General features: G+C 42.3%; 2 protein-coding genes across 3 annotated transcripts; one reads left to right on the forward strand and one right to left on the reverse strand.

Annotated features, from left to right (window-relative positions):
* The first annotated feature begins 2165 nt into the window (after positions 1–2165).
* slc25a26 (solute carrier family 25 member 26) lies at positions 2166–73439 on the forward strand. Of its 2 annotated transcripts, XM_059328601.1 has the most exons (10): positions 2166–2304; positions 5515–5671; positions 8303–8421; positions 15581–15685; positions 16147–16194; positions 41434–41478; positions 45592–45661; positions 50631–50695; positions 65612–65685; positions 72523–73438. In XM_059328601.1, the coding sequence occupies exons 1-10, from the start codon at positions 2272–2274 to the stop codon at positions 72617–72619; spliced, it is 813 nt and encodes a 270-aa protein (XP_059184584.1). In that variant the 5' UTR covers positions 2166–2271; the 3' UTR covers positions 72620–73438. The 2 variants fall into 2 exon arrangements, with proteins under 2 accessions (XP_059184584.1, XP_059184585.1); XM_059328602.1 differs by lacking the exons at positions 15581–15685; positions 16147–16194 and having other exon boundaries at positions 72523–73439.
* Positions 73440–78799: 5360 nt separating this feature from the next.
* Positions 78800–117046, reverse strand: lrig1 (leucine-rich repeats and immunoglobulin-like domains 1). Its single transcript, XM_059328564.1, is given in 19 exon segments — positions 78800–79914; positions 81262–81552; positions 81798–81932; positions 82884–83312; positions 84751–85032; positions 85728–86081; positions 86477–86640; positions 86811–86882; positions 87653–87724; positions 89686–89705; positions 89707–89767; positions 91946–92089; positions 93785–93928; positions 94419–94562; positions 95676–95819; positions 96126–96263; positions 103186–103260; positions 104863–104934; positions 116051–117046. Coding segments are annotated over 19 exon segments (3141 nt in total). The 5' UTR covers positions 116254–117046; the 3' UTR covers positions 78800–79717.
* Positions 117047–144179: the final 27133 nt, after the last annotated feature.

Genomic DNA, 144179 nt, shown 5'->3' on the forward strand with positions numbered 1-144179 from the left:
ATCATGATAACTGGAAGCACAAGGAGAGCACAAGACTGCGTGAGAATTATAAAGTCATGTGAGATCACACGGGAATAGTTAATGTGGTAGGAATGGTACTGCCTAATCTCTACCAGTGGACAAATTTCTTCTGTTGCATGGTAAAGTCATATTGCTCAACCCATTAAAGTGCTGTTACAGTCATACTGCTGTTGCAGTGATGGTGCAGAGATGCTGAGAGCGCAGATAAGGAAGAACCGGAAACACTGACCAATCAGAGCAGACTGGGCTTTTTTATAGGAGGGGGGCTTAAATGGATAGGTGCTAAAATTGCACCTGCCTTCTACGAGCATATACGTAGAAGGCAGGTGATGTTTTTTTAATATTAGAGCATGTAAACATGATCTCGTAGAAACCGGAAAAAATAGCATAATATGCCCCCTTTAAATGGTAAAAAGATTTTCACTGCTGAAGAAAAATACAATAAAGTGTTCCGAAGCAAAGAATCAGCTAACCTATTTTCTTATAGGCTTCACAAAATCTTTCAGAGGTAACACGCTTATTGAAAAACTGATCCTAGGTGGTCCAGTCTTGTTAACAAACTTCTATGATTTGTACATTTTTAATGCCACCTTTACAGTCCATTGAGGCTTACAGGGAAAGAGCATTTGGAGCTCAAATGACAAAAATCCCAATAACCAAGGACAGGCTGTGACAGGGTGATAAATGGCATTACATGATGGAACAGACAGGACTCTGGACGCTGCAAACTTCTCGACAACAACAGAAAGAAGGGGAAAAAAATCAATTTCAGGTATGGCATAGAATTAATGCGCTGTATTGACTGAACTGAGGAACAAATTCTCCCTTAGGGATGGGCTGTAAAGTAAAAGCACCAGCACAATGATGCTGTCACAGTAAATAACCACTGCATATGTTCAGTGCAGTAAAACATGATGAAATAACATGCCTAGAATGGACCAAAGAAATCCAAGTGATATACTCTGAAGTCTACCTTATGAAGTGCTGCATCAAGACAATAAAAGCACGAGTATAAGAGATGTTACTGCCGTCCTCAGACCTAATACAGATGAAGACAGCAGAGACAGCAGCCCGGTCCAGATCCAGCTGGGGCTCACATCCAATGGGATCCCTGTGAGACCAACTTCAACAAGATGGATGACGGGCACCGAGCGTCAAACTGGGCGCACTCAGCCCAGACATCATTGGGTCCGGGCTGAATAAAGAGGTGGTGGCCCCTCGCCTGCTCTTCCCTAATAGGAGGCACTGCCTGGCTGACAGCAGCCCATAAATAACCCAGTCGGCGTGTCACTGGAAAAGAACACACTCACCTGAGCACACTCACTCAACAGGATCACGAGGGAGAGGTGAGACGCAAGAATATAAGAGCTTACAGATTTGGGTGTGTGAAGGTAGGTCACAGAAGCACAGTTTTTGACTTTTATACATTCTGTATTTTCATATCAATGAAAATGCATTGGGTCTCATGCAGGAAGCAATATGCAAACTGATCATTTCTTTTTTTTCTCTTCCATAAAATTTAAAGTTTCACACACACACACGCACACAAACACACACACACACACACACACACAAATATATCTTAAACTATTATATGTTTTATAATTGTGTTGTTTGTGTATGTTTTTTTAATATAGGTTTTTGATTTTCCTGTATCTTCAGTACTGATACTTGTAAATCATGTTTACTTTATTCAAGTTTATTTATAAGGCACATTGATTTTCTACTGCTGAAGTTCTGCCTTTTCTTATACACTGGTGGCATCGCTTCAGTTTTAGGACATTATTACTTAACAATTTACTCCACCATATAAAAATATATTTTACAAGTCTAGTTGTAGGCTAAATTAAAAGGTGTATAGTGTGGGTGAATTTGTCTTTAATTCACAAACACTACTGGTGACTTCATTTGAGTACTTTTCTTTTTTTTTTTTTTGTAATTTCTTTGTTTAATGTTTTTCTTTGAAATTTCCACACACAACCTCTGGATGCCTGCACAATTACCTGCAGTCTCGGTACAGTTAAAGCCTGTAAAGCTGAGGATTTAACCGGATTTAGTCTTGACAGATCTCACTTTATAGCGTTGGAATCACGTGATGAATGTGCGTAATGACGTCACACGGAAGTAATTCCGCCAAGATGGCAGCGTCCTTGACAGGCATGTTTTGGTAACAGTCGAGTGTCAAACATGCACAGCAGTTGCAAATTTACTGACTGCAAACCTGACAAGAGAAGATTTTAATAGCGGAGCATGGAGAGACAAGAGTTCGTCGCGTCTCTGGTGGTAAGTTGGCAAATTTGGACAAATTGTCAAGCGACGTTTTAATATTTCTAGCATCAAAACTCTAGTTTCACTACAATTAATAATAAATATTGTCGGTTACTGGCAGTAGAAACCGGCTTATTACAAGAGCTTTAGTGGTGTATATATTTCGTTCATGCTCTGCGTTTAAGACACTAAAGGATTAACCTGTTTGCTAAATATATAAGCTAGTATTAGACAAGCTAGGAGCTAAACTGACCAAAAGGACCTGTGTAAACTACTGCAGTCCCGGGTAATGTCAGTGGAAATCCTACCTGTGGACAGGTCTCCTTAGTTCAGCGACGAAAACTGACTTTTCTGAAAAAAGAGACTTTATTTTGGACAAATACTTTATCGATTGGTGAATCATACATCATGTTTTTGTTTGCTTGTTTGTTTGTTTGTTTTGTCTCAGTTTCTTACCCTGTGTTTATTTTGGATCTCTGTTTTGGAATTGATGTTTGTGTTGATTTTGTGTGTGTTTTTCTTTCTGTACCCCCTGGCAAATACTATATATGTTGTAAATTATTATTGAGAATTAAAAAAATACACAAAAAAACATAGTTCAGCGACGAATGTTACAAAGGCTCGTAAAATATAAAATAACACAGTCGTCTCATATTATGGAAGGTAGCTTGGGTTATTAAAATGGAGTTAAGAAACAAAAAAGTACAAAAAATGTAGCTGCAAACCTTTACTTTAGGTAGAACCAGCTCGTGCACGAAACGTCTCTCTGTGTGCACGAGCCGGGGGGCGGAGCAACCGTTACCTTTAACAAACGTACCAAAATCACAATGTTTCTCCAACAGTGTTTTATTGTTTGGCTAAAGTATGAATACCCGAAATGACGTCAGGTAAGCAAAAACAGCAGGTTACAGAATACGTGTGTCTATGAATGATACTTTCCCTGTTCAAGCGTTTGGGATATCTGAATCTTTTGTGTCCCTTCACTGAAAATTAACTGAATTAAGACATGATGAGGAGGTTAAAATAGTTTTGGATTTTTCATTAGTTTTAGTTTTAATTTCATTGTGATATTTTGTTTTCAAATTCAGTTAGTTTTAATTCGTTTTAGAGTGAGTTTGCTTTTTCGTTTTTATTTTTGGAAAATGCTAAGTTTTAGTCAAGTTTTTATTAGTTTTAGTGTTAGTTTTAGTTGTTTTGTAATGGGGTATTTGTTGGGTGTGAATTCAAAAAAGTCACAATAAATGCTGCCCTTATTTCCTATGTCTTATCCATCTCAGCCCTAATAAGTTTATTAAGTCATAAAACCAGATAGATGAAATTGAATTGATAGATTTCATATCAACCAAAAAGGTTCACGTATGAAAAAAGTTGACAAAGAAGAAAACTAAGGACATTTTCACTATAGTTCTAGTTAGTTTTGTTACCACATAATACAGTTTCAGTTAGTTTTTAAAAAAAAATCTTGTTTTTATTTTCATTTCAGATAACGAAAATGTTTTTTCAGTTCTAGTTTCCGTTAACTATAATAACCTTGGGAGGAGCAAAAGACAATCTTTAGTCCCCAGAGGTGACAGTTCTGTAAAATCAAGACAGACATGAGTGGTGGAGAAATTTGTTTGTGTGAAGTGCAAAAATTTGCTTATTGTGTAACAGCACAACAGTGTGTGTTGTTATCGTGGTGTGCACTGATATCAGTGATGAAAAAAACATGCATACATTTTCAAATAATGTGCTCAAATACATTTGAAGGTACTTGTATTTGAGTACTATTATTGTAATTTACTTCATAGACCTTCGTGTAGAGTTTTTGCTTGGTTATTTATTTTATATTGGCTGTTGATGACAGAGGTGGGTTTGACTCAACATTTTGACTTCTGTTAAAACACATAACTCTCCTCAGCAGCCTTCCTCTGTCATCATTACTTACTACTTCTACGCCACTACATTTCAGCAGAAAATTTTTTAGTTCTTACACCACTATATATTGGTTTATTTTATTGACATTTATTTCATTTGCTACTACAAAGGTTTTAAAAGGCCTACATAACATACGATCAGTTTATAAACTATGATGCATTATAGATGAAAGTACCCATCAGTATATTATGCAGAGGTTGTTTTTTTGAGTCACATGACTTGGACTGGAGTTACAAATTTGATGACTTATGCTTGACAAAATCAAAAAAGAATTGCAAAGAATTGGCTTGAGCCCAAAACATAAACATAATATCAACACTACTTTTTAATGACTAAATTCAGTCACACATCAAAATTTCCAAAAACATCTGAGTTTTGAAATTGTAATATGTCATTACTCTGTTGTTAAAAGGATATCAATGTTTGGTGAGAGCGTGATGTGACTTGTTTAGGACTCATAAACTTAAAGTTTAGGATCTGGGCATTATTTGGGATTTGAGTGCAAAGACCTTAGACTTGCTTGGGACTTACAAAACAATGATGTGGTCCAACCTCTGAAATCAAGCAGATACAATTAGCTTCACTAGCTTTCTGTACATAAAGTGTGTAATTTTTTGGTTTTGGTTATATGGCATGTGTCTTTACTGTTTTGGTTCATCCTGACTGCAATCATGAGCATTGCTTACAGCAGCAACAAATGGCTGATTTCAGCAAAAGTAGCTCAGATTAACCTACTGTACTTAGGTTAACAAGTAGTTGGTGAACATAGCTTAAGATATATATATATATATATATATATATATATATATATATATATATATATATATATATATACACACACACACACATATTTATATATGTACACATATATAAAAAGATCGGCCTATTTTATTTCAAAGGCTATTTTTATTAAAGATTTTTTTATGTAAATGTGCACTTTATGGAACTTTGATTTTAAGAAAAAAAAAGGTACTCCTGTTGTTATACAGTATTTATGTTCACTTAAACTTAAATACATTTTCAATAAAACTCCTTGTGACATGTCATATTTGGCTTTGACTGAACATTTGCTCTCACTTTATGAAATATATCGATAAAATATCGGTATATCTATCGTGATCGATATTCAGCCTAAATAAATTGGAATATGACTTCTAGTCCATATTGCCCAGCCCTATGCTCACCCAATTGGCTGCAATTATCAATTAAGTCAAGTTTAAGATCTATGTCATCCACTCTGGATTTCACCCTCTATGTTATAGAGGGTGAAATGCAAGATTATGTCTCACAAAGTGATTGTCTCTCCAGGCAGGGGGCTGTGCGGGGATGTGTGTGGATCTGACCCTTTTCCCCCTGGACACCATTAAGACAAGACTGCAGAGTCAGCAGGGCTTCTACAAGGCAGGGGGCTTCAGGGGCATCTACGCTGGAGTCCCATCTGCTGCTGTCGGCTCCTTCCCCAACGGTATGAAGCTCACTGTGAGAGCTGGTATTGAACATGTATTGTTCATTGTTGTATGTTATTGATGTTCATACCAAACAATGAAGATTCTTCTTAGTGTGGGTTTCTGAGAACTGCAATATATAGATCATGATATTGACAAACTAACCATATGTGTTTTAACTGTTTCACTTGCCTGAAGACACAGCACAGAGAAAATTAGATAAAACCCCTTTCTTTTTTACTTTTGTTAGATTGTGGCTGTGGGTTGCATTGATCAGGTCAGAAGTTCACAGTCAAAGTACTGTGTCTTTGCTATGCATTGTAGTAGTATCAGGCCAGTCCTCAGCTTGTCTCCTCATGAAGTAATTTTGAATGATGGCAAAGTTCCAAACAGACTCTTGTTTCTAGCTTTTGAGTAAGTTTACTTATTATAATGTGATGACAAGAATAATGAGAACCTGGATTTTAAAATGGAATTTTCTGAGGACATAATTTTACGAGAGTCTGCTTAATATGGTGGAACCTTAAAATGATTGATGCTCTGAGGCTCTTCCTTTAATGGTTTGAATATAGCTGCCTAACAAAGATTGCATCGTGACTAGACTGCTCAAAACAAATATCTTCATCAGCCCTCTGTAGGGGAACAGATCAACACTCAAGTGTCGCATTCTACACAGCATTGCATCCATGAACAAACTTTTTTTTTCATCTTTATGTTTACAAATGCACTTAGTCAATCAAAATCAAAATTACTTTATTTATCCCCGAGGGGAAATTCAGTTTGTCTGGTAAAATCTCTGGAAAAATGAGACAGCCTGATGGCTGTAGGAGCGAAGGATCTTTTGAATCTCTCCGTCCTGCAACGGAGAGAGAGGAGCTGTCCACTGCTGTTTTTTTTGGTCCATAAAGGTTTTGTGTAGCGGATGATCCGTGTATTTCAAGATGGACTCGAACGTCTTGACAGTGCATCTCTCCACCACCTCCTCCAGTGTGTCCAACCTGGCTCCAACCACAGAACCAGCTCTTTAGACCAGTCTGTCCAAACGCCTTGCATCTCTGTGTCTGATGCTGCCTCCCCAGCAGACTGCAGCATAAAACAACACACTACCACCACAGACTGATAAAACATCTGCAGCATCTTACTACAGATGTCCAGAGATCTGAGCTTCCTTAAGAAAAAGAGGTGGCTCTGCCCCTTTTTGTAGAGAACGTCTGTGTTTAGGGACCAGTCCAACTTATTATCCAGGTATACACCTAGATACTAATCATCTCAACTACACATCCAAATAGAGCTTTGAATGGAAGAAGTTATAGTAGAGCCCCAATCCAAAGAGATTTAAAAAAAAAAAACTTTTTTGTGTGGGTACTAAAAGATGCAAATAAAAGCAATGGTATTTGATATTTAACTGACTATCCAATCAAAAAGTTGCACAAGTCTATTGACTTTTTAAGGGAATACTACTCCTGCAAAATTACCATTTTTTTTATCAATTGTTCACCCGGTGCTACCTTGAATTTGTGTAGAAAGCAATTCTCTCGTGTGCCTCCAAGGTAAACAGAATTGAAAAACTGAAAATTGTTGATGAACTGAAGTAAATGTGTAACGGCAAAACTACATCAAAAACATCCATCAACCAACTCTTATTCAGGCTGGCAGTTTAATCAAAGTCTAAAAAGATTCTCTAAAACTATACTCACAACTATATTTTAAACACTTTCTCATAAACTGTCTCATGCTTGTGCAGGAGCTCTACTCATGTTCATGTTCATATGCATATCATGGAGAGACCGATGAAGATGTTGGAGACATGTTTTGTTGATTTTGATCTATTTGCTGCAGTTTGCTAATTAATTCAGCATTTTGCAGGATACATTTTTGTTTAATCTGAATAAGGCCATGTTCAGACCAGATTTGATGGTGCGTCAAAAACATCAGTAATCCCATTAATTTACTGTAAGTGTGGGTTGTGTCTTTAGGCAGCAGTGGTCGGCACAGAAGGAGATGCGAAAAAAAACAAACAGCGACCTGCGTCAAAAAAAGTTAGAAGAGACTCAACTTTTGTGGTGGATGATCACATAACCAGTGGGTCGTTGAGAGAGTAATTAAATATCCCTGTATCTTTCTGCCACAGGATGGGGGGAAAACAACCTTTCTACCATTCAGTACAAGAAAGTTTAAAAAACTTTGTGGATAGTTGTCTGATGTGAAATAAATTAAGCTGCCTTCAAGTGCGGTTAAAAGTGCCGAGATCATAAAAAAACTCAGAAAACAATATTTGTGAAATTTAAAGTCTACGTGTGGTAGAAAGGGTGGTTGAAGGTAACAACACAACATCACAGAAAATAGGTCATTGAAGTACCACTCCCACACCGCCGCACAGCCCTGCAGCTTATCGCCGCACCGCCTAATCTCATGTGAACATGTCCTGAGAAATAACCAAAATCTATCCGCATGACACACACTTGACTTTTTTTTAGCTTTTACCCCAGTTGTACACGCATTGCAGACTGACACACATACATACATACACACACACACACACACACACTCATACCGCAGCGTCTCCCCTGTCAGTGGTAGTGAGGGATATTAATTGCTGTATGCTGGTTGACTAATGGGCCTTAAATGGCTGTGGTTCTGCTTGGTTTCAGCCGCTGCTTTCTTTGTCACCTACGAATGCACAAAGTCCCTGCTCGGCGCTGGCGGAGCGCTAGCAGCACCACACGTGGCACCTGTCACTCACATGCTGGCCGCCTCCCTGGGAGAAATAGTAAGTCTTCAAGTCCTTCATTCTACAAACTTTTGCCTCCTTTTTACTCCTTTCTCACTCAGCAATTACACTTTGAAGTGATGCTTATTTGTCACTCTTAGCTGTTCTGTTCTTAGAGGCTGCCTTACGCACTTGTTGTTCCTCATCCACTTCCCTTTTTGTTTCTTTCCCACCACTGTAATTCCCAGATGAACACCACCGTCTGGTAACGTTATTGCCTTTAAAATTTTCACAGACAACTATGCAAGAGGGCAGCAGGGGAGGGGGGAGAGTGAGTATGTGGTTTTGGCTGTAGGCCCTGGGGTCCAGCTGGGTGAGTTAAGGGGGCTTCCTCAGGACTATCCCAGCATTTCCCTCACTAGCTGGGTAAATAAGATCTTATTACCGCCTATTTACTCATCTACTTTCCCAGCTCAGGCCCCCAAACTCTGCCAATTTAGTCTGGGGAAATCAGGCTTGAAACCAATGAGGAGCAGCGCAATTTCCTCAGTCCATCCTGTCCCAATCACTCGCAGTGAACCACAGATTCTGAGCCATATGGGGGCCAAGCGTATTCACATTGGCATGACGGGGGGAAGGAGGGACGGTGGGTGTGTGGAAAGTGGAATGCCCCCCTGCTATACTACTGTGGCTTTCTTCAAATACTAGCTTTTTAGTATTCATGGCTTTTGGATGGATGTAATTTAGCCAAGTTCTGCATGTTTATGAAATGGGATTATTCCACATGGGAGGGTATTCACTGTGCTCGAGTTAATCTGTATTTTGGTGTCTCACAGTGTTGAGAAGAGGACACATGTAACTCTTTATATTAGCACAAATTCAATAAGAGTTGTTTTTATCCTCTGGTTGTCACAATCAGTGTGGCAGATACTGCAGGAGTGTAGCGATTAGCGGCGAGTGCACTTTTTGACTTTTTCTCTATGGCACAGTCCAGATGAGTGTGAAAGGTGAGGCTGAGGTTGCGGCTGCCTTTAACCCCTACCCCGCTGTTCTGGATTTGAGCACATCAAAAGCACAAATCCTCCAAGTGGAGCTGAGCAGAGCAGGGGCGGTATCCCACTGCATTCTGGCAACTGGATACGTCTTGTTCAAAGAGAGTAATCTTCAGGCTTAGCCATGAAAGGCCTACCCTGGTGCTGCCCTGAGTAGTATGCAAGGCCTAAACGCCCTCGCTATGATGCAATCCCTGCCATATGATTCCATGTCACTCATTGCTAATCAGTTTTATTAAGTTTCTGCACTGGGGTTCTAACACAAGCTTCACTGAGTTTTGGCAAGGTGGGTACTTGTTATATTAAGTGCTGTAATAATTAGCTGATTAATCGCTTGATGGAAAATAAATAGAATCAGAAGGATTTTCTGCTTTTTCTGTTTTATGTCATTGTACCTTTTGACTTTGGATAGTATAGACAGTTTGAAGAGTTAATCATTGCAAAAAAAATGAAATAATTGACAGTCCCAGTTTTGTATTCTCCTTATACATTTTTAATCCTCCGTTGTATGTTTTTATGCATACCAGGGCATTTTGCATCATTTTGTTTTAGGATTGCATTTTTCTAGGTAGCTTCTATCCCTTGCAAAATCCCTCGTTCGAGCCATGCTTTATGAATAGAACATGAATCGCACATCAGTGTCTGCTTTAGAGGGGGAGGCACTAGCAGCCCCTGAAATATGCTTGGCGGAAAAAATGCAATGTTTCCAGAAATCTCCAAAATGTCAAAAGTTTTTGATAGCAAATACCAAAAATCCACACTATGGATTTTTCTGTGGTTCTCCCCAAAATCTTGTCATGTTTTGGGACCATACACAAATCTGTATAACAAATCTTATCAACCCAAAAATTGCTGCAACAACTTATGAGAGAAAATTGATCATGGGAATGGACTTGATATACTTTGATCATAATGTTCTAAGCCTTTGTACACTCTAAACATCAGCATTTGAATAGGAGCCCAAACAAAACACAGTTTTTGTTTCAGATTGATGACCAGAAGAAACGGACACACAGTGCTGAGCTGCATCTCAAATTAATCTTTAGGTTCCCAGCGTTCAGTCTTTATGTGGGACTCAGAGGGTTAGGGCACTTTTCGGAGAGTCCCCTCTGTCCAAATCTGAATTGTTAAACTTAAACCACATCGTCAGAATGTATGCAAACTCAAAACAGATTTTTATTCTTATGTTTTATCTTCCACTCTGCATCAAATGTTTTTTTTTCTGCTCGTAAAAGACAGGCTCACTTGTTGTCATTGTGTTTCTCTTCCACCTGCTTCTTTCTCTTGCTTTGACAGATTTTGCTTGAGCAGACTTTGACACACAGAAACTTAAAAGAAGAAGAAGCAACTTATTATTTGGTCCCTTTCCGACTTCCCCGTTCCACCCCTTCATCAGCCCATGATCCTGTCCCCAGGAGTCCATTTAGTTGTGTTTTACCAACTGTTTCCACTCAGCAACATTCACAACAGAAGCTTTATGGGTCGTATTGCTTTGCTAATCCTATCCCCAAGCCTGCCTCTATCTGTGATTTGCTCGATTTGGCACAAACTTACTAGATGTGGACTTGAGTCAAAGTGTATTATGATCATACCAGAGGGAGTTGAATCCCAGAATTTATACTGCATATAGCGTGAGATGGGAACTGAAAGAAAGGAAAGAGGACACATATACGCAATTAAATCTAAGCAATTTTTACCTTTATAGACGAGCCTTCGGTTTAACAGATGTTCATCCGGGGATAGGAGGCATGGGTAAACACATACAGTAAGAACAAGCCTCATCACAGTAATCACCATATGTGAAATATAACCTACAGGGATCATCATTTTTTAAAATAAGTTTAAAGTTCAAGAACTTAGAAACACAGGTGGTGCGAATATATATTTTTTGAGAATACAGATACAAAGCAGGAAATGTACTGCTGCTGTTTATAGGTGGCCTTCAAATGTCATAACTAAAACCCTTTTCCATACGAATTCACTTGACACCTGGCTTAAGTTGTAAACAGAAGCTGGACAGACATAGACAGAGAGGACAGAGAGGAGGACAGTCATAAGTTGTACAAAGAAAGAACTAGAAACGGTCAAGACAATGAGAGAAATCTCCCCTGCCAGAAGCGTCCCGGTGTTTGTGTGAGTGCGGCGGTGGGACGCTCCCATAAAGAATGTGTAAGCTGATGGCGTCTGTCAGGCTCTAGCAGGCTGTTATCCAGCCATTAGATCAGATTTATCTTCATTCCCATTCGCGCGACGTCTGCCCTGAAAGCTCATTTGTCAAGGCCAGGCGGCGGGTTTCTCTCGCTTCTATAAACCCCCTCTCTCCCCGCCACCACCTCCACCACACGTCTGTGGTAGGATGTACTGGAAAATACAGTGTGACATGACAAGATGGGGGGACAGCGAGAAGGAGGGAGCAGGAGGGAGGAGTTTTGGGGGTAGAAACTGGCAGCCACTTAACTTGGCACTGAGAAATAATCCATGCATCGCCTTCGAGCAGCGCCACGCTCTGTGATTTATTGGCTGTTGTTTCAAAGTTGGAGACACTCAGTGTCCTCATCTCTTCCCTTTTTCTTTGTGACCTTTTTTTCTTCCATCTCTTCCTTCCTTCCTTTGTCGACCCATAATTCAGTCTTTCTTGGTACTATGTGTCTCTAGCACTGGGCGTGTGTCCTCTGCACAGGGTTTACTCTATTATATTTGATATGACATTGAGTGGGAAGAAGGCGTGTCATGATTCTCAAGGTCCATAATTCAAGGTCACAATTCAATTCACTTTTTGATTTAAACTTTTTTTTAGCACTGAAGTTACAGTTCCAAATCTTGATATGTAAAAATCCATTGGTTTTACGACCTGACAGCTTTCATTTACATGTTCTGATTCCTCTTTAACTGCTGGGCTATATGGTAAATTTTCAGATTTTGCCTATTCTGCCTTTGAGTTTCGATACTTGAAATTTCAATTTCAATTTTAAATCGAAAATCAATGAAAATGGAAGGTCTGACATTGCTAGGTACTGTTAAGATCAATCATCAGTCAAGATGAATGTGATGTGGCAGCAATGGATGGAATGAAAGACACAATGGAAGTCAATTCTAGTAGCAAGATGGCGGATCGAATTGATTACCTTTTGAGCATTTGTGCTTTTGTACAGAGATTTGTTTTTATCCAAAACAAGCATGGAACCAACCAATAATTACGATATGATGGCCTTCAGCTTACCTTTTCTTTTGCTAGTTTCTTACACTTTTGACTACTGCATGCTTTTTTCTGACAATTTCTCACTTGACTTCTCCATTGTTTGAATTCAGCATAGAATATAACAGCCCAACTTTTCTGATTTCAGTCCAAACCAATTTATTTTTGGTCAAAATGCTTAAAAAAATTCAAGAGCTGGAAAATTAGAGCTGGAACCAAACCCATTCCATGTTGGTGGAGAAGGACTATTGTCATGATCGATAAAGATCTGTGAGAGATAAAGTTGTTTCGCATATTTACCAACTGTTACCAGTTATTTTGTCTCTTTGGCAAATTGTCTGCTTTGGTGGCATATTTTAACAACAAATAAATCCAAATATTTGAGGCCCATAACAGTTGTTGCACCCTGTATGTTTTTTCTTACCTGATGTCTCTTTATGGTGCCAAATGGTAATTGTGTTCCTGATTGACTGACCACTGTGTCATGATGAGCAGTGAAACAGGGATGTAGCAAAGGAGGGGAGGACGGAGGGATGTAATGACTCAATCTGCGGATTGATTCGCTTTCTATGCCCATAATGTGCTGTGAGTCTCTGCTAATTTCCCATTCCTTACTGTGGTTCGCCCATGATTGAGCGCCAGGCTTCTCACCTTGTTTGGCGGCCAGTGCTTGAAATTGAAAACACGCTCTGTCATTTGGATTAACAATAACAGGCCAAGAAAAAACTGAAAGGCTCCAATCACAGGCAGGCAGCCTCCTAATTAATGCTGCTTGACGAATCCAACAGCCTGTAAATAAAGATGAATGGTAGCAGGAATTCAGAAGACTGCCAATGGGTTTATGATAAGTTTACAAGCCAGAGGGAAGCGTTGAGAATGAAGGGCAAAGAAAGTAGGTGAAGAAGCAGGAGTCTGTCATCCTGACAGCCTTCCACCTACAGCCCTCCCCTAAACGTGAGGTAACAAGCCTGACTTGCAATGAGGGACACATACCTAAATCTTTCATTCTTTCTTTTGTTCTCTCGATGACAAACTACCTCTACATCTCCACACAGGATACGACTCTATTATCCTTTTTAAGCCCCAGCCGTATTTTATCATGCCCTGATTCATCACCATTGTTCCCCCATTTTCTGCTCTTTTCAGGGATCTGAAATGGCCTCGGAGGCTGCCCACTTTATCTTCTATCCACTCATTCTCCCCACCCCTAGGCGCGCAAATTACTCCCAAATAAACAATGTCCCTAATTTATTTGGTATAATCTCTGGCTCATTCTGCCTTCCCCTCTGCAGTGACAGGAGTGGAAAGGCCGCCTCAACTCCAGGCCCCCCATCCAATTACGTCAGTAATTACTTGTCATAGCCACTTTCTTTCTATTTAGCTGCCTTATTCTGTTCCTTTGGAGAATTGGTTTGGGGAAAACATGATGTACAATGTATTAGAAATGGTAACTCGACCAAAGGGAGGGCAAATGAGATCTCTGAGATGGATGCAACCAGCTTAGTTATCGCAGGGAGGTGATGCAGGTGAACGTTTGGCCACTTGGTGGGAGTGTTGCACCATGGTTCGGTTGCAGCAAGCCTATGATCATACTCACCTGAAATACCAATAAGAAGTGCCCTGAATTCTTCATAGGAACTCATTCAAGTCTTTTGTTTTTGGTCGTACGTACAGAGAATGAGGTTTATGTGCTCATTGTGTATTTAGGAGAGGCAGAACTGCAGCTGAAGTGATGCAGTGAAGGTCAAAACAAAGCTGAGAAATGTAGCAGATAGTGATCGATAGTCAAAAGAGGTTTTACAGAGCCAGAGCTGTGCCTGTACAGATTGGCATGTTATGTCCGTAAGTCTTCTTCAGCTCCGTCTGTGATTTCACTTGACTTCCAGTACAGCTGATTTACTGTACCCCTTCTCCTCGGTGCTCCACATATATTCACGTTCTTGCTCATAAGGTGTCCTTGGTGTCTGGTAGAGGAGACAAGTGGCTGACAGACGTGAGCCCTCTAACAGCTGTCGGGGTAGCCTTCTCCCCCTCACAAAGTACAGCAATAGAACCTTATCCTCCCGGGCCCATCACCTCTAAAACTTCTGGGGGGGGGGGGGGGGGGGGGGGCTAAATCAGTATGGATAGCTGAATGGAGAATGAGCAAAACAGGAAAGGGGTTGCATTTTATTGCAATGCCTACATCACTCTTTCTCTTCCCTCCTCTCCGCCACATCACGCTGCTGTGGCGAGGGTGGCACCGGCAGACTGGCATCTGTATGACCAAGGGGAGTCGCAGCAAGGGGCCGGCTCACCAATCGCTCTGTAAGATTGCTTGCCGTTAGCCGGTATTTCCGCTCCGATGCAGGATAAATGGGAAATCAAGTCGCCAGGTGGGCAGCTGTGCCTGCATGCCTGCCTGCCTGCGTGCCTTTAGGGCAATGGCAGTTATGAAGCATAAATATTCATGTCTATCTTCACTAGCTGTTGGCAGTCCATATTTTTGTTGACATATGGTGGATGGGTTGGAACTTGTAGCGGGGAGTGTGGTTACTGAGGTGTGCATGTGTGTCTGGATCTATCAGTGTGTTTGATGGAAGCACGGGTTCTTTGGACGCAGATAAGCATTCAGCCTGATGACCTTTTTACCTGTTGCTCAGGTGTCATGTCCGCTGTGTATAATGGCTTGTTAATTGGCCCGACTGGATGCTAACTAAAGCACTTGTTAGCTTGCCAGCTCGATGTAATTGCTCTCCTCAGGCCGTGCCATATAATGGCCACCTGCCACATAGAGAGAGACACAGGCTAGTTTCATGTACAGCAAAAGGGCACCTGGGCAGCGTGTGTGTGTTTGTGTGTAGGGGGGTCTATTCTGACACACCCACATGCTGTTAAACTGAATATCAAAAGCCCAGTAGAAGGAAATACAGTCCTTCAGTTTGAGATTGATTGAGGTTCAGCCAACACCCATGCTCTTTCCATCCTGTAGGTGGCGTGTCTGATCCGGGTGCCCACAGAGGTGGTCAAACAGAGGGCCCAGGCTTCCCCCTCATCCACCACCCGCCACATACTGCTGGCTACACTCAGACAAGAGGTACACAGCAGTTTCTTAAAGTATAACTCTGGTTAATTACAACTTTTTTCCTGTCATTTTGGCGAGCATTCCTTTAGGTAATAATAGAGACTCTGAGACCTTTTGACAAGTGCTTTGGTTGAAGCATAACGACACCTTAATCCTCACCCAGCTCTCAGCACTTAGTTTAAGGAGTGAAATGTCATCACAAGTGGTAGAAGTAAAGGCCAAATCTAAAAAAAATAAGAACAAAGTTATAATAAAGTGGAAAAATTATATATTTTTTCCCCAAGATATGATTTAATTTAACAACCTTTTCTTTGATTTTTGTGAAATACTGAAATTAGCTACTTGTATAATAATTCAGTTGTAATACTTTCCTATGCCGTTGAGTAAAAATGTATGATTTCTTATTGATCAAGTCCAAGTCAAGGGTCTGCGATTGTAATAAACACGTGTTCTGTGCTGTTATCTCTGGGCAGGGTGTCCGAGGCTTGTACAGAGGATACGGGAGCACGGTTCTCAGAGAGGTAGGATTACTTCTGTTTTCTTCTCTCTCACCTATTCATTCTTCTTACCTCAGCTGGTCTGTCTGCCATCCACCAGTGATAGTAATCACAATCAAAATGACCAAAAAAAACCTGCCCAAATAAATGTGGCACAGATGCTGCGTCTCCACCAGGTAAAAAGTATCTAGAATGGAGTAACAAAATGAGTACTATCTGTTTTAAAATTATTAAAATAAATTATTTATTTTACCATAGACTATGTGACTATCTTTGTGGGTGTTTTTACATTTCACATTGAAATTAACGAATCAATGGGCCTCATGCAAGAACTACTCGTATGAACAGATTTGTTCTTAAGTGACTTGTACAGGTGATTTAGAACTTTTCTCACAGTTTACCAGGAGTCCAGACATGTTGGACGACTCATGCACTACTAGATTGTATATTTCATTACTTCTAAAACGATTTTGAGTTTGAAAATCCTGTATAAATTATAAAGTAAGAAAAAGTAAAGACAAGAATATGAAAATGCTCTTGCCCATTTTGTATCCCTTTTTCCTGTGGCTAAAACAATCCACTGGCAGCAACCACACAATACAAAAATGAGTCTGTGTAGCAAGTGAAAAACCTGCTGCCGCCAGTGTGACACATTGTGTCTGTCACCTGTATTTGTTGTGTCTTTGGTAAAGTTTCAGGTAATTGCGAAGCACATCTTACACATGCTATTCAAATCAATTTCAAAAGTTTGTACTAAAGACAATTACCAGACTCATTGAAGGCTGTTTGGTGAATTGGTTTTGATTGGCTGGAAGAATATCAAGGCTTACCACTCTTCTGACTGAAGACATTTTAATTTCTCTCTCTCAGGCTTTATTGAGGTTGGAAATATTGATTTACAGTTTTTTTTCATCTCATTCAATTACTTGTGCAAGATGCTCTTCCTCCTATTAGAAGTACATCTGATTAATTAATGCAATTAGTAGCGTTATAAATGCAAAACAAAACAGATAAATGAGCGCCGGGCTGCGCTCCCTTGATGGCCGCTCACCTTTTTGTAATGAAAAAGACGCTCTAGTTCTTTGATTCATGATCTTCTGCTTAATTGCACCTGCAGTGCATGATAACACAAAATAATTGAAGCAAAAGCTGTATAGATCTCTCTCTGTTAGCATCCCCGCCTGCCTGATAAGTTTCACCAGACCTGGAAAAGAAAATAAGAAAGGGAGGCAGAGACGGAGAAAGAAGTATATGAAGGTGACACTTGTCTTTCCATCCTTTTTTTGGGGAGGTGGGTGAGGGTGTAATCTAGTCCCCTCTGCTGTGCTAGCCTGTACTTATTTTCTGCCTCACTAAACTGATGTTATTCACGCAAATTCCATCTGGACAGCCGGGGAAAAAAAGGACAACAAGACACTGTGATTTCTCCGAGGGGCTCTGAATAAATGAATACATTTGGAGGCTGGCGCACGGCCTGTGTGCATACTAACACAAGCAGATGAAACGCAACGGTGGCGGCAGGGATTTGGGGCGCAGGAACGGCAAGGGATGCGCCGCGGTGATTGGCTTTGACGTGTGTCAGGAAGGTAATTCATTTTCTCTCGGCCTCCTTCGCTATCCGCCTATCTCCCTCCTTTGGACAAGCGACCCTGTCAAGATAAGTTTGTTTATGTGGTATGGCGTGGCGCCTCCCTCCCCTCGCTGGCCCACTAATTGGGGTCCTCTCTGTGCTATATATTCATTAGGGTTCAGAAGGCTTTTCTGATGGGCATGATGTCACATTAGTGCAGGATGTGTGAGGATCGACCGGACTGGCTAGGACTTGGAAAGTGGAGTGGAGGTGTGACTGATTCAGTGATCCGCTTCACATTGTAGCACCAACCCACATCCAAATCATCATGCCTACAAGTTTTAAACTGTTGCGGTGGATTTTACGCAGCACACTAGTTTTATTTAAACACCATATCTGGACTTTTGACTAATAGGCATTAAATTATTTTTTTCTTCTGCACCACATTAATCTCTACTGTGGCCTACCCCCTCTTTAAAAGAAACTGACACATTTTCTGCTGTGTCGGCACCTTTCAGGTTCCAGCTGGATAGAGCATGAAATCAATGGGATTCAGATTGTGGTGAATGAAATTGTGCTGTGAAAAATGACTTTATTCAACTCTGAGTAAGCACAGGCTTATAAATGAACTTTAGCAAGACTCTTTTTAAGTACGAGTACACTTGCTTTAAGTCCCAGATATAAGATCTTCATGCTGTCTAGGTGTTAATCTGTATTCATTTTATGACAAAGCAATTAACCTGGGCCCCTAGTTATATTTAATCGTCTGATTTGAACAGGATGCGGTATTTCAAACTCTAACAGAAGACCCCAAGCTTCTCCAATACCACTGTTTACCACTAGATGGCATGCTTACATTATCACTACCATAGATGTTTGTGCCTGACTTTCTCTCATTTCACTCTTCTCCCCTCTCCTTCCAGCCCCCCCCCCTCCATCACACCAATCCAGCTTTATGACATTTATGAGCAGCAGTCACTGCACCGAAAGTGATGGCTTTTTTTTTAATGGCGAGCCTTGTATTTTTCTGATCTGAAACGCTGTGAGGTGATCTCGGATTTGATCTAAACTGCTCCAATTTGAGTTTGAGTAATGAGCCTGAGATGGGTTATTAGATAGTCATTTAGTAATGTGGTGGTATGGGGGCTATGGGGGGATAGGTGTAAGTGAAGCTGACAGTGTCTGACACAGTCGAGTGAAGAGCCTGGAACATCTTGTGATTGACTACAGCATGTGGCCACACTACATATATCTCTCATACATGTTCTCTTTTACCTACGCAGTCTGAAAACCACTTAATCCAATTTCACATATTTAAGTGGGTAAGCATGCAGACAAGGAACGTAATTGAGCTAAATCAGAGTTAACAGTCTACAGATGAAAAATGTGTTCCTGGTCTTCCCTTTACCGGTGTTATGTATATTTTTCCTGAGCCAGCCTCTGAATCAGCCTTAAATTTTCTCCACCCCAACAGCTGGGACCTGGCAACCCAAGGTACAAGATCTGGCAGTAAGGCTTATGAAACACCTCTCCATCCAGGCTCCTCCCAACCACATCTCTGCTTCCTCTTTATCCTTCTCCTCTTCAATCCCTGGTTGATCCTTTCTCTGCTTCCTCCATCAGGGGGTTTGGCTGTAAGGAAAGACTTGTTCAATTGGATTTTAACTACTACCAACAGGCCAAATTATATCACCCCAGCTAAGGGATTTCTGCAGTTATGTCCTGTTTTAGAACAGATTTTCAGGTTTTTAGTGATCAGTTTCAAGGTATGTCTAGGGCTGACTTTGAGTTACAGATGAGTCAGTAACAAATTAAAGGAAAAACCAATGTAAAGTTTGGTGTTGGGCCGCCAAAAGCTTGAAATTGGTTTCTTGATTGATTAATTAATGGAATGTGAAAAAACAACAACATTAAAAGATACCAAAGCCTGAGTTGACGTAAATAAACTAGAATTGCCAGACCAAGAACCCAAAACCCAGAGATATTGTGTTTTAATATCATCGAAAACCAAGAAAACCATCAAATATTCCCTACCGAGGAGCTGGAACCAGTGCATTTTTGGCATATTTGCTTAAATATAAATCAGATAAATCTGTTATCAATCTTGGAACCCATCCACTTAGTCTCTGTGGGTAATGGCCAATACTTCTGGGGTTCCAGCATTGTGGATATCAGGATAATGGATATGTGGGCCAAGACTACCTCTTCTCTTCACTGGTTATTGGTTACAGTCTTATCAATGAAGTTGCTAATATTTGTTTTGTAGGTGTTTAAGATCCAGATGACATGACATAATCTCGAAGATGTCTGCATATGACGTAGATACATTGAAAACAAAAGCTAATAAAAAGCTAAATTAACATCAGATGATTGCACTAACGCCAATGCATTCCACCTCATTTGTTCTACACTTACCTGCAACTAACAGCGTGATTGGTCAGTACTACTCTGACTACAAATGGACTAAAACGGAAACCAGAACACGTCCGATACCAAAATCTTGTTCCGTTGCTAAAGGATTCTGCATTTAATGCAGATATCTTTGTAGGTATTAACACAGATGCTGGTTTATATTTCCAATTATCTAGAGCTGCAACTAACTATTATTTTCATTATCTGTTGGTAATCTGTGGATTCTTTCCATCGTTTGGACAATATAACGACTTAGAAAATGGTTAAAAATGGCAATCGCAATCCACTGAAGCCTAAGGCGATGTTTTTAAATGGCTTGGTTTGTCTGATTAACAATTCAACACCCAATGATATTCAGTTTGCTATAATGTAAAGCAAGGAAAGCAATTTGTAAAGCTGGAAGCAATGAAATATTGGCATTTTGGCTAATAAATTACTTTAAACATTACTATAGAAAATTATTGTTTATTTCTAAACCCAAAGCCAAACCTCCATTTATGAATGTTTGATTTACCTTGTTGTTAACCCTTCTGCTCAGCTTCAGTCGCACTGGATTCAGCTTTCAAAGGTGGAACCCTGTGGGAGCTTTGGTGTATCACAATCGCAACCCTTGCAACGAGAGCTCAGTTGTTGACATGTGCACATCGAGTTATGATTGAGTTATGGGGAGTCCATATAGAGCAGTGAGGGGGTTTGCTTCCTCTGCTGGGATGCTGAGGTTGAAACTGTTTCAACAGGCACGCAGCAGAGCAGAGCAGAGCTGACCCCTGTGCAGCCCTTTTTTGGAAAGGAGCCACTTTTCACTGTCTGTGACGCAGGTTCAAAAGGGAGAGGTGAGGGGAATCACTCTCATATCCTGTCTGTACGCGCACTGATCCACAGAGGCTCATGTTTATACACCCTCATATGACTAAGACAGAACACAGGAGAGACAGAGCAGAAAGAGGGGAGAGAGACATGGCAGGGGAAGCAAAAAGTGTTTATTTTCCTCTATATATGTAAAGGCAGGATTTGTGGGACACGTGTGGAGGAGCGGAGGCTTCCTCCTGCTTTTTGTTTAGAGCTGGACCTGGCCAGAGCAGCTGCCATTAGTCCCGCAGAGCCAGACAGCGAACCCAACTCTTCTCAATGGCTTCAACGCCTCAAAAAACTTAACAACATTGGATTAAATAAAACGGAAAATGTCACAAGATCATACTGGAAAAAAGAGAAACCAAACCAAGGAAAATATAAAACTGTCGGTCGAAAATGAAATTGAAAACCTACCAGTGAGATGACGATGTTTTCCTGTTTCATTTTGGGCTCATTGGAAGAGCCATTTTTAATTTGTAGCTGTTTGCAATTACACCTTTAAAGAGTAAGATCTTTATCAGACTCTGAAAGCTGACAGAAAAACTGCCAATTAAATGAAGTTTGGCTCTACTGGTTTCAAAGATGGAGGTGAATGTTTTAAAGAATATGAGCTACTTGTGCTACCTTATCTGTTTACACTGTGATCAATGAGCAGCTTAAGAGTCCCAAGGAAACCTGTTGACCTCTGAAAGATCTGACCCTTGACATTACTTGACCTATGGAAGGGTGTTTGACTGCTTCTGTGATAAGGAGAAACAATAGAGTGTCAGCCATCTAGGTGCAGGACATTGAACTAGCAGAATGCACATACATATACATACATTAGGGAGGGGGGTCATGATTTCGGTTCTGAAGCAAAAATCCTTTGAAATAAACTTTCGATTTCGACATTCAAATTTATAAGCAGGATCGGCAATTCTCCTTGTATTTTTCTTTTCCCCACTTACTTGTGCTTGCCAACACTTCAAAGACAACACATTGTAGCTAACTGGTAGCCTGCAGCTAAACCTTTCAAGACACCGTGGCCATTACTGGAGACACAGATGGTGGAGAAACAACAGAACTGGGAAATCCTTCTGTTTCCCAGAAGTCACTGGTGAGGCAATATTGAGTGACTTATGTAAACAACAAATGCGGATTTGACTGAAAAACTATAGTTTGTAAACTACACTACATGCAGGTACCATGCACCATCTTGGGCAACACGACAAATATGGCAGGACATATTCAGAGGCTTCATACACAAATGGATTTGACTTGGAAAATACTTTTTTAAATTAAATTATTTACATTTAACCAAGGCTTTAGTGTGGTGCAATCTGAAGAAAGACAATATGGCAGTATATCAAGGGCTGAGCAATATATGAATATTATAACATTTCGTCATATGACTCTTTTCGAAAATCGTAATATTGTGATGTGGCATAAGTGCTGTCTCTTTCTGATTTTAAAGGCTAAACTAAAGTGATGATTTTCTGAATGTACCAGACTGTGATGTGTCTATTCACATTGTTTATCAGTTTTAACAGTATTCATTTATTTGATGAATCACTGTCTGTCCACATGCCTGAGGTATGGAATATCAGTTTTGAACGCCGCCCCCGTCTGAGTTGTTTGCAGGTCGAGCCGACCCTTGTTAGAAGAGTGATGGCCCTCTTAAGCTACAGAGAAAGATCCCTCTTTGTCACTGGATGATCTCTATCACTTTACCACACACGTCACACCGTGGATTAATGGTTCACTCCCACTGCCACTCTGGATGACGGATGGATGGGCTTCTGTTCACAGTGTCAGGCTGCACCTCTCATTCACATTAGTGCAGTTGCATGAATACATTTGTATCTTCACTGTCTTCTGTGCCTCATCGTACATCCACACCGGCCCATGCACTGTCGTACAGCCAGTCCCCCTGAGGTAGACATTTGCGTGGTTGCTTTTGCTGCAGATCAAACTAAACCTCAGGAACCTTTCTAAGATCAACACGCGGTCTTATTAATGACTTCTACAGTCGGATGTATTGAAGGAGTTAGCTGCCATGCTGTCAGACCCCCACGTGTGCTTTCTGCTCTCGCGGACTTGGCCAGGACACAGTGCGGGGCTTTCTGCGGTTCCCTGTTGAGGATGATGCATTGGAAGTCTGTGCCACAGAGAGCCATGGATCACACACTTATGTTAAGTACGTTTGTCCCCATTGAGCTCTTCAATCCACTCAAAAATCCATCATTGTGGCTATAATTCGTAATGCAGGGATTCTCTGAGCATTTTTGCGCAGAGACTTATTACCAATACCTACTGCCAGACATTTTTCCAGGAAAAAAAAGGACACTGTTGTTTTTGACAGCTACAGTTATAGTTGTTTTTGTGTCTCTTCCCCTGTGTTGCGTGTGTGAGTGCTGTGGACACGACCACAGTGGCTGTGTCAGTCAGTGTGTCTCTCTCCGGGTCTCGGGGCTATGTTTGCTTCCCACAACTTTTACGCATGTTTGTCTCAATCCAAGCAGAAAACCTTTGGTGCTCCACATGTGTTTCTAATAACACACAGCCACGACGGCCTGGCAAGAGACTGTGGGTGGGGGGGCGGGGTGGTGGTAGGGTATGTGACAGAGGGGGGTAGTAGTGCTGTAACAGAGGGAAAAGGGACAGCAGTGGTTTGAATGTCATGTGGAAGGAAATAAGTGTCAAGACCATGCTTGTGTATGCTGGAAATCTGGGGCCAGTATACAAGATTGAGTGTGATACATTATTCCCCTGACGGCAATTCTTGCAATTCAGATTTTGTTTGAATTGGACACCTGTTCCACTTGAGTTTAGCAGGCATTAATGTGACATAATACCAGCACTGCTTAAATGCTGTAATCCCATTTCAGTCAGTCAGCCTATTATAAAGTCACTTTAAGAAATCTTTACACGAGTTAAACCTTCAATCAGATCCACTCTAAATAACAGTAATGTCTTATTTTCTCTTCATCGTGGAGTGACAGGAGATAGTGAGAGTTAAGGGAGTGGAAGGAGGATAAATCCGTGCTGTGCAATAGCCAGACATGTGAGTAGTACTCTGTAATTACAGCACCACTTCTCTTTCATGAGAAGCAACGGTGCACATCCTCTCGTTTTCTCCCCTCCTTCCTAAAAGTGACTTGCATTTTTAAATCACTTTACGATTTGCAGGGCTGTTTTGTAGTTTGTGAGGTTTCCTGTTGCATAAGTGCCCTTTTTTCCCAGACAGTCATATGAGGCTCTCCAGAGGCAGCACCTGCTCCAACCCCCCCACCCCCCACCCGCTTCCAAACGGCCAGCCAGGCATATTCCTGCCCCCTGTTCCTCAGTCACAACCATCACCGTGCTCGCAACAGTGCTTACGACCCAAAAGCATCTGGAACAGAGCACCTGAATGTCAAGGGTCACGCTGTGATGTCACTGCTTAATGTCTAATGGAAAAAAAGAAATATAAAGTGTCACTCGCACCACGAGCATTCACCTCACTCAACCCCAGCAGAGGTTAGGAGTTCAAAACAATTCATAATTCAACACTCATCTACATTCACGGCAGTCCAAGCTGGGGCTGTTGTTTATGTGAGCCGAGGGGTTTAATGTTTGTGCTCCATATACCACAATAGCAATTCAAACCATGTCAGATTAATGAAAGAATTCACTTCTCTTTTTTGTTCATGTTGGGAGCCAACAATGAGAGAGTCTTTACTAAACAAAGGAGTATTTTTGTTGTAAAAGAACATTGTTAAGTGAGCCATTTCTCTCCAGCACATCTGTACAAACTTATAAGCCACAGTGGCTTGGTTCAAGGCATGATTATAATCAGTCGGTCTACTACTAATATCTCAACAACTATCTGATGGACTGGCATGGAATTTGGTACAGAAATTCATGGTCCCCAGAGGATTATTTCCTCTTTAGTGACTTTTCTTCTCGTGTCCTTTTGGTTTTGCGGTAAATACTATAGCAAATATTGAATGGGTTGCAAACAAATATAGGGATATCGAAGGTCCCTAGAGGAGGGTTTTCCCTTTTCACATACTCTGTATGAGGGTCTTTTTACAGCTGAAGGTTTAAACCAAGGATACATTTGATTAGTTTTAGTTTCACATTGTTATGATGCGAGCACACCAAAGAAGTATTTATACATTCGTCCTGTCATCATCACCTATTTGAGCTGCATCTCCCGATACTTGTAATAAAATATTAGACAGGCCTCCCCATCCTCTTGTATCTGCTCTCTAGTGTCGTCGTTTTTGTCAGTATTTTACAACTGACTCCTGCTCTCCTCAATCTACTGTGGCATTTTGTTTTGTTGTGTTTTTCTTCTGACTGTTAGCCTATCCTGCTTCAGTGTTTCAGAAGCAAGACACAAGAACTTTATTGGGTCTTGAGGATCTAAAGCATTTATTCAGAAACAAACCAAAATCACTATAGCACTCAGCTCTTACTTTAAGAAGCTATGCTGCTCCTATAACATTGTAAGAGCCTGCCAGAACTTCCTGTAATTTGTCCACCAGCCATCTGTAAATTTGATTCGGATCAAATTGAAGAGTCACCTAAAAATTAAGTCAATGAGACGAGTCGCCAGACAATGCCAAACAAATAGGCAGTGTTAATGAAATGAAATTAATGAAATGATGAATCTCAATATCATGCTACCTTAGCACATCAGATATTTTTTATTTGAGGAGCCTACAGATTGAATATTGGTGCAAGGGCTGTGTTTCCTTCTTGAAAAAAAAAAATCACTGACTCAGTATAATGTTGTGCAGCCTTTTGCCGAGGTGTGTGTGTGTGTGTGTGTGTGTGTGTGTGTGTGTGTGTGTGTGTGTGTGTGTGTGTGTGTGTCTGTGTCTGTGTGTGTCTGTGTGTGTGTGTGTGTGTCTGTGTGTGTCTGTGTGTGTGTGTGTGTGTGCTTCAAAGTGGCTGCGTCACTGCCAGTATACACTTCTCTCAATATGGAGATTCTGTTATTTCCAGCTGTGCGGCTGCTGTTCTTATCTGATTCCCAGCTGATAAGATATGTTTCTGTTAGTGAGAAACATTTCAGTTGGCCGTCAGGCAGTGATTGGTTTGCTGGAATGACTCGGGTCTATGTTTTATTGCTGTGGGCACTGCTCCCAGAAAGCATAGTGTGCGTGTCTGTGTGTGTATATTCCTCTGCCATATGTGTTTTCATATGGGCATGTGTGTGTGTGTGCCATGCTGGAGATATCAAAGCAAGAAGCCTTATTCTAAGTGATGATGTTTAGTGTCCCCGGCAGCCATTGTAGTCTCATTTAGCCACTTGTTAGCAACTTTTTAAGGACATGTAAAAATTCCAAAAGTCACAAATCGGGGTATTTACCATATAAATAATGGAAGTAGTGACCGTGACGTCACCCAGTGGTTTGTGGACTGCCCGTTGGAAGCCTCGAGTTCAGCGTTATACTCATCGCCATCTTGTGTCGCCATCTTGTTTCCGATACGCAGAGCAGACTATAATTGAACTGTGGCAGAGCGCGAGGGATCTGACGACACTGACTACACGCCTCTCTACACCGGCAACCCGACTGAGAGAAGCCGCTGCTAATTCATTCTAGCATTAATTGGAGCATTAACTGGGATGTTAGTTTTGGCTAGCAAAAAAACAAAAACATATGTATCTTTCTTACCTCAGAAAACTGAGCAGCGACTCCTTGTAGTGTCTGTTAGTCCAACCAAACACTGAACAAGACATTTTTACTGAACAAAACGTTCAAATAAACTGTCATTAACTGAAAATACAGTGTGAAAGGGTCAAAGTTATGAGACCAAATCAGTAAACGTCCTCTTTTCTATCTATATAACGTTATATATAACTTTATTGACACAGTGCCGTGGATACGCATTGTTCTGCTTCTCTCCTGATTACTGCTTGCCTTGTTAGCCATCTGTCAATCAAAGGTAGCCACGCCGCAAATCATATGATTCTTTATCTTCTATTTTCTTCTAAATGGGGCCATTATTTGAACTATTAACATCAAATTGTCTTGAAGAAGATTTTTTATTAGCGATTGAGACCATCGTGTTGTCCTAAAAACTGTATTAATTAGTTAATAAATCAAGTGAGAAGTTTTCTCATTTTGCATTGAAATTAATGGACAGAAATGTTTTTCAGCCACACTTAGCACCCCCTGCTGGAATTTTTGGTAGAATGCAGGCTTAAGGCACTTCATGGTTTGCCTCCCTGCTCAGACCCAGAGGTTTGCCGCCTGGTATTTACTAATGGTTTTTATGTCATATAAAAAAAAACCACACCCCAAACACCACAGACCTTATTTCAGACATTTAACCAAAAACCCATTCAAAAGCCTCATTGAGATTAAGAGGATAGATACCATGGTGCTAAAATGCTAACTTACTTCCAGGTTTAAGAACTCATTCCTGTGGCGCCCTATTGTCAGCACAATTTAAAAAAAAATGATGCCACACCACTGAGGATTGCAGCTAACATCCAGCAAGCTGGAGCCTTTCTGCATCTATTGACTACCCCCCAACTGATAGTACTTTTCAGAACCACACAACATAGCACAGTATTATGACGCCAACAATGAGATAGATAGAATGTTGAACAATGGTGTCCATTAAGCTTCAGCTTTCTCCAACTCAGAAATATGTGCTCGGTGGCCTCTGCGCTTCTCCGCCAGCTGTGTAGCTAGGCTAACGCTGCACCTTCAACCTCTCCCATGCTTCGCACCAACACATTTTCTTTTAGTCCACTCTCCCACGTCTTACTACTCGCCTCAGCCAGACCCTCAGGCAACCATACATCTCTCTTCCTGTCAGCAGCTAATTGGTTGACCCTCAGGGCATCCTGTGTCGCACCACACCACCATTCATTGGCTCATGTGCACTCTGGCATTGATGTCATCTGTCAGTGGCTCTGACAGATCCTAACTGTCATGTTTTTAATCCAATTATAGTGTTTACTTGGGTCGATATCCAACCAGTAAGTTATATTTCAAGCACAACATGTAAACAAACTGTGTGGTAGCTTTATACAGAATAATAAATCTGAAATCTGAAATTTGAAATCCCATGAGAATGTTCCATTGCATCAGTTCCTGGCTGTACTTCACATCACTTTACTAAAGCCTGTGGAGAAAATGAAGCATCAGGTGTCTGTTGATAAGGACGTTTGTGTTTTTCCCTTTCGTGCCTTCGTCTGTTCTGCTGTATTAGGCGTCCATTTTGAAGCAACAAGCTGCACACAGGTGGGAGGAAGAAAAAATCACCAGCACAACATAAATATTATTCCGAGTTTCTGGGAAGCATTTCTCTCATGTCGATGGAATTGCTCTCTTGAATCTTTGCCAGCACACTGTTTCCCCTCCTACAGCACCACCACCACCACCACCACCACCTCCTCTCCTCCTTCTTTTCCTCTGCTGCTCCCTCTCTCTCCTCCTCCGCCTCAGAACAAGTCTTAATTTGTCAGGAATATTACTGCGCTGTGCCGACATTCGCCGGGCTGCGGCAGCTTATTGGAACAGAGGCCAGGTGTGATTTGATTTGCTCACGGGAGATGTGCCGCCACTCAAACCTCTCCCAAGTTTGGCTTGTTTAAACATACACACACACACTCCGCGCTGCCCTTGGCATTCAAAACTGTCAGATGGAATTCTTCAGCAAGTGCACTCGCTTGTGTTCTAGTTTTTACAGCACCGGCGAGCTGGAAAGGTTAGGATGAGTGATTGCCATAGTCGCTTAAGGCAGAACACTCCTCATAGTTACACAGTATAGGCCTTAAAGGGACACATGCTCAAGCTGCAGGATGCTCACAACTGCATGGCCTCCAATGCTCTCTAATCTGTGACAAATTTAGGTTTTGAGGAACTGCACTGAGCACAGGGGGAGTTATGCTTTGTATGTGTTATAGGTTTAGGTTTGGATAGGCGTATGATTTGTGTGAAGTATGCCTCAGGGGAGTGTAAAGACAGGTGTGTGTGCATGTGTGTGTGCTTGAACTGATACAGCATATGGGGGTCTGTTTTTTGTTATAGGGAGAGCAGGCCTTGGCTTCCACTAACCAGCACTATACAACCACCAAGAGAGAAGTAATCCAACCTTCTCTCTCTCTCTCTCTCTCTCTTGCTCGCTCTCTCTCGCTCTCTCTCTCTCTGGCACTCTCAGTTTCCCCCTCTGTCCCCTCCCTTCTCCCTCTCTCTCCCCGAGGCCTCTCTTATGAAGTGAGAGGCCAAACACAGGCCCGGAGTGCCGGATCAGGCTCCCTCTATCGATTGACTTTATTTATGTGTTTGTTTATTTATTTAAAGGCCCTGAACCCCTCTGTCCCTGAGGTGTACTTAGGTGCCACACACACACACACACACACACACACACACACACACACACACACTCTCTCTCATTCTCCCTCATACTGGACTGTACACATACAGATTCCTCCTGTGCTCCTGTGTTTAGCCAGGGTTTTTGCAGCGTCACTGTCGGGTGTAACATGTGTCGTCACTGCAATAACTAGGTGTGATATTAGCTCATGTGTGCACGCACTACTTGTGTTCACTGTTTAGAAAAATAACATATTGAGCTGCTATGATAGGGAAATAATTAACAGGCCTGTTAAAACTGGGATGATGTTGGAAAATTAAATTCATAAGCACTCCCTAATTTCCAGTGACTATAAAATAACTTTTTGCATTAAAAATATAGAAAGACATCTTTAAAAAACACCTTTTGAAATTGTTTTTTGGAATGCTGAAACAAATCTGACCAAACTTTTGCAGTGAAATTACAGTTGTAAATGCATGAGTGAGTGATTCTGACTAAATTTTGTGGACGTAGTCAACATGACGTAAGCCACTGGTTTATGGACTGGGTTTTGAAGCATAGACTTTGGGAGCCGAAATGATGCTACGTCATCAGTGAACACTAGTGCTAGCTACTTAGCTTTATTAGCAAGCGGGAATTGTTGCTCAAAATGAACAACTGAAGAGTTCAACCAAACAATGAAAAAAAATACACTGTTAAAAAAAGTGCAATTATCAATATGTAAATATAAGTTTTCTTCGCCCTAAATCATCCCGTTTCACTTTCTATTTTACGCTAAAAAGGGAAAGTAACAAAATGCTGTTTTGAAGAAGACTGAGAATATTAACTCGTTATGAGAATGTTTACCGAGGTAATAAATCGAAAGAAAAGAAGGGTAATTTTCCTGTTGACTAACATACAAATGGACTTCTTTTTGTCGCCCCCTGCTGGCTATTAGAAAGAATGCAGCCTCAGGACCCGGTTGTTGCGCTAGAAATTACTGTAAAAAATGTTTTTATTGTTACTTTTTAATTTTCCGAGATGAGACGAGATCGGGCGTGTTCAGGGTGGTATGGCCGTAAGCCAAAGCTTACAGCTCCTGGTATTCCCAGGCGGTCTCCCATCCAAGTACTGACTAGGCCCGACCCTGCTTAGCTTCAGCTTAGCTTTTTTTCTGGCTAAACTGTGGAGTGTGCATGTTCTCCCCGTGTCAGCATGGGTTCCCACCAGGTACTCCGGCTTCCTCCCGAATAGGTTTAAATAGTGACTCTAAATTGCCTGTAGGTGTGAATGAGAGCGTGATTGTTTGTATCTATATGTCCAGGGTGTACCCCGCCTCTCGCCCAATGTTGGCTGGGATCGGCTCCAGCCGCCCGCGACCCGAGTGCGGATAATAGGTTAAGGTGAATGAATGAATTTTTCATTTTCCACATCATTATAAATGCCTTTATAAAATATATATATATATATATATATATATATTGTATTGTATTTATTTAATCCCCTGGCCTGGTATTCAAAAACAGTCCAGCTGGAGTTATTTTAGGGAAATAATTGGTGCCCCCCACGCATCGTTTACTCAGAGCTCAGGGTATTGCAACATGCACCCTTATCGCATATCTGTCATACTTTATTAGAATAGCACTAACCAGCAACATAGCCTGCGTGTGTGCATTTGTAGCCTATATGCGCAGCATGTGCTTGTGCTTTTTGTAGCATGTAATGCTTGTTCTTGTACTTTTGCCGGTGTGTGCTTCTGTGTGCGTGTCTTGTCTCCATATATACATCCAGATTGTCCTTCAGCTGACAGACAAACAGGTCTGGCTTCTTCCCACTCAGTGACTTTCTAAGACTGACGTTGAACACTTGGCACAGTCACATATAGAGGTGTCCAACGCCACCTGCCTCACCGCCATGATTAATGACTTTATCAGCTTTCAACATATTAAAATCTGATCTCTGACTGTTTGTTATCGGCGTGTCACCACAGTCAGTTCTTCTTCATACTTTTGTGACACACAGCAGATGGAATGTGGGTGTGTCTGGATGTTTTTGTGTATTACTTTGGCAAGTGAATCCAGCTTACAGCCCTGTTGCATTAGCAGGTAATAAATGTGGACTTAGACTGGGGGCTTTGCTCCGCCTGGCCAGGCCGCATGATTTTTTTTTCATGTGTCTTTTGGTCTTCACATGGCCCACAGTGATTCCTCACTTTGAATAAGGCTGCTGTTGATCGCTTCACCATCTGACTCCCATCTGCTTTCTCTTGGAAGCTCTCCTCTCCTCTCCTCTCCTCTCCTCTCCTCTCCTCTCCTCTCCTCTCCTCTCCTCTCCTCTCCTCTCCTCTCCTCTATAAAATTTTTTATCTAATCACTTTTGCAAACAACTTCCAGGTCAATAGGGTGTACTGTACCACTACGGAAAGAGTATGAGTGCAGTGGAAATGCTGAGCCTGATAGATTGTGATGCAGTTGAAAAACTACTGCTATAAAAGTCACTGAATTAAATAGAAGACTGGACAGTAAAACTGTTGCACTAATGTGAACTCTTTAGTGACTCATCGTTTCCTAAAATGACTACTTAAAATTTCGAAGGAGCCATTGTTGATTTTATTTTGCGTATAAATTGAATTTGAGAGAGTACACATGGTCTCATTTGAAATGGTACATTTGGTAAAGTCCAAATCCACGGGTGTAGGAGGGTTTGCCAAATGGATTTGGAATGGTGAGTCAGTATCAAATACTAACAGAGGATCCAGCAGACTTCTCTGGCTCATGAATCATTTGCTTTTTTGCTCATTTGCTCCACATCTGGTGGCAAGAGCCGAGCAGAATGAGTTGCAACTGCGTAAGTTGTTGGGTTCAGGATTGCACCATGCTGTCTTGACTGAGTTGAAGTGTGAGTAGTGGTTTTCTGAATACTGTTATTTGTGTCTGGGTTTCATAATGTAGCAGTAAAATCTGGGAGGGCATCATATTTGTCATTTTAAAGACAGTAAACAATGTGATTAAGCCTTGCTGTTGTTGTGAAAAGTGAGATGACTTCCAGTATCACAAAGACAGTTTGATCAACTTACTGTTTGTTTTTTGGTTTAGTTTTTTAATTTGGTTGCCAAAGTAAATGGTAGGCTGTGTCCACATCTCCGTCCAGGTTTAGCCACGCTGGCAGCTCTGTGGAGCTGCTGCCAGTCCACCACTTTGGTCCAGGCTGAAATATTTTAACAACTACTAGAAGGATTGCCATGAAATTAGTAACAGATATCCATGGTGCCCAGATGATGGATGCTCATGACAATAATGATCGACTGACTTTCCCCCCCAGCCCTGTGGTTTGTGGTTTTGAGTGAAATGTCTCAATAACTTTTAGACGGACTGCCATGAAATTTGGTACAGAAATTCCTGCTTGCCAGAGAATGGGTTGAAAAAACTTTGGTGATCCCTTAATTTTTCTTAAATTATTAAGTAAATTGTAATCTTTGTCACTATTATCAACCTTTTATCTGCATTTATTTACCAGCATCAAAATGGGAAGGAAATGCTAAAGTTGTAAAGCTTGCTTGATTTGATTGGCTGCCTGGCCAACATTGATATTGACAAATAGTGCAACTCTGATTCTCAATATGAACATTTGAGAATATTTGACCAACGTGGTGCAAAACAAGTGCATGCCAAACAGCCAGGTGGAACTTTTGGTAAGGGCAAGGCATTGTGTTGGCCATATTTCTGGTCACACTGTTTAATGTGAACACTGCATTTCTACGTCAAGATTGTCACGATGAATGATAAAATTTCCACCATCACACAGGTACCTTAAACAACACACCCTCCATCAATGCAGACCCCTGCACTCTTTTACTGCAGGGCTGTTTTTGGTCTGAAACGCCACCTAATCTTTTTCTTTGCTGTCAGTTAAAATTGTGGGTTGGTTTGTGATACCAGTGAGAGATTTCTGGTAACACAATGTCAAGTGGAGGTAGTGTTTATCAGCAGTTCAGAGTTTGACAATTGACCAACTATGTGTGGAAGATGTCCTGTTGCTGCTTGTTTTAAGAAACACTTGCCAGCCAATCAGTATTTTTTAGACATGGTATCAAGTCTCTAGTGCACTGTTAATGTTAGGAGGACGGCACAAACTAGCCCTATATCATCTCAATGGTACTATATTATGCTAAATATCAGACATGCCAAGATAAATTGTTACATTTTGTTGGAAAGAATCTGAATTCTGTTTCTGTTTCCAGTAAAGTTGTTTTAAGAGGGCCGTTCCACAGTAGCAGCAGCAGGTAGATGTTTTAAAGATTAAGAACTGCAAACATTAAGAGATGAGGAACTTCTTGGAAAGGGATCTGTTGGAAAAGATGAATAATGTCTCATTTGTTGGTTTGGCCATCCATACATTTGTCTGCTTGTCTCTTCATTTCAATATCCATCTTCCTTACTCCTTTCTCTCTCCTTCTAAATACTCATCAGTATGCAGAGGCTGCAGTATGACCTATTAAATGTCATTTGTCAAATTGCAGCCAACTGGCTTGCCTGCAATCAGGCTCAATGTGAATATATTTTGACATGTGTTTTTCCTGCCCTCCGCTGAGTGCCTAAGGACCTGTGACAGCCCAAAGCTTCTCTGAATACTAATAAAGTTAGCACTAATACAGTTGGCAAGGACGCACATACACACACAAACATACCCACACACACACACACAAACTGGAGCACTGTCAGCAGAATGACACAGCAGACCCAATCTCCATATTCCTATAATATAGTACCTGACAGTCACAGCAAGTGGCACTGTCACCTTTGATCAGTGACAAAATGTGTCAGACAGCTAACATAAAACCCTGCTCCTCTCTCTCTCTCACACACACACACACACACACACACACACACACACACACACACACACGCAGACACACACTCATCTGGGGAAATATGATTAAGCATGCCGACATATTCATAGAAAAATGCAGTCACACACATGCAGGATAACAGGTCTGTGTGAGAGCTGGTCATGTGGTTCCCAGCAGTGGAATCTGGTCCCTGGAGGCCAGCTGGATGACACAGATGTTTGTGGACTTGGGGAGCAGATGCTGCTGAGCTCCTGGAACAAAGTTTTTACTTTGTGGCCAAGTTGCAGAGTCATACTTTGGCATGATTTGATCAAAAACAGGTGAGTGTAGCTCTAACCTCAGAGATGACCAAATGTGATCCTTACCATTTACTCTGGGATGCAGAAACACATCAGAAGAAGTGAGTGGTCAGTAGGGTGGGTGAAGTAGATTGGTAGAAGGAGAGAGAGGAATTTGATATTGGTTTATTGCAGACAGTTAAGAGGAAGATATACAGCAGTTTCGACAGCCAAAAATTTGAGGGTAGAAACCAGAAACAGAGGACCAGACAATTGCGTAAACAGAAGATCTATCATGAATATTTCAGCTTAACTAGTCTAGAGTGAAACTGGTTAAATGGTAAAATTACTCAGTGCAAGACCTGACAGACTTCTGACTCAAACAATGTCTTATCCAGAGCTCAACACTAACTTTAAAAGTGGTTGCCAGGCTGGCGAAAAAGCTAACAATTATTTTCATTATTGATTAATTTGATGATTATTTTCATTTAATCATATGGTATACATAATGTCAGCAAATAGTTTTTAAAAAAATGTCACAGAGCTGAGCCACGATGACATCATCAAATTGCTTTCAAACAGTCCACAAAGAACTGCACTATCACTATCAAGACAAAAAAAGAAAATAAGAGCAGAAAATTCCCCCAATTTAGAAGATGGAACCAGTAAATGTTTGGCATTTTTGCATAAAAAAATGACTTTAGTGTGTAATCCAAGCATGTCCTCCCAACAGTTGACAACACATTGACAACCAGAAATGTCTAAGTGCCACTTAAAAAAAAGTCAGTAGGATTAATCCTTGGGGGACTCTGGATATGTGTACGAAATGTCATTGCAGTTAATTAATCTAATGTTCCAACAATCATGACTCCTGGTTTGGTTAAAATGAAACCTTTATTCACAGAGTGAGATGTGACGACATGCTGGCTCTACAGATTGTCTCTCTGCCATTACTGGCCTCTTTGTGCTACTGTGTTAGCTCATTCTTAGAAGGCGGACCATTACATTAGTAAAAGTAAAAGAAAAAAAGCCAATGTCATGCGAGGTATTTGCCTAATCGCCCAACCCTACATTCTGTCCAATAGCTGTAAAGCCGCTGGCATACTTAAACAAATGTACAAGATTTAAATGTTTTCAATCGTCAACCTCCCTCTTTTTTTGCTCTAGAGATGATTACTTATACGTCTGCTACCAGAGCATGTGTGTTTTTTGTGTCAGCATTTTTCCGTCAAGTGATAGGTCATGTTCGCAGACCTCAACAACGTGTTAAACGCACTGGGTGTGTTCGTCTCCCTGGTTATCGTTATGACTCGGTTACTGCTCACATGGCCATGGAAGTGTGCTGATTGGCTCAAGCTGGAGTTGAGTGTGCTAGTAAAGTTTTGGCAGGCAGAGGAAAACCTCAATCGTTTTCAATGGACATAAACATCACTGCAGCTCTGCCTTCAGAATAGTGATTTCCTCTGCTAACTGATGATCATTTAAATAACAGCTACACATTAAGTCTGTGAAATGATACTCTGAAACAAGATAAAAACATGCTCTCTCTTATTTGCCTCGAAAGTAAACATTTTGATGGTGTAATTGTGGGATTCTGATTGTTTACAACCTGATGATGCTAACAGACAGCTCTTTTCTATGGGATTTGTGTAGTCCCATCTGTTTTTTCGGGTTTACATAACGAGTCTGGATTGGGTGGCCTTCATCCACACACACTCACGTAGCACATTTGGCTTGGCTTCATGGCACTGAATAGTCCATGGTAGCTGAGGCATTATACTAGGCGGGGAGACAGAGTCAGCAGTTAGCAGCATGCAGCAGTGTGGATTTTATGCTGCCTGGCTGCCTTAATGCTAGCCTAGCGTGGCACGACCCTGGCTGTCTGCGAGGCTGTGTGCTAGTCTACCATGACATAGCTCAGGTCTCAGTGTGCCCTCAACACTTGTGGCAAAACCTCTTTGTAACTGTAATATGAAAACCATGCACCACCCACTGGCCCAACGGTTAAAAAAACTGTCAAACAGGTGAGGAACAGGTGGTTCCTCACAGTGCAATACACTGAGTCCCTAACTTACAAAGTAACTAGCTGCACAAGATAAGTGTGGATCATTTTCTTTATGAAAGCTCAATGACGGTTGGCTTACCATCTACTGAATTTCATAGTGATTTAGTTAAAATGTCACATTCTGCAATATTTTTTCGAAAGTTGGGTAATGCTTAATTTGTAACATACTGTGCTTCACTGTTACAGATTTGGCCACAAAGCACTTTGTTACAGTGTCAGACAAAGATATTCAGTTAAATATAGGACATCTCAGTATTTAAAACGCTGAAAACAGCATTTTCTATCATTTTTGCATGAGAAATTACTTTAATGATGATTCGATTATCATGTGAGAAATCATGCGCAATAACTCAATTTGTCACACTGTTATGTACAATTATGTATCCGTGTAATATCTATATATTTTTTTCTATATTTCCACATTTCTATTTTATTCTATTGTACATATCTCTATTTACTTCAAATGTATTCTATATTTCATATTTATATTTGTACATATCTTTATTTACTTAAGACTTGCATTTGTATTTATATTGTTGTATATTTAGTGTAGCATGCTTTTTCTAATCTTTATTTTATTTACAGAATTACTTTCTATTCTATTCTTTTACAGCAGCAACTGTAACAACGCAATTTCCCCCCTAAATAAAGTATTTTTGATTCTGATTATTAAAATTGTTGGCAATTAGTCAACTAAATGTTGCAGCTCTACTGTCTCCTAAAAAAATGAATTTCCCATACAACAAAATTGCATGCTCAGTTTTTACATTAAATTCAACACATTTATTCCTGTTGCAGTTTTAAACATGTTAACAGTGTGAGAAGGTCACAGTTTGGTTAGATTTAATGAAAGATCATGGTCTTGGCTAAAACAACTTAAGCAACTGTACTAACCTATGTACGTATGTTAAAATAAGTCAGTGTTGACATTTAGACAGGAGCAGTGGTCTCCTGGGTGAAAGTCCTGTGTTTGTTTGAGGCGTCCATCCACACCAACCTTCTCCCTACATGGATTGCTGTGGACTTTGATTAGAAAATGATTTGTGATCGGTCAATTTTAAAATTTTATTTCGGGAGAAAAACATTTCCCTTTCAAAAATAACTGACTGTAAAGTTTTAGAGTATTGAAATGTAAGGCTGAAATAACATACAGTCTCATAAAATTCAAAGCTGTTCAGAGTTGTTTCTGGTGAAGTGATGTACAGTCTCTGCTTTTCCCCGTGTGCCTACACTGCTTGTGAAAATTTCATTAAAACTTCATTAAAAATGACTTGGAGTCAACTTGAGGTACTAGAAGATATTTATTTGTATTGATTATTATCTGTGTCTTGGTTGAACAAGACAGTGATTTATTTTTTAAAGTATTTGTTCGAGCAGCACAGTTTTGGGGGTGTTTTGAAGGTGGTTCGTTCACCTTCAGGCACTTGAACTGATCTAATTGAATAACAACTGTCACACATAAATCCTTAAAATCTGTATTTTCAGAAAGTGTGAAGACATTAGCTGTTTTGCCTGAGGAGGAGGAGGAGTACAAAGATTTATTTATTTATTTCAGTTCCCACAGTGCCTCATCCTGTATCTGTGTATTAGATCATTAAAGTGTGCTTATATAGTTGCTTTGGATTAGTGATATGTTGTGTGACTCTTCTTATGATTTTAATTAATAATGTTTACACACATTTTATGGGAAATGTAAATCCTCCCTTGAATGGCAGATGGGATTTCCAAATAAAAGCAGCTCCGAGGGCTATAGCTTGCCTAAAACCCAATATCAGGCCATAGAGATGAACTTTAAATTGACAAATTGCTAAAAAGTTTTTCACAGAGTATTCCAGTCCCTCGTGGCAACACATCTCTGGGTTCAAATGATCTGTCTTCACTCAAAGCTACAGGGACAGGAAGGTTATGATGAGCAATGTTCAGTCTATCAGGTGCAACAGTGATGCACACGTCTATCTCCAAGGTTACCTCACCTGAAAAACAATAGCAAAGCCAAAATAAAAAAAATCTCCCTTGGGCTGTTTTGAGAAATGCTGCTTGTTTTTTTAGTGCAAGTCAGAGCAGTGACACAAGGAGTGAAGACATTGCACGCATTTCTCAGCTCGACAGAAAATGAAAAGACTTCAGGTTGGTTTTTGATTGGGATGTTCACAGTAGGCTGATTCAGTGATTTAGGAAACAAAAAGATAAGGGAGGGAGAGATGGATTAATTGACCAATCTCCTTTCTTCACGACTTCTCTTTCTGTCTCTACCTGTCTGTATTTCTCATTTTGCTGAGAGAATTATTACGTCTGTCAACTCCTTCCATCCCTACACCAACATCAGGCTAACCATTGCATCTGTACGTCCGAGCTTGTTGATGTGAGATGAGAAGAAAGCAATTAGTTCACATGTCCTCCACCCTGTGTTTGATTTCATAACATATAAACAAACACACACAGTTGGATTCTGCCATACACCAGAATCATACATGTTTCAAATGTATGTGTGCCCCCAGCCCTCCCTTAACTAATGGCTTGTCAATTTTAATCAGGTCACATGTGGTTTTCAGACGTTCCATCTCTGCCAGGCAACACACACACACACACACACACACACACACTCAGTGTGCCAGGGGTGTCAAACCAAGTCATAAATCATTGTTGGATCAGTCTTACCAGATTCTCTGCAGAACCACTCTCATCATAAAAAATATTGTGAACATATTGCTCAATCATGTTATGGAGCAGGTATAAAACGATTAAAATGACTCAATTGTGAAAATAAACTTAAGTCTAAATTAGGGATGTCAAATCTCAAAAATAGGCATCAGGGTTGATGAAGGCCTTTTTTAAATGGTTGGTATTAACTATATATTGAACATGAACCATAGCCCAATCTTTGATTAATGTCAGCTATCAAACATCAGATCAGGGGCAAAGAAAACTTGATCAAGACATCCCTTGTTTTATTATGAAATGAGTCAGGGCGTAGTTTTGTGTAATCTCACTTATCAGCACATCAAATGCTTACATTTAGTAATAGTGGCTAGTGCCCCGATACCTCCCTCCCTTCTCTCTGTCTCTCTTCCTGACCTGGAAAAATTGAATCGTGTAGGCAATAAAAGACAGGTGCACTTTTATTCTTTTCTGAACGCTCTCTCATCTCGCCACAGTTGGAAAACAGAGGTGTACTCCCTCCTCATGGTAAAACACTCCACTTTCAGACTTTCAGGTTGCTGGATACCAGACCGACATCAAATACAGTTTTTAGATCAAGGACTGAGAGAATTTGTTTCTGTTAACCCAGATAGACCAGAGGAGCGCTAAGAGTTTCCACTGGATCATTTCTGACAGCTCCATGTACTAGGCCCGCTTTATCACTCAGCAATCCAATGTTTTATTGGGTTGTGCCTAAAAGATGAACAAAACAAAATAAACAATAAATCAGTGATATTTTTGTTTGCAGCATTTGTAGACTATGGGTAGCAAAATACCTATTCAGGAATGGACTATCCACTGCATCAAAGCCAAGTTGCAGCTCAGGGTTTTCAAATTCACTGTTCCTACTTAAACCTACAAAAAAATACTGCTCTATAATTCATAATGTATGTAACCCACATAATCATGAGCGGTGGGCCAGGGCATGTTTTGTCAGATGACGTAGTATAAAGAGTGATAAAGTCTGCAATGACACTTGGCATGAAGTCCGGGGGGATAGATGAGTAAAGCAAACACAGGACATTCAGCCAGGACGCTGTTGTTTCTGTCCTGTTTTGAAGTAGCCAATTCACAGAGTTTAAGCATTCGCAGGAGCTTATTGCTGATAAAATATGCTGGCGATGGCCATCATTTCAGCTGACAAAATCTACATTCATCAACTAGAAATCAGAAGCTTGCTTTTGGTGAATTCTTTGGACTAGAAGGGAAAGCGAAGGGTTTTAACCACGTTACATGTGGCGGGGCTAAACGAACAGTCAGTTTGAGAGTACTAGTCACGTGTTTCTGTCTGGTTGTACGTTATTTTTGCAGTATATTTTACAGTATTGGCCTGTAAAAACTTTTATATTGAGCGCTCAGAGAGCATATGCGGCACATACCCTTTAAGTTAATCTACTGCAGAGTGTTTACATGAGGTCAGATGATTTGGACAAAGTGCTTAGTAAGCTCATTAACAGGCATAAACACAGTACATGCATTCTGTTTGTGCTTGAGCTGACTCAGTCAGATTGGTCCAGCTTTTAGCGACGTGCTAACGTAGTGTCATGGAACATGTTGGAGGAGGCGGCGCAGATGGATGAATGATCCTCTTGTTGCTGAGATCAAAGACTGATGAAACGACTCAGTGTCACTTTATTTATTTCTCTCTTTGGTTTTTGTTTTTGTTCCCTCTCTTCCTTCCTGTCCTGCCATTCCTGCAGTGCAAGATGACAGGAGACGTGTGTGTGTGTGTGTGTGTGTGTTTGTGTGTGTGTGTGTGTGTGTGTGTGTGTGTGTGTGTGTGTGTGTGTGTGTGTGAGAGAGAGAGTGTGAGTGTGTGTGTGTGTGTGTGTGTGTGTGGTCTGACTGTGTGTCATTTGCCCCTTGCCTTGGCACTGCTGTCGATTTCCTCCCGCTGTAACTTCCTGCCTGAGCCGATTTAGTGTTTCCAGTGGCAACACTCGCACTCCAACCATCACTTTAGAGAGCCCTCCCTCCATCCCTCTGTTCCTCTTTCCAAGTTTGCTCCATCTATCCATCCATCCACCTATCCAGTCAGGACTGCCAGACCACAGCCCGTCTCATTCATTAATCATCAGCAGTGAGAAGGAACAAGGGAGCAGTCAGAGGAGGGAGAGGAAACAGAGAAAGGTGGCAGGAATGACAAGTGCAGGGGATTGGAGGTTAAAGATGAAACTTGAACCTCCAGAGAATAATTAAAAAAGTAATGCTGACATAATCCTGACGATTAAAACTCTGTCTGCTTGTTTTTCAGATCCCGTTCTCGCTGGTGCAGTTTCCACTTTGGGAGTATTTAAAGGTATGTATCCGTTTTTTGCATAAATGTTTGTCTAACCTCTCTTTCTTTATTACCCATCTGTTTTATCCCCCCACTCTCTGCCATCATTTACAGTAATTATTCTCAGCGATAAATCTGTGGTAAAGTTATAATAGTGCTTAAACTCTGACACATTAACAGCAGGCTCACATTCCCCTGTATCATCGTGGCAGGCGAAAACGTGACTCTACGCCCCGCTTTAATGGCTTGTCACGACTAACATCAAACCAGACTCCAATTTATCATGAGAATATCCACTCCTGCATATCTGTCTCCTTCTAGCTTCTCTGCATCCCTCTTCCTCTCTCTCTTAATGTCTTTTTCTCTCCCTCCTCGCCCTCTCTCTTTTCATCGCATGGCCCTGAACACATGAAAAGCTGTTTCGCTTTGAAAAGACGGCGTTTTGTTGGAGTGACATCATGTCTCAAGGGCTCGAGAGGCGGACAGTCAAACATTCCATCAATGTTTGGAGCTAACGGCCCGAGCCGAGCCGAACAATACACTTCACAGCTGTGTGTGTGTATATGTATGTGTGTGTCTATGGGGGGTTAGATTTTGTCGTCCACAAGTGTCTCTTTGTCCCTCAGTCAAAGGCCCTCTCTCTCCAGGCCATCTGGACACGTCCGTTGGCGGAGAGCTGAACTGCTGGAATCTGGACTTCTCCTCTCCTCTTTCTCCTTGTCCTCTTCTCCATCCACTGGCTCCCCACTCCCAGCCCTCTGTATTAACACGGTGCTCTGAATAGCTAATGAGGCGTTTCCTCAGTTACAACAGCAGAGACTGGCTGACGAGTCAGTCGAGGAAGAAAAAACTTGCAACCAAACATTTTACTGCCATTCCATTTAGAGTGACCACCAAGACGTTCAGAGGCTTTTATAATCGAGAATAACGTGATTTAGTTTGAAAAACGCCAGAGTGAAGGAATTTGAGAGCGAGTGCATGTGTGTGGCAAGATCTCCCATCTGCTTTGTGGGATAGTAATGTGCTGCGTTATGGCCTTTTTCTTTTTATTTCACACCGAGCCAGCACAGCTGTCAGTGAGAGAATCAGAAAAAGGAAAAAAGGCTGGAAGAGGAGCAAGCAGACAAGTCCTCTCGTAGAGTGCATTAAGTTCAACTCGTCCTTGTGTTTCTGGGTTATCATGGAGAGGAATATTTAAGGCAGGAAAAGTCACACAATATGAAATTGTTTTACACATTGGTCACTGCACATAGGTTGTTTTTTTTTACACCAGACTTCCTTATCCATGTGAGTAATTCTCGCTCTTAATTTCACAACTTTGTTGTTTTTCGCAACAGCAACTGTAGAATACGCTTTACCATCTGTTCTGACCTCAAAAACAACACTAGCCAAACAGCAGGGTGTAACACTATTCGGTTATGATTGAACACCAAGAAAGAGCCACAGAACATTTAAAGAATTTAGTGTTAAAGGCGTGATAGGAACTCAAATGTAACCAGTAACATGCACTTATGAATGCCGTCCCTACACATACGTGATGTGCTGACACACTCACATGCACACAGACCTACCACCTCCTTCCTGTGGGAAGTCGTCCAGGTGCAAACTCTGACCCTGACACAAGGGTTCAAAGGTCAAACAGTTTGTTTTCCCAGGTTTACCCCTTATTATTTATTCATGAAACAAAGAGGAAAGGATGGAGGGACACGGAGAGGGAGAGAGGTAGAGAGGAATCCCCCAGCGTGAGGCCTTTGATGTGGAAAACAAAAATCTCCTTTTTAATCTGCCCTCTAATGGAACACACATGACACATCCTGAGTCCGCACACACTGTCTGCCAGTTCCTCTCCTTTCTGCATTATTGTGTGTGTTTGCTTGTTTGTCATACATGTGTTGCACACACGTGTCTACATGTGTGTGAGATAGAGGAGAATGAGATAACATGCAGCCGATTAAACTCGCAGGGGGGGAATGGACAAAGAAAAATATTAGTAATCGCTCCATGCTGTTGCTCAATTGCTCTCCCTGAGAAGTAATCATACCTTGCAGTGCCCGAGGCAGCCCAGCTGTCCACATGCATTTAATACAAAGACTAACCTTGCGTAGTCAGTCTCCTCATCGCTTTACTCAAACTAGTCAGGGGGGGAGAAAAAGAGACAAAGAGTTCATTCTCAAAACAAAGCATCAGGTGGTTTCACTCAGTAGCCAGTTGCATTTTAGGCAGGCAGTCGTGTGATGTGAGTGATTTCAGATACACAAATACTCATAAAATGCTTTTGACTTTAATGTAACTTTTATTGACAAAATCCTAATAAACTGGCAACCCTCTGAATATGGCCGGGCTGCCTCACGAACAGACAAAATCTGACTGCGGGGCAATTCACTTACAACCACCCAGTTTCTAATTTTATTCTTTTTAATGAGGCATAAACCAGCAGTATGTAATTTCTGCTGCTTGGGGCCTCTTAATCAAAACAAAAACAAAGGTGATGACATTGTGAAGTAGCGTGAGATCATTGGAGTTTTTGTCTGCATTGTTAATAACCACTATTGCAGATGAAAATGTCTCTGACGTGACTCAGGCAGAAATTATGTTTACAGATGAGTTACTGTATAAAAGTTTTATTGATGTTACGTTTATTCACACTGGGTCATCTCAGTCTCACGAAATAGCAGCAGTGTTTCCCACAGAATTTGATTCTGCTGGTGGCAGTAGATGACCGGTGGCTGACACGGACCTTCAGTCCAGGATCTGATCTCAGACTCTCCGCCGGATCAGCAAACTTTCTATTCCTGGTTAGACCCAGTGCAGCCCGCTGTGCTACAGTCGCTAACTGAAGGTCTGTGTCCAGAGCTGCTTTCTACTATTACCCCAGCAAAGGCAATAGGTGGAGGAACCATGGGGTGGGCTAGCAACTAACCTGTTAGCTCACCATTGGATAAGTAGACTACCCATATAGTTGCTGTAACCAAAATTCAATTGTGGGGTTGCCAGCACACTGAAAAAAAAAAATCCTTTGGATTTACTTGATTTTAATGTTTACATCGCTCCCACATGATAAGAATGTGGATGACTGACAAAATTTCCTTCTTTTTCTCAATTAATTATTAGTAAACCAAAATATTTCATCATGTTCAGATATTTAAAAATATCAAGTTGAGTTAACTTATTTTTTTTAAGGGATTTTATCATGTGCACTGTTATCCATAGTAAAAACAATTATACTACCTTTAAAAAAATTTAAATTTTAAAAACACATTTCTCTGTGTCTGAACATTTTTGGAAACATTTGGAATAGTGTAAGTCATTTTTTGACACTTTACTATGTAACATATTATACCCTTACGATTGGTGCACAAAAATTAGGGTGGACAGTTAATTATATCATATCGAATTTACTGCCATTTCTAGCTGCTGTTCTCCAGGAATATAATCTCAAGCCTCATAAAATGACTAAACGTGTGTGCTATATGAGGGGAGAAGAAGGAAACACCAGTTGCTCAGCATCTAAGTGTTTATAGTTACCGTATAGTTATAGTTTTTAAAGTTTTTATTTTCACTCTGTGGGGTGTTCAAGTGGCCTCACTTGGACAGGACAACTCAGCCCGGTGGCCTCAATGTAATTTGAGTGTAAGACCCGTGGTGTATAGTGTTTATTTACTATAAACTCTACTAACTAGATTTAAATCTTTTAGTGCTTCAGTACATAAATGTTGATAAATGAAAGTTGATATGTGCATGTGATATGTGAATATGTGCTGACCTACTGTGCTGTAACATGATGGCATGTGGACAAAATGTGTAAAGATGATGGAGTGGGAGCGCTGCAGCATATTCTCATGCCTCCCTGTTGTCCCGTCCCAGTTCTTGGGAAACAAGTAGCATGACATCACTGGGGAGAAAAAGCAACACAAAAATAGCCGGACAGCCCAGTTCCCAGCCGCGGGCCTGGACCCCAGACCGGACCAAGGTTCACAATGTGTTTTCAATGTGTCTGATATCTCCACTAACTGCAGTGTTCTCTCTCTCTCTTTGTTTCCCTCCCTCTTTCTCCCCTTTTTCTCACTCTTTCATCATCTTCCTCTATCGACAACCCTCTCTTTCTCTCTCGACATTTCCCTCTCTTTCTCCCAGACTCTGTGGTCATGGAGGCAAGGTCACACGCTCTACTCTTGGCAGTCTGCAGTGTGCGGAGCTTTTGCAGGTGCAGGGGATTATTTGCTGCTTTGGGAAAGAAGTGGGGAGGGATGAGGAGGGGAGGGGGGGAGAGGGGTTGGAAGAAGGAAGGGAGGGATGGATGGCTAAATCGATGGATAGATTAGTGGATAGGTGAATAGATGGCCAGGAGGGCAGGACAAGTTTAACCAAAGCCACACTCTTGTAAGATTCCATAAAGGTAAGCTCAGCTGGCAAATCATATCCTCACCTGCACAGCAGATCAGAGCAGGAATGAGAACAGAGTAGAAAAATGGAAGGAGGGAAATGAGAACAGGCAATTTAAGCCATTTTCTTACAGCGCTATTCCTCGTAACCATGATTCTGCATTGTTGTCTCAAACAAGTCTCATTATCATAGTTCTCAAGGCCTTTAGCCAATGAAAATCATACCATGGCAGACTTTTATATTTCTGTCTTAGCCCCGATGAGTATCAGGGGAGAGACAGACAACAGAGGGAGGAGAGAGGGGATGAAAGGGGCCTATTCCTGCCTATGGGCCCCTGCAGCTGTGCGACCTCCTGAGCACTGGGGCCTGAAGCGGTTTAAGAGAGAGGGAGAGAGAAATGCGCAGGAAAGGAGTGAAAGACGGGAAGGGGAGTGGACTAAAAACAAGATGATCAGGGAAAGGAAAAGACAACAACTGGAGAGAATTACATCAGACTATAAAACAAGAAAGATAAATGGTAGGTCCAGGCCAGAAGCTCAGGTCAAAGGGATTCAGTGATTAATCTTTAACATGTTGATCTTGAGCTTAGTTTGGTGTTGGATGAGTTTCTGTTTGAGTTACACCTCAAGCTAAAAGTCTCACAAACCAAAGACAAAAGTGACAGCCCGGTGTCAGCCTTATCAAGAACATTGTTTTATGATTGCATATTCCTCAGCACTTTCATTGATAAAACATTCTGTTTCATGACTGATATTAAGATTATTTGCAAGAAGGTCCAGAAAGGTCTAGTCTAAGATGGCATGAAAATTTTCATGTGCACTGCAAATTATTTGGTTCTTACCAAGAAAAAAACAACAACTTATATTTAGAAGTGTTAGATAATGTATCTTGTTTTAAGAATTTATTTCTTTTTTAAGTGTTGAGTGCTTATTTCTAGATTTAACAATCTTATATTTCCCTCTGATTTAGTGTTTTTATCTTGTTTTTAGACACCCCTTTTTTGAAGTGTGTGTAGATGAGATCTAAATGAAGTTAAAAGACGGATGTGGTCGGGAAGTCAGGAAGGGGCTGTTGGCATTACACATACACAACCTCACAACTACTTGTCCATCATGCCAAATTTAGACTTCTAGGGTGAAAACTGTGGCCGCCTGGGGACATTTCTCAACCTGCAGAGAAAGCTATAGAACAGCTGTATGCAGCTAAACTGTCTTTTACAAGTTGTTATTGAAGGTTCTTAATAAGCATGTGGAAGGTGCATTTCCATGCATTTATTCTGCATGGCACTGTCCACAACTGTATTGCTTTTTAAGGTTTTTACATTGCCCTGTAAACCCACACAGGTGTTTTCACTTAATATGTTTGATTAGACTTCTTCTCAGAACCACAAAGGTGATTGGCATCTCCCTGAACCTTTTATTAGTTTAGATGCATCCTTTAGGGTGGGACAAGTTAGAGCATCTCTTCGACCAATGGTCCTTATTGGTTCATGGAGTCTAGTGACATCACGTAATTACAAGCTCCCGACTTCATGCAGAGTTCTACCCAGTTAGAGTACGTGAAAACACCTGTGTGAGTGTGCAGAGCATTGAGTTCAGTTGGTCTGTTGTTCGATCGAATTTAGCCTCTTTTTAGCCTGTTTTTTGCACATTTTGTACTTTTTGATCTGCACATAGTTTGAAGTTGATAGAGAGTCAAAACACAGTTTGCCTTGTGCTGCACAGTATCACTGTAACCAGAGAATAATATAAATCCAGAGGGGACAGAGCAACAGAGCATGTATCCCCAGTTTTGTAGCTCTGAATAAAAAATAATGTCACATCATCCATCTTTCCACTCAGTTTTAAACTTTTTCACGATGAAAAGGCACAACCACAATCAAAATACATATTTTCAGAAGAACAGTTCCGCAGACCGGTCCGTGGAGCAGTTGTTGGACGGTCAGAGCTTTCAGTCTATAACTCTTGCGACGCTACAACGCGCCAGACAGGACAGGAAGACTGAGGTTAGCTTCTCCAGGGGCGATGGAGACATGGATGTGGAGGTGAAGGAGAGAAGAGGGGATGAGGAAACAGCACCCCAAGGAGCTGAGACGTGGCCCTGCGCCACCCCACCTGGACTCAGTCCACGCTGGGAAGAAGAGGAGGAGGACGGAAAATAATCTGAATAAAATAGGAGAAAGAGGAGACAGGAGATGTGGATGAGTGGGTGGCAGACTGAAACTTCTTCACTTATGAGTGAAGATCAACCTCTTAAAGCTGGTGCACAACATTTTTATGCCCCCGCCTCGACGAAAGATGTCAACGGGGCATTATGTAGTCAGGACATCCTTCCAGTCAGCTGTCTCTCCAGACCATTCTCATGGATGCAATATCTCAGGAGCACTTGTAAGAAATTTCTTTAAATTCAACACAAACGTGCACTTCCTAAACTCATGGATGAACTGTTTTAAGTTTTGTAGGTCAAAGTCATGTGACAAAACAGCTTTTTTTGGTCATAACTCAAGAAATCACAGATTAATTATGACAACATTTCACTTAAAATGTCTAAAATGATCAAATATAAACTTTGCTTTGACATCATAATATTCTAAAAATCATTCAACACCTCACCTCAGAACAGAAGGGGAGATTGTGACTATATTTCACTTTTGGTTGGGTACTGAATTGGTGATTGGTGAATCTTGGGTGCCCACCTTGAAACTGTAGTATGTATGTGAAACATCCCCATTTTAGAATGTATAGCTTCTTTGCAGCAACATCCATAGATGAAGCACTGACTACTGATATGGTGAACTATAAACTGCAACTTGGTTGGTTGCCGGATGCATGAAACTGCAGGTCGGTAATTACATTTTTTTTGCAGTCATTGGGCATCACCTTTCAGCATATTGTTATTCAAGTGGTCTGAGAGAAAACTGGACTTCTGCAGGATAAGTAACCCAAAAAAAGGAAAGCAGACTTATCAAAAAGAGAGTCTTAGAGACTTTTACTAACTAGCCAAAGGCTTGCAGCTGTAGCTAATTCAAGATTATGTTTATGTAGCAAGCTAGAGCTTCGAAATCACTGTATGTTAAATCTCAAAGAGCTTTACAGAAACAAGATTATAATTGTCATAGAATTACTTCTACATAACAGCATTAAGATCACAAGCACATTTCTGATGATTAAAATGAATGACTAGCGCCCGTACAGGTTACTGTATGAAGCGTGAGCATATGGCCGTGCTCTCTGGTGGGAGGGATTTGAACAGAGAGGGACGAGCTGCAGGAGGAAGCCTTTATTTTCAAATTCTGTTGCTTTTTTTTGCCCTTTATAGAAAACTGCCTACCAAAGCTTTAAAGCAATCAGCTCATAGCAAGTAGACAGACAACATATTCAGTATATTGTTGACAAAATTGTTTGTTGGGTTATGGAGGGAAATGGCTGAAAACATGTAATTGGGAGGAGAGAGAGGAGAGAAGGAAATAGGGGCAGGGAGTAGCTGGGTGGCAGCAGCATGGGGAGGTGCGGGTCCAGGGTAGGAATCAAGTTCATGTCCCACTGCGGCTGAGCTGCTGTCCAAGAGGGATCCTCAAGTTTCAGTCACTTCCCCTAACATCGCGCTTCACACTCTCTCCCTCACTCATACATAATCAGCTTGACACTGGAAAGGCTCACACAGGCGCCTTTAATCATCCCAAATATCTCCACTAGTACCCCGCATTGACTTACGGCGGACTTGACCCCGTTTGAACCGCCTAAAAAAACAACTTAGCGCGAGACGGGATTACATCACTGTCTGATATGCACCCAACCTTCAGCACATCACATGGTTCTTCCAGCCAAATTTAGATCCTCTAATTCAGAGCTCCATGTGTAAAATATGTTGGGATAATGCTTCCTTTTACAGTATCCAGTAATATTCAAAACAGGCCACAGTACAGGCTTGCTTTTGTTTTTTTTTAACCGCCAGAGTAGAGCAAAAAAAATAATTTAAATCCTAAAATCTTATAATGATCCAGCATTAACAAGTAGAATGTAACGGTGTGTTACACCACACAGCTTCTAATGCTTTCCTGTATCCTCAGCTCACTTACAGTCACATTGCTCCTCGGTGGCCCATATGGATATGTTTACGGAGAGCAGTTGCTATGTTTGTGGCGGACTGACACACACACACACACACACACACACACACACACACACACACACACACACACACACACTTTCTCACTTAGACAAACACTGCGGCTCAGTGGGGACACCTCTGGATCATGCAGTCCATCTAGCTTCCAACTTGGAGGGACGGAGGGAAGTTGGGGTGTAACCCCTCTATAAAACTCGTTGGAGTGTGTGTCTATGTGTGTGAGGGTGTGTATAAGTCGGTATGTGTATGTCTGTGCTTGGAAAGTGTGTGTGAGTGTAAGTGTGAGAGCTGGTGCGTTCTATAATGTGTGTGTGCATGAGTGTGTGATGCGATGCGTGTGTGTGTTACTGGCTTGGATGAGGCGGTAGGATTTGGGGGGAGGGGGGTGGGAATAGAAGTGTGTCTGTCTGGTTTTTGCGGTCTAATAACAGGGAAGGTCTCAGATGGGGAATATTATCATTTTTATGAAGTTAATGGAGCGGAAGGCCAAGAGTTCCACTATTTATTGCTGAATTAATACGTTACTGTATCTGTGGTTAAGTAATTGGACTGTTTTATGGCTTTATTTTCAATATTTAAAAAGTCTTCTGAGAGCAGAGAGAGGACCTTTTATGTTGGCACTTTGCTAAATGCGTGTCTGTGTGTGTGTGTGTCTTTTGTAGGTGCGGTAGCGGCGTTTGTTACCACTCCTCTTGACGTGGCGAAGACCAGGATCATGCTCGCAAAGGTATACACACTGAAATACACACACACACACACACAGACAGAGCACACCACCTCCTCTGGCAGCGACTTTTAAACACTGCTGTCAGGTGATGCCTCGCAGGCAGAGAGCTGAGTGGGCCTGCAGCCTGAGCAAATCTCAACAGTGTCCGCACACAGGACAGAGCAGGGCCCGGGGTAGCACCGGGACAGTAGTGTGAGACATACACACACATCTATCATCTAATGTGGACTATGGACAGTGTCGGGAAGACGTGTTTGGGTGCATGGCTAGTGTTAGAGTGAGGACTTGTTGCTGCTCCGGAGGAATTTCCATCTCAAGGCTGCTTGTCACTAAGAGGTGAACCAGAAGGCCAGTGTCCCTCCTGTTAGCTCTTCTACTCTGTCCGTCCTCTCAAACAGTCGCCCCTCTCTCTGTGTAGTCGCGTCCCTCCTCTTCCTCCCTCTCTCCACCTCCTCTTTCACTTTTGGCTCGCTCTAACTGTACGTCTGGCTTCCCTCACTGTGTGTGTGTGTGTGTGTGTGTGTGTGTGTGTGTGTGTGTGTGTGTGTGTCTGTGTGTGTGTCTGTGTGTGTGTCTGTGTGTGTGTCTGTGTGTGTGTCTGTGTGTGTGTGTGTGTATAAAGGGTAGTGAGTTCAGAGTTACCCCCAATCAGCCCCCACACAAGCACACAGAGACTGTCCTTGGAGAAGACACAGTGTTCCATTCCTCTGCACCCCCCCTCAACCTAACTAATGAGATACTGGAATTAACAAAACACTCAGACAGTCTTGATCTCTTGCGAGAAGCTGTTGGCTGTAGGTGGAACAGCACGGTACAAAAGCTTCCTGTAAACAGTATTTGAAATGCAGCTGCTGTAATTTACCACCAGCAGTGGACTCGTCTGCGCTGCCTCAACAAGGTTCGGTTATAACTTTATAAGGCCAAGTTTTTGATCCACTGAAGGCACCACAGGTAAGCTGTTAGCAAACCTGGAATGAAATATAGTCGCTTCTAATTTGATGGTGGAAAGTCAGTTGATGGCAACCCCAGTGCTAGGTAATCGCTAGTAGGGGTGGAAATTGCCAAGGAACTCATTATACAATACTGTCAACTATATTCAATATATTACAGGACAATAATATACAATATATTGTGATATCTTCGTTACTGAAGTAGAAAAAAAAGGCGAAAGCAGGAATTATATATATCGCTCAGTGCCTCGTCAACACACACACACACACACACACACACACACACTGGAAATTGTGGAAAGGAAGGAAACAACTATGCGTCGCTAAAAAGTTTTCATCCATCCATCCATCCATCCATTTTCTTCCGCTTATCCGGGGCCGGGTCGCGGGGGCAGCAGGCTAAGCAGGGCAGTCCAGACGTCCCTCTCCCCAGCCACAACGTCCAGCTCCTCCTGGGGGACCCCGAGGCGTTCCCAGGCCAGGAGAGAGATATAATCCCTCCACCGTGTTCTGGGTCTTCCCCGGGGCCTCCTACCAGTTGGACGTGCCCGGAACACCTCTAACGGGAGGCGCCCGGGAGGCATCCTTACCAGATGCCCAAACCACCTCAGCTGACTCCTTTCGACGCGAAGGAGCAGCGACTCTACTCCGAGCTCCCTCCGGATGTCTGAGCTCCTCACCCTATCTCTAAGGCTGACCCCAGCCACCCTACGGAGGAAGCTCATTTCAGCCGCTTGTATCCGCGATCTTGCTCTTTCGGTCACTACCCAAAGTTCATGACCATAGGTGAGGGTTGGAACGTAGATGGACCGGTAAATCGAGAGCTTTGCCTTCCGGCTCAGCTCCTTCTTCACCACGACGGTCCGGTACAACGCCCGCATTACTGCTGACGCTGCACCAAACCGCCTGTCCATCTCACGCTCCGTTCTACCCTCACTCGTGAACAAGACCCCGAGATACTTGAACTCCTTCGCTTGGGGCAGTACCTCTCTCCCCACCCAGAGGGGGCAGTCCACCGTTTTCCGGCAGAGAACCATGGCCTCAGACTTGGAGGTGCTGACTCTCATCCCAACCGCTTCGCACTCGGCTGCAAACCGCCCCAACGAGTGCTGGAGGTCCCGGCTTGATGAAGCCAAAAGAACCACATCATCTGCAAAAAGCAGAGATGCAATGCTTAGGTCACCAAACCGAATCCCTTCCTCCCCCCGGCTGCGCCTTGAGATCCTGTCCATGAAAACCACAAACAGAATCAGAGACAAGGGGCAACCCTGGCGGAGGCCAACACCCACTGGGAACGTGTTTGACGTTGTGCCGAGTATGCGGACACAGCTCTCACTTTGGTTATATAGGGACCGGATAGCTCGTAGCAACGACCCCGGTGCCCCATATTCCCGCAGTACCCCCCACAAGACTCCCCGAGGGACACGGTCGTAGGCCTTCTCCAAGTCCACAAAACACATGTAGACTGGATGGGCAAACTCCCATGCCCCCTCCAGAAGTCTCGCAAGGGTAAAGAGCTGGTCCGTTGTTCCACGGCCAGGACGGAAGCCGCATTGTTCCTCCTGAATCCGAGGTTCGACAATCGGCCGGAGCCTCCTTTCCAGCACCCTGGAGTAGACTTTTCCGGGGAGGCTGAGGAGTGTGATTCCACGGTAATTGGAACACACCCTCCGGTCCCCCTTTTTGAAAATGGGAACCACTACCCCAGTCTGCCACTCCACTGGCACTGTCCCAGACCTCCACGCGACACTGAAGAGGCGTGTCAACCATGACAGCCCAACAGTGTCCAGAGCCTTCAGCATCTCAGGGCGAATCTCATCCAACCCTGGCGCCTTGCCGCCGGGTAGCTTTTTGACTACCTCGGCGACCTCTGCCAGGGTTACTGGTGAGTCTTCCCCTGAGTCTTCAGACTCTGCCTCCTCTACGGAGGACGTGTTGGCTGGATTAAGGAGTTCCTCAAAGTGTTCTTTACACCGTCCGACGACATCCACAGGTCGGGTCAGCAGGTCTCCGCCCCCGCTGAACACAGCTTGGGCCAAGCCCTGCTTTCCCTTCCTGAGACGCCCGACGGTTTTCCAGAACCTCTTTGAGGCCGACCGAAAGTCCTCCTCCATGGCCTCCCCGAATTCCTCCCATACCCGAGTTTTTGCTTCAGCGACTGCCGCAGCTGCAGCCCTTCTGGCCGAACGGTACCTGTCTGCTGATTCCAGAGACCCCTCGGCCAGCCAAGACCGAAAGGCCTCCTTCTTCAGCTTGACGGCCTCCCTCACCGCTGGTGTCCACCAGCGGGTTCTTGGGTTGCCGCCACGACAAGCACCGACGGCCTTCAGGCCACAGCTCCTACCAGCCGCATCAACAATTGAGGCTTTGAACATGGCCCATTCGGACTCCATGTCCCCAACCTCACCCGGGATGTTGGAGAAATTCTTCCGGAGGTGTGAGTTGAAGACCCTGCAGACAGGGGCCTCCGCTAGACGTTCCCAGTTCACCCTCACTACACGTTTGGGTTTGCCAGGTCTGTCCAGCATCCTCCCCCGCCACCTGATCCAACTCACCACCAGGTGGTGATCAGTAAAAAGTTTTCAATTGGTCTAAATTCCAATTACAGAAAAACAAACCAAAAAAAAACTGTTGCCTGTTTTATATCCTCCCTCTTTTTTTTTTCACTTTTTGAGTTTCTTATTCTTTACCACAACTTAATTTGATAAGCTCCACCTCGGGTTGCGGGCGGCTGGAGCCGATGCCAGCCATAGACAGACAACCATTCACGCTTTCATTCACTCCTACGGGGAATTTAGTGTCGCCAATTAAGCCTATGCTGCATGTTTTTGGACTGTGGGAGGAAGCCGGTGCAAATTTTGCCCCCCATGTCTGAAAAAACAAATCGTAATGTCAGCTACATTCTAACAAATTTAAAAACGACACATTGAGTCGAAGCATCGAGTGTCTTGGAGCAGCTCAATTAATGATAAATCGATGATGAATTAATGGTTGTGACTAATATACTAACTAATTGACTAATTAAGATAAGGTAAGATAACCTTTAGTACTTCCATGATGGGGAATTGTTTCAGCTTCTATTAGAATTAACTAAAAAATAAAAAAATGTACATGTGCTTTGTGTCACTTATAAGAACACACTATAATAAAGCAGCATATTTCATCTGAAAAAGGGAATTTAACAAGTTACAGTTTCCATTTCCACCTGAAGTGCCTCACCTTAAAAGCTAACATGTCATTTTTTAAAACTGTGTCAGACTGAAGTTTGGTTTACTTCTACAAACTCCCACAGGAGCAAAAGGATGACAAGTCCAGACAGGAGAGTGAAACTGAGACAGAGAGAGAGCAGGCCTGGTGTTGATGGGTATGGACAGTTTGGGTTGGATGAGGCAGAGGAAATGTGGGTGTTGGAACTTGTCACATTAGTTTCCGTCACCACAGCAGCAGAGGAGAAGGTTCCCTGTTTTCTGCGGGCCGGCAGAATGAAAGAGTGGTGTTGTACAGTAAGGCAGCCTGGCGAGGAGCAGGCCGGAGTGGGCGGAAGTCCAGGGCACAGCTGGATTTGTAAACCCCCTCCAGGGCAGGACTCCTGCCCACATCGCCCTGGCTGCAGACCTGGCAACATGCCTGGCACACCACGCTGCTGCTGCTGCACGCCTCCTACACTGCTACTGTACAACACTGCTCTTATCCTCTGGCTGGCATGTTTCCTGCCAGCACACCACACTGCTGCCATCAATGTCATGTTCACTCCCCTCCACTGGAACCAACTGAGGCAAACACAGGAGCCGATGTCAGGCTGGTATGATCTAACAACTTGTTGAAAAGTTATCGTGTGTCATTGTAGCTGTTCGGATTTTAAAAATTCAGCCCTCCGAAAAGGCTTGACAGTAAGCACACTGAAGCAATAACTCGTGTTTTATCCTTGGTCTTCTTTTATTTATTACAAAATGACCACAGGTGACCACAGGTCATAAACCTGAAATGATTAATACAAAAACAACAAGTTACATACAATAATATAAATGAAATTGTAGCTTTAAAATAGCTATTCTTACTTTTTACATTAAACAAGCATTTACTCTTTTTAAATATAATCAAATGTATTCTTATGAACTAAAATAATGAATTGTAGTAACATAGTAACCCAAAAACTTTAACACAGTGTCTTAGCTAAACATTAGCAGTTAACTGCTAGCAACACCTACCTAAGAGCTAGCCTGAAAGCTAATGAAGTTAGCCCTATGCTAACGGGAGTTAGCGACAATGCTAACGCGAGCTAGCGGCGATGCTAACGCGAGCTAGCGGCGATGCTAACGCTAACCGCGAGCGCTAAATATCACTCTCAAGCCTGCCTAACAGTGCAGTACACATCAACAGTACATTATATTTATAAGACACACATTATTAGCAGTCTATTCCTTAGCTAACTGCAGCTTACCAATGGGCTATGTGCTCCTGTCAAAACCCTGGATGCAACTGCTGCAATCAATAACACAGGAAGTAACACAGGATGCAACACAGGAAGCAACAGACTTTTCAAAATAAAACAGAGAGGCACAAAACCCTTAAATAATTATTTAGAGCTACAAATAATGATAAATAATAAAAGTCTTGACACCTCCCACTTGGCCGATTGATCTAAGATCCAAAGAGGCCACAATTAACAGTCATTTGAGTCTCTCAGTAGGTATCTCAAACGTAAACGTTAGGTGTTCCTCGTAGGTCCAACATGAACACAAAGCTAACTAAGGTAATCCTTGGCAAGGACTTATCCTACTTCTGTTGGTCCTCAACTGGAATCAAGACCACCAGCCTTCGCACATCCCTGCGAAGGACGATGGTCGTGGGCAAATCAGAGTTTTCTCTCCGAACCCTGGATACATGGGGGCCGGGAAGTCCCATGCAGATTTTCAAGTCCACGTCCCGGACGATCCCTTTCTTATCAGGATATGTAGCGACGACTTGGCCAAGCCGAAACTGTCCTCTCAAAGCATTTTGGTCTGCTAACCAGACCATATCTCCAACCTTGACGCTTCTCTCCGCTCTGTGCCACTTGTGCCGTATGAACAAGTTTGGACCTGCCAGCTCGCTCCACTTTGACCAGAACTTGTCAACTCCAGCCTGGACAGCTCTCAGCCTCCGCCAAGGGTGGGTTTCCACATCGATTCCATGCATGTCTCCTCCATGTCCGGTGCGTCCCAGGATAAGGGAGTTAGGAGTCAAATACTCCACTGTGTCTTCCTGCTCCTGCGCCTTGGCGTCGATGGGTCGATCATTAGTTAAGTTAGCTGCCGAATAAAGAAGGGTTTGGAACTCCCCCCAGGTGTAGCAGCTAGTTGTTCCACAAAGGCTGTGAAGAGCTCTTTTAATGAGCTTAACCGCTGCCTCGGCTGCTCCATTTCTGTGTGGCGCATCAGCAGGATGGAAGTCCCACTGCCATTCTGTGCCATTTCTGGCAGCCATGTTCTCAACAGATGACTTTTGCAAACAGGCAAGGTGTCTGTGTAGCTCTCTCAGTGCAGGCTTAGCGCCCACGAAGTTTGAGCCTCTGTCTGACCATAGCTTCTTCGGATGCCCCCTCAGAGCAGTGAATCGAGAGTAAGCCTGAAGAAAGCTTTCAGAAGACTGGTCGTCGACGAGGTCGGCGTGGACGGCTCTAGAAGCCATGCAGCAGTACACTACTCCCCAGACCTTTTTCTTGACTCTCCTCTTTACAGCGTCTCTCACCTCGAAGGGGCCGAAGAGGTCTAGTGTGGTGTACTCAAATGGGTTTGCTCTGCTGGTACGTTCCTGAGGAAGGTCACTCATCACTTGCTGGCACAATCTGGCTCTCTGCTTCTTGCAAGTGAGACACTCATTGATCACCTTCTTGACTGTCCTCCGACCTTGCACCACCCAGGCCTTTCTTCTTGTACGCAGAAGTGTGGCAGCAACGCCTTCATGATTTGACTCATGAGCTTCTCTTGCCAGCAAAGTTCCCAGCCACGACTGGAAAGGGATTAATGGTACAGCTGTTCCATCCTCGTTCCAAGACTGGACTCTACCAGCACACAGCAATAGTCCTGTATTGACATCCTTGAACACAACCAGGCGGTTTAGAGTCGTGTCATGAAATTCCACGCCGTCCTGGGCTGCAAGGACCAGGTCTTGGAAGGCAGTTGCTCTTTCTTCTGCAGATAGCCTGAAATACTTTGCCTCCCACTTTGCTGGCTCTGAGATTTGCCGTTCTTTGTTTAACCAGGATTCTGCAGCTCGTCGAGTCCAGGCAACAGTCCCACACAGCTTTGACAAGGTACTGAACCGATTGGGTTCAACAAGGTGCACAAGATCTACGCCCCAGGGTTTCCTCTTTGGTCTCTCTGCTGCCGAAGTTGGACCCTGACCCTCGTTCGATGAGTCTTCCAAGTCTACCCTAACGTCAGCTTTGCTGGGGTTAGATATTTTCTTCGACTGAGCCCTAGTGACCGCAGCTGAGAAAGCTTTTCTCTTGAGCTTCTTAACGTCATCAGCAACGATGGTCACTATCTCGCTGGCCGTCTTCACTGGCCACTCAGCTTCCGGCCATCGTAGGAACTCAGGACCTCTTTGCCACTCTGACTCTTCATCGAGCTCCTCAGGAGATGCTCCCCTTGTAATGATGTCTGATATGTTGAGATTGCCCTCAACCCACCTCCAATCATCTACTGGTCCAGCCTTCTGGATTTCCCCGATGCGATTTGCAAAGAAGGTTTGATAGCCATAACTATCTTTCTGGATTGCTCCCAGGATTGTTTGGCTATCAACGATGTGGATCCAGTGCGCAACATCGATGCGGCAGTGCTTCTCAAAGTACCTTTTAAGACGAGTTGCGAAGACAGCGCCGCATAACTCTGCCTTGATCACGTCCCCCTTTTGGTTAAGAGGAGTAAGTTTGGCTTTTGACTCAACCAATCTTATGATGACCCCGTTCTGCGTTTCCCACCGAAGGTAGAGCACAGCTCCGTAGGAGGCCTCACTTCCATCTGAAAACGTGACACCTACTGGGCGGCCTATGGCTCCTGGTGGCGTGAGGCTTCTCTCGAACCTGATGTGACCAAGTCTCACGTACTCCTCAAAGAGTCTTATGGACGCCTCTCGGAGTTTTGTCGAGAGAGGGTCGTCCCAAGTATCTTTCATCGTGTTGTCTTTCCCCACTTCTTGATAAGATTCCCTCACAAGCATCACCCCTTTCTGCTTAGCTGGTGAGGCTAGACCAATGGGGTCATAGAATGCAGCAATCTGACTTAGCAACACTCGACGCGTTAAGGGATTTGGGGTGTTACTTCTGATTTCTTCTTCGGCCAAGTCGAGTCCCATCCTCATTTTGCCTCGCTTCTTTGAGAAGTTAATGGACATCATAATGCGAAGTTTGTCAGTCTCTGGTTCATAGCCAACTCCTAATGCCTTGCTTTCTTCGTCCTGCATTTGGTTAGGCAATACCAGAGTTTTAGGCGCAGACACAGCTGTTTTACTGTTACTGGAGTTGGCAGTGGCTCCTGACCTCCCACTTTGGCCAGAGAAGATCCATGGTTTGAGGGAGAAGCCTCCAGCTTTTAAGATCTCTTCCACTCCTTTAGTGATCTTCTCCAGTGCCTTGATGTCATCATGGGACGTCAAGATATCGTCCACGTAACTGTCTTCTACCAAAACCCGCCGTTCCTCCACCATGGCAGTGAACTGGGGCAGGTTTGCCGTTTCTCTCATAGCAACCTGAGCTATGCAGCCTGCAGGCTTATCACCGATGTTGACCCTGACGACAACAAAAACCTCGATATTATCGTCTGGGTGGTCTCTCCAGAGGAAACGGTGAAGATGCACTTCTTTGTCTTTTAGCCAAACAGAGTTGTACATTTTTTTCACATCACCCAAGGCGGCATACAACCCACTTCTGAATCTCAGAAGGACTCCTCTGATCGGATTGAGAACGTCTGGACCCTTGTGCAGGAGGTCGTTCAAACTTACCCCCAAGAACTCTTGGCTGCTATTCCAAACAATCCTTACAGGGGTAGTGGTTGAGTGAGGATTAGGAGCGACCAGATGACTGATGTACCACGTCGGTCCCTTCCAACTGTCGATTTCGTCTCTAGTGAGTTTAGCGGCAGCTCCCCTTGAAACCATCTCATGGATTTGCTCTCTGTATGCAGCTTTCCATTCTGGCTCCTTTTCGAGACGTTTCTCTGTGCTCAGGAAGGTTGCCTCCACTGCACGTCGGTTGTCAGGAAGCGTCACGGGATCTCCTTTCCATGGGTAAGCTGCATCCCAGTGAGGGGTTCCGCAATGCTTGTCTGCTTGCACGTAGGTGAGGCACTCTTTGATTTTTTCTAGTTCCCTCTCCTCTCCTAGGGTCATTTCTTTGCCTCCAGGGGGACACCTACCGCATTTGCAACCACCACATTGAGGATCACAGGCTGCGCCAACGCTGTCCCATTTGAACCACTCGAAGACTTCTTTGTTGGTAGCTGCAGCACTCCTGATGATTGTTTCTCCATTCTCCAATTGGGCTTCGCTAGGTCCTGCCTGGTCCACAAGGATCTCTCTGTACGCTCTTGAAGCTGTTCTCATTGACCTCGCAAAGTGTGTGTCCGACCTATGCACTGCGAGGTCTACTTCTTCAAAAAGCTCAGGGTGAGTTCCACCTACAGTCTTACCCAGGGGTCCATCCCAAAGGACGAGGTCTCCCTCCACTTTGGTTGGTTGTGGGACCAGGCGACCTTCCCTGTGACTTATGAGAAGATCAATCTTCTCAGGGCGGATCAACTCCTTGGTTGCAACATCAGGGAAGAACTTTTGTAGTTGCTCCGATGTGACTGCTTGGTTCACCTTTGCAATGTTATCCAAGCCGTAGCAGAGGAGTTTATGTTCTGTTACTGTACCCTTGGGTTTTTTTACTCTGAGCCTCAAGGTATACCTTTTAGTAGTGACTATCTTTTCCATTCCTCCAACTCCTTGGACAATCATCTTGATGCTCTCACCATTCAGCTTGAGACGCTCTGCGGCTTCAGTCGAGATGTAATTTGTATCCGACGCAAGGTCAATCAGAGTGCCGATCAGCTGGCCTGAGTTTGTAGTCACTTCCAGAAGCATCATTATGACTGGGTACTCTTTTGGCTTATTACCGTTGCTGGCGCATACTGTCGTTGAAACTTTATTTGAGAAAGCTTCCTTGAACTCTGCTTTCAGCTCTGGAGAGAGCTTAGCAAGAAGCTCCTCCTGTTTGTCAGTCAGTCCAAGTCCTCTTCTCTCCACTTTCGGATTACTCTGCTCTCCACTAATTTTATCCCTCTTCTTGATTGGTGGCTTTGGACAGAGCAAGTAGTTGTGATCTGAGGACCCTCCTCTTCGACAGTCATCCTTTGAGCAGAGATACTTAATAGTGCAACTGTCATCTTCGCCATGGTGGCGCAAGCATTTGAAGCATGCTCCTTCTTTCTTCAGGTGAGTCTTTTTACTAGACAGGTTGAGCCTTTTGAAGACTTTGCAGGCAAACAGTTTGCCTGCATGCACATCGTCTCCACACACGATGCATGAATTTGATGGAGAGTTCTTTTGAGTGTTCCCCGATGTAGCCCTAGTGAATGCTTTCTTTTCCCTGAACCTCTCAGGTTTGTTCACTGGGCTGGGCTGTAGTTGCAGCTGATCTAACTCTTCAAGAATGTCTTCCTGCCTTTTCAGGTACTGCAGTAAACAGTCGAAATGGTTGCGTGATGAAAAGCCGCTTGCAGGGTCATTCTTGTGTGTTAGCCACTTTTCTTTCAGGGAATCAGGCAACTTACTCTCAATCGACTGTGCTACTACCCGATTTTTCACAGCATCTTCCTCCCCCAGGACTTGGAGGTCATGAAGTGCTCTCTCCACTGCCTGAATCAGTTCAATTGTCTTTCTGGGTTGGTTTCCCTTTATGGGAGGAAGTTCTTGCACTTCTTTTGAGATCAGCAGCACTATTTTTGGCTTGTTTCCATATTTATTGTCCAGGACCCTGAACACGTCGGCGGCGGATCCACAACTGGACAACACAAGATCCCTCTTGACCTTGTCATCTAAGCTGCCTAAAAGGTGGAATTTCTTCACATTCTCCAATCCATGTGGATTTCCCAGCCTCTGCAAATCTTCCCATTCAGCTTTCCAGCGGTAGTAATCCCTCATGTCACCGGAAAATATAGGCAGGCGCGCCCTCTCTAGGCTAATCAGGGGCTTGATATTGTAATTCCCGGAGTTCATGCCGGAACCACCTTGCAGTGCGTTGAAAGTTCCACTTGGCGCGCTTGCGGCACCTAGAACTACACCATGGCTGAGATTTGGGGGTACGCTGGGCAAGCTAGGCTGGATGCCTCCTACAGGACTTGGAGTGTTCCCAGGGTTAACCAGGTCAGGGTTAGGTTGAGCACCAAGAGACACTGCTTCCTCCTCAGTCTTGCTTGGTTGTCCATCTTTTTGCTCTACCTCTTCATCTGGTTCCTCCTCTTCACCACCGGTCAGGAGCCAGCCTTGAGGATTTTCTTGCCACGCCCACTCATCCCACAGTTTCTCACGACGTTTCTTCAGTTTCCTAATGCATGCTTTCGACTCCGTTACCTTTGGTCTAGGAATCAAGCTCATCCAATCATCCACCTCTTTTTCGAGATTGTAAATCTCCCGTTCCAGGCTTCTATTCATCAGGTCGCGTTGTCTCCTGGTCATTTGATGGTAGTCGGTTGCCTCAGCCTGGTCCATGGCTGATGCAGTCTCAGTGGCGAGGGTGGTAATAGCCTCCTCAGCGAACCTGGTCCAGAAGCTCTTCAGGATGATTTGTTCAGTTTCATCAAACTTACGGTCGCACTCTGCCGTTTTCGCGTCGATGTGCTCTACCATCTCTTCGGCGCGTTCATCGTCTGCTTCGCTTAGGGCTGTTGCATACTCGAACCCTGCATCTCTTACTCTTGAGTGCTCCGATTTAAAGTTCCTCCACTCACCTATCATTTCACTTTCTCCCAGTGCATTCACCCTGGAGGTGAGATGGTTGGCTCTTCTTGTGAAAGCAGTCTGAGCTGCTGAACGCCTCTGCTTAAGCCTCTCAAGATCCTCCTTTGATGCTGCCATGTTGCCAACTTTTCTTGCTTTGACCGAAAGTAAAACCCTTTTTATGCCACTTGGGTTTTAATAGTCTCTTGCCTCTGCTGGACTTGTAGACTTTCTCCCTTCTTCTGGCTTTAGTTTATTTGCTTTCCCGGCTAGCAAGTTAGTAGATGAGCAGACAGTGTTATGAAGGCTGCTAACTTACAGTCAGATTGGTCAAACAGTCTTTTAATTTCTTCTGGTCTTTGGGCTTTGTCCGTGCTTCAAGGTTATCCAGTCTGTTTTTCTGTAGATCTGGGGCCTTGGTTTATGACTGTTCGGATTTTAAAAATTCAGCCCTCCGAAAAGGCTTGACAGTAAGCACACTGAAGCAATAACTCGTGTTTTATCCTTGGTCTTCTTTTATTTATTACAAAATGACCACAGGTGACCACAGGTCATAAACCTGAAATGATTAATACAAAAACAACAAGTTACATACAATAATATAAATGAAATTGTAGCTTTAAAATAGCTATTCTTACTTTTTACATTAAACAAGCATTTACTCTTTTTAAATATAATCAAATGTATTCTTATGAACTAAAATAATGAATTGTAGTAACATAGTAACCCAAAAACTTTAACACAGTGTCTTAGCTAAACATTAGCAGTTAACTGCTAGCAACACCTACCTAAGAGCTAGCCTGAAAGCTAATGAAGTTAGCCCTATGCTAACGGGAGTTAGCGACAATGCTAACGCGAGCTAGCGGCGATGCTAACGCGAGCTAGCGGCGATGCTAACGCTAACCGCGAGCGCTAAATATCACTCTCAAGCCTGCCTAACAGTGCAGTACACATCAACAGTACATTATATTTATAAGACACACATTATTAGCAGTCTATTCCTTAGCTAACTGCAGCTTACCAATGGGCTATGTGCTCCTGTCAAAACCCTGGATGCAACTGCTGCAATCAATAACACAGGAAGTAACACAGGATGCAACACAGGAAGCAACAGACTTTTCAAAATAAAACAGAGAGGCACAAAACCCTTAAATAATTATTTAGAGCTACAAATAATGATAAATAATAAAAGTCTTGACAGTAGCGCTGCTAAGGATTATCTTCGTTATCTATTAATCTGCCCATTATTTTCTCTATTATTCTTTTTGTCAATAAGATGTCAGAGAATAGTGAAAAGTTCCCTGTGTTGTTTCCCAAAGTGTCATCTTCAGATGGTACATTTAATCCAACCACCACTCCAAAAATCCCAAACCTTTCAGGTTGTTATCATGTAAGACAAAGAAAAACATAACATTTTAACATTTAAGAAACATGAAAGCAGAAATTGTTTTGCTTTTTTGCTCCAAAAATGACTAAACCAATGCATTTTCTCTACACTGATCAAAAACCCAGCCAAAGCTATTTAGTTTAATATCATGTAAGACAAACAAAAGCATCACATTTTCACATTCAAGAAGCATGAAAACATAAAATGTTTTTTTTGTTGCTTAAAACAATTATTCTATTACCAATTGATTTTGTGTCGATCACAAATGTCCGATCATCATTCCAAAAGTCCAAAGCTATTCAGTTTATCATTAATGATAAAGAAAATCAAAAGAAAATCACATTTATGAAGTGCGAAACCACAAAATTGGCTTTTTTGCTTATAAAATGAGTTAAACAGTTGATTATCAAAATAGTTGGTCATCAATTTTCTGTTGATCAATGAATCAACCTATATTCAAATCTATTCAGTTAATTATCATGTATGACAAAAGCCCCATCAAGTTCTCACATTTATAGGGCAAGAAACCAGAAAATGTTTTTTCTTTTTGCTTAAAAAGATGACTAAAACAATTTTACGACTATCAAAGAAGTTGCAAATTAATTTTCTTTCAATCGATTAATCATCAGATCGTTGCAGTTCTATGTCATTGCTTTAAAAAGATGCTGGAGAACATGGAGGAGGACAACATGAAGCACATTTATTTACTACCCGTACATTATTGTAGGAAACTCAGATAACAAAGCAGCAAGCCAACATCAGCAGAAAGAAACTTGTCGATTGAGCTGCATGAAGACATTTTTGTGTGTCAGCAGAAGTTACACAGGGACTGTGTGTGTGTGTGTGTGTGTGTGTGTTTTGGACACCCTTTTCCCTCCTTCCACCATTCCACAGCGGTAAAGGAAAAGAAAACTTGTCAGACGAGAAGAAGGGGAATCATTTCTCAGCCACCTGTCTCCAACAGAAACATAAGGAATACGGGTGTTTTTCTTTTTTTTCCCTCCTCACATGAATAAAACTTGGGAATCTTCCTCTCGTTCCAGCAGATCAGGGAGTCACAATTTACAGCAGACGCCGCAAACTGTTTCCTACATGCTTAGTGAGCTGGAGACTAGATTGTGAACGCACCTACACACACACACACACACACACACACACACATATACACACACACACACTCCTCTCCTCCACTGTCTCCTTCTCCTCCTCACTTAACCCCGACAGGCCCTGTTCTGCAGCTCTCATACCCCTCTGCCACTCCACAGTGATGGATTAAAAACTCTCTGTCCCGGGCTAAGCCCGTATTGTGTAAATAAAAGTTCTAGACTGACAGGCGTGGAGGGAGACGAGGAGAACTTGTTGAGTGTGTTTTTGGGTGGGCAAATGGCTGGGTGTGTTGCCGAGCTGGGTGTTGGAGGTGTCACCTTCGCTTGACACAGCTGTCCATGAGGAGAAACGGAGGGAGGGGAAGCTGAAGGAAGCTCAGCTGAGGAAGACTAAACAGGGTGTCTGTTGGAGGAGCAGGAAGTGAAGGAGACGATCCATCCGTCATCACACCTCTATTTTCTCTCTCTCTCTCTCTCTCTCTCTCTCTCTCTCTCTCTCTCTCTCTCTCTCTAGGCCGGGTCGTCTACGGCGAGCGGCAACATCCCGCTGGTGCTGCATGATGTGTGGAAGAGCCGAGGCCTCTCGGGGTGAGTGTGTGTCTTCATTTTAGAGAAATGCCAAAAGGCCGTCGTGATTGTTTAAAACCAAACAGCCACTTTACACAAACCGTTTTACCCTGGCCCATTTAAAAACCTATTATTTTACGTGATTTGATTTATCTCAGCCTGATCCCCTCACGTAATCAAGTTTGATGATAGGACTCGCTACTCAGGGGGGACGTGAATTTACGGCTGAGGCTGAAAAATTAGATGTATAAAAGCTTTTCCTGCCCACTCTCTGCACCGTCCTATTGATTAAGGTGTTACAGGGGCCAAGTGGAAGGGTTTATTTGAGTGTTTTGATGTGTTTATGAAGCGCACCGGACAAAAGGCCAGGTCTAATGGGGCCACAGAGGGCTGCCAGCACTAAAACAAACCCTCAGTAGCGGTGAATAATAGGCCTGCTTGTGTACAAGCCGCCATCATTTAGTTAGCATGCACCTCGGCTTAATGCTCACAGCAGATTTGGTTTGGGACTGGGCCAAACACCAGTGGGACATCTCTCTCTCTCTCTCTCTCTCCCTCTCTGGGTCGCACAAACACTTGCAAACACAAACCACTGTGTTATTGTTTGTTTGTGTAGGCTGCAGTGCTGGAATATAATCAAAGACAAATTACATTTCAGTTTTGTGTTTAATATGAGCCAAGGGTGATTCCCGACAAACTGCTCTCAGGCATCAGTAATAAGACAGCCTTCAATTTCAATAAACATCACGTTTGAGACGACTGCTCGATCTCAATGAGGTGATGTTGGCGAGCCCCTATGGAAAAGCCTAAATCCCATTCTCCCAGCTGCAACAGTAACCAAGTGGTAATGTACAGGGGAGCTCTTTGATGCCGGTCCCCCACCTCTGCACCACACAGCAACCTTTGATGTTTTTCTCTCTTTCCATCCCGCTCTATCTCCTCCAACTATCCTCTGGGGCCGGCTGTAAAACTCACTCATATTGTGCAGCTCAGAGAGCATGCACCATAAGCTCTACAACATGATGAACTCCTGAAAAAATCTCCCCCGATATCGATGTAACCAGAGAAGGTGGAGAGCGAGAAGAAAGAATGAAATGCGGAGACAAAGGAGAGTGTGTAGAAAGTAAGAAGGGGGGCGGCTGCTCCGCAGGGCCAAAGGCCCGGTGGTTGCGCTGGTGCATGCCTGATACAAATTGCTGGGGCTTTAAAGCTGTAATTATGGTAATAGGCCCAATTGCAGTGTAGTGAAGCTCTAAAGTGCTTCCATGTGTGTGCCATGCCCCAGAGACCCCGGGTTAGCAGAGAGCAGTGGAGCTCAGACCAGCCTCCCCCAATAACCAAACTGCACCAGGAATCATGTCAAAACAAAGACTAATAAGCAGCATGTCCCCCGGGCTGTGTCTGCTTCGTGCCTCATGTAAACCAAAATGGAGGAAAAGTAAACAAATGACATGTTTGTACCACATACACACAACAAAACAGAGACTGTGGAGGTTTGTGGTAAACCTTAATTATACTTGCATGGCATTGGGAATCTTTGTTCTTCACCATAAGAAGTTAAATTGAGTAATTTGAGCACTTTTGACAAGAGGTATTACTAGACTGCAGTGTGCCGCTTTCCCAAAAACCAGCCCCAATGCCAAACACACACAGTTTTGTTACAAGGTGGTTTTTGAGCTGAAAGAGTTTTGATTTTAGGTTTAAGGGAAAGTGCTGTACCATCTCTGTTTTAGAGTAAACTTTTGTTATTAAAATTATCTACATTTTGTCCCAGCAATTCGAGCAGACCAACCCCGTACTGAAGGAATGTGTCGAACATCAAACTAATATATCTTCTTCAGTTTCAATGAAGACCCACACAAGTTAGAACTAATGGGGGGACCTCTGGGTCTTGAAAGTGAAGCCAATGTGGAAGTGCCTAAAACCTGCATTCTTTCTAATGGCCAGCAGGGTGCCACTCCACTTGTTGCAAAAAATAAATCTGATTGTATTGAAGTTGATAAAAAAAATTACCCTACTTGAATCATAATGCAAAGCTTATGTTCCAATCACTAGAATAAAGTCTTCTGCATTCAGTAAATCATGCCTTACTTGCACAAGGTGACACTTACTCAAGTTGTTTTTTGACTAGATCATTGCTGGTGTTGTATGAACTCTCAAATATACGTCGCTTTGGATAAAAGTGTCTGCTAAATGAAATTGTAATAATGGTGAAATACTGTCCCCTGTTTATTTGGAGCATGTGGCCAGTAATTATAATTGTACCACAGTAAACAAGAATTACAGATGTACCTTGCTATGCAAGCTAGCACTAGCATAAGCTGGTAACGTAGCATCTTCCTACCCAACTCTACCTTCACGTCCAAATATGGTCATCTCAGGCTCCAAAGAAAAGCCAAGATGGTGACCAAATGCGAAATGGTAGGCTTCAAAACGATAGTCTACCAACCAATTTGCACATTAATTTCTTTACAGTCTATGCTAAGAACTGGGCTCTTCCTTTTAAAGTAATCCTGTGAAAAGTTGCATAAATAATAAAGGCTGTTGCTCATAATTTCAGCATTGCTCCTGCTCCTACATGAGTGCCATAAATTTGCTCCCACATACATTTAAAGATTTCCACCCTTCTCTTCTTTAAGAGCACCAGCATTTTAAACTGCAGCCAAGACATTTAGTTTGAGTTCCCCACTGTTCTCCCGTACTCTCCTGTCATGCGTGAAACTATATTTAGTCCTGATTCCTCAGGAGAGGCGATTGGCCGACAATAGGGGGATGACAGCTCTCAGTGGCTGGCCAGGCTGTGATGTCAGAGTGAGTCAGGGCACCCGGGGGAGCCGAGGGGGAATATTTGAGCTCTGGCTCTGCTCTGACGTCTCAGAGTCCACAGGTGGGCCTGATCCCAGACAGGAAATGTAACAGTAGTCAAGAGCTGAGACAAAACAAGAGCGTTGAGTTTAAAATTAGTTCATTCCTCACACTGCTGGCAATCAGAGCCAGCACATGAGTAGATAGAGCGCAATATGTCGGGATTTGTTGTGTCTATGGTGTTGTTGTTTAGCTGTCCAGCTGCTCCGTGTTCCAGTTATTGTGTCTTTGCCTTTCTGTCAGTGGATTTTGATTAGCTTTGGATATCATGTGTAATATGGTTGTGTGAGTAATGCTAAGTAGTTTTCTGCAGCGGGCCTGTGGCTCGTGTTTCAGCAGATGGTGACAGAAAGCTGTGTTGAGATGGAAAGAGCACGCTGAAGGGCAGGACAACAACCTCTGACTAATGTCTCTGCGTTTATTTGGAGCCTTTACACCAGTCCGTGCTTACACAAACACACTTCTGTCTCACACATACACACTCTTTGTGTCTCACACACTACTAACCCTTCACTGGCCGTCTTTTAAAAACACCCGATCCGGGCCGGGGCATTCTGAAACGTGGGGTTGTGTGAATAGTTGGGATGGCTGAGAAATCCCTGACATGCTTGGCACCTTGTACAGATTTGCAGTCCACAAAAGTCTGTTTGTGACCCAAATCTTAAATTTACAGTGAAAGCTGCACTTAAATGTCAAACTGATTTTTTTTAATTCCAGACAATGTCAACTTCTTTCTTTATAGTCAGGAGTGAAGTAAAAGCATCAACCCAAAATGCCAAGCCAAGATCAATCTGAAATGTCAGAAATCTGAAATGAAAAGGTCTTTAGCTAGTTGAATAAAAAAAGACAGCCATCATCCATAATCCTAAATGCATGTTCAATCATGAGTTATCACATTATGCCTAAAGCTGGGGTAGGCAGTTTTTATGAAAAAGGCATAATGGCCAGAATTTTCATCTCTCTTTGTTGAGAAGTCCGTCCCCTTTTTAGGTTGCTGGAATGGCAACTTTTTCTGCAGGATTTTTCTGTCATTGAATCAGACAATCACCATCTGAAGGGACATGGATAGGAAGGCCCTCTTTCTGAAATGTACTGTGATTGGACTAGATCTTCTAAAACAGTCAAGAGGAGGTGCAGAAGTCTAGTAACTCTCAGACCACTTGGATTACAATATGCTGAAAGATTTTGGGGGGATTTTGCACTTTTGCACTTCCACTTGTTTGGGAGACTTCTAAATGGTCAAAACTGACACAGCAGAAGCGAGACATCCTGATTTGTATTTCCTAGTATGGGTCAAACTCCAGGAACTCAGGATCCTACATTTCCCATCGTGCATTAGACATTCCCAGCTTGGTAAATACCCATTTTAATCAAACTCTACACACCCAGTTTGTAATGCATTTGTAGTCTTCGGCCCAACAAAGCACCCTGATGATGTCATTGAAAAAAGCCCAAATAGGCTCACTACTTGCATTTGGTTCTGCAACTGGTTTTATCTCAGTCCACAGCAAATAATAACATCACAAAAAAACACACAGATTTAAAAAATAAAATAAATTATGGCTGGATTTCATTTAGCTGCTTTAGTTTCAAGGACCTGGTATTGTACATTCTGTTTCAGTTTCACACAGTCATGACTTATTGGGACACGTGAGCAGAACTGGGTCATCGTCAGCGTTATTAGTAACACTTGCACCATTCCTATGACTGTCCACTCGAGCACAGCTGATGGAAACCAAACAGAAGTTTGTGATATTTCAGAAGTTTTTCCCTAAATTAAATTGGACAGAAACACAAGTACTAACACACACACCCACGCAGATGATGAATGCAGACGTTTCTCCTCACACACGCACAGACACAGGCACACATCCACAAGCACACAATACTCTTCATGCATTACATCTGGCTCGGATGGACGGGGCCAGAGCATGTGAGCGTGGGGGCGTATTGGCAGACGGAAGGTGTTGGTAGGCAAATACACGGCGAGGGAGACACAGGCAGGGAGGAATGGGGAAAATAAAAGTCGACAGAGACACGAAAAGGCAGACGGACAGACGGGCTGGAGCGAGCACGTGTCTGAGAGGTGGATGACGCAGCGAGAAAAGGAGACGGAGGAGAAATCCCCGAACAACTGAGCCAGCTGAGGGGGCCGTCGCTGGACGGAGAGACAGAGAGAAATGGATGGATGGACAGCAGAGGGACATGTGTGGATGTCATCCGGCCATCAGTCATGCACATAGAGAGAGAAAGAAAAGGGGGATGAGAGCTCCAGGGAGGCCTCAGGGTGGGGGCTTGAAGCCTAATCCCAAAAACAGCTGTGTGTATCGGGGAGGGTGGGAGAGGGGGCTGGTTCTTGGGAGACGGGTGCTCTCTCATGGCTCATCACATCCTCTGACCCCCGCAACGTCAACAGCTTCTTGTTACTGTAACCCAGGCCCCTCTCCTTCTTTCTCTCGGTCTCTCTCTGTAAAGTGGCTCCACCAACAAGGCCTCATGCTTGACCCGCTCCCATGGACCCTCTGCACCCGAGCACCAGGCCCTGCTTCCACGAAGGCGCCGTAAATCACTCGCAGATACTGTCGATCGGTGCAGTGATACCTGATACAGTCTGAGCAGCCGTCAGATCTGTTCACAGGCGTTCTGCATGCAGAGCAGCATAGGTGCAGCTGGCACACTGTGGTGAAATTAACATGAATTTCCAAGTACAAAAAAAAAAACTTTCCTCTGGAACTGTTCCCTGAAGGTGGAGTTCAGGTGTTTGCATGTGGAAACCCTACAAAATTCCAAACATTTGTGCAAAATATAATACTTGAATACTGTTTTAATACTGCAAACAGTCTAAATGGTTTTTATGGAAACATTCTGCAAATGTGATTAAAAAAACAAAACAATCCTGTAAGTCATTATCATGATAAACCTTCTTGAAATAGTAGTTGTAATAGTATCTTCTGCTAAAGTTTGTCATTAATTTAAGTCATTATTTCAAGATAAGTCAATACCTTGACATAATAAAACATTTTAAGATAAGTCATTGATTTGAGATACTACATCATTAATTTGAGTCATTGTTTTCAAAAAGTTAATCAAATAAATGACGTAGTAGCTCTAATTAATGGCTTTTTAAGACAGCTTGTTTTACATTTTTAAGTTTTCTTGACTTTCAGGATGATCAAATATATATTTTTACTGGCTCAAAAGGGCTTCTATAAGCTTAAGCTTAGCCACGACCTTAATTAAGCTAAAAGCCACAAGAGGCTAAGGCTAGTAAGTAATAATAAGTTGTTCTTTAATCACACAAAGAAACCCTTTTTGGGCACTTTTAGTTTAATTTCCTATAAATTAAATGTTAATTACTTCACTATCTATATCTATATATAGTGAATGAACACAGATAATAAATTATGAAAACATTTTCACTCACTTTTTATCTGAGAGATATGAATAAGACCATAAAATGAATTTAAAACATTACCTACATCACCATTTTTCAAGCGCATTTGCACTGCTCTGAATATCTTTTATTTAACATGTGCATTTTACATAAGTCAAATACTAAAACAGTCACTATACTGTCAAGCATCTTTTAAAACATTAATTCACCCAGGGATATTCTTCTCTCTTGTAAAATCTCTTTTACAAGACAGTGTTGGCCAAGACAGCAGCATAAACTGTTTCACATAAAAGAAAAAGCAGTAACTTATTGCAAGCAATAACATTAAGATGACTTTGAGATTGTAGTTCTTATGTCATCATATCATTGCATCCAGTGTTAGTAATATGTCATTTATTTAAATGTAAAAACAGGCTGTGGTTGGTGGAAGGTTAATTGTATTAAATGTAATTGTGGATTTTCTCTCCACTGCGTTGTCCTTGATGTTGTGTGGAAGGATTGTTTTACAAATCAACCTCTAATATACTGATTTGTTTGAATTTGCATTGTTAATAGTGATTTCAGAATTCACAGCATGTCTTTCTCTTCTTCTTCTGCAGTCTGTTTGCGGGCAGCGTTCCGAGGATAACCTTCATCAGTGTGGGTGGGTTCATCTTCTTGGGGGCCTATGAAAAGATTCGCCGCTCTCTGCTGTAGCAGCTCGTCCTCTGAATGTCCTGAGCCCTGCTGTCCGCCCGGTCCAGCAGGGGAAGTAGCACCCTCGTCCCCTGGAGGCCCTGTTCGCTGCCGTGCCGCCAGGGCCTGAGAAGCAAGAAACAGTGGTGCTCGGGGAGGAAAGAGTCAGCCACAGACCTGACTTCATTGCCCAGGGTGCAGCATTCCTGCTCATCTGAGCCCTGAGTCTAACTGCCTGAGCTCACACTGTAACTGCAGCAGCAGTTTGGTGAAATGGAGCCCCACCCTGTCACATGGGGCGAGCAATGAAGCATCTTTAATGTTCAGTGTGTATGTATGTGTGTATGAATCAATGAGTTATCGTATTAAAGATGTCTCTTTTTATGTTTTGAGGTGTGGTTTGGTGATTTGGCCCTGTGAAGCTTCCTCTTCGTGGTTTCATGATCATTTTTAGTGTTTTATCCATATTTTTTCTCTGCTAAGCCAGGACACCTGTGTGACCCACTGGGGGGAGACACACTAATATCTCACTATTGTTACATTCCCGCTGGAGCAAGACTGAGCTCATCCACCTGCAAGAGCTTTCACTTTATACTTAACAATAGAGCACTGTGTTAAATTAACAAGGCTTTAGTTTTATTAGGAGCCTCAGGTGTCCTGCACAAGCTTTTGTCTTGCAGTTTGGGGTTTATCTTTTGTGTTTATGGTGAAATATTTCTATGAGGTAGTTTGATTGGATGTTTGATTGATTTGAAGTTGAAGCTCTTGTCCAATAAAGTCAAGGAGTGACTTCTTAATCTCAAACCTGTGAGAGTGCTGGCTCATCCTAAATAGTTTGATTTAAAAAAAAAAAAAAAAAAAAAAAAAAACTTTTGTTTATCAATAGAGTAATTAAGTCAGCTAAGGTTTAACTAGATTACTATCAGATGTAGTGATCAGATATCATATTATTTGAGGAATTTAAAAAAAAAGGTATGGCCCAGAAGGCACCGAGATAGAATACAGTCAGCATCCTGTTAGCTTAGCACAAAGACTGGAAGCAGCGGGGAACAGCTAGCCTGGCTCTGTCCGATAGTAAAAGAAAGAAAACACCTTACAGCACCTCTAAAACTCACAAATTAACATATTGAATTATTGATGTTGATGTGCGGCAACAACTGGAGATTTCAATAAAGCAACACCGCTAGTTGTTGGATTTTGTCCCAGCTGGTATTGTTTTGAGTCTTTATGCTAAGCTAAGCTAATTTGCTGCTGAATTTAGCTACATATTTACCAAACAGACATGAGTGAATGAGCATATTTCCTAAAATTTACAAAGATTCCTTTAAAGACATACTGTGCAGGCATCGTTTCTCACTGTTTGTGTGAAAGTGAAAGCACCCAGATTCACTCTTGCTTTAGAATGAGCTTTATGCCTGTGCCTGTTACGCCTCGCTATATTTGCGCTTATTTAAAGTTGTGTCTGCTATTTCTGTACTTTAATTCCTAAAATGGGAGAGAGATTATTTTTGAATGAGCCTATGCATTGTTGTTTTTTTGTCAAATCCTGCATATTGTACCTTTAAGAAAAGGATTGGCACTACAGTGCATTGTTGCTGCTACTGAGGTAGAATAAAAGATCAATTCAACTGGAAGTTTGTTATTCAACCTAGAAAATCAGTAATTGTAGAATAAGTAGTATAAATTACACACACACACTAAGTTTTATTCGGCGACTTTTATTGTATTAAAGTTAAAAACGGATTACTTGAATCAGTGTACTGGGACCATATACTGTACTTACTGTTAGTGGTATCTAGCCATGCAGGTGGTTTTATTTACCAAGTTTCTGAGATATCAGCTGCTAAGGCCTAAAATCTAAATTATCTATAGGACGAGATAAAGTGGGGGAAATATGTTTTGTGTCATTTTTCAAACTATGATAAATATCAGGATTTATGAATATACAACATGCCCTACGGATGTAACTGTTCTTACACTGGAAATGCTTCCATGAAAGAAAAAGCTGATTAATATTTGCATAACTTTTTCATTTGCATAACTTTTTCATTTGCATAACGGATTTATTTAATGGATATAACGTATTCCCCTAATGTATTGTAAAGACAACTTCTGCACAAATGTTTTCACTCTGCACTCATGTCCCCCCTCGCTTTTATTTTTCAAAATAAAAGCATACAGCTATCTAAGATAAGAACCTAATACAAAACTCATAAATCACTCCTGTACATCTGATTGAAGGAGGATGATTTAAATGCCATATGCAGCAACAGTCCACAGTCTCAGTGTGTCTCCTCTTGTATTCAGTGAATTATCTCAGTGTCGTCCTCGCAGTCACTCCGGAGGTAAAAGTGAAGCCTTGGTGAATCCTGTCAGGAGATGGATGGCCTCACAGGTGGGAGTGTTTGTCATGCTGCTTGTCACTGGGCTGTTGGACAACAATGGTCGGCGTGTGATTGGTAGAGGCCACGGCCGGGAGCATGCCAATCATCTGGTGACAAACATCCATCTGGAATGCACATTCTGGCCAGCCACTGACCCTCAGTCAGCCCGACTCTATAGCAAATATTTTAAACAGCCCGCACAAGGAAAAAATATGCCTGCTGTCTTTGGAGCTTCAGGGAGCCAGGACACATTCCTGGTGGGAAGATTAGCTTTGTGTGTGTGTGTGTGAGAGAGAGAGAGAGAGAGAGAGAGAGAGATCCAGGCACAAGCTACTTCACTGCTTTGAAGATCAAGGTCTCTGGATTTCATGTCTTGGTGCATGCTCTGTGAATTGATGGCTTCTCCATGACCACTGTGACATGTGAGCAGCGCTAAATGCTAACTCAGCTGTTTGTCATTCTGTTGTCACTCTTTTTAATCTGTTTTTTCTTTAAGATGCACTTGATGGTAAATTCTGGGTTGATGCCGGTGTTTTTAAATAAGACTTGGCCGATAGCTGCTGGCCATACCAATAGTTTTTGTTGTTTGTTTTTGTTGTTATTTATTACCACTTGTGTGGCAGGAAAACAAAGACATCTAAACTATAAAAAAAAGTAATGAACTGTTATAAAGGACTGTTTGGTCCGTGACTGACCACAAATAACTAACACAACAATAAGTGAGTGGAAAATTGATTTGAAGCATCAGATAAACATCTGCTGGTGCCATCAGGGAATTTAATCTTATTTGCCAACAGGCTGATTACAATTATGGAGTTCCTTTTGTGACTTTATTATCCAATCATATGTACAGGAAAAAAAACACTCGTAGTCATGATGCATAAATGTTTTGATGAATTACTGATGTTTTCACATGAAGTCTTCTTCAGGGGATTTATATCATGCAAACAGAAAAGGGTAGAGGACAAAACCTGTCATGCTGTAATCAAAAATAAATAGCAGAACTATTGATACTGCAATGAAAAGAAAGTTGAATTGCAAACAGAATAATTTTTGATTAAAAATGTATAATTGCGAGTCTGAAACTTTTGTTTGCAAAAGAGTTAAATCTCAAGGGTGGGACTAACATTACTGGAACTTACACTGAAAGATGTATGGGTCATGGGAGATCTGAAATAAGGGGATTGGACTCCAACCGGGTCTTATTTATTAATCCATTTTAAATCAGTACAACACAGAGCAAAGCAGCAACTGTCTGTCTTTGGTTAAAGCAGGGTTCTTTTTCATATGAGCAAACACTTCTGTAAGTAGAGATAAGGACCCCCTGCTCAGACATGACCACTTCTTAGGGAGTAGTTGAGGGTTAAGTAAGGACATGCAATGATGTCCACACTGTAAAGCAGTAAAGACAGTAAAGATGAGTCAGCAAAAAATCCAAAATGATAGAATTTCCATTATATAAGATGCATCTCTACTGGCCAGTCTCAGAGTGGGAGTGATGTTGCAGAGCTGGACCTAAAAACTATCTGTATACAAACAGTGGATTTAGATCAAAAGCAAGCAAAACTTGTTTTTTGAATTACAATACTGAAAACATTCTATCAAATTTATTTTACTTGCAACAGAACATTTTCTGATTGCAATTTGGAAAGTTCTCAAACATACTCAGTAATTGCATGATAAAGACACAAAAGTATCCCCAGAGTTGCATCAAAAAGGCAAATATCAGCCAATACAGATGGAATGCGTTTCATGGAGGAGCAGCATAGTTTGGTAGCTCTCTGATTTTGCTCAAATTTGCTAAGTTTGTATGTATTTTTATAATATTTTTTATGTATACTTCTGTGAAAAGAAAAGTTTATTCAAGAGCTTTTTTCATTGAAATGGAGCAAGTCTGGAGGACACCATCACCATATTCCAGCTGAGTTGAAGGGGTGTTTTCGTGGTTGCCGTGTTGGTGCAAAAGTTAAGGATCAGAAATGGAAATATAAGCCTTTTCTGCCGTCAGTCATCATGGGGAATGTCAACTCTCTGCCCAACAAGACTGATGAACTGGAGATACTGGTGAAGACTCAGAAAGTATACTGTGAGTGTAGTCTCTTGCGTTTTACGGAAACATGGTTGAATCAAAACATCTCAGTCTCCAATGTGGATCTACCTGGCTTCACATTCACTGGCACATCAGACACAGAGATGCAAGGTGGTTGGACAAACTAGTCAAAAGAGCTGGCTCTGTGGTTGGAGCCAGGTTGGACACACTGGAGGCGGCCATCTTGAAATACCCGGATCATCTGCTACACAAAACCTTTATGGACGAAAACAAAAAAACAGCAGTGGAGGGCTCCTCTCTCTCCATTGGAAGGTTGGTGGTTCAACCGATGATGCTGCATTCATCGGTGTGTGAATGAACTCCCAATGGTGGCAGGTGGCACCAGTGTTCCCTGGTAGCCTCGTTCACCAGTATGAATGTGTGTGTGAATGGGTGAATGAGCGTAGTGTGTAGTGTAAAGCGCTTTACACTTTAAGTGCACTCCATTTACCATTTAAATTGGTTGGCCACAACACCCCTGATTATAATGCACTTCAAAACTACAACCTCTATAATGAAGATATAGTTAAATTAATAAATCTCTGACAGTGCCAATCAAGACTGAACATTATTATTGTTTTAAAGACAGAATTTATGGATGGAGATGTTGTTTCGGATCACATCAAGTTATCTTATCAAGTTAAGTTAATCAGGACCAGGAGTTGGGACATTCCCTTTCCGTTTGAAATAGTTTGTTAATGTGTTTCGGGCCTTGGTAATTGGTCTCGGCATTTGTAAGTGTTTCGCGTCTTGTTAATGTGTTATGGTAATGTCATTTTGTTTTATGGTATGTTTCAAATGTTCATTTGTCTCAAGATTGTGAAAAAGTGTTTCAGATTTTGTAATGTTAGTTTACATTGTTTGCACAGGGGACCTAATAAAGTGGCCAGTTGGTGTATATAGCAAAGAAAGCAGGCAAAACACTTTCAATAATAGCAAAATGTGATTTTATTAGACACTTCAATGCCATGTTAGACACTTCACTGTTTCAGCTTTGACATTGGTACAACGGTTTCCGGACAGTTTGTTTCAATAAATTATTCCGAACACGAACTGCACCTCTCTCCCTCTCGTCCCTTTTACCTGCTACACTGGGATTGCTTTTCCAACCGGGCTCTCCGATTGGTCTTGCTGGTAAAATCATGTGTGATAGGTGCTATCAGGTGTAACCAGAGGAGCGTGCCCTCTGGTTTACCTCGATAAGGCCACTGGTAACAGCTCAGACGAGGGCACGCGCTGGTGAATCGCATGCATACATGAGACCATGTACTGACCCAGTGTATAACGGGACTGTGAGGGGAGCGTCTGACTGCATTAATCCTCAAAGTTTGGTTTGAGCACATTTCACAAGCTTCCCAACTGTTCACAGCATGAGCCTTTTAGTTACCTCAAATATTCAACTGCAGTGATGAGGAGAAAGTTATTGTTATACTGTGGGTGTGACAGAGGCAGAATACTGGCCATTTCCCTGTAAATGCACAACGGTGGAGGCACATTACAGCAGTAACACAATAAAACATCATTCTCCCTGATTCTCTGAAGCTCACATAGCTGTAGCTTTCATAATGGATGTGAGGTGTCCATACTGAGAGATCATTACAGTTGCACCACTTTCTTTGACAAATAAAGAAACTAATCAGACAATAAAATGTTCTCCCAATTAAATCAGAGCAGCTTTGCAGTAACTTGTTGTATTGTGAAACAGGTGGAAGAGCCTTAATGGTAGAGTTTGTACTGTTGACTTTGCAGTTGAATGTCTCCTCGCATCGAGGAGGTTCCCTGCATTCCTATTGGCAGATATCGTGTACACAATCTGCTTATTTATTTATGGTGTGAATACAAAAAGTGCTTTAACTGACCACCCACAAATATCCCAGCTTGAACCATCTGACGTACCAAAATAATTTACATCAAAGCTCTTCCTTCATACGATAACAATGCATGTGAATTGTGTTTCTGTAAGGCCATGGTTGGGCAAAAAACATTCAAGTGCAATCAAGTGTTTGTTTTGTTTGCTATAAAGAGTGAACCAGTTTCTCTCACAAAGATATATGCTATTACAAGTTGACTTTTCTTTGATCATGCATTAAGGCACCGCAGCTGAATGTTGGTAAAAGCTGAAAAAGACTGTTTGTTTTTGTTTTTTTGAATAAAAATAAAAATACCATCACTCCTTTCTTTGTCATGCACATAAATTCAAATACTCTTTTGTAAAAGTTATATAATATATAATATAAGAAAACTCTTATGTACAGTCAAATGTCCAAAGGTATATTTCTCTTTTTTCCTCTGCACATACATATACTGTACAAGATTCCCTACATTTACATGCTTCAAATGCAAGTCACATTTTTTGGAGCTAGAATTTCTTATTGGTCACCTCCCAAAGGAAGGTTTTTAACTATGTACAGCTGATAACGCTCAGATGGGACGCCACCCACACAAGCTCCACCTTCAAACTCCGGATGCCCCTCCCCCTGTCTGTCCCCCCCTCCTGGTGCTCCCTTTCAGTCCAGATCCAGGAGGTTCAGGATAAATCGCCTCTATATGAGGTAGCAGTTTATTTCCCAGTGCAAAAAAATAAAAAAAATAAAGTCCACTCAGCTACTGCGAGTCCGCTTTTTTTTTTTTGGGCTAGAGCGCCTGCTAGTCGCTGGCTCTCCTTAGGGGGGCGCTCTCATTCTGAGAGGCTCTGAGGGCGTGTCCGTTGGACAGCAGAGTCTGCCTGAGCTCAGGCTCACAGTCACTGTCCAGACGGCCATGGTGGCTCGTCACGCTGGCCAGCTTCACCGGCTTGTGGAAGGATTCGTCCTGCGATGGGGAGCACGCCGGCGCTCTGCTCGCTGAGGAACAAAGAAGAGAATCAGGAAGTCAGTGACGTGACTCGTATGGCGACATATATGCACTGAGCTTTAGGATACAGAGGCGCTGGAATGTATGCATAGGGCTGCGTTGACATGTGGAGGTGAGAATTGGTATTTGGAGGCCAATTCCTCTGGTATTACTTCTAGCTAAAGAAGCTGATCCCAGAACAGGCCCAGACGTGCGACTGCAGGAGTCTGGCAGCAGGGAGAACTCTTTATAGTGTTTTCAGAGAGATATCCTGAGGGGCTCCGGGTGCGCAGCTATGATACAGTCAAATTCTGGTAGGAGCCAATCCATCAACAGTCACGTTCAAAGGAATTCGCCTTGACAAGAGTTTCTAAATTCCTAATATTTTCTCAGGGTATCACCTGATATCAATAATACTCCAAGAAAAACAGCTTTAAAAGCCAACTGGAAAAATGACCTGTTGTTGTCACGGATGCACTGACACTGATGTTGATTATTGGGCCGATAGTGACTCAAATAGCTGGCATATTGCTGACAGTGGGGCTGATCAATTTAATTAAATTCTATATTTATATACTAGATAAAGTACATACTGGAATTTAAGGTTTAAGGGTTCATACAGCTTTTTCAGAGTAAAATTCAAGCACTTTCAAGGTAACTAGGCCAAAAATGTTGAAATTTCCAAGTCTTAATTCACACGTTAACATATTTATATATAACTTTTTTTGTCATCATTACTTTCACACAGAATATCTGAAATATTCCTCGGCAAGTATTTCACATTTTGGTGTAATTTATTCGTAAGGCCCCTGCTGTTGAAGGGCTTTTAATTGGTACTATAAATGCAATTGTGAAAAAATCTGAAAAGCAGATGTCAGCAGAAGTCCAAAAGCAGATAGTGTAGAACGGGAAAAAAAACCCTTTCCATTTTGGCACCCACTTCAGTGTGTTTAGCTCTGGTCTGGAGTCAGCAAATATGATGAAAAATAAAGTGATATTTTTCCAAGAAATATATTTAAATTTAAACTTAAATAAAACATTTTCCAAACTTCCGGACTTGTATTCCTGAAGTTTTGACCAATTTGTTTTTGCATTCAAAATGCTCACACTTGAACTGTTATTCCTATTAATTTTGAAGACCTTTTACCAAGTTGCTGGTGCAAAATGTATTATTTTAATAATAAATAATTCATAAAATGTATATTGTGTTATGAGTTAGGTTACATTTTGTTTTCATAAAGTTAGGAAAACAACCTTTAAGTCAAGCCTCATGTTGCCTTACACAGAAGAATGATGCTTCACACTTTCCTCCAAACATTAAAAGCACATTTGAAGTCACTGCACTGTAATCAGCTTACCTTTTCTATCGTGTTGGTTCAGGTGTAACGTATTGTGGTTTTTTGGAAACGTGGATCCTTGAATGTCCTTCCGGATCCCATTGGGTGTCCCGTTGCAGAGCGGGGCCGAGTGTTGCCCTGCGTCATGCAGCTCCCCTGGATAACAGTGGGAGTAGGGTGGGGGTATAGAGTTCTGCTGGTACTCCATGTGGCCTCCAGTGTGGCTGAACCCGTGTGTCAGGTAGTCAGAGTCTTTGGAGTAGCTGCTGCCGTTCTCCATGCAGTCTGAACACACTACTGCGCCGTCAAAACCTGCAGGCGGGCGGGCAGGGAGGGAGAAAATAAATGATTTAGAGACAGAAAATCAACAACTGTGTGTCAACACTGTGGTTAGGGTGTCTGCTGTAATTATTGCTGATGCTGAGCAGGCCTTCGCAGACAGCGGTGTGCTGCTTTCATCCGTATGCAACACACCAACGCTGCTCATGGGAAGTGGGAGACACTGCTGGGGAGCACAAACATGAAGCATGCCAAGCTGACACTGATCTGTCAGGTACCTGTGGTGTCTACGATGTGTCCGTTGGGCTGAGGTCCACCGCCGGTCTCCACGCGGATACACACATCCTGCCGCTCGGACAGCGTGCCCTGAGAGGAGAGGTAGCTGGGGACGTCTGGAGGAACGATCGTCTCATCTGGGAGAAATTAAAGAGTCAAAGACAAGATGTTACAACCAAGACTGTGGATGCTGCCACACTACAGCTGAAACAAGTCTAATCGTTTTTTTTTTTTTTTTTTTTTTTTAATTTTAGATAGATAGATAGATCTTCCTAGATTGCCAAAAACAAATCATAGTTTAGTACAGTGATAAAAGAAAAAAAGTGGATACATTTCTTTTGACTTATTTTGAACAGAGAGTATTGCAAGTATCAAACACAAAATCCTCTTGCTGGGGACTAATGTAACATATTGCCCACTGGCAAAATTGGTAAGCTATTTTCATTATGACTTACATCAAACAATCACTTTCTGAAAAAACAACAGGCCAGGAAGGGCTATAAACTGAATTCTCTAACTGAAAATATTAAATAAATAGAATGATAAAATCTAAAAATAAAACCCAGTGATCTTTTGAATTTTCCAGCAATTACAAGGTTTCCAGACTCATCTAAACTGTTATTATAAATAAAATAAAAAGAGAAAATATAGCAAGAAATATGCTTGTACTCAAATATACCTCTTTATATTTTAAACACGCATATTTCTGACTTTGAACACATTGCAGCTTAAAATTAAGCATTTTCCAAACTTTCAAGACTTTGTATGAACCCTGAACAGCAACATGGACGCACCTTGCCTTATAGAACAAATGTAGTTGCTGTTGTAGCTGATTGGGACCACGAAGATGAGTCTTTTAGCTCCATCATTTCATTTGCTCTTGCTACTGACTTTGTGTGCTAACCTTGAGCACCTGCTGCTAACTGTGTAAGTTTCCAGGCATATCTTGCACGTCTACATTATGCACATTAATCTACATACCGTGCATTTTGTGTTCGGCTGTGTGCACCTCGTCAGTGACGGTTCGGCACACGAACTTTTACAGCCCTCATTTTATCCATAATAGAATATAACAGATCCAAGTTCACCTGTGTTGGTGACACTGCACTCCTCGCTCTTCTTCCTGGTCTGGTAGATGATGCACACCCACACCAGCGACGTCACCACAATACTCGTCACCACGGCGATGACTATGATCCCTATAGTGACCGTGCTTGGTCCCACCGGCGGAGCACAGGGGCTGCGAGTCACCACCAGCTGGCTGTGAGCGCGCTCCGTGCCCAGGGTGTTGGACATGAGGCAGGTGTAGCGGCCGGCGTCCTCCAGCGAGGCGGAGCCGATGACCAGCAGCTGGTTCCCCGGGGTGAAGTGGTGTCTGTCGGATGGGCGGAGCGGCTGGTCGTTGCGCAGCCAGGTGATGCGGGGCGGAGGGCTGCCCAGGGCCTTACACTGCAAGGCCACCGTGTCCCCGACCACCACCCTGCGGTCCTCCAGGTCCTGGGCCAGGTGGGGGGTTTCTGTGGAGGAGAGGAGAGATATATTTCTCATCAAACCTTTCACTCCTGAGGTCAGTGATTAGATCATTCTCTTGTTATTCTATGGCTCAGGTTTCTGCTTGTTCACAGTATGGATTACAGGCTGGTGAGTCAGCTGATGTTCTGAGTTTGATATCTGACCACTGAAAGCTTATCTCATGATGACAGTCTCATCCAACAACCTTATTTATACATCTGAGCTCAGATCTGAAATCACTTCACTTGATCATACATTTTAATCACAGAACACAGATTTCTCGCGGGACAGGATCCTCTTCAGAACAATGTTTGCAGTGTTTCCTCTGCAACTTCCCATTCTGCTGAGTGGAGCACATTGAGCTGAATGTGTATGTTAAGGCAGGCCTCTCCTCTCAGACTGAGCACTTCCCCTCACAGTGGGACATACACACAGATTAAGAGATCTCACTTAACCCACTTCAGTCGCCCCTCGCTCTTCTATCAATACTCTCTCTCCCTCTCCATCAATCCGTCCCTCTCTACTAACCCTCCCTCCCTCTTTATTTTCTCTAAATCCCACTTGCCTACCTTCCCCCCACACACTGTCTCCACCATTCCAGTTCTTCTTTGGCTCCCATTTTTCTCCCCCGCCACTCTTTTCCAGACAGGGGCCCCTCGACTGCAGCCACCCCCTCCTTCTCTCCTTCCCCTTGGTCTCTCAAACCCAAACATCGCAGATTCCGTCCAGAGGCATGGTCGCTTGCTCTAATATTTTACATTGTTGAGTGGATTAGCACTATGTTTGAACTGCTGTTAGGTCGAACAAGTTTCTTACAAGTCGCGTAATATGCAAATGTGTCACTACATCACTGCCTCTACCAGTCTGACTGTGGTAAACATAGTAACTGTTGCTTCTAAGCCCTTCAGGGGGAAATGTCAGGCAAAGAAGTTAGCGAAGAAAACCCCCTACTTTTTTCAGCTCAACAAAGGGCTGCTTTGCTCAGTTCAAAGACGGAGGACAAAGATGATCTATGTCCAGAGATGTTATAGGAGAGCGGCTCAGTTTTGTTTGATTTAACAGTGTAAAACAGCCAATAAACTGGGAGCACTGAGGCCTGCAGTGAAGCAGCCATGACTGTCCCTCCCACCGAGAGAGGAGAAGGAGGGGTGGGAATGCCTAACAAACACCCCTCTGTGTGTCCCCCCTTGTTTCCCCACCATCCCCCCTTTGACCCCCAACTGTGACCTTTGGCCATTGACCTGCAGCAAGGCCACAGCTGCCGAGAAAAGAAAAATATAAAGCCTCTAATTCTGCAGCCTTGGACTGACCAATTCCCAACTGAGTGCCAAGCTATTTACAAGTGCTCATTTTTTTGAGAATGTGGGAAAATGATCAACACTGGGTTACACTGAACACGAGTCAAAAATGTGCATAATTACAGCAGAAATATGCGGCTCTTACCCAGCACGGTGAGGGTGGCGTTGGCAGAGACGGTGCCAGCTGTGTTTTTGGCGGTGCAGCTGTACACGCCCATGTCTTCCGGCTTGACGTCCATGATGAAGAACACGTCGTCGTCGGGCATGACGTGCATTCTGCGCTCACGGGCAGCAGGGAAATCTGTGCCGCCGTCCTTCTGCCAGGCGATCTGCGGTGCCGGGTGACCCTCTGCGGCGCACTCGAGCCTCGCTGTCTGACCTGTCCTGATGGTGCTGTCCCTGGGAGTCTTCACAAAGGATGGGAGAACTGTGGACAGAAAAAGACACCATATACATCAGTACAGTCTGTGCAAAAACAGCATCTATAAGCCCACGACCCCAACTCTATAGGTAACTGTTCTACCATTAGACCATACAGTAAAGAAGCAGCTACAGGTCTGATGTAAAGCTGGACAGGGAACCAAACTCAAGATAAATACTCTCCACTTGCAGAAAAGCAGAGTGACAGAGCACAGAAGAGATGGCCCCTGTTAGCGCCGACATGCAGATAAATCAATTTGTTCCGAATACCATCCTGGGAGTAATGGAGGCAGAGCGAGAGAGACATTCAAGCGAAAGAGAAGAACTCAGCATGGTCACTTATCTCAATCGCTCCCCTGTCAAACAGGACAATTGAAACTCAGATAAGTGTAACATAAACAGGCATTTTATTTAGTGGAGATTATGTAATCACACACATTTCAACAGAGGTGTTTTTTTTCTGTCCATCTTGTTGTATAAGACATCGGAGCGCTCATATTCCTCTGTTTCCCATCACATTTTCCCATCTTATTTTTTACAACCATTATGCAATCACACACATATAAAGAGACACATTGAAGGTTCGCTTCTTCCTGTATTCTTCTATTTTCTCCTCACATTTTAAGGGCCATCATACATCCATTCGATAGGTCTTCTTGTAGACAATGTCAGCTCAAAATGTCTTTTTACATAACGACCTACCGTTGACGATGAGGCGGGCTTTGCTGGAGTAGGTGGAGCCAAAGTGGTTTGTGATGATGCACTGGTATCGACCCTCATGGGCGAAGGTGACGTGCCGCAGATGCAGGATAGTGGTGTACTCCATCACGCCTCCGGCTGCACCTGGCACGTCAGATGTTGTGCCCTGGTGGTGAGCGCGCACATGGGCAAAGTTTTCCGTCTCTGCATGACGAAGCAGCTCCTGGTCCTTACGCCACGCAAAGGTCATGGGGGAGGAGCTGCTGCTTGCTGCAGTACAGGTGAGACGCACATCGCTACCGAGGACCGTCACCGAAGTCTCTGGCTGCACGGTGATTTGGGGCTTCGGAAGGTCGTCTGAAGGTGGAGAGCGTGGGGGGGAGTGGAAGGAAGAAAGAAAGTGAGAAAAGGCAAAAGAGATAGGATGAATGTGAAAAAGAAGAAAAGAAGACAAGAAAAAAAAGTGAGTGGGAAGCATAAATCACAGTCTAACGTCAAACATCACAAATGTCTCTCAGTAGGTGTTTGCTCGCGGTGCATAAATGGATGTGAAAGAGGCAAATAAAACACACATTAGCAAGCGAGTTCAAATGTAACGTTTAACAAAAACTCCACACAAACAAATATGTGCAACTATGTAAATAACAGAACAGCGCCAAGCTGTCAGTGCGGCCCATCTGGGCCTTGAACATCTCTTGCACAACATACCCACCCACATAAACACGAATTAAACACACACACACACAACTCACCGCACACAAAGCTGCTGGACGGAGCCTGGAAGATGCTGGTGCCCTTCAGGCTCTCCGGGTGGGCACAGGTGGCATTGACACCAGTCTGCAGCCCACGTGTCACCAACCAGTCGGGCAGCCAGTGGAGCTGGCAGTCACACAGGAAGCTGTCACTCTGAATGAGACTGGAGAGGAAGTACATGTGGTAAATATCACATCTATTGCTCCTGTAACTCAATATGTGTTTTTGATAGTGTGTGCTGATGCCAAAAGCACTGAAGGGGTGCGTTCCAATCTTATTCGAGGCTGCTGGCTTGTGCACATTAATTGAGTGTATTTGTGTAAATGCACTCACAGTGTTTTGAGGTTCTTCATTTTACTGAAGGCATCGGGCTGGATGGAGCGGATAGCGTTCTCTCCCAAGTTCCTGTGGGGACATAACACACGTGTCATCAACTGTATGCACATTATCACACACACACACACACACACACACACACACTCTAACACACTCTAACACACACTAACACACACTAACACACACTAACACACACTAACACACACACACACACACACTAACACACACACACACACACACACACACACTCTAACACACACTGTATGCACATTATCACACACTAACACACACACTAACACACACACACACACACACACACACTAACACACACACACACACACACACACACACTCTAACACACACTAACACACACTAACACACACACACACACACACACACACACACTTTCATTAACAAGGATGTGACTTTTAACCATGGTGGAAATATTAAAGCCTGTAGGTCTAAGTCCACTGCATGCCAGCTTTTCCGTCCCTCCCTGCCCTCATTTGACAAAAGCCTGTGAAAGAGCTTATATGAATTCCATTTCTTCTGCAGAGCTCGCCATATGCTCAATAACTTTGTTCCTGCGCAGAGGCAGGGAAAAAAAAGGGCCAAAGTTGAGATTGTGCTAGGCTAACGAGAGAGAAGCAGCTGGGCGCTCGCAAAAGCCTCTGTCTTCTCCTTTTACAAAGACGCTATTAAATTGCTAGCAGCCTGCTCTCTGCCAGCTACTTTTGGCAATCCCCCCCCTCCCCACCCCCACCCTACACTCCACCCTCTCTTCCTTACTCTCTCTCCGGCCTTGGAGGAGGGGCAGCTAAGCATTGTGGGATACTCACAGGTGTTCCAGGGTCTCCAGGCCGGAGAAGGCTTTCTTGGCCACTGACTTGATCTTGTTTCCAAACAGAGTCCTGCCGTTTCCAAACATGAAGGGTGTCGATAGATGAAGAGAGAGAGAGAGAGAGAGGAGAGAGAGAGAGAGAGAGAGAGAGAGAGAGAGAGAGAGAGAGAGAGAGAGAGAGAGAGAGAGAGAGAGAGAGAGAGAGAGGAGAGAGAGAGAGAGAGAGAGAGAGAGAGAGAGAGAGAGAGAGAGAGAGAGAGAGAGAGAGGTGGGGGTGAGAAGAGAGAGCAGAGGGAGAGAGAGAAGCACAATTAGCAAGGCTGAATCTGATAAGAGTGAGGGGGGATTGAGGTATTGGAAATCTGAACTGTGTGGAGATTAGCCAGGAGGAAGGGTGAGGGAGATTGGATGGGGTTGGAGTGTGGAGAAGGGAGGGGGGGAATTCTGCGCTGCTCTTCAAAGACCACTTTTATCTTTATTAGAATTCAATAGCAATGACCAGGCGGGCAGGCTGTGTGTTTATGTATGTGTGTGTGTGTGTGTGTGTGTGTGTATGTGTGTAGGTTCTTTTCCCCTGCAGAGCTTGTAAGAACATACGTGTAACCATGTGAGCGGTGTGTCTGTGTCTGTCAAGCCTGGTTTGAGCCAAGAAGTGAGTTGCTGTTCTTTCTGATTTGGGGTCCTAATCTCTTCTTCCACCCTGCCCCTCCCCTCCCTCCTCTCCTGTTGTAGCCTTCGCTTCACAGGAAGAGGAGACACGGCTGGCTGGTTCACAATGAAGACCCCCGGTGTTCAAACTCATCCACATGTACACACAAACTAACGGCTGTCTTATCACAAGGAGCGATAAGAGCGCTGCTTTGTAACTTTTGTTTTGAAGGAATTAAATTAGCCTATCAAAACAAATAAAAAACAGACTCATCATTTTTTTCTTGGCTTCGATCTATAGCACCCACTTCCCTCCTCCATGTGGCGGCATTCACAAGCTGCTTTAAGGGAGCCCAGTGTGTGTCGTGGACACTTTGATGTCTCACCCCTTCTTTCTCTTTTCTGTATCTCTTTTTTCCCATGGCTCTCTCTGCCAGCATCGAGATGCAGCGGGCCTGCTTCCGCCAACGCCGTGACAAAAGGGGACGGGTCAGAGGGTGGGGCGTGTGAGGCGTTTGATGTTGACGACTGAATGCAGCCCTCAATTTTACCCTCTCTCAGTTCCTAACAACAGGGACTTGGGAAAGAGGGGACGAGAGGAGCGGAGACATGGAGGAGAAATAGAAATAAGCCTATTGGGGAGCAAACCCCCTGCCAGCCCTGCCAGCTGGAGAGAAAAGCCCCTTTCTCCCTCTCTTTCTCTTTCAGCAGTACTCACACTGGGAACCATCTTGGCTGGACATCATCTTTTCATCCTGCAGGTTGATGATTGCCGCTCTATGCCAGAAACTCCTTGTCCGCTCTAATTTCTCAACTTGCCAACTCTCTCACATTTAATATTTTTACTAGCTGCCTTGACGAAAAAATTGATTAGCAATTGTGAAAAAAAAAGATTCACTTTCTCCTTCTTGAAATATTAGCAGAAAATAGAACTGAGTTTGGCCATAAAGCAACAGTGAAACAATGAAATCATGAGATAAAGCCAGATTGAAATGGAGAGAAACTGGGCTTAGCTTCCACAGGATGACGCCAGTAAAAGATTGCGTAGAATGTGTCATAACCAAACCTCGTATAAAAAGGAAGAGGGGCTCTGTGCGCAAACACTTCCCTACCAAGTAAGGTGTGGGGTCCTGAGGGGACAGACAACTCAGCGGCCTTAGACTGAACTACCTAACCTTAGCTGGCAATGAATGGTCAGTCAGGATTTGGAGGGAAACTTTTGGATGCAAGAAAAAATGAGAACTCTCTCTGTTTCTCTGTTGTGTTTTTTTGAAGAACAGCAGAGAATCAGTGGCAGTGCAGGACAGAGGGATGAAAAGGAGGGGTTGATAGCAAGAGGAGAGGTGGAGGGAATCAAAACAAAAAACTAGGGGAGACACTCACAGCTTGTTGAGGCTGTCCAAATCCAGAGAAGGCCCCGTTGGTGTCCTCTATTGTGCCAGAGATGTCATTATGGTCCAGCTCCCTGTGGAGAATGAGAGAAAAGAGGGGGATAAGAAAGATGGAAGGAGGGAGGGAGGGAAAGAGGAGAACAGGGACAGGGTCTGCCAGCGCTGAAGCGTTTCACAGCCCTGGCAGAGGCTGCTCTGGAAGTCACGGGTTACCCCCTTCGCCCACACTCCCTCTCTCCCTCCCTCCCCACATCATCCTCCCCCCTCTGCACCTGGCCTTAAGAGCCCCTCCGCCGCTCTGCTCTGCCAACCAAGCGCATTCTTTCCTTAGAGGGGGTGGAGAACGAGTGCATGTATGTGCGTTGGTGTGTCAAAGTAAAAATCAGCGGAGGGAAACATGTATAATTCATGGCGGCACTGAGAGATTGGCGGGAACACCATGCCATTGCGAGAGGCCAAACAGTTGGGTCCGTTCATCTGATGGCAGCAGGTATGGCACAGCCAAAACTAAAAGCAAGTGTCTTGATAAGGTAAGGAGCCATGGCCAGGCAAGGACAAAATGGATTCAATGAAAATAAATAAAGTCGCTTCTTGTAGAGCGTTTGGGGGTTTCCAACACTTGTTGAATGCACTAATTTCCCCTTGCAAGATCTAAAGGACTACCTCTGTGGTGGACGTCATTCGCTGCGTGCTAATCGACAAGAAAAACAACAGAGTCGGAGGACTCCTCTGAACCATTAAAAGACTTTCTTTCAAACTTGAGAAAGGCCTTTGAGGTTGATGGTCAGCCACACCCTCTCCAACATCTCCACAAAAGCACCCTCCTCCTCCTCCTCCTCCTCCTCCCTTTGCATCTCTTATCCCCCTCTGGTTCTTTTCAGCCTCCATTGGCCGCTGTCTTAGTTGGACTGGACAGCGGCTGCCAATTTCCTACTCTTTCTGGCTGGCTGGATGTGAATGGCCGTTGCCTTGTTAAAGCAAGGCCAGTGGTGGGGGCTGTAGAGCAGGGAGACCGGGGCATGGAGAAAGGGGGGGTGGGCCCGATGAGCCAACGACCCCCGTGGCCGAATTAGAGGGCAGGCTGGCTTGTTTGGAGCTTTCACACCCCAATGCAGGCTCCAGCCCCATGCCAGCACGACCAGCAGCGCAGGCCCAATTAAAGCTCCCCCGGCTCCTTTTCAGAGCCCAGCCTATGCCTGTCCTCTTCTCCACTGATTAGATTAGGCCTGCCTCAAAGACACAGAGCGCAGGACTGATACAAGAGGAGAGATCATGCAAAAATCAAAACATAGGCAGTGCGTGTATCGGGGGATAACATGAAGAGATGACAGAATACACTTAGAGGGGAAGAAATGGGCACTAAGTGTGCTTTAACAGGGCAAAGCCAAAAGAAACAAAGTGAGTAATTAAAGACATGAAGGGAAAACATGAGAAAAGAACTGAGATATGGCAGTCACAAGCTCGGATCCTGATCCCACCCTCTATTTCCCTCTGTAGCTAGTTATCTAAGACCCAATGTGCCAGCAGAGAGAGACCTTATGTGCCTTGGCTTGTCAACCTTCTATGAGAGAGAGCCTGTCTAGCGAGCTCTGGCACAACTCCCCTCTCTGGCTCTCTCACTGGGAAGAGGCACAGCCAAGAGGACCTTGGTTCAAAACCAAGACCCCCAAGTCTTTCTCCTGGATTTATCCCCTGACTTTCTCCCTTTCATTCTCTCCCTTTCTTTCATTTGGCCTGTTTGGGGCTTTTTGTGCAAAAAGGTGGATCAGCGGGAAAAGAAACCTCTGTCTTTATTCGCAGCTCTAAAAGCGGGGAAGGTTCTCGAGGGAGGAGAGCAACACGGAACACTTTTAGATCCAAGTTTGTGAGGAGAGAAAACAAAAAAAAGCCCAAAACAAAACCAGACTTAAAGAACAAAGTGGGAAAAGACACAAGAAAAATAAGGAGTTGCCACAGAAACGGCGACAATAGTGATGCATAAACGCCTCGTTGAAGTGCAAACAACTCATGAATGTAAATGAGATCAAACTGGTCTTGAAAAGTAAACAACTCCTGCTTTCTTAAGTCAACTGAAGGGATGACATGAGCCTAAATATCAAATATCAAAGAGGCTAAACCAATATTAAACATCTCAGCTTTCACTGCTCCCAAGTGGCACATCTTAGCCTTATCGTCAGCAGGGGCAAAACCGTAATGAGCGGCTTGTTAAGGGGCTTGGTAATGGTGGTTTGAGGAGTGGGAGGAATACTTACAGGACGCGCACGGCCTTGAGGCCTCTGAAGGCTCCCTCGGTGATGTGGCTGATGGAGTTGTGGCCCAGACGGAGAGAGTGGAGATCCCCCAGCACAGCCAGGCTGCCTTCATCCAGACGAGTCAAGTTGTTGTACGACAGATTCCTGGAGAGAGGAACAGAGCGGGAGACAGACAGGAAAGAGGACAGAGGCAGACACAGAGACGGAGAGAAAGGGAGAGAGGGAAAAAATGGAGAGAGAAACGTTCTGTGTGAGGTCTGGACGGAGATGACAGGTTGGCAGAATGCTGAGGCAGCTCGCGACATCATTACACTTAAATTTCATGGCTGATTCAGTGTCTATTTGCCACTCTGTGAGTTTTTCCATTGTGTCTTTTTTTCTGCACCACAAGATGTTAACAGAGAATGGGCTTAGCAGACCTTAGAGCTTGACTGAGGTCTTAACTGTTTGACATTCTTGGTTGGAACTTTGCATGTCTTCAACCATTTATAAGCCTACTTGAGCATGTGGTAAACCCCAGGGGAATATAATGTCACTCATGTGTACGGCAGCCCTCAAAATGTTACTTATTTTTTTTATATCTCGCCATCAAATCTCTGCTTTTTTTTTACGAGGTTGGAGGAAATCCAAACTGGATGGGAACAGATTTCCAAGCAGTTTCACTTGTTTTAGGAATTTTGGAGAGAAAGAACACTCAACACAAGAAACATGACACCTGACAGGAGGAATATTTTGTTGATTTAAGTCAAAATGAAGACTAAAAACCTCTTGAGAATGTTGTTTCATACTTTGCATGTGATACTTCTTGATAAATCCTGATTACTGGTATCATTCAAACTGTAGTCAAAGACAGTATTGTGCATTTCATTGCCCTCTCTGTGGCCCTCACTGCCTGTCTCTGTGGCCTGGCCTCAGGTTTGCTTGACCAGTCATGTGTGCAGAGATTCTCCCTGATGACCAGCTCAGCCTGGCCCATCGGGAATGCAATAACAGGCTCTTCATAAAGACAAGTCACTCTCTTCTATCAGTTGTGGGGGTTATCATAAGTCTAGATAATAATAAAAAAAAACCTTCATATAATAGCTGACTTGTGCAGCGTAATGGGGATGATTCAGGGATGGCGCTGGGGGCAATCTGTCATTCGTGCGCACAGGAAACAGCATTGAAATACACAGAGCAAACTAACAAGAACACCATCTACCTCTTTGTCCCATCTGACTGTTACGCATAAACAAACATAGGCGCCACAGATACCCCAGGCTACCTCGCAGTTAGCAACGCCTCAGCTGAGCAAAGCACTTTACAGCAGCGATACGACAGTCATGTCGGCGGAACAGGAAAGACTCTCAGATAATAACTCCTCATTCACTAGACAAAGGCTGTGAAGGCGATCCTTCAGTGTAATTACCACAACACAACCGGGAGAGGATTACATGCTGCAGAACTGAGTACAAAAACTCTTGTCGAAGGGCTTGAGTGCTGTTGAGCCCGACTCTAATTATGGGATAAACAGGCTTATTCTGAGAATAGCGTAGCGTATTGAGTGTTAAAGTACAATGTCATTTAACCCTGGGGAAGGTAGATGGGTGATATGGTTGGGGGTAGGGAGTGTTGGATTCTCAGGCTATAGGACAGGATCCCCAGAGACAGACACAAAGGATTTCAAAGCAAACTCTCACTCTGCAGTTGGTTTTAAATATACAACTTTAAAAAAAAGTGAAACTACTTCAGTAAATCCAAACTATCCCTTTAACTTCTTGTCTATTGAAAGTTATTGCATGGGGACATATGGCACAAGAGTGTACGAGTGAATGAGCCAACTTCAATGCTTGTACTCACAGTTCCCTCAGCTTCTGGCAAAACTTCCATCCATCAGGGTTGATGCGGGCTATGGAGTTGTTACTGAGGAATAACTGCTGAAGAGAGGTCAGGCCGTACAGGGAGCCACTGTTCACCTCGGTCAGGCTGTTGTAGTCCAGGTGACTGCAAGAGACACAAATGGGCAAAATAAGTTTTATCAGGAAGTAGGAAATTGAGGATCCTGACACACCTGTTTACAGGCAACAGGCATTTGGTGGGAATTTTTGCAACATAAAAATGACTAAACTGCAATGCAATTTGTGACCATTAATGTGTCATTTTCCATGTAATTGAACTAATTGCAGGGAAAAATGTAATGGTTGCGATAGTGGGTAAGTTCCAGTAAGTTCAAAAATATTTTATTCCTGTAAGATATGGTAGGTGTGTATTCCAGTAAGTGGTGCAAATTGGATTAATGGGTACTTGTTCAAGGCTAAGTGCTAAACCCACACTCTGTAAATCAGATGTTAAGTTTAAGGTATTAGGTTAGAAATTATGTGTTTTATGATTCTGATGTGGAGTTATTTGTGCACAAGAACAAACTTGGTCACATAAGCAAAGTTGTAATTTTATGTGAACACATTATTGATACAGATTCAGTCTTTCTACATACAGGACTTTCATCTTGGCCAGGTCCCAGAAGGCCCCGTCAGTCAGTTTGCTGATGCTGTTTCTTTGCAGCTTGAGGACCTCGAGGCTGGACAGACCCTGGAAGGTCAGACCCTCCACCTGACGAATACGGTTCCTGTTCAGCTCACTGCAACATGGACAGAGAAACGAAACAAATGTAGCAACTGGTCATGGGAGAAAACCAGTGGGGTAGTGAATCATACTTTGCAAACTATGTCAAAATAATGCCTGCATTTCAAAGCAGGAATACTTTTGTTTTCTCCTTTTGACTGAGGAATGTTTTGCCCTCATTCCACACTAGCATCCATCACACTGAAGTCAAAACCAAGGAATCCTGTAGGCTGCACGCTTCAGTTGGAGCAGGATTTTGTAGTTAACAAACCCCCAGCTTAACAGGCATTCCTCCGCGGTGTCATTTCCACCTGTGGCACGAGGCCAGCTCTGTATACCCACAGGCTTTAGCTTACAAACAAGGTCAAATTAAGACCCTATGAAATTACAGTGATACTAAAAAGGAGGTATAAGATTAAAAACACCACATTGTCTTTTATTTTTCAAATGAAGCCTTAAGAGAGCTGCATGTGACGTGTGACTCTGTGCATTTGGTGTGTATATGTGTGTGTGAGGGCTGTAAAAGCCCTTAGGTTGGCAAAGACAAACATCCGCACAAGTTCCTTTGTGTCTGATGTGCATCATGTGTAGATACAGTGTCACTAGGGCCACCTGTTCAACAAAAGGTACCTGGGGAAACCGTGGAGCCGCAGAGGGGTTAAGACTTCCATTACGTGAGTCTCTTGGTCTCCAGAATGATGGCGTTGAGCTACAAATAGGGCAACCTCACTGTTACACTGGGGGGAAGTTTGTCGAAGATAATGGAGCATGGTTTGGGGAATGAACTAACCTCTTTGGGGACATGGAAGAAGGCAATAAATCACCGATAATATGGCTCCAGTGTTTACCTAGTCAGCCCCTAGAGGTATAGCTCACACTAATAGCACTCCAAATGTTAAACACACAGAGCTCGATCAACAAACACAACAAACTCCTCCTTATTTAAACCGCTTAATTCTTTTCTTTTCAGTAATGTCTCCAAAGGCTACAACTGGGAAACTCATTCATTTTCAGCCTGAATGTCAAGAATGTATTGTTTTTGCATGTCGAACTGTTCTGACAGATGAAAACACAACCTTGTCAGCGCATTAACTATGTTGTTAAACTGATGAAATCCAGTGATACTCACAGCTGGGTGAGCCTCGGGAGCTGGAAGGCTTTCACGGGGATCTGGCTGATGCGGTTTCGGCTCAGTCTCAGGACCTGTAGAGTCGAGCCCAGATGGTCAAGAGCTCCGAGCTCCAACACGCTGATCTTGTTGTTGCTCAGGTACCTGAATACAACAACACAACATTGTGGTAAAAGAGATTTGTAACAAACCTCAAACACATGTGTATGAATGGCCTTGTTTCTGTCTAAAAGGTTATTTTGCTTTTATCAGTTTCCCCCATATGTTTTCATTAAGACGCTCTACAAATGCTGTGCGCTTTTATTTTTTCTACTGATACTAAATGCTGTAAAAACCTTATTTCCCCACAGGGAACAGTTAAGTTTTATCTTACCTTTTTTATTTAAGCACATATTGTTTTGAAATATTGGTGTGCTATGAGTCACAGTATTACTCAGAGATTGTACTCACAGGTCTCTGATTTGGAGGCCTGCAGGAAAGCTGTGCCCTCTGAGCTCAGTGATGTCATTATTGCTCAGGTCCAGGGTCTCCACAGAAGCCAGCTCTCTGGTCCGCCTCCCGTCTATAACGCGGATCTTATTATGATGTCTATAAAAAAACAAACACATAAAAGGCATTAGGTGTGGCTAAAAAATTTGTCACAGACCTGGAACTCAACCCTCGGAAGTGTCCATATCACCATCTCCAAATACATGACCCTGCTCAACATCAGTCTCCTTTCCCCATCAACCACAGAAGACACTCCAAATCCCCCGCCTTCTCTAAACCCACTCAGGCACAAAGAGAGCAGAGTACACAGAACAAAGTGGTCTTCATCTAACACAAAATGTGTACTTTAAGAGCTTCCCAACAGAGGCTGGCCTTCTTTAAACAATTCCAAGGACACCTGTGCTTCTCCACAGAGCTTAGACGTTAAATCTATTAGATAGATGGGTGATCAACCAGAGCCACTTGAAGGGGGATTTTGGAGTACTTCAGCGTGTGATGAAATGGGGAGATGGCTGTGTGAATCTCCAGAAGTTCTGGCCAAATGACAAAGGAGGGGGAACTACTGGTGAGAGAAGCAAAACTGAATCCATCTCCAAAAGACACAAGGAAACAAACTTTTTTTTTTTTTTTTTTTACACAGGAAAATCTGAAAACATGCTTGTAACTGTACACATAAAGAAACAAATCACCCTTTCTAGTTCCTTTTTTCTCCATACAAGAAAGTGTCTGTTTTGTCTGTTTTCACACAGAGAAGAATATGAAGAAAAGAGAAAGTAAAAGATGCTGCCCTAGTCATTACCAGGGCCGAAACAAATGATTATATGTATTACTGATTAATTCGCAGATTATTTTCTTTATGTATCAATTAAGTGGTTTTTTTTATAAAGGTCTATTTCTTTCTTAAGATATTTAGTTCAATATGATATAAAACAGAGAAAAGCAGGAAATCTCCATATTTAAATGGCTGAAATCTAATCAACTAATCGATTACTCTACTCCTCTCAAGTAATTACCCTAAAATGTGAAGGAGAAGAGATTTATAGGAAACACTGCTTGACAGCCAAAGTGATGGACACACACACACATACGCAAACACAAAATCACTTGTCAAGGAAGGCCACAGGGCACACAAGAAACCCAAACACAGCCTTACTTTACTGCAAACATGCACAGACAAATGTATACAGTGGGTAAAGAATATGCAAAGCAGAAGGACACACACAACACACAGACAGACTCCAGCTCTGTGTGTCCATGTAGGTAGTGTGTCTGTGTATGTGAGCGTGTTAGGAGACTGATGGTCAGTGTTATCTGAGCATACATGAAAGACCTTGCTGGGTGACACATTTGACACATGCCTGGGTGCTAACTAGGGATGGGAATTTCATTTGGTATCGCTTTCATTTACCCGACTGTCTAAAAAAAAAGCTAATGAGTGAGTGTGAGTTAGTGAGTGAGTGAGTGAGAGAGTGAAAAGGCAAGAGAGAATAATACACTGTACAGTGGGCTGCGTTTTTCCAAATCTGTTTCGACAAAGCAAACCCTGCAGCGCCAACCACCAAACCTCAAACGCACTAGCTCCACGCAAATGAATCGAACTTGACCACCACAAAAAACATGGACTGAATGCAGCCCAACACTAATATGATTTTGCAGACTAATAAATGCATTTGATTGACAGATATGTTTTTCCACAAATAATCATGCAAAAGCACCACTTTAAATGAAGTGTTTACCATCATTGTGCTCTGAAGTTTCTTGGGCATAAGTCATTTGGCATGAAAATAGCCTTAAAAGAAGCCCTACTGACTAAAACCTTAGTCGACGAAGGCCTAATGCCCAATTAGTCAACTAATCCAGAGAGGGCAGCCCTAGAAAAGTCTGACAGCATTTGAAAGAAACTTGCCAAAATCCTTAATTTATTCTTAATTAAAACACAGCATTGTTATTCTGAATGCTTACTTAGGAAGGTGTGTGTGTGTGTGTGTGTGTGTGTGTGTGTGCGAGTGTGTGTGGCAGAAAGACCAAGAGAGAGAGACCAGGTGTTCCACCAGTCAAACTCGTCAAAACAAGGTCAGTCCCTCCTTCTTGTTTCCTTTCTAGCCTTCAGCCAGCAGATGGACGGACACACACACACACACACACACACACACACACACACACATTTATTGGTGTCTGAGAGGAGGAGGGGTCACACCACAGTGGTCCACCTGAATAAACAGTGGCAGAAATGGTTAAGGATGAGCCATGCAAGCACGCCTGGGCAAACACACACACACACACACACACACACACACACACACACACACACACACACACGGGACAGAGCAACAGACAGTGGCTACAGTGAGCCTGAGCAAAGGAGGGAGGGAAAGAATGGGGGAAGAGAAAGGGAGGGGGAATGAAGGGGTGAGGTGGGGTCAACAGCTGGTGACCTTTGATGGGAAAAACAGATCAGTCTCAAACTGGTGGGAGAGGTTGACCTCTCTCACTCATTCTCTCGCCCCGTTCTCCTTCCACCACTCAAACCCAATTCCCTCTCCTCTCTCCCTCCCTCCCACAGTCAGAGCCCAGCTGCGTGTGAGAGACAGATAAAGCCCCGGCGCTCAACGTGTTTGAAGTCCAGACATACAATAGTAGCGTTTATAAAAACTGATTATCATACGGCTGGTGACATTTCTGATAAAGAGGAGCTGGGCTCTCTCTTGTTCCCTTTGATGTCCAGGGGGCCTTATTCGCCTTGATTCCACTTAATTCCAAATCTCATTACCCTGCCCCATTGACCATCTGATTATCATGAGCCTGGCTTATTTTGACACTTCTTTTGATGTATGGAAAGTGCATCAGCGGTTTACACTAGCGAGCCCATTCTCCCGTTTCCCGTGTCATCTCTGGGGGCGATTGTTTGGCTCGTCTCTTACGTTTGAAGCTGGCGGTCCAGACAAAAGGAGAATTATTTCAAAATCAGATCATCCAGCGGGCCATATGATTTCTATCTTGCGCTTTTTTAAAGGACTGCTTTGATGTGGACGGGACAGGCGATGAGCACAATGGGAAAGTTTGTGCTGCTCTGCTGTCACTTTGACACTGTTTTTAAAACTTTTTGTTGCATCTTTTTTTGTCTTCCTGCTGTGGCATTCTGGGAGTCTGTTGGGCGTCAGTGGGCTCACCAGGTACATTGTGGGACTGTGGGAGCCTGGTATATGGTCTTTGGTTAGTTCACGAGAAGCTTCTAGGTGAACTGGTGACTTTTATTTGAATTCAAACTGTGTTCTTGATAAGATGCATCTGGTGTGATTGGTACATATACATGTGACCAAGTGATTGGACCAAAGAACTGCAGCAACACAACCATACCACCATGCTTCTACGAGAACGGCAGCGATCAAAAAGAGCTTCCAGACATGTCAGTGAAACAAAGGAGATGAAAGCTCCAGGAAGCGGGAAAAAAATCTGCCTCTCAACCAAGCAACAGATTAAAAAAGAAGTGACAAGAAGAGGAAGCTGGGGTGAAAATCTGCCTACTCACCCATCCTTTCTTAGTCTACCTGTTTTAATCTATTTTAATACTACTGTACTTTATACTTTTGTAGACTGTACTCCCACAGGAGTAGATCACCTTCTTTGTAAGGGCAAACTTCAAAGATGTTGAATCAGATAACTCTATACAGCCTTGTGCTGATATGATTACAGTCTGATGATTATCTTGGTGAAAGTTTATTATCAACCTTGACGCTTGCTGAATTAACTTGAAAATCCTCAAGCAGTATTAAATAAAATTACTAAAAAGAAGGTTGGTTGTTACTTCACAATCTGTCAGCTAGTTTAAAAGGTATGTTTTCTTTCAAAATAATAAAAGGAACTGCCTGTAAAAACAGAGATAATTCTCAGATTTTTAACTTGCTAAAATAACCAAATTGTGAAATAGTGACATTTCATTAAAAAAGCACTTCATTCTACAACCCAGATTTCAAGTTGGGACATTGCCCATGATGTAAATAACATAGAATGCAATAATTTGCTACTCTTTTGGACATGTTCAAACTGATTTGTCACTTCATTCTGAATTGTATACATTTTGTTTTTCTGCCTGTGTCCAAACTTTTCTAGAATCACTCAGAAACCCAGAAATCCTGGAAACTTGCCTTTTACATGAGCTGTTTAATGTGAGTGATTCTGGAAACATCACTGACTTTGTTGTTTTCATCAGACAGTACAAACCTGTTCAGCAACTAGAAGACTACTACACTCAAAGACTCGGAGGCAATCAGACAGTAGCAACCACAAAATGGGCTCTGAGCCTTTTTGAAAGTTGACTGCTGGATGAAGGGCTGAAGACAGATTCTCGATTCATTTGCTTGTGTGTGTGTCGGTGTGTGTGTTAACCACTGTCTCACACAGACTTGTAGTCAGACGACATTCCAGACGATCTCAACCAATGGCACAGGAACACTGCCCTGCAGTCTGTACTGCTGCCTCTGCCAGGGCACACACACAGAAACTCTCACACTGCAGAGTGCTTGGTGGTTGGCAAGGGAGACGGAGTGCATTGTATTTACTTTGGGGAATAACCCTGAGCATGAGCTCACCAATTGCTTCCCTTTTTCCTTCCTTTGCCTCTCCGTACCCTCCTACTGCCTCCTCCACAACTTCTCCTTCGCCATTCCTCTTTCGACATGTGGTGATGTCACCCTGATCTGACACCATTCACATCCCCCGTCCTTTCCTCCCTCCCTATTTTCTCATCCTTCCTCCCCTTCTCACTGTCACCCATTTTACTGTAAGCCATGTGACTGACAGCTGCAGCTGCAAGTGCTTCAGCGGGCCTTCGCTTCAGCTGTGTGGCTTTGTAAAGATCCGACCCTCCCTCCAGCCTCCACTCCCATCAAGCCAGCAGGCCTTCCCCTAGCAACAGGCTTCAAGTCAGGCCAAAAAAAGACACCCCGATCATTTGGAGGGGCTGCGACTCGCCACAGTTTGTGCAAGTAAAGGTGAACTTGCTCCAGTGTGTTTTATATCAAAATAACTAAACCCCCCAGCTCCAGGCTAATAGAAACCTAATAACTCACAAACAAAAGCTCAAAACTGTTGGTAGAAGACAATGTCAGCGTTGGTTAATCAAACCTCAAATTCCCCCGCTATAACTGTTCACAGCTTTCAGAAATGTTCTGACCACATTAATGCATCATCATCAATTCTGAGAAGCAGGCAGATGACACACAGGGAGGGGCAAAGGTGCAACTCCCACAAAGCTCATCATCCATATGATATGACCATGAGCAATATTACAGGAACCAGCAGCTGCATACTTTACCGCCAGTCAGTCGGTCGGCATGCTAGGAAGGTGTTAAAAGTATAGACAAAGTGAAGCTAACTGCTAGCACAAGACTAGCGTTTTAACGTTCTTGTTTCAGGTTGAATAAGATGTAAGAATGTTCCCTGGTCACACAAGGGGAAAATCTACGGCACGCTGGAAAACTAGAAGTCCACCGGACAAATGATACGGGCAGAACGTTGTCACGATTGTGTTTGTTTCTATGTGTGTTTGTATAGAATCAGAAACTAAGAAGTACTGCCATTTATCTTGTCATAAGAGTTATAATAAGCTTTCATATCGGCTTCAGCCTTTTGATTTTTATCTTAGGCTTATTTTGGTGTAACCTTAGAAAGCCTTTAATTGTATTGTTTGTTTTGTGTGCCTCACATTCCATCAGACATTCCTGAGCATCATAGTAACACACAACATTGTTGGTAATGAGATAGCATTGAAGACTCAGATAAAAGTGTTTAACAAATAATGAAGTCTGGCTCATGTTAGTATGGTGTTAACCATTTAAGTAGCAGTACCGTCCCAAAATAAGCCCATAACAGGTGGGTGATGTGATATTATTGGCTGAAATTGGATGGTGCCAGCTCACTTAAGCACTTGTAATATTTTGTTTTACAGGAAAAAAACATGATTGGATTTTGATATAAAATACAAAGAAATAGATTTTTTTGTAGTATCTTGACCAAAACAATCCAGTATGTGAGCATAAAGGATTAAATCATCTCAACTACTCTATGTAGTTTCTCCATACTTATTTTTTTAATACACATTCAGGGGCACCAGTGACACCACAAACTTTAAACTAACCTAGCTCCCATAAAGTTAGGCCTAGAGGTCTTGACAAGACTTAAAAGTATTTGGTGATTGGCGTAGTTCTGGCATAAAGTATGTCCTAGTTATTATTGTTATACAAAGATGACTTATTAAAGACGAGGACCAAAAACCTGTTTCGAGCCGTGTTTGAACTGATGCAGTCTGTGTTTAAGCCACATACTAAATAAGCACATTTACAAGTAGATGTTACCTTTCAAATGAAACCTTGGGCATTTTGGCCGCACACTTTTTCTATTTTCCGTTTTTCCATTTGGGTATGCCAAATAGGTCAAAACTATTTTCATTTGCATTTATTTGCATCAATGTATCAAATTACCAGTTTCTTGCCATGAGTTCACCCCCAACGGTGTAAAAATGAGAGTGTTGATGGAATACTGAGCTCACGTTTGTGACATACACAAGTGCACACACGCCCTACCTAAATAGGGCAGTAAATCTCCAGTGGGATGCCAGCGCAGGCAGTCCCCACAGGCAGCGTTTCACAACTAGGAGAAACCAAGTTAGAACTATATACAAGCTGACACTCCAAGTAGCCAGCACCGCTCACTGTAGACAAGACCACATGGCCAGCTAATAAGACCAGTCAGTTACTTGACCACATACTAATCGCTCAAGACAGAGCTTCATATTTAAGAGTCAAGTGGAGAGGGGATCTAGTTTAATGTAATAGAGTCACATTCATCACCAACTTCACATTGATGCAGTATTACTTCTGAGATGCAAAGGCATATGCATCCTCTGCAGACGTCAAGAGACTATTTCAGGAGCATTGCAAAGAGGCCACTGACCTCAGAATACAGTAACGGAGACCAGGATAATTCTGGTACTCTGTTAAGCAGGAAATGGGGCGGTACTTACAGGTAGAGAGATACAATCTTGGAAGCAGCCTGTCCTAAATCTGGTATGGAGGTCAGCTCATTGTGGTCCAGCCGCCTGAAAGGGACACATAGTAGTGGGTTAGAGAACAAAACTGTGCCGTGATGAAAAACAAAGACATACACAAGAATAATAAATTATGAGGTTAGAGGACAGAAGCATTTCCCAAGTAGCAGACACCTACAGCTTCATAAAATAGCGGAACAGGAAATTCAGACACAAAACAGTGTCTGTATTAAACTAAAGCTGCACCCAATGTTTGTGACCTGTAACTTCTATCCAAAATGTACATACTAGCTGAGATGCCACAGTGTCGTCAGGGCTTTTCCACATGCTCCATCACATGAGGCTAAATTCAATCAAACGTTATATAAATCAAAACGATTGCAAACATAACTTGTCACGTCTACCACAGAGCAAGTAGCAAGTCATCCTTTTAAAAACCAAAAATAACACGGGAGTAAAACAGATGTCGGGGAGCGTATGACTGGCCGGCTGGCCTGCCAAAGATGTCACCAGTGTGTGTATCACCAGTTAGCTCGTGCATGTGTGTGTACGTGTCTTGTGTACTGGCGCTGAGTGACACAGAGCCAAGCCCTCTCCTCACCATATAAAATATTTACAAGGCCAGCGTTGGCCACAGTATCAGGTGGTGAAGGGGAGGCTTAATATAGAAAACCACCACTTTATTCTCAATTGGACTTAGTTCAAGGAAACACATACGAGGATGCTACTAGGAAGTAGAGTGGCAACCATGGACGTTAGTCAGAATTAAGTCATTGATAAAAACAAATCACAACTGACACTCATGGATTAAAATAAAAAAAACTAAGCTACCTTCAGAGCTTAAGATTTTAACATTCTGAACCCCACAAAGGTTTGAAAGGCATGTGGAAAAAAACCCTGTAAAACTAGACAATATCATTGTTATTTTCACTTTTCAACAGTCCTTGAACAAATCATGAGTAACGTTTGCTTCTATCAGGAAAAGTAACCAAATCTAAATCTAATACAGTGATATTTCACGTGTCATTCAAAATGTCACAGAAAATAAACTGTTTCAGATCCTGCAAAAATATTTAAATTCTGCACTTCTCAGTGCCACTCAGAAGCCATGAATAGCTCGGTTGAGACCAAAGTCACGTGACAAAAATTCAGTGAAACTTTCACAACAAAACTGTGGGTTGTTTACATAGAGAAGAGAGGACAAGAGAGGTTGGAAGTTAACGCTATCTAAAAAAAAAAAAAATAGTTCAATAATAGGAAAGCATGTGGAGCCAGCATATTGGTAACACTTATGGGCACTAATTTTAAACAAATTCTGATAACAAATTAAACTTGGATTTTATCTTTTTTTATTATTTATGACATTATAACTGTGTTATCCTGCACACATAGACACACACAAGATATACCTACTACTGGCCACGATTGTGCGTTTCCATAGAAGCAGGACTTATGAGCCAAACAGGCCACAGTGAGTAAAATGTAACAGGATCAAAAATGGGTTTAAAAAATACTCACAACAGAGAATAAATGACTCAAATAGGACCATACACACACTTATGGAAGTCCATTAGAAAGTGTTCAGTGGTTTGGTGTCAGTTTCACCAATGGAAATCATATATATGTGTAAATATTCTGTCAGTGACTACTTACAGCTCTCTCAGGTTGGGAAGGTTGTTAAATGCTTCAGTATTGATGGCAGTCAGCTTGTTGTGGCCAAGATTTCTGGAAAAACAAAAGAAGATGTACATTTTAAAACAAGTAGTTCAAATCATTATATGCCTAATGTCAGACAGATGGAACAATATCAGCAGCAGAAAAAATATTTTTCATAACTTTTATTGCATTTGTCATAGACATTTTTAGTAGTTCAAACAAGGATCCTGATAAATAACAACAATGATTTCTCCCATTTGACAAACAGCCTAATCCATCTATATTAAGTATGGCTGAAAACACTGCAGTACATCCATTCAGCTGGCCTTCAAGGAGGGCCAGATCAATACTATTGATACAGAGTGTCTCTCTCCTGGCTCACTTTCCAAACATAACCCACAGGCCATTCATCTGCAGCAGTCAATTTGCACTTTAGGCTAACAGTGTATTTAATAGCTGGCACTTGACTTGTACAGCGGCTTATTACGGAGTGATTTGTCCAGTGATATAGCGTTACCACCGTCAGGGACCGAGCGAGAAGGAGGGGGTAATGTGTGCACCTAACACACATCTGCATTTCAGATTGAGCTTCCCACGCCATATGAATCAAATTTATTTCATGCATAAACAAGTGCTATCTCTGTCACACACCTCCTGCCTGGCTGGCATGCGGCCTGCTCTGCTGGCAGAGAGGAGGCTGCAGTGAGACTGCTGTTTGTGTTTTTGTGGTGGGGTTAGGCCGGACCAGACAAAGGGAGCCCACAGCTTCGGGCCGCCTGCCTCCCCGCCCCTCCATCCCTCTGTCCAGACGTGAGAGACGGCACAGGAATGTTTCACAGGCCTGACGAGAGATGGCTGCTTGTTCCCAGACACTGGGGACACTTTTACCTGGTGCAACACATTCCGCACCTTCTTGTCCCGCCGTGGCCTTAAAAGTCCGCTCTGGGGATCATTTTAGAGAAAGTTGGAATGGGTATTAAGAAATTGAGGAGGCCGGGTCACTTGTATCATATTACATTATACACACTCCACTTTTTAATATTATTTATGCCTATCAATCTCAATCTCTGTCCCACTTGACAGATTTCCCTTTCTTGTCTTCTGTGCTTGATTGCAGATAATGACAGTCTCCCTCCTCAAATCTTTCTCCCTGCATGTGTGTGTGACGAGATAATAGTAGAGCATGTGTCTGCCCTGCAGGCACAGGCCTGACAAGGAGGTGTGCATGTGTGTCTATGTTATGATCATTTACTGGGGCACCGCCCCATCACGGCCCAGATCGCTAAATTGTCGTCCCCTGCAACAGGAGGCAATTACCTCGTTATGGTGAAGCTAAGTGAAAAATCGCACAGCTTTCCTATGGGCCGCCTCTGCCTCGAGGTACGCATATTCAGCCAGCACACCAACACACACACACACACACACACACACACACAGCTCAGACAAGATAACTTGGGAAAGTATTGTCATCTGGAAAAGTAATCAGTAGTTTTTATCAACCTGCTTTTGGAACAAAATAGGTCAAAAGATTTTATGAGCAACCCTGCATTACAAGCAAATAAAGATTTATTCAGGAACGCCCTTCGCCAAAGAGCTTTTTTGCACTTTAAGGTAGAGGAAATTGGCGATGCGCATATTCATAGGTATGAAACTCAAAAGCTTAAAATAAAGAACAGGGCAGAACAGAACAAAGGGATGACTAAGAGAGAAAAAAGAAGCAAGTGACGTTTGAGAGTCAAACCTGCCGTACTGGTGCTAAAGGCCACAGCAACAAACAAAACGGGTCCTTTGTGTGAGTGTGCAAGCATGCATGTGCTTCTCTCTCAAGTCACCGATGGTGTTTACACAACTGAGCCTTTTTCCCTCCATCTCATTCTCAGCCAGATTTATTTTCTTGCCTATCAGATTAGATAAGTTTCACAGCGTTTTAACACCTACTGTATGAAGTGATAGTGATAACGCTGGTTTCCCTCCCTTCCCCCCTCTCTCTCCTGTGGAAGGAGGGGTTGGGGAGCGGAGGGGGACTCCAGTGCTAAGCATGGTTAATGCTTTCCAGAAAGTGACCTTACAATCATGCTGTTTCTGGAAGAAGCCTTGAAGTCATTAGAGTTTTTGACTTTGAGAGATGTAGGCAGCAACACCAGCAGAAACAAACAAAGTGAGAACAATGAGAACCTTCTCAATAACTTGCCAAACTCTACACTATAGGAACAAACCAGCGATGGCACAACAACGCCCATAGGTCTTACTATTCAAACGACCGGAAAAGGCTGAAATGGGAACAGTTGCTGTGATTAAGCACGGCAAACACAACTAAGCAGTTTGCCTTAATGCTTCAAACAGAGCATTCCATTGTATGGTACAAATAGTTTATACAAATGGGCAGGACTGTTTGACATTAGTCAGCAGGATCAAAATCAAAAGCTCTCTCTGCCAGGTACTTAACCAAAGAAAGTGTGTGATAATTCAAGGTTGTTTGTTGAGCCAAATGCTTACTTTCCCACTGAATTCAAGCTGACTGACTGAACTGAAGCCTGGTGAGCATTTTGTGCATTCATTTAAAATCATATTAAATTATTTATGGTTTAACAATACAATTAAATAGAACAATCAAGATTAATGACGGTGTTATTACTGTTGCACTAACAGTTGTTTTACAAGTACCATTACTAACCACAGTCCATGATTGTTCTGGCGGCACACTTCAGTCTCCATTCCGCACTAAATTCATCATATTCCACTAAAACAGCGTGATATAATAAAGATTCACAAATATTAAAAAACAGGCCCAATATAAACTTTACCATCTGTTCTAAACAGCACTAGCGAACATTTGAACTGTGTTCAAGCAAACTGCTATCCATCAGTGAGCAGGTCACCATAACATTGTTCTGTCATCAGAACTGGAGTCACGAAACAAAAGGGTGCTGGAAACAGGGCTGATCTGGGATAAAGTGGTGCAGTTACGCTCCCACCTTCCAACCCCACCCAGCCACCACAACCCAAACACCTCCCCACACACTGGAAACAATAAGCACAAACACTGAGAGACTGGTATATATCAGAAGAATTAAGCTTCTCTACGGAACAGAAAAGACAAAAGGTCATTTAAGAAACAAACAAATAATCAACCACCTGTTGCTCTGAAGCAGTGCCACGAGAAACAGCCATTTATTGAATCAATACAGCATAACTTGATGAGTATTTATATAATTGATTAACTAATCTATCAAGAATAAAATGCATTTGCTTGTTGTAACCTTTCAGACATTCAGAGGTTGAGAGCCTGACCAATATATGAGTCAGATTATTGTATCGCCACCCATTGGCCTATCAGATATATTGGTATCCATGTAAATGTTGTCCCATATGAAATATGGAAAAGTTATATTTGTCTTCCAAAATGTAATGCAGAAAAGGATGGTTTGCATTTTGCATTAGAAAATACAAAAAAAGCCCCACTTTAAGCTATGACATAAATAGTATTGTAACCCTAATGTTACACAGATGTATACTATATTGGCTGATATATCAATATCAGACTCACTTTACTCCCCAATATTTGTATCTGCAATAAAATTGCAGCATCAGTCGGGCTCCAAAGAGGTAATGTGCTTTTCTCCCTCATAAATAAATATGAGGAGCTTTGGGTTTTTGGACTGTTGTCTGGCAAATGCTACTTGTGACCCTAGTAACTTTTGAAGGGCATTTATCTTTTTACAGGCTTAACAAAAATAATTGCTCTATCAACTGATAATCAGCCAACTTCTGGATGGATATGCAAGCAATTCGAAACATTAGTTCCAATCTGAACTTCCAGCCTGGAAAAGAGGAGGACTCATAAAAGGCTTGTCTGACTAAGCAAACTGTCTCAGGAAGAAAAATAGGGCTCAGCGCCTGCAGTAGACCATCATTGCTGGACCATGTAGCTGATCTGACATATAAAACTCATTAAAAGGCTTTAAAAAATAGCTGTGTTATGGGTGCTGTGGGAGTAGAGGAAAAGCTGGGAGTACAGGAGTGATGTCATCGCATATGACACTATGCTTGTAAGTCAGCACACACAGTCTGTGTGTGGGAGAGAAGAGATATGGGGAGGGGGGGGCAAGAGCTGAGACTTACACATACAGAGATACATCATCATTATCTTTCCCATTTCTATCAAAGATAAATGCAGTGTGAACTTTGCTCGCTAAAAGTGTGAAGTGATGTCAGTGATGAGCCTTCTGTAGTCCAGCTGGGAGACAAAGGCCCTTTAATGTGGTCGATTTCAGAGCATCATAAAACTAGTCAAATAATAACCTGGGTGTCAGAGGGCCAGACGAATACACACACACACACACACACACACACACACACACACACAAACACACACACACACACACACACACAAACACACGCACACACACGCACACACACACCACTCTTCCTGTCATTAAGGGCCAGTTTATAGCCAGGCAACTGCAATGAGAGTGTACACAAAGCTTACACCAGCTCCAGGCCTCCATTTTACACAGCCGTCAAACAGAGGAAGGAAACCAGCAGAACAATATCTTATCAACTTTGTCAGATTTGCAATAATAATGATAAATGCGATGAGCTAAAAGCAACATCTTGGGATGGTGCAGAGATCTTAGGTGCAAGATCAGAGGAATGTAGCGCTGATGGGATCAGCATATTTCACCATTTGCATTACAGATTCCCACCGCCCGCCCCCACACACACACACATACACACAACTCAACAAAGGGTTTGCTCCAGCCTTTGAAATCAGTGAGGCTAGGAGCGTGACTCAGTTTGTGAATTTTTCCGAGAGCAGGAAGGCGGGCCACATCTTGGGGCCATGTGCACCCACCATTCTTCACGCTGCTGGTTTGGGGGCTGATGCAGGGGATGGAGTGGGGGGTACTCCAAACAAGCGGGGATAAGGGTTGGGGAAAGGGTCTGCGCTTGCCTCAAGGCAATGCTTGAACCCACGGCCAGGCCCAACGACGCCAGCCTGGACACTCCAGATGAGAAGCACAATAACACTTATACATGCATGTGCACACACTGTCTACACACACTCTCACAGGATCATGCTCCTGCATTTAACACTGGATTCTTGCGTGATAACAATGTAATTTGTTACAAATGGCGCCAGACTACTTCATTATAAGTAAAAGGAAATGAGTGTCCAATTAATCTGAAAGAATAACATAAATACTGTACGTCTCCTTAGTGCAGCTATTGTTTTACTACAGTGCAGACAGCTGACCTTACGCTCTCTACTTCAAAGCAAAGAAAAAGACAGGATCATTAGTCAATTTTTCCCCTACATATTGTTTATTATACTAGCAGTGCAAAATTCTGCAATAATTACACTCCAGCCAGTGGTGAAATAAGTGTTTGAATAGTTGACTCTAAGTCCATGTGAATATGTGGGTGTCTAGACATTGGAGCTCTGATGCTCCTTTCCTTTCTACAGTATCAGAAAGCACAGAGTCTAAAAAATGTTTGGCCCGACTTTGTGCTCAAAGCTCCACTCACTTCTTCGCCTGTTTTCTGGGGAGAAGCTGCTTCACTTCGCCTCTCCCTCTCTGTCCAAGTCACGCTTTTTTTTCTCTAACATCTTCTCCAGATTTCCAAACTCTTACCAGATGTAGAGAATTCGCAGATGATTCATCGATCAAGCCCACTTTGTAGACACCGACTTCAGGGGAGAGGGAAAAGGTGGGAAAAAAAACTTGGCCCCCTAAAGTGTCTTCACAAAAGGGCCATCTATTCTGCTGACTGGATTCCTGTAGAATGACTTGTGACAGCAGCTGTTTGATTGTCGTTAAAGCCAATGCGAGGCCATGAGCTCACTTCCATATCTTCATGTTAATGTCAGGCTTTATCTGTTGTTATAAGAGAAGGGGCTCAACCTTAGCTGTTCCTTCCTAATATGTTCACAGCTAATGACAGCTAAGATCACTCACAATAAAAAATAGATTGAGGCTTGCTTTAAATTTCCATATAGGAACTCCCTGTACTTTAGCTATCCAGCTTAACACCACATAGCCTGATAAGGGAGGAAAAAGTGAAGAGCAGCTGATAAAAATCAGTGCCAATGATAATATCATCCTACACCCTCCCAAGCGCTCGAGTATGACTTTAAAATATCCACAAGAGGACATGCGAGTCACAAGGGTAGGGAAACTATGACAATAAACAAACTTGGTATAATCACTCCCAATACCACAAGATTACAAGGCGGCGCAGCAAGAAATGCCCTAGAAACCACAAAGGGCTCAGCCCTGCAGAGTGCTGCTGCTGCTGCAGCTCTGCCTCGACTGCTCTAATGTTCACCTGTTTGAGAAGAGTTTCTGCATTTTACAGTTCAGACATAAGCCCCTCTATCAAGTTCAAGCATACCAACAGTAGAAACAATGGCAAGCATAGTCCAACTGTGACCAATCATTTTTGCATGCTTATTAAAGGGTTAAATTAAGTAAAACAGTACTTCAAAATAAAGGACATAGTTTGTGGCATACAAACCAGACAGGCCTGTAAGCTTCATTTACTCTGGGTTTTTTCATAGTGTTACAACATGTGTGACAGTGGTTGAGGTTTCTGACCACTGACAGGACTTTCACCAACTAGTGGAACCAGCCCGAGGCAGCAGCAGCAGACCGTGACACTGACAAAACACTTCCATTCAGTGGGCGGAAAATGTCTACCCACCTCACCTCATATTCCCCCAGGCCAGGTGATCTGCAGCCCCACCCTCTGCCGACCGGTCCGCAACCAGCCAGCTGAGCTCCCAGCCCCTGTTAGGAAACCACCGACACAAACCCACTTCCTGAGGGGCAGAAGCCAAAACCAACTGTTGGGGGTGGTGTTTACCAATAAGGCTCTGTGAGGTTTAAGGCTACGGCTTGGGGTTGAGTCGCGGAAGTTCGGTGAACACCAAGCATTATGGCCAGGACATTGGGAAACCACTTGGGAAATACTGTGTTACAGAGGGGACCATTCAAGGTGGAGCTTCTTCTTGCTTTTTTTTTTTTTTAACCAGAGTTGCTGCAAGCTGGGGATGCAATATCTAAACTTTAAAGAATGAAAATTAAAAACTGCAACTTTCTGTAACAGTAAAAACAAAACAAAAAGGCTTTTAAAATCTCACATAAGAGCAAACTGAAAGATGTTGCTGGCAAACAGGCACCATGTGTCTGCTTTATCTCTATCCAACAACAGCAATCTCAGCCAGCAAAATTAGTAACGCCCATGCTTTTATTTACTTGCAAAATCCCATTACGCCGGTGGCACTGTGGGCAAAAATGCTTTTTATCCACATTACCCTGGCTGCAAATAAGATAAGGCACCACTCCTGAGAGGGAAAATGTGACCCGTGTGGGAGCAAACTTGCTTTGAATGGTATTAGGCTATTCATCAATCAGAAACAATAGACAGATTTCTGAGACTGGTGGTCAGTTTGTTAAATGTTAGAAGCATTGATGTAAAACAGCAAAAGACATGTCTGACAAGCACGTTCAAACGACTAAAGAGGCTTTGAACATGCTATATCAGCCTGAAATACTGTGTAGCCAATCATAGAGGTGGGACATAATAATAAATAACTGACAGCAATATAGTATCTGTTTTCTCGCAAAACATTATACATGTATTAATATTGCAATAAGTTATAGGCAAACAAAAGAAAATTATTGTCTGTGTGCTCCACACCTAAATATCGTCTACATGCCCCTCAATCCCTAACCATCCGTCTTTATTAGCTGAGGGTGCGCCACCATGTTTGTCTCATTGATTGCCACTTTCTCAAAGGGGCTATTAAAATCAGGGTCCTGAATGCAGATTATTTTGACAAGTGGAAAGAATTAGTGGGTTTTTCTTCATCTACAGTCACAGTACTACCAGGGCTGCTACTGATGAATAAACTGCCAACAACTACCCTCTAGCCTGCCATCTCTGCTGGACCAGAATGACTCAGACAAAGTGCTCTGAAAGAGACTAAAAACAGTGCTACGCCAGAGCAGGAGGTGAGGGTGCATAAAGAGGAGTCCAACCGTTTGAACAAGTGGGACAGTGGGAGCATCAGAAGCTACCTCAGCACAGCTAAAAGCTAGAATTAGTTTGATCTAGTGCAGTATATTATGGGTTGCCTAGAACTCCCTTTTTTGTTCATTTGCATGAATCTAATTTTTTTTTTAATTGAAGTGGGCACTCTGTCACAGCAGAGCATCCTACACAGAACTTCAAAAAGAAAAAGCTTGTGGTTATTCTAAATATAAAGTTTGGTCTTTTATATTTCCGGTCTACCAAAAAGTGTGAGCAATTTAATTTGCCACCTGCACAAAACTCCTACTCCTATGACTCTCTTAAGAACTATTTCCTTGAGTGAACTGCTGTATAAATGTAGGTCCTGAGGTGCTACTGCTGTGTTCCTTACTGTAATCCCAATTTAAAAGCCTGCATAAAGATAATTGCAGCAAATAGATGACAGCACAATCCTTCTTCACCCACACAAAAGGGTGGGAAATCTCCATTCATTTTAAGCTGGGTTTATCTTCTCTGCTTGAACTATGCGAATTTAGTAGACAGCAAAGCAAAGCATAGATGCTGTCTGTAAGTAGTTATACAAAGCATACGTATATGTACAACTAATTAGTGGGGATTGTTCTAGTTTTAACATCTGCAGTTACACTTGTTTAGCAAAGTATTTAACACTAAAATCCTACAGGTGTTTGAGGTTATTGACTTTTCTTTGGAGCCTTACATCTGCATTGTGTGAAAGAGAAGAGGAGGAAAGCTGGCCTAGGTGACTTGTTCTTACTGACAAATACTATCCTCTCTACCACCACCACTACTACTACTGCTGCTGCTGCTGCTGCTGCTGCTGCTCTCTCCCTGGGGTAAACATAACAGAGACAGTCGATTTCACACTGATTTCACTTGGCTCAGATGCCTGAAGGTAGATATGGACAAACGCGCGTTGTTTAAGACCAAGGAAACTCTCAGTTGACTTTATTGGCAGGATAAGCTATTATTGTTGCACTGTATTATACCTCTTGCTTTAACAACTTCGTCGTTTTCAACAGCACTACGGTTCAACCACACAAGCAGCACACACAAATTCTTCTGCACCGGCAGCACAAACTAAAATAACTTTCAACCCACATCACAAAAAGTAATTTCAACCACTCAAGTGGACAGGTCTTGGCTTATGGTACCTTATAATGGGCTCACACTGGGCCACAAGTGAAATTGTCCATACTTGTCTCTTTGGGTTTACAGTAATCATCTGCTAATCTGGCTCATTTACAGACCCTGGAGGAACAGAGCTGGTTCCCTTTGAGTTACCTGCCAACATAATGTGACTATCTCAAGTGGTGTGGAAATATGCGACCTAGGTGTTTTAAAAGATCATTCAAAGCCATAAAACCATTCCCTTTGAAAACAACAAGATTGCGGGTCCTTAAATCTTGACCGATAAGGCTCGGCCGAGATAGCAGAAGTAGACTTGGGAGCGAGATCGGGCTAACACAGGACCCTATCTTTAAAGAAACCAAAAGGTTAGAGCAGCTGTTTCAGATGGGACATTTGTCCCACAGTAGTTGTCCTTTGTCTATGAAGACAGGAGGAGCAGTGTGTGTCTGCTAACTTGCATGATAAACAGCATCTGCACTTGAACCTGGCTAAGTGGTGCTTCAGGGCAATGAGGTTACCCGGGCACAAGTGCCGTTATTCATGTTTTTAGAGGACTTTTTAAAAGTTGCATTCCTTACTTCCCAGGGGAAGATAAACTGCCTAACACAGGAACCTGGGAGCCAGAGAGTCTTTGGTCTTTAACCCCACGTTCCCACCAACACACACACAAACAGATGCTGAAGATTCTATAACTAGATGCCTGATTGTCACTGAGGATTCACTATTGCCTCTGGACATAGTGGTTGCAATACGCTGAGGTGAGAGCCAAAATGTTGATTGGGAGGACAGAGAGTTGTGTTGTCTGTAAATAAATTGTGTCATTCAGCTTGATAAGTGCTGAAGTTCCCAAAACATTGGAGGATGATCCATAAAAATGTCCCAAATTGGTTCATTTCCTAAATGAGCTTGCAGACAGAGCTTTGACTGTTGTCAGTTTTACCCTGAGGAACCAATGCTTCATTTACAACAAATTGAATTTGTGAACTACGACTCGAAACACACAAACAGGAATTATGGTAATACCTCTCATAAATCTGAATGAATGAAGAAGACGTTTATTTGCTGTGACATGTTTGGGTCTAGTTGTTTACTCACCCTAAGGGGACTGCTTGGAATATTTTTTTTAGATAAATACATTAAAACTATGACAGATATCAAAAGATCATAAGTTGTGGCCTGTAATAAGTTAATACAATTTTAAAGCAAAGTAATTGAACATTAGGATGAATTATACTACAAATTTGATCATGCAAAGGTCTTTTTAAGATATATAATATCTCACAGTGCCCATTAAGCAAAGCAATTTACCGCAAAATAAAGGATGTCCACGAACAGAATACTCTACCTCTTCTTGCAGTTAAGATTACACCTGTTACATCGCTATAACTGCATGAGAATACAGTCCTGATGAAATTAGCTAATGAGCTTTGAATTAGAAAATACATATGAGAATGCAATATTTGGCTGACATTCAAAATTGATTAAGAAACCACTTTGCCTGTTGTGCAAGATGAAGTGAAACAATATTCATGCATTGCATAAACAATCTTAATCAAGTTACAGCTTGATGTGTCAGGTGTGCCTGAGCAAACAGTGCTGGGGGTTTGTTTCATTAGTTTCCAGAGAGGGGTGCAGGGACCTCCGGGGGGCTTTAATGGGGCAACAGGGGGTCCCCACTGGAAAATAAGGATAAGTTTAATTTGAAAACTTACTTAAAGTTAGTTATTAAGAAGTTATAAGCATTAGAGCTGGCCTCACTCTCCCTGCTAAACTTAACAGACAATCATGCAACTCAAAGCATAACCACTAAAATCTTCTCACACTGGATTCCTTGAGAGAAAACCGTATCAACATGTGTTTGCTACCTAATGGCTATTTATTTGTGCCTTTAATAAAAAGTTTCTATGCACCTACGCATTTTCATTTTCTTTATGAACATTGTTACCCCGTTATGGACTGGTCAATAAATAGGCTCGGGCAAACTAAGCGCTTTACTTACAAGGAAACAGTCCGGACTGGAAGGTCCAGAGGCGTTGCTGTCAGCTCCAGGTTACTACAGTCCACTGAATCTCCGCTGCAGGTACAGTTCTGGGCACACGGCAGGTCTGAACCCAATCCATAACTGATAAACAGTTCGACCGACAAAATTAAATAAAAAACACAACGCGAAACATATCCAAATCGTCCCAGGGACGCCGCCATTTTGTATCCAGTTTTAATAGCGCGGCCGCTGAGCTCTCTCCTCGTACCCACAAACTGGAATATTAATGTAGCTTCGGAGAAACTGAATGCCTTTGGTAGCACATTAATTGTCTTTTTGTACTACACGGGCTAGCAAAAACAACTGTGGTGTAGTAAAACGTTTTCCATCACAGTAACAGTCATTTAGGACAGAAGTTCCCAGTCCAACTTTCTCCTCTGTGTCCGACGCGGGCTAAAAATCAAAGGTGATTCACAGATTAACTAGCAAAAGTAAGCTACGGCAAACTTGTATGCCGCCTTAAACTTAATTTTAAGTTGAAAGACAGTGTTAATAAAAGGCTAAAAACTACTTGCTTGTGTTTTCATTTTTGAAAACATGCAACAACAAAATGTTTAAGGACACAGTGCGCCCGGGTGGCTCTCAAAATAACTGTTGATCCAGTAGCAAAACTGTTCAAAACTTAACAAAACGGTTGCACGGTGACTTATGGCGGTGTTATAAAATGTTTACTACAAAGTTGAAGATGTAGCAAATAAGTTAGGACCCGCAGGGAAGGTGCCGAAAACTCCAGCGTTGGTCTCTCAAGCCGAGCGCTGCATATCGTCCAAATCTCACCAGCACTTCACCGCTGAGGTCGAATAAATCCAACTTTGAAACACACACAGGAATAAGTCGACCGACAGCTTATCAGGTGCAGTCTGTGGTCACAAAATCTCGACGATCCGATTAATAGCAAAATAGAGTCCCCCCTCCTTCCGACAGTGTACCACCACCATGAGTTTTCTCCTTTCTTGAGTTACTTTTCCTTTTTTTCTGTGTGACCGTTCCGTAGTCCCACGTTGGATGCACAACAGCGATTCCAGGGTCCTCCCATGGCTCGCCGCGATTGGCTGTTGCGGTTTGATGGGCGGGTCAAGTCTTGACCTGATTGGTCGTTACGGGTTCTCCGTGGAACGCGGAGTTGGAGAGCCTTTGAGCGGCTGTCAGTCAGCGGTCGCTGGCCCCGCCTATGTTTCCCACCCCGGGGTGTGAAACCGCACCACCTCCTCTCACTCTCACTGCTTCTTAAAGAGACAATCACCGGGATCAGGCTCTGTAATCGCATTATAACAAGCCATAATAACATAATTGGTTTGAATGCCATAACAGTGTTTGTTGGTAAGACTTAAATCAAAATTTACATGTAAAAGAAAAAGTCAGAGGAAGTAATAAAAAGCAGAGAATTTCCTCCAGGCTTTACACAGGGAATATAAGGAAGAAATCAAACAAACCGGGTTTACTTGGCCTAATTCTAACGCTTTTATTAATACTGCCATTTATGACTAATGTATTAACAGGTGAGCCTCCGCAAATTGATTTTAAACACTAGTGACCTCTCTAAACAAACAATCAACTGATGCATGTAGTAATATTTTATTAATGTGCCCACCAACTGTTCACTCTGCCACATTTTGAAGAATTCACTACCCTAGTTCTTGTTGTATTAACAAATGTCCTGGGATTGACAGTGTGTGTTTGGTTACTTTGCTTTTTTTCTAAACAAAGCAAAGATTTAACTTCCCAGCAGCAGGGCAGCAAAGAGGAAGTATTCTGAATCTGATCTTTCTAGTTAGGTAAAAATAGCAGTAGCATTAGAAATACAATAGAAATGTTACCTTTAAGTAAAAGCACATAACAGAATAAAGATTAACTACTGTAAAGTCCAATAAGTAATATAACTCATTATGTAGAATCGCCAATTTCAGCTAATATATATTATATTGTTGGATTATAATTATTGATTAATGTATGTGTAATAATGCAGCTGACAAACTATACATTATAAATTACAGTTCTTATATTTAAATTGAAAATCTCAATCTCTAAAGTAAGTGATAAGTAGCATATATTGGAAAAACTCAACTACAAGTACCATAACATTGTACAGTAATTGAGTAATTGTATTTTGTGCTATTCCACCACTGTCCATCAGAAGATAAACTAAATTACTAATTTACTACTTTTCTACATAATAAATAATTTGCTTTTGAATACTTCTTTTGGTACATTTTTCTGATGGTACTTTTCCGCAGTAAGAAGTTAAATGCAGGACTTTTGCTTATCATGGGGTATTTTTTATATTTTGGCAATTAACTTTAACTTCTTTCACCACTCTCTGTGAGTATTGAGGAAAAGCTGATGTTTTGTGCAGGTGTGTCCGAGCATCTGTGTACATGATTGTGTGCTAACTAGGTGTGTGTGTACTTATGAATGCAGGCACACCCATGCATGCATGTCCGTGTGTTTTGTGCATCCAGACTGATCTTTTCACCATTTGAGCCTGCCCAGTAATGGCCACACGATAGCACGAAATTCTCCTCAAATGTTGAAGTTGTGTTCGCTCGTTGTCTCAGAAATGCACATTTGTGATAAATCAGTGGTCCTGTCAGCCTGCTGGCCCCATGAACACTTTTTCTCATCACATTTTTTTCCTGGCACTCACAGACCATATTGATTGACTTTGTCAGAGCTATTGTGATCACTCCGTGTTGGGTGAAGTCCCAGATTTCATTGCTATTAATCACGGTAGCGAGGACACAGATATTCACACCTGCAGCACTGCAGGCAGTTAATGGCACAGTTACTCGTTCCTTTTTCCAGTGAACAGGCAAAGGTTTCACATTGCATCATGTGTGTGTGAATAAGCACGGTAGCCCTCAGGTGAGGCCTCCAGCTCTTAGAAGCAAGGAAAATATCTGAGAAATGAGACCCTGTTAAAACATGACTTCATTGGTGATGGAAAACTGAGTAATGGAAGACATCCAACTTCTGAAAGTTATATATCACACACACATATATATATATAGTTACATATCTTTAAAAGTTACACTCTTAGCAATGTAAATATGGCCAATTGCCTTTTAATCAAATATGCACTTACTCATACATTTTATATAAATTTGACAAGAATATGTTTAAAATAAATATAAAGTTTCTTGTGAAAAGTTGTCAGAGAGCATGATTTGTATGTATGGTAGTATTATTCAAGAACTGAGACTAACAACTCATTCCCAACTTTAATGCATTGTATTGGATTCCTCGCCTGATAATTCAATTAATTTTCTTTTCATTATTTCAGGCTTTCTGTGTCCTGTGCATATCTTCAGTATGAGTGTACTTGTGGGAGGAGGTCTACAATTGCAGCCATCCCGAGTATGCTCAACTGCGCATTTTGATGCTACTTCGATAAATGGGTATGTGGACCAGGTACTTTGGGGGTCTATTTTGAGAAGACAGTTGACACGTCTTTTAAATGTGATTCATTTGGTGGATGGCCTGCACTGGATGACTTCGCACACAAATAACTTGACTAATGCAGCAGGCAAATACCAGGTTAAAATTTTGACTAATACACCAAGCTCAGGTTAAAGGGTCCCTCACAAGAAGTGTTGGCGTATGTTGTGGAAGTTTGTAACCTGCCCTCTCTTGTGTCATTTACATAAACCGGTTTCCTCTCGCAAAATATAGTTTATAATCACCTGACTATTAATGTAATTTCTTCATTCTGTTGACATTTCTTCCCATAAAGAAGTTGTTGTTGTGTAGTTTATCTGATAACACTGATTTACGTGTGAAAAAACAGGGGATCCTTCTAAAAAATAGCACACACATAACTATACATACACGTATGGTTCACAGTTGTAAAAAAGGCTGCGGTTTTGGTGAATTTAGGCTATAAAACCACTGACCTAGATATAGGGCAAAAAGCTTCCTGGTGTTATAAAAGGCAGTTTAAACAAATATATATATATATATATATATATATATATATATATATATATATTATATCAACTTAATTCACAAATCAGTGACCCACTGAAGCTACATAATAAATGTAGACAACGTAAAAATTATACACGGGATATGAACCTGTTCTCCTGAGTGAAAGCCCGCTGTAAAGCCATTTTCACAGATTAGGCGTGTTTCAACTGAGTACTTTCTGAGTACTTTTTGAAAGTTGAGTGTTTTGGCTTCTCCCACTAGTTAGTTCCCCTTGGCCTCTGTTTGGTACTTTAGTAGTGGATAACCAACAGAGTCTGAATGTGACAACAGACCGACACGGCAAGCAGTGTTGCCAATTTAACGACTTTGTTGATATATTAAGCGACTATTAAGACCCCTCAAGTGACTCTTTTTCAAAAAAGCAACTAGCGACAAATCTAGCAACTTTTTCTGGTGTTATTGGAGACTCGTTCCTACTCTTCTTAACGAGTAGCAGGCGCCGTCCCAAAGCACTCAGTCTTCCCGCAGCGGTCTCTCCCAGCTGCAGTCAGCAGAGCAGGAGCTGTTAACCCTTCAGCGTCCAGTTTGCACTAGTATGCAAATTAATCACGTATGCACAAAATCAGTAGTGGCTCAGAGAAGTAGCCGAGGCAGGTTCTTTCTGAGCCGCTACCTGAGCCGCTAACTGGTGAAGTTGGGCGGATCTTGGGCGGATCCTCGCTCCCAAGTCACACCCATAGCAGCTCACAAGAGGGAAAGTAGCGGATGGAAACGCTTGTGTGCCGCCAGCATGTAATTCAGTGTTAAGAGGTTCGTGGTCATTTCACGTAATTTCGTGATATCAGGCTGCTTACAGATGTAATGAATTAAAGCAAAATCAAAACAACAAAATCCAATTACGTTTAGAGGGAAACATATTTTCTCCCATATTGCAGTCGCAGTCTTAAAAATGTGGTTAATGTTGTAAATTGAAACAAAACTACTGAGGGTAGATCATGAGCATGGTTTGGGTTAAAATAAGAAAGTTGAGTTGAAGTGACTTAACAAGTTACAAACAGCAGTCTCCTGGGTAAAAATCCTTTATTTATATGAGCCATCCATCAACCCTGACTTTCCTCTGTGGAATGACGCAGACTTTTTTCGGAAAACTTATTTTGGATCCATCAAAAACAAACATAAAATCAGAGAAAATATGTTTCCCTTGAAACAATGCAGTTTCCTTGTATGGCAACATAATGTTTAGTTGAAAAAAAAATGTTTTTACATAACATTGACTTAATTTATTAAAAAAATCTCCATGAGCGTTCACATTTTTATTCTATCACCGTATTCATCTGTTATAGATTTATGGCACGGAGCAGTGCAAGTGTGTAGAGTCTTTTCTGACACTTGTTGAGGGCTCAGACATTTCACATGGCAGCCTCCTGAGGGATATTTCTCCCCAGGTATGATTGATTTATAATCTGAGAAACAGAGAGCCCTACAAAGAATTCACATAGTAAGGAAAGCATTAACAGCTTTTGCTACCATAACTAGTCCGCACTTCATACTCGCCCCGCACCCATTCTCCTGTGAGCTGCTGTGTGAAGTTGTGACTGATGAGAAGAGTGGACGTGAGTCTGTCATGAGCGTGCATTGTAAAGAGGATAATGACTGCACCAGATGAGCCCTGTATAGATGTCATTAACACCAACCATATTGCCGTTTACACAGCTTGAATGGAGTCAAAGTGTCATTGCAGACATGTCTAGAGAGTTCGTGGCTGGTATGAAAAAAAAGTGAAAGCAGTAGCTTCATAGGTGTACATGAAGAGTCAAGTACATATTGTTCACATTTCACCTTTTTTTATTTTTTTGGTGCTTGCGGGGTAACATGCTGGTGTCGGCAATGGGGATGGTAAGTGGGCCGATGGATGCGTAAGGCCTGGAGCGATTCATCACGCTCGTCTTACTGGAATCTTCAAAGATAAGAAACCATCTGCTGCAGCTATTCATCAACTATAAAACAGAAAGGCGTGAAACCCGGCCAACTCATCATACTGGGACAGGATGGCTAACGGGTGTTGCAGGAGCATGGAGATGCTTTGCTAATAGGAAGCAGGAGCAGTTTGGGCATTTCTGTCCATGCAAGGTTGCCTGCTAAGTGGTCTGATGCGTGGCCTACAAGAAGGGGGAGCGTGAGCAAATAATGGAAAAGCATAGCAAGACAGATGTTAAGAATAGAGAGGCCAACATGGAGCTTGATGTCCCCGTGGGCAGACTGTATAAAAGAAGTGGATGTAGCCTCCACATCTGAAAATTTAAGCCAATGCGGAAGAGTCTTAAACTTGCATTCTTTCTAATGACCAGCAGGGGGCAGCTCCACTGGTTGCAAAATAATCTTGTTTGTATAAAAGTCTATGAGAAAATGACCCTACTTCTTATTTGATTTATTTACTCAGGAAACACTGTCCTAATGAGGAACTTTGCAACACATTTTAATAAACAAGTTTGTATGTGTGTAGAAAATGTGGTGCTTCCTGTCATGGTGGGACAAGAAGTAGGTGAGACGCAAGGCCTTGTTGGAACTCAAACTGTGAACTGAACTTTGATAACACAATGAGAGGGGCATACATGTAAATGAGTGACCTCTGACCTTAGGTCATGTATGAAGGTAGGAAGTTAGGGCCGCATTTAGTCTTGCTGAAGAGCCAATGCTGAGAAATACAACAGTCATAAGTCCAGCGGTGTATGCGGCTTTGTTGTATTGTGAGAGAGCCATTCAGGATTGTGCAGTGTATGGAATACGAATGTGCTAATAAAAGTATTGTGTGTATTGTGTGCCTCGTGTTTGGCCAGCTCATCCATTAACTAATTTGTGCAATCTACAAAATCGCCACGACATATTATTCTTACGAAAATGTTTGCAGCGCAGTTTGTATTGTAATCCCTGGAAATACGACTGGTCGCTGTTTCAAACATGTAGTTGTCATTCTGAAACTGGAAAACTTTGTTAGGTTTAAGCACCAAAAGTATTTGGTTAAGGTAAGTAAAAAATAAATGGGATTATAGTTCAAATAAAAGGACACAAATAATGGTCTCCTTGCCAAAAAGCCTGGGCTGGTTGACCCATCCACCACCAGTACACCCACCCATCCTAAAGAGGACCTATGCAGCTTTCATACTATGTTGCTACATCATTGGACAATATTGCATAGAATAGCTATGAATTCCAGTGAATTGCTTTTCGTAAGAATGCTTACAAACCACCGCTCATGAGAATTGCCTTAATGGTGGTGTAGCTCATTTTTATGTCTGCCGTTCACTTGCAGTGGTGGAATACAACTAAGTACATATACTCAAGAGTTTTTTTCATTTTATGTAACTTTTATACTAGGCAAACTATATATATAATATACTATAAACTTGCTGAGGCATATATTGTACTTTTACTCCCCTACATTTAGCTGACAGCTTTAGTTACTTTTGGGTCATAATTTAAAATGAAAATTCAAAGTGATTAGACTTTTATTTTTGTAATTAAACCTCATAACAGTATATTAAGTAGTTAAAATGAGCCCTACCTTAAAAATGAAATGTTGCTTACATAAATGCATCAATAATAATAATTCAATAATTATGTGGAACAATCTGAGTTGGGCCGTTCTGCATATTGACTACTTTTACTTTTGATACTTTCATGCTGGTCCTTTTATACTTTTACATAATTAAGGGATTTCAATACTTTTCCCACCACGGTTCATTTGTGAAGATTATCTTGCTAAACAAAATGTGCGAGTATCATAAACATTTGTTTCCAAGAGCTTTTATTGCAGAGAGCAATAGTCCAAGACCCAATGGAAAAAACTCTTTGGCTTTTTGCAGATGGAACCAGTGCTATGCTAACTTCCAGGTTGGCCTATAAAAATACATCATCCTGCAGCACGCTATGCCTCATTTTCTATTTCTGCCGCTCCTAAATGAAGCATGTGTTGGGAGGATTTGGAGCTGTCATAGGTATCTTTGAGCTGACAGCTGAGTAACAACAGTATAATGTGACAAACAAAGAAAGTCATTTTACTGCTGATTGATGGGCAAAGTAATCTAATAACCTTTTCTGTGAGTTATGCTAATGAGTAATTTATTAAAGTTTTACAGTCAATTGATGAGCAGATATCTCACCCAGGTCATGAACTAAACATCTGTTAATGGAGGAGGTGAAAACAAAATGATGTCTGAATAAAGAAGGCTCAACTGTGGTGTGACTGTTATTGTTCAACACAACCACATGATTTGCAGGTGTCCAAACACCACAGCTCTGGCTTTTCTTCCCCCTGTATTATTTTTTCTATCTATATTCAAAGTGTGTGCTAACATTTACATTTCTCATCCATGTTTGTGTAATGAGTAGAGTGAATCAGGCTGGGCTGTGCCAAGTTCCTGTCAGTAGGTAAGGCTCGCAGCTTGGCGGCCCAACGGCAAGCGCTTAGAGACAAACCATACCAGCTCCCTAACCTGTTCCATCTCGACGTAGGCGTGGTAAGAGGTGCTCGCCCTGTCTGTTATGTTTACACTTCAAGCCTCAGTGTCAGCTGCAATGAAGGTATGCATTGTTGAAAGTAGGGCCAAAATGGCAGTTAGTTTCCACGTCCTTTCAACAGGTGTTTACTTGTGTCTACATTGCTCACATCCTCACCCTGCAAAGACAAAGTTGAAGCCGTGGCTTGTTGGTTTTCAGCTTCTTTGACAGGCAGGGTGGGGAAGGGTGACTCTCTTGTGTATTTGGCTATGGTTGTTTTAATAGGTCTTGTCGATAGAATATTTCATAAAAGAAGCAATGGCCTGGAACAGTTTTTGTTCTGTGCAAGGCGAGGAATGTGCTTGAGTCACTCTTTAAAAGGTGACTGCTGTGTTGCACGGCTGCGGCAGCCAAACAGCTTTTTGTCTGCCAGCACTCTTTGTTTCTGTGTTTTTAGTGTGAATGCATTTGTACCAAGAAGGGATCTCATTCTCTCTTTTGTCTTTGTCTCTCTCCTCAGTGTCTAAAGAGTCTTAAACACAGCTCTTATTGCTGTATAGAATACAATTATCGCTCCTAGAATTACTGAACCCAGCCAGTGCCCTTTCTATACTCACCGTGCATGTTTTACTCCAAAAGACAGACATTTTCTACCCTTTCAAACCCTTAAAATTACTTATTTAAACCTGTGAAATGTAAAATCAGTAGCCCTACCTTTGACCTGTCACATTTCATGGTTGGTTACACATATAGGCCCAGCGTTTAGACATCCACTGAGTGCCCTAATTAGCTGGGTAAATCAGAATGGTCCGCCAGTCTAAATTCAATTAGGTCTTCAAACACACTCAATGTCACCACAGGCCAGAGGTGGAAAATTCAATTTATTTGAAGTAACTGGATAGCCATTTACAGCGTAGTGGACCATATGGCCTCTCCCTTGGTGTGCGTTGTATATGTTTACGAGCAATTCATTCAGCATCATTACATTATCTTAAGTACATTATTAACTGTGGAGAAATGGCAATTAGTGTGTGTGTGTGTGTGTGTGTGTGTGGCAGCCACTGGGAAACGAGTGAAGGTTCAGAGAAACATGTTTTTGTTTTCAAGAACTGCTTTGACACAAAAGTTTCCCTGTGAACCACATAAATTACTGTGATTCAATAAAACCATTCACTGCATTTGCACTTCTACATTTAATAAAAAAAACTTTAATTAGTGAGCTCTCCCTATAAATATTCTAAAGCAGGCGTACACAACACAAAACGCACTTTAAAAGCAAAACCACCCAGTAGGCTAATGAACACAAGCCCGGCGTCCCATCCGTGAAGAGAATGAACCCGTATTAATCAAACCTTTTCTTTTTCACGAACCTGCTTCTCTCTTCACTCACAACACTGCGGAGGCCAACTCATTAGCGGAGGGTTTGGGGACGCTTGTATAGCTATGCGGAGTACAAAGAGAGAAAAGGGTGATCCCTCCTTTTTCTCTGTGCTCCCTTGCTCCAGACAAAGTAGGGCCTTGGTGAATAGTGGAGGCAAAAGCAGAGCTGAATGGAGCTTGAGGAGCGGGGCTCGCTCATGCAGAGAGCTCCCAGCCCCTCTATACCTGCCCTGGAGAAAAGAGTGGCCAGCTGCTGCTGCTGAGCCTTTTTCCCTGGCTTCAATAGAGACTTTGTGAAAGGAGCCCGGACAGGGTAGCTGAATACGGAGAGAGAAAGTGAGGAATGGAAGTTAGGACGGGAAGGAAGGAAGAAAAAAGGGGAGGGTGGGGGGCTGGAGGAGTAATTGGGAGGACAGAGGGTACAGAGTTTGCATAAGCCCATCGTTATGCCCCCACTGTGCACAGAGCTCTTGGGGTTGGTGTGTGACAGAGAAGAAGAGCAGCTTGGTTTAATCAATCATAATGGAAATTAGCATGTTATAATGAAGCGGTTGGAGAAGTCAATTATTCGGGCAGTTCAAAGGAGAGATTGACTTTGGAGCTGGGATCTATGGATGCTGGCCAAATCAAGCTTGGCAGGGCCTTTGCTAAAGCTCAAACAGAAAATAAGTACTTTAAAGAGCTTTCAAATGTCTAGTACAGTACTAATGATATTCACACAGCAGGTCTCCTGGTGCTTTTTTTCCAAGTGGCTATTTGGAGATTTTTGTGCACATATTCTGGCTGTGGTGCTATTCCTGTTTTGGAATCATTTTTAAAGTTCATTTATCTCTATGCCATTTCTTTGGATCTATTTTCTTGCACACTCTCCCTGATTAATCCGCGTCTTGTGCTGCAATCATGTGGTGTCAGAATAATCAGAATGAGTTGGGAAAATTCACATGAATGCCCCCTCAATTCGGAACAACAACTTGGATAGCTGGCCATAATTTTGGTACACAACTTGCCGAATCGACATCATGGTATGCAGAACAGTTTGTATGATTTTCTACAAAAAGTAATGCACTAAAATTTGACGTAGATATCCCATGAAGTTTTGTCTGCTGATGAAGCGACTTAATGTTAAAAGACTTAGGTCACCTGTTTGGTGGGTGGTAGGGAAGGTGGATGGCACAAACCCCCAATCTTCCAAACAGGAGACTGGCATTCATGTCCTATAATTGATTATTTCCACAAGTAGTGTTCTTAAGCCTAACCCTGTTCTTTGTTTCCTAGCCTTAAGGAAGTGGATTTAGTGCATGGTGCTACATCATTACTGATATTACATACATATCTATATTTCTATTTCTATATTTCCATATTTCTATTTTATTCCATTGTACATATCTATATTTACTTAAAATGTATTCTATATTTCATATTTATATTTGTACATATCTTTCTCTACTTAAGACTTGCATTTGTATTTATATTGTCAGTGTTTCCCCTAGAAATTTTTCAGCAGCTGCTGTGTGCGTGGCCATGAGCAGTGTTGCCAACTCCTCAGTAAGGAAAGTAGTTAATGACTGTCCAAAAAGTCGCTAAATGCAACATCGCCTAATTTGCATAATTTTCCATGTGCATGTACTTGTAATGGACGCTGTAGGAGAGAGGAATACTGTTGTGGGGAAGGCAAAAAGTGAGTAAAAAACCCCCTAAATATGTTTAGAACTGCAAGTGCACTGTCTTCTGTTCAACCCTCCTCCTTAATGCAGCCTCGGGACCGGCTAAAATGACCCAAAAGAGACACTGACTGTAAACCAGCCAGCGGTGACTTTGCGCATGCGTGATTTGGAGACTGGACGCCAAGGGGGCCGCCTCGTTAAGAGGAGTAAGAACAAGTCTCTGAAAGTTGCTAGATTTATCGCTAGTCTCTTTTTTGAAAAATAGTTGCTAGGGGGGTCTGAAAAGTCGCTAAATCTAGCGACAAAGTTGCTAAGTTGGCAAAACTGCCGCTCACTGCCCTAAGGAGCTTTGATGTTACGTTGACGTTATGTTACATTACCTGCTCACTATATACACCATGTATAAGCTTGAACGTTACCTTTAAAGTTGATGTCTTAAGAAGGTCCAACAGGTTTTGATGCGCTCGTTGATGATTCAAAACAAGTAGAAAATAACGTTGTGTGTTGTTGTGCTCACACAGTGCAAGTAGAAATCATTAATGGTGCATTGATATTAATGATCATGTGAAATTTCAGCAGCGGCGCACGTAATTGAATGTAGGTGTCAGGGTTTTCAGCAATTCTTAGTTATATTCAGTTAATTTTGTTTTCATGTCAGATCATTAACTCCCCTGTCATTTCAGATCCTGCCACTTCCACTTGCCAGGCAATCAGTTCATTCCCTTCACCTGGGATTCCCTGCTCATCTCCTCACCTGCAGGCCATTCCCTCATTAGTTCCCCTGTATTTATACTGGTCCACTTCCACTTGTTCTCTGCCAGATGGTCTTGTGTTTTCACCAAGCCTTCCAGCGTACCCTAGTCTGTTTTTTGCCTGATCTACCTGTTATGAACCTGCCTGTTTATTGGATTTTGGATACCTGCCTGCCCCTTGTCGGATTTGTTTGCCTGTTTGGACATATCTCCCGGTTTTTACCTTTTTACCTTAACATTTAGGTAAACTGAGTTTCCTACTGACCTACTGTCTCTGTCATGCTTTTGGGTTCTACTCTGCCAGTACTGGTGATCTTTACAGTAGGGCAAACACTGTATTGTATGTTTAGTGTAGCATGTTTTTTTTGTTTTTTTTTAACCTTTATTTTATGTACAGAATTACTTTCTATTCTATTCTTATACAGCAGCAACTGAAACAAAGCAATTTCTCCTGGGAATAAAAAAAAAAACCTTTTTGATTCTGATTAATGCGTTGTTTAAAACGATCATGAAGCATTCTACTGTACAACAGCTGTTCTTGGTGTCAACAAGGTGTTGCAGTCACGTGTCTCAAACACCGATTGTCATATCACATTTAATAGAATATCATACAAATTACGCTGCAAAAAATTTTGTAGGAAATCATACAAACCTGATGAGAATATCTAGCATAGAAACATGGTGGACAAAAGTAACTGTTTAAGAAAGAAACTTAGGTCGTAAATTGTGGACAGCAATTTACGACCTAGATTAGTTAGAAAAATGATTTGTCAAGGCTAACTCTAAAAACAAGTCAGGTAAAGCTATATTTTAGCGGTTCTAAGGAATTTGCGTTACAAAATCACAAATACAAAACTTCAGTTTCAGCATACTTTGAAAACGCCATGAATCTTAATTGGGATGCTAATCTCAGCTAACACCTCACCCAAACGCAACATGTTTCTACATTCTTACTTAAGGCTCATTGACACACAGAAGTCCAAAAAACGACTTCCCGGCTCAGGAAAGAGGACTCTACGAGGAGCATGTGAATGCACCATTGGTCCTTCTCCACAGTTCTATTGGTATTATTGCACTTCTGTAGCCACAGCTGCTAAGCTTATGTCAGCTTGTTTTCCTTCCTTGTGCTCTTCTTTATCCCTTCCTCTCTGCCTCCCTCCCAAATATGTCTCTCCCTCCTTTTACCCATAGGCTGCTGCTTCACCTTCTTCCGTTGACTGTACCTCCTTTCTTTTTTTTATGCCAGTTTCTTCGCTCCTTTCTTCACTCTTTCCCCCCTGCCTGCCCCCAGGCCTCTGCTGCTGCTAATAGGATAATGGCTGCCATGTTATGCACACTTAAGACCCACAGAGCAGCGCTGAGGGCTGTGTGTATGTGTGTGTTTGAATGTGTGTGCGTGCCTGCTTTCTCCATCTGACTGTGGGGAATGCAGGGTGTTTAAAAGTATGTAAAATTCTTTGCAGGGATTGCACAGGGAGTGAATACCTACATAACCTCCATGTAAAAATTAAGAAAATTACACACACTTAGCTTTTACAATCAGGATTGCACGGGGCATTAAAGATGTAAAACCACGGAGACAAAGTTTTCACTATTTTCTACTCAGGCTTTATTATAGAAGCCTGTAATTCACCATGGCCACCCAACCCTGGGGATATGGGCTGTAACTCTGACTGTGTAATTGGGAAGTTCTTAATCTATTTGAACTGACAGAATACAGTTTATTTCAACTTCTCATACACAGGATATAATAAACATGGTTTTAATCTATGATATAATATACTCATAATTGTCTGAGTTCGATTTTTCGGAGACACAATTTAAAGCAGCTATAAGGAACTTTCATTTTGGGTTGATTTGGCGCCCCCTGTGGACAAAAGCAGTAGTGTTTTTTCATCTGGCTAGTGTGTACAACTGCTGCGTACCGTTCATACACTTAGGTTATTTGTAAGCCTGATAGATTTGGTTGAGAAAACTTAAGTTTGCAACATTCCCTAGTAATGTTTCATATGTCTTCATAAGAAAGATACAGCTTAGTATTTAGCTTAGGCGACATAACATGTTATGTTACAAGCCAGTTGTATTACAGTCATTTCTTCGTGTGACCTACTGTATAACTCTGGACCGTTCCACATTGTGCAATATATTTTTATTTATAAAAAGAGACATATTGCAGACCTGTCTCGGAGGAAGAGGTCCAATTCAGGATCAGTTGAGAATCCTTTTAAATCCCACAATTCTCGCCATCTGTTGAATCCTTTTTAGCGTTTCCTGCCCAGTATCAACCATAACCACAAAATATAACGTCAAAGAGAAATCTCCTCCTGCTTCCTTTTTACTGACTAACATACTACTTGCGGCCAAACTTCGCCTGGAATAATAGGCTCTTCTGGCCTGTGCGGTACATTGTTTTGTCTGATTTTGCAGGGAATAAGTATGTATAATTATAATTATATTGAAAAGCCAATCCACTGCTTATGTAGGTCATATATAGGCATCAGTATTAAACTGAGGTTGTTTCTTAAAGGTTGGTCGGAAGGTGGTTCACAAATTGTATTTTAACAGACTGAATTCTGTAAATATGGAAAAGTGAAATAGGTGAGATAGAGAATGATTTATAGTGTATTGAAAATATACTCCATTTATCTGCATCTGTTTATTGGAAAACGAGCAGACAATAACAAAAGGCCTTTTGAGCTCTTCTTGAGTTGCGGCCAGATTTAAACTACCTAGCAGATGTTCACTGCTTCTGATGTACGTCCAGTTCCTTTACAGCACAGGGGACGTCTCGCCACATAACTGAGCTTTGAGACCTGCGAGCCCTGCGTCTTCCTCCCAGAAACAACTGTCGAAGTTAAACAACAAGGCAAATGTGAGAAGAAAATGAGTGAAAGGGAAAGTGAGATTTCCCTCTGCTAATGTTTTCTCCCCCGTAAAAGTGCAAGCAGAGTTGATAAAGTGGAGCGAAAGCAGAGCTAGAAACTGTCAGGGTTTTTGCATCCAGCTGGAAAAACTCCCAATGGACACTCATAACATTTTAACATGCACCTCCACTTTATTCTTTTGGAGCTGGTGCAGGAGGAATGCTGGAGTTCAAGAAATCAAACAAAATGTACTGAACTCACATCAAGAACTTCACATGTAGAGCCAAAACATATATGAACACATGCATAAAAACACGGCTAATGTAGGAGCATGAACTCTCTTACACACTCACAAACAACAAGATAAGAAAAGCACCATATGCATGTCCTTGGACATGTCAAATATAAAGATAGCAAAACTCATTATAGTGAATCATAAAACTATCATCCAGAAACCAAAAACAAGAATCAGCCATGCGGTGTAAATTAACATTCCTCAACACCTTGACAAATTTGAAATGCTCCGCAAAACAAGTTTGCAAAATCCAATTTGCCATGCCATCAAATGTGATAATTTAGCATCTAGCATTACACAAGAGCTTGACAATGCCTTCCATATGCCAAACTCCAAAACTGAATCCTCTACTGGGCTGGTAGCATCAGACATGATGCAAAAAGCCACACAACACTCATGAATTAAAGTGTCTTGGTGGTTTCGGGTTGCTCAATATGCACTGCAACTACAAACACGCTGCAGATGTCTGGATTTGCGGAGGAGGAGAGGCATCGAAGTCAAGTTAATAATGAGATATGGACATCTGAGACCCGTGATATAAACATCACTTTATTTCACCGCTGAAGTCATTCAACAGGTTGCATTTATTCCTCATTAGCTCATTACAACTGCTGACAGCAACAGATTGTCATTCACACTAGTCTGGATCTTTTCCATCTTGACTTAACTCCTGCAGATCAATTTAACCTTTTGCACTCCAGACATGACGAGGTGATTAGTTTTGCCGGTGAGTTGCTGCTACGTGTCAAACTTGCCTGATGTTCACCATTCCAAGCACACACACACACACACACACAAACACGCCCGCCCCCCTCCTGTGCTGAATTTGTTGTGCTTATTTAGTGTGGGCACCTCAGGCAGTTTGAGGCCAGGAGCGTGACAAGGCAGATGCACCGCAGTTCCGCATGTCTAACTCCAACCAGACACTCAAAATGTGTCTCTCTCTCTGTCTCTGTTTTATACCCTGCTCTTTTTCTGTAAATCACTCTCTTTAGACTTACAGCAAATGTCTAAAATATGTCTAAAATGTAGTTTAATATAGACAATAAAAATGTAACATGAATGATATAATAAATAGTTAAAATATAAACAGAGCAGAACAATGCTCAATCCTGTGAAATAATCAAACATTTCATGCGCGTCAGCCTCTGCTGGATATTTCACCTCATGCAGGGAGAAGTCAGACTGCATCCTCAGAAATAATCCGTTCCTTGACACCTGTGAGGAGTCTCCAAGTCAAACACACCAAGGTTGATTAAAACATGACCATAACAGGAAATTTGCAGTGGAAATCAAACCCTCAGTGAGGTGAGATGCGGAGCGCTGAAATCTGGCAGTCATTGAGGGGAGAAGATTGATTGTCTTGGATTAAACGCACTCATCTCAGGTTTCATCTTGGACCTGTTTGGAGTAGGGCCTCTCCTACTAAAAAATGTCATATTTGGCTTGAATGAATTAGATGGAGCTAAAATTAATTAAAATAGACATTTATTTGTGGCTTATATAATCGTGTTTAAACAGGGAGTGTGCAGTGTGTTTACTTTAGCTGTCTTTTAGGTTTCTATGGACATGCATGCTTGCCATATTGTGTTTCTGCACATGCCCTGCCTGTTATGTGTGTATATATGTCAACATGCACGAAGGCATACATGCAGGCATGTGAATGAACATTTGTTGTGCGGGTTACTGACCCATTTGCAGGTGTGAATATGTGTGTGCGTGCCTGCAGACACGGATAGTCCACTGCAGTAATGACACCACTGTTTAGGTTTTCTCCACCAGTGGCTTTGTTCCTCTTCCCTCTTCTCTTTTTAACGGTAGATCGGACAGGAAATGCCTGCCTGATTGGAACAATTACTGAAGCATCTGCCAGCTGTTGAAACGTGTGAAGAAAGGTTAGGAGATACACTCACCCACCATCCTCTTAGATTTTTAATGGCTCTCCTAAAAAAATGCTTCAGGTATTCGCTGCTGCCAGTAATCAAAGCCTCTGTTTGACCAATTTACAAAAACAAGTCCTCAAGGCTCCAGCCATATTGGTAGCTCTGTGACGTACAGTAGTTATTTAAGATAAATGCTAAGGCTAGCATGGCAACATGCAAACAATCTAATCACTGAGCACAGCTGAGGCTGAAGACAATGTCATTAGTTCTGACCTTTAAATCCACTAATTTCATGTTGAATGTTTTGTTTGCCATCATATATGTGTGTGATGGAACAGCATATTTTTGGTTCAAAAGCAGTCAATCCAGTGAACGCTGTGGGACCATTGTCAAGCTATTGTATCATATTTACATAGATGACAAGTCTTCTCAATATTGCCCGACATCGTAGTTCAACATACTCTCACACATCCGTATGACAGCTTATTAAAAAAAAGTTGATATGACACTCTACGAAATAAGATATAATAATTATAAGACATTTACCATTGTGAAATGGTTGCATTGTCATCTTTTAAATGTGTGACAATTGTTTTCTTGACACACATTGTGAAACTGAACTACTTGGTTAAGGTTGGGGAAAAAAACAACAGGGTTTGTGTTAAAATAACTACTTCCGTATGTAACTACTAGATGTGGTTACATGGGTCACATGGGGTGTGGGTATGTAGAGATGTACATGGAATGTAGAGAGTGACATAGACTGTGATATATTTACAGGTTACCTTAAAATAATAAGTTGACTTTAAGTATTAGACAGTCTCCTTGAATAAAGTCTTTTAGTTGTTCCACCATCCAGCCTGCCTGACCTAAATGGACTTTATTTATGTTGCCTCACTTCCTCTGTCGCTCTCATCATAATTACTAAGGCCACTAGAGGCCGCTACTAGACACCAAATAAGGATTGCCTCCTGGCTCACAATTACGTGGATTTCCAACAAATCTTATTGCATTTTTTTAAGATATACCCACAAACAGCCTGTAAAGTTTGTTTTGCTCCGCACAAACAAAATTTTACTCTACAAAATTTTGTGCTAGTTCATATTTTAAAAAAGCTCAAGAAATCACAGAAGTCAATAGAATGTATCCCCCAGGGACTATGAATGTCTGTCCCATATTTCAGGGCAATCGAGCCATACTCGTTGACATATTTCAATCTGGACCAAAGTAGTGGACCAACTGACCGACTTACCACCCGGCTAAAATAAAGATGCTGATTTTAAAATACATGTGACAGGAAATTAGTCCATTAAGCCACAAAAAAACAGCTTCACTTGCGAGTTGATGAAAAATATTACCTTTTACAGTTCCTTGTTGAACTGTGAGAGAGTTATTCGTCATAGTGCCAGTTTGTCATCATAACTCCATGGGGTATAATGAAAACTGTGCATCTGGTGACAGTTATATGGGCTCATGTGGAAGACACTGTCAGATGGGAGTCTGTGTGTCTATGCCAAGTGTACCTCTTCGATCTATTTCCTCTTTAGAAGATTATCAATCACAGTGTGATCTGCTCCTCTAAATGCAGGTCAGGTGTAGCAGACATGCTCTGTGCACATATTTCATCAATTTTTTTTTTTACAATTTTAGTCTGCTTTCCAGTTGCATGCCCAGTGAAATAAAAGGTTTTGATTGGGTGTGGCCTCTGAAAACAGTGGGTGAGAACAGGCTTCACTTAAACCTAACTGACCTGAAAAAATACTGCATTTCATTGTTTTACCAAACAGATTATTGGGTCAGATTAACCTTGTCAAGAAATTTCTGAAGTCTCTGTATCATATGACATAAACAACAGAAGTATCAAATGTTCAATCTGCCCTTCCGTGTATGACTTTTCAAACAGTTTCAATGAAACGGAGGGTTAATAAAGTATCGGAATGTGGAAATGCAGTTTGTCATAGCAGAAACATTTGATCTGCACCTGGGATAAGTTGCTTACACAACCTTCACACCTGCATGCCCTAGACTTGTTTGGTGTGTGTATGTGTGTGTGTGTGTGTGTGTGTGTGTGTGTGTGTGTGTGTGTGTGTGTGCATGACAACAAGAGAAAAAGAAAGAGGGATGGAAAATGTTTTGAGGATACAGACAATAAAAGAAAAGAAGCCAAGACAAACAAAAACAGAATAATGCACTGACGCAGGCGGCTGAGGCTCCAGACGGCCATTTTCTCCCACGCTGTTTCTCTGAGAAGCTGTAAAGTTTCTGTTAGAGTGCAAGCAAGATGTTTTTCAGGGGCCCCCTCGCTCGGCCCGGGACCCTCTTTTATTTTCCCTCTACACCGTTGCTTTTTCAATCACCGAAGAACACTCACTGAGCCTGCAAAGCATTAGGACCTCCTTAAACACATTTCTATTACTATCTAGTTTATGGAACCGGGAGTAAGAACCAGGAATACTGTTGTGATAACAAAAATCCATCCTTTCCGTTTTTCCTTCATGTTTTCTCCACTATATTTAGCATGAAATAACTTTTAAGGTGAGGTTTTTCTAATGACAGTTGGAACAATTTTGTCGGTGCCTCTAAACTGCTTGATATTACAGGCTTGTAGCGGGTGAAATAAATTGAGGCTCTGAAGTCGTCCTGTGCATTCAGAACACTGATGTTCATTCACAGGGCTCAGCTGCAGCGATGCACAGACAGATGGGAAATAAGCCATCATTACTTACTATTGCTCATTTATCTTTAAATGGCTGCATTTAAACACAATTATCTCTATTGCAGAGCCCATCAAGACAGGAGGACATTGGACATCTGTGTGTGTGTGTGTGTGTGTGTGTGTGTGTGTGTGTGTGTGTGTGTGTGTTCACTTGCATATGTGCTGTTGAGCCTGGGGACTGCTGGGAAATTGAGATGATGACGTTCCATGTATTTTTCTTGGTCTGAAATTGCTATATTTTTTCATCTTCTCTCTCACTAACACACACACACAACAGATGTTTTCATGTGTACCGCCTTGTTTTTACAGCTTTGAAATAGTCACGGCCCCTTCCGATAATTAATCTAATGCGCTGTCGTGTTCGGCTTCGAACCGTAACTTCATGCTTGTTAGTAGACTGATCCGGTGTCTAAAAGAACAGACTGAGTTAACCATTAGGCATCCTGTCAGGTGTCATTTAATATACATTTTCAGCTGATAGTCAGTGGTGGACCAAGTATTCAGAACATTGATTTAAGTTATATTATCTGATCTTGACAAAGTATAGGTCCACTTACTTTCTTCAGAAGTTTTCAAAAGTATCACACATTCCTCATCAGCAGATGACATTTGCTCAGTTGGCATGAATTTTTCCATTATTCTGAACAGTTTTAGGATTACTTTTCCATATTGAAGTCAAGGGACGACCTCTGGGCCTGAAAAGTGTAGCCAATGCGGAAATCTGCATTCTCTCTAATGGCCAGCAGAGGGCAACTCTACTGGTTGCAAAAAGAAGTCCCGTTGTAGTTTTCACTTGATTTATTACCTCAGTAAACATTTTCCTAATGAGCTGATGATCTCAATCACTAGTTTCAAGCCTTCTTCAAAACAACATAAAGTTAATTTTGTAGATGATGGTCCCATTTCGAATAAAACAGACGATATGCGTCAGGGTGGTACGTTTATATGTGCTGTGTTCCAATACCCATACTTCCCGTACTCACTGTACTTAGCTTGAGTACGCAGGGTGTTCCGATTCCGATCGCGGTGAAAAGAAGTGTACCTAAAGGACCCGGATGTTGTACTCATAACGGTCAAAACGCTGAGTGTGGAACGATGTACACTATACGCACTCAACGGCTGCCATCTTGTCTACGTAGCGGAAGAGGCGGAGCCAGGCAGAGCCGCTCAGCTCGAAAAAAATTTTTGTAATGGCGGCCGACGACGCCGGCGCATTTTCCACATTTGCTGCGTTAATGGAGCCATATTGCCGGATTGTAGAAGTAAAGATTAAACAACACAAAGGATAATTTTTTCGCCGTTTAAAGCCGGAAGTTTTTCGCGGGTGACGAGCCGCGGCGGCCGTCGCGAGCATCATTTCCGGTAAGTGCATCACGGAGTATTAGATTTGGAACAACACTCACCTGCTGAAATCTGTGTACTTTGTGAGTGCGGATAGTGTACTGCATTTAAGTGTACTCATGGAAGTATGGGTATTGGAACACAGCATTAGTCTTAAACCTTTTTTGGCTAGCTAAAATTAGCATACCAGTTGGCATGAATTACAGCTAGCTAGCTGGCTAGCATTAGCTTGTAACTTAGCTTTTATTATGCAAACAATACCAGACCCCGCTGGGATGGTAACCTGTGACTTCATCAGCTCAGCACTCATGTCTAAAAAATGTGGTTATTTCTGACCAAAAAGAAAGAAAAATAAATCAAAATGGCCACAATGTCAAACAAGAGGATTTAAAACTATGTCCACTTCTTTTATACAGTTTATGATTAAAGACCATGTGATATGGTTGAAAGCTCCAGAAAAAAAATGCTAAATGCTCCACTATGTTTACAAGCTAGTCACTGACTTTGCCTGTCCATAGTATGGTGCTGAGCAGGTTGTGTACAGTGGATTTATCAGAGCTTCTTTTGCTGCAGACAGTTGCCTGGTGCTTCTGGAAATTAAGTTGATGAGAGCATGTGAGACTGAACCAACACAGTAAAGTTGCTCTGAACTCAGGGGCACTACAAAGTCAGGTTGTAATACTATGTGGGTTTGTCAATACAAGCAACTCCAATCACATTATACACCGTCCATCAATTATTAAGTATGAAAAATGATCAAGTATTTTACATACTGTTGAATTGTTTACTCTGTCACAATTCTACAATATTAATGGATTATATATTTTTTGAGTAAACTTAGTATGAATACAGTACATGAGTTAGAATATGTAATTATTTTTCATCATTGCTGGTTAACTTGTGAGAGATTTTGTGTGCCCCACTTTTATAAACATCAACCTTGGAAACCGCAACCATTCTCACAAAATCATTTGCCCATAAATGTAGAACATAATTTCAAATTAGCTTTAAACGACTTGTGGCCAACGAGCAATCAGGCCTCATTGTGTAGATATGGAAGTCACCCAAAAGCTGTATAAATGAGCTGTGCAGCTTCTATAGAAAATGCTTCACTGGCCACACAGTTTGTACAATAGACTTGAGGGAGGAGGAATGTGTGCAGCAACATGTCCAATGTGATGATTAGGCTGGATCCTATACAAAACAACCCAGCTGGAGGGTAGCTACCAGTCCGGAGGCACTTGTAGCACAGGTGCAGCTCTGGTGTCTCCCTCGACTAAAAAAAAAAACTTAACCCTGTGACATTCAAACAAAAACAAACACTGAGCTGTGCACCGATGGTGGCCACGGTTGTTCTTTCCATTTTTCCCCCCTTCTCTCTGCTTCAGCATTTTTCGGGGCAGCCTCCCCTCACAAAGCTACAAAGCAAACAGAGTAGTGTGAACACGGAGTGGAATAAGGGTAAACACGGGTTGTTGTGACGTGTGTGGTGAGTGAGTGACCGTGTGTGGTGGACATTCCTCGTATTGAGCCTGTGGTGCTATTTTTTTTCTTGCCGGGTGAGATGTTTTGAGAAGCCTGGTCCCCCACCCAGGGCTCACCTGTTGAGCCATGACAACCAAACAAATGGCTTCCATTGCTGCTCATAGTGACCTTTAACCCGTGGGCTTTGAGTTGCCCTGAAGAGAGGGACTGTTTGAGAAGCTTTCCTGGTTCAATAACATCTTTTCGCCCGGAGCAGCTAAAGCGCTTAGCTGTTTAACACCTGTGGCTCCATCCGTTGAGCTCCAACACAACTGCTCATATCTTCCATATATCCTCACACAATGTGCGGTCGTTTGTCATGCTTGTTCTTTGGGCACCTGAATGCAGCAACAATTTGTTAGATTATTGTGAGATTGACAAAAGCTACATGAGGGAAATCTGTCTTTAAATCTTTTCAGGATTTTCAGATCTAAATGTGTGTGTGTGTGTGTGTGTGTGTGTGTGTGTGTGTGTGTATATATATATATATGGTTATTAATAATATTAGATATATTTATTATTTATTCCAACGGCCCATAATGTTGGAATAAAATACTTTTTACCTTCTGTGAAATGATTGTGACAATGTGATTTAATCTTGAAAGATAAAGTGTATATCTTCTCAAAGCTTTAATCAACCTCTTCCAAAAATATCACTATGAAAATGAAACCACAATTAACAGGGGATTGTGTCTGAAAACAAAATTATTCCAGCCTTTATGGGTGACTGTGTATATAGAAGCACAGCATATTAAGAGAGCCAGTACTTACCATCTCAGTCAATATAATGTTAGCATTGTACATTTCTGCAAACCACAGATAAAGGATGGCAGGGATAAAAAACAAACAAACAAACAAACATACAGACGCACTACATTTGGGTTTCAAGCATATGGTTAATGTTGTGAATTCGAACAAAAACTACTTGGTTATGTTTAGGCCACAAATGACTTGGTTATGGTTAGGAAATAAACAGGGTTTGGGTTGAAACAAAAACAATTTTTGTGCATACCTACTTGGCTTAGTTCCAATAAAGATTTTTTTTTTAAATGGACACAAGGTTATATAGAGCAGAATATAAAAATCTAAGTTAATTTACAAACCTAAGGAAAGTGCCTCAAAATTGACTTTCACAGGTTTCACATGAGACACAAACAGGATCCGAACATCGGTCTCCTGGGTGAAAGTCCAGTGTCTGTATAACCCGTCCGACTGTGACTGTGACACTCGTTATCCACATCACCAGGCTGGCGCCATAACTAAAGGGTGCCTTAAAAGTGTTCTATCAAAGAGGATTGCAAAAATGTAAAATTCCTCCACTATCTTTTTATGGTGACTGGGCTGTGATTTAAAGTATTGCCTTTATGCATAGTTGCATGTACCAGCAATTCATTTTTTTTGTATTTAACAAATGATTTCCTCTGGTTGCTTGTTAGTTTGTTTTCTGGTGTATTCATCAAGCTAATGAATGTAACCGTGGCATCTCCAGCAAAGCGCCAAAGAGCAAACAAAATACATCACCAGCTAAGTAATTGCACATTTCTGATTCATTAATCTGACTAATTCATTTGACAGTTACAGAGGTGTAAATTACATGCCCTGTATATAAAATGACAGCACATTAAATCACAATGTTGAACTAGTTTGTAACATCTAAAGTGTGCCCAACAAATATTTAAATAAAAGGTGTGAACAGAGTTGTGTTGGTTGATGTTAATATTTGGGATGACAGTCCTTCACAAACAAATACAAAACTCAAAGAGCTGATCAAAGGTATTAAAGCTATAGAAATGTGCGCCCCAGAGATTTATTGAGGTAGGTTGTGTTTGTGAATATGAGACATCTGGACTAAGTATACATTCTCCTCTTTCTTCCCCCTATAAACCCACTTCCACTACCTGACAGTGCACCAACCATGTCACTGTGGACACATCTACCTCCGATGTGCACGCCTTTAGTCAAACATGCGCAAGTCATCAGCCTCAAACCGGGAGAAAATGACTCCACACTCACGCATGAGTACACTCAATCTGAGGCAGATATTCACTCACCTACTGCATAATAAACAATACCTGTCTTACCTCATGAATAAAATAAATAATGGACTTTGTAATTTACAATGGAAATTTCTTATGAGCACACTGTAATTGTGCTCGTCACAACCACACACCTTTACTCTAGTCACACACAAGTGTATCAATATTCTCCCAGTGCACTGACTCCCTCAGCTTGGTTTGTTAACGTGTGATATGCAGATTTATGAGCACCAGCAGAGCCTCGAAATGTTGCTGTGTGGCTCTCTTCTCGGAAACCTTGAGGAAACACACTATTTTCTTTCACACCTAGGTAATGTGGTATAACCACAAGAACGACCACACATGTGTCCACGTAACAGAATGCAGATGCTTACACAACTGCACACACACACAAAGATACTGAAAGTAGCTTGATTCCGCCATGTGCAAACAGTCATTCTCTAAGAGGCATAAAACATTCAGACTCCCCGTTCAGATTGGGAAACCTTGTTCTGGAACAGTTAGGCCCTGTGAGTTCGGTCTGCAGCATACCATTAGGAACACGTAATTACTCGTATCAAGCTGATACAGATGCACCAAAATGCTGCAATCCAACGCTGTTCTGCCAAGTGCTCCGACAAACAACAGCAGCACCTGCCTGAAATCTGGGAGTGAGTGGAGCGTAATGCCTTGGCTTAAGAGAGGGTATGTGTATTTCAGTGAGTGTAAGTGTGAGTGTGTGTGTGTGTGTGTGTGTGTGTGTGTTTGTATGTTCCTTCAGGAGTGATCATGATGAAGCAGGACCAGCATTAGGTCATCAGCTTGCTGGCGTCTCTACAGCTGCTGGGCTTGACTGGTGGAGACATGTCCACATATGGAGGTTCTTGCTGCTCACAAAATATTTCATATGAACAGCACTTTGCTCTCAATTGGAACCAGAAATGTGACTTTCTGGGTTGTAATAGGTCAGATGATTGGATACAGCTTTTTTGGAGGTTTGTTAAACTGATATCAAATGTGGAGGCTGGTGGAATTTTGAGTTCTGTATACTGCATGAAAGATATTTTCATTAGAAGGAGATTCCAGTATATTTCAAAAATATTCTTATAGTTGTTGGCCATGGTGACTTCGGACATTACAAGATTTCACTCACCACCTCTGTTTGGTTTTACTTCAGGAAACCAGACTCTAGCAGGGACAACATTAGTTGGGTCAGGGAGAATCTGCTTCCTATAAAACTTCTACATAACAGAAAAAATCTTAAACACTTGCCATTGAGACCAATAGCTTTGTGGTGTCAGGTGTCATTAAACGTCATCAAGCCGGACACGGACAGGAATTCTCTCACTAGTTCGCCTCACAGCCTCTAGTCTTGTTTTTCAGCGCTCTTGCACACTCTTGTAGATTGTAAATTATGTAAATAAACAATTTATTAGGCTATGGATTCAACAGCTTGTCAGAACAGCTGGTTAGCTTGTCGGAGATCATCTGAAGTATAATGGTAGTGATGTCATGCGACCGTAGAATAGTTCGCTATAGCATAATGTTAGCTTTGTAATTTTGTTGGCTGCAATAACGCTTCAGAAAAGTGTGTTTGCATTAGACCTTATTTTTGATCCAAAATCCAATGCAAAAAATCCCATAGGCGAATTCTCTAGACCCCATGGAGATGCCACTTCCGGGATGGCCTACAAAACTACTACTACTACTACTAATTTCATTTGCTCTCTATTGCCTAGTTCCCATGACAGTCATAGTTATCACATGAGTTAAAGCTAAAATTATGTGTGTTGATCTGCTTTTCATTATCAGTAAATAACGTTTACATACCACTATATTTTATCAGGCAGCATATTGCACTTATTGTTAATAAGTGTGTTAAAGCTATGTAGCCTACTTAGCTTTAACACATTGTATCATGTTCACATCACCTCCTACTGTATAAATGACCTATTATAAATTAACCACCACACCCCCCTCCTCTTCCCCACTTTTTGTCATTTTTCAAAATTATGCATTGGGTGGAGTTACACTTGAACTAACTTTATAAGTTGCAGTTAAATAAAAAATAATAAGAAGAAAATTGTTTACTATTGTGGAATGGGTGTGGTTTATTCAAACTATTAAACGCATGCTATTGTATCTTGGTGACTGAAACAAATCTGAGGAGGTGGGTCGAGCCTGGATATCTGCAGTTATACCCTTGTCATTGTGACACTGAAAGTTTTCTGAAAGTCCCTCTAGCAGTTGTAGCAAAGCACAGCAGTTCTGGAGCAATTAGTCACACTTGAAGTTGTGCTTTAAAGTTTAGTGGCAATCAATTATAACAACATTTTATTTTTGCAATTTAGGGATACTTACAATCTTATTTAATTAGCTACTACTTCTTTAGCTTACAAACAAGCTAATTAGAAAGCAAGTAATGACTTCAGGCTAATTTAAACACTTAAACATATTTAAACTGGTGTGTGTGCAGTTCGCTCCAACACCTGCAGGTAATTGCCAAGAACGACGCTATTCTCCATGTTTCCCAAATCTCTACAAAAGAGGCAGTGAGTAAACTGTATGACCAATAGTGATTACGTGATGAAAATATGAGAAAAGTGCACAGATTGACAAATACTGTCATCTCTTTCCATATTTGCAATTTGAATTCTGGTATCACTGTTTGATTGCAGAAAATACAGAGTTAACAGCATTGTGTTGTCAAGTGTTGGTGCACTCAGTGCTATTTTCCATCTGGCTCTACAATTATACACACTGGCTCATCAGCAGTTACGTCTGTTCTCTGACTCATAATCCATATGCTCACATGGCAAAACAACACACACACACACACACACACACACACACACACTCATAACCACACTCCTTTGCACCCTATTTCCACAACCAGCAACCCTCACACACAGTCAAACAGTATCAGCGCTGTTGCTATTCCGCTGAAGCAGCTGGGTGCGAATCTGTGCTGTGTTTAGCGAGGAGAGATTGTGTATTTTGAGAGTGTATTGGGAGTACAGCAGGTCAATAAATATTTGATGACAGTGCCACCTCTCCTCAGCACCCAAGCCCAAGCAGATGATCTCCTGACCTTCAGACACCCAGGGCCAGATGAATTATTAAGAGCAGAGCTGTCAGTCACGAGCACCAGGCCTGCTCCAGGTGGAATAGAGAGGGAGGGTTATCTGTGATCACATCTCGCTCAGATGTCAATCACCAGACCACCACCTGC

This window comes from Centropristis striata, chromosome 3 (genome assembly GCF_030273125.1).
Source record: "Centropristis striata isolate RG_2023a ecotype Rhode Island chromosome 3, C.striata_1.0, whole genome shotgun sequence".
Taxonomy (NCBI): domain Eukaryota; kingdom Metazoa; phylum Chordata; class Actinopteri; order Perciformes; family Serranidae; genus Centropristis; species Centropristis striata.

What these genes read in the sequence shown, in the direction of transcription:
- slc25a26 (XM_059328601.1), top strand. Translation starts at nt 2,272, where the DNA reads ATGGAGAGACAAGAGTTCGTCGCGTCTCTGGTG. An exon ending in AGTTCGTCGCGTCTCTGGTG is followed by an intron (nt 2,305 to 5,514) that starts GTAAGTTGGCAA and finishes TTGTCTCTCCAG; the next exon opens with GCAGGGGGCTGTGCGGGGAT. An exon ending in AGTGTGCGGAGCTTTTGCAG is followed by an intron (nt 45,662 to 50,630) that starts GTGCAGGGGATT and finishes TGTCTTTTGTAG; the next exon opens with GTGCGGTAGCGGCGTTTGTT.